Below are 144,179 nucleotides of genomic sequence, written 5' to 3' on the forward strand. Positions count from 1 at the left end.
TACAGATGGCTTTGTTATGAATGAACAGTGCTCTGTTGAGGAAGTCCATGCACCTTCTCCAGCTCCTCACCAGAACATGTAAGGCTGTGGGGGGGTCTGACGGGGGCCAGACTTCAACGTCTGAAATGGAGCAGCGATGGAGGAACAGCTTCTTACATTCTTATCAGCCGTAGCTTCAGAAAGCAAAACAACCTGGATTTCAAACTCTGCTTTAGAGAGAAAAACCTCTGAATAAAGGTGCAGATCCAGTTATAATACAAGGTCTCATCCCACATTATTGCATTGATTATTGTAATTATGCCCTTTTAGGACTTTTTCAAGCTACACTAGATCCAATTATAGGTGTTTTAAATACCTTTGTACTGTACATCATGTGGTGCTGGAGAAAGGAGGTAGTAGATGTGTTTTATTTAGCTTCCTGTTCTTACAGTAAGGCTTTTTATGGGTAAGAGAGTTGGCATTGTTAATATTCTTTCTTTGTTTCACTGATGGCTATATCTGAAGCTACCTTTCTGAGCACCATGCCAAAAATGTACTTATCTGTGTTTCTGCAGCGCAGTGTCCAGTTTTAAAAAAGGATGAGGAATAGGCCCTCCATACTCTTGGCCCATTCTTTTGTGGTAGGATTTATACACTGAACTTTCATGCACCTCATTTGCCACAGAACACATGAAGTTGTTGCATCGTTGAAGTCCAAAGCAGGAGTGAAGTTGACTTCAGTGGGACCAGGATTTCTCCCTGAGTATCTCCTTATGTTGATCAGTACTGCCTAGAGGAGCTCAGTCTTCTGGGCTCCCTATGCAAGGGAGCAGCTTTCCTCGGAGAGTGACTCTAGATTTCTCTCCTTCCTTCTTTTCCTCTTCCACAGCTTTATGATTTGTATTTTTTTTTCTTGTTGTTTGTTTTGGGGTTTTGCTTGCCTAAACTTGAAGACAGACTACACCTAGGCTTTAGTTTGCCTGGCATTCCCCTTTTCTCTGTGCTGAGGGTAAGTGTGATACTGATGTGTGGCTTACTTCCACCACCTTTAACAGATTTAAACAATGTGTGGGCCTTCTTTTGGTTCATTCAAGGGAAATGATCTCAGACTGGGAGAACCTCCACAAAAGCCATTCTTAGATGAAAGTCATGCTGTTTCCAGTTCTTGGAACTGCTTTTCCACTCCAAAGGATTGAACGAGTCATTATTGGAGATGCCAAGTTTTCCTTCTAGGAGGCCTTGTTTCTTCAATATACACGTGGCATGATGAATACTCTGCTGGCATGTATGTGATTACTTCATATGTAGGCATCATCAAGTGCTCTCATGCTTTGCTGAGCCAGAACCAGATGTAGTTTTACAACTGAAGCATCAAGAGTCTTATGCAATGTAGTCTTCCCTCTGGTAGCCTACCAGCAAGCCAGTTCTGGGTGCTTCACGTTACTCTCCCCTGTTCTGATCTGTCACCCCTCCTTCCTAGATCGAGACCCTCTGCCCCTTTTGCCCTGATCCTGCCACTCTGGCAGCTCTGCCAGACTCTCTGTATCAGGCCCGCTGACTGCCCATGCCTGCAACTCCCCAGCTGCTGAGCAGCTGGCTTGGCACACAGGGCTCCCACCACGGCACAGTTTGAGGTATTGATGGTTCCCGCTGGGGTGGAGAGAGAAGAGGAAGAGCAGGCCTGTACTGTTTGGCAGCCTGCTGGGTCAAGCCTGTTGGTTTAAAAAGGAAAAGAAAGGGAAAGAGATTATTATCCCATTTTTTTCCCCACTTCTCCCTCTGTGCTTTCGAACAGTGAAGGTCAAAACTGAACGCTGGTGTTTCCTGTGCATGTTATCAAGCGTCATCAGGGAATAGAACCCCAGGTGAGAGGCTGTGGATGTCGCATGCACCCTGCCAGCTCCACTGCTCAACTCTCAGCGGTGCTGGCCCACTATGGCTAATTTACGTAATTAATTCCCCCAGCCACCAAGGGCTTCAAATTGCATTTGGAAGCATCAGCCTCATGGTTTGCGTTGTTATGAGTGAGTGTCTTCTGGTCTGTGAGTCACTGCTGATGAGTGTTTGGATGTTTGGAGCCTCATTCCTTTGCATGCATGAACATTTTCCAGCAATGTTAATGAGCTTCACAACCAGTCGTTGACTAGAGCATACCCAGAACCAAGCAGTCAAGCAAGTGGGAGCAAAGTAGCACACTGCCATAATCCAAACATCCTGATAGCCACATTCTGACCTGCTGACTGTAGCATTTCTAGAGTAAAATACTTCAAAATTACCTGTACTTTTGCTTTGTCCTGTGCCAAAATATGAGTCAAACCTAGAAAAACAAAGAGCCCTACAAAGTCCAAAACCTGTTTCTGCAATACGTCTAAAAAATACTGACTTGAGTTAGGACTTCCTACATAGCATGAATATAAATTTCAGTAATCAGGAAGGGATATATGATGCTAAAATGTTATAAACCCCCTGAATATGTATTTTTTTTAAAAAAAAATCATCAGAATCGTGATAGATTTTTATGTCTGTGCTCATGCAGACCTACTAGTCTCTACAGTTGCTCTTCTTATAGTAGCAGGCACTGAGATCCTGTATGTAAATCATGTTGCAGACTCATTAGTGTTACTGCTGCTTGGTTGCTAGCTGAGACACCAGTTCTGATTTAGGGTATTTTGACACTTAGCAACAAACTAAGCTTTGTGAGCAGGTGGCTGAGCCAAAATAGTAGCAGAGTTCGCAGTTAGCTGAAATAATAACGTGGAATTGCTGGTCAGAATATGTTTTCTTTCTTGATTTATTAAAACAGCCTAGGAAAAACTCATTTGTGAAGGATCTGCTCCCACGAGACACCTGCTTCAAAACCACTGTGGTACAGGTGTGTTGCTTTTCACACATGGGAACAGTTCCCATGCTTGGATTATTCGCCCAGTAGACCTATTCACCTGTGGTGGTCAAAGCAATCAACAGTGTGTGTGTCTTGTGTATACAGGAGATCTTTAACAGACAATTTCTAGTTTCTCCCAGCAGCTTCTTGCACCTGCAGCTCTAAATCAACCCTCTTTTCCAGATTGACGTTGTTGTGCTCTCTGCCTGAAGAAATGGAAGATGTCTCAGTTGGTCTGTAGGACAGTCTCTCCCAGCTCTGGTGTGACATTTTCTTTCACCCCACTCAGGCTGCACAGAGAGGCTAAGGACATCCACCTTTCTTTTGAGGGTCTCAGTCATACCTTGGACCAAGGACCTCTTCTCACTGGTTTCCAGCCTGGCTGTCAAAGTTGACCATCACCTGCCCAGCTCCCCACACAAAACAACTTTCCAGATAATGGAGACAGCTTGAAGCTGTCACTCTGCTGTGCAGTGCCCACAACCTTTCCCTTTCTGAGAAGGAAGGAGACCGCTGCTTCTGACAGCAGGGCCCTCTCAATGTGTCAGAGAGCCAGATTCAAACAAATGAAAAGCCTGAAAGTCTGAGGAGAGGCCAGCTCTTCGCTTCAGACAACATGTACTCCATTGTATTCTTTGGTTGCTCTTCATTCCTTCACGCTGCATGTTTGTGGTCTCATGCAGGGATACGAAACCCAGGGCTGAAGGTCAGACACAGCCTGAAAATTCATCTCTCGTGGTCTGTGGCCACTCAATTTTTTAAGACATGACCACTGGCTTGCCTGAAGCCCTGTGCTCCTGGGGTGGCTGGCTAGCAGTGGTTGAAAGAGCAGCAGGGGTCTTGGCAAGAAGGCAGGTCCCACCTGGCCTCGAGTATGGAGGATGGTGCTCAGGAGGTTTGAGTATCCACCTGCGCATCACAGCTCTGTGATTTCATTGCAAGGCCGTGAGCAAACCTCTTCCAGAGCTCTTGTGTTCTGCAAAATGGGTCTAGAAATAGAAATTTTTCTCATGCGCGAGACTCACCATCTGTTTGGGAACCTTGCTGGCAGGTTCATCAGCTGAAAGTTAAGTGTTAAAGGCTTTGTATGGGAGGATGAGAAGGTGTATGCGTGAGTGTGTGGGCAGGTTGGGGTGGTGGCCTTGCAAAGACTCATACAGCAATCGTGCCAGCAGCAGAGGGGACGGGGGGGCAGCCTTGGTAGAGATCACTGTGGGTATTTCCAGCGTGCTGAGCTGGACATGAGGCTCCACGCTCAGGCCTGTAGGCAAATGGGTGGCTGTTACTTGGTAGCAGGAATCCTTTTTCTTTGTCACTTCATTGTGGGCACCAAACCTGAACCACTTTAGAGAGAAAAAACTTATTTTCTGAAGGCAGAGGAACATTCTCTGGAAAAACAAGCTTTCTTGCAGCATCTCATTTTGAACTTGCAAAAATCGCTAGTCACTTTTGAAAATCCTGACAGTTTACATTTACAGATCACTATGTATAAAGAACTAAGTTTTATGAACATTTCCAGAAGAAATCAATGAAGATATTGCAGAGAATTATGATCCCAATGAGGAAATAATCTGCAGGAGAAGAGGAATAGTTAATAAGCACGGAGGTTTTCCCAGAAAAATACCATTGCCATTATTAGGAAAGCATGAGGAAAAGCGATATATATAACTCAGGACATGACTGAATTGTCTGGCTTAGGGGAGAAGGTAAAGGAGAATTGTTTTCTAAAAAGTTATTTTTAAGATGCAAGCTGGTCTTTAAAGCACAGGCAAGCATTCTGCATATTGCATTCACTAGCACAGGGAATCCAGCAAATGAGCACCAAACCCAAAGGGCTCCATCCCAGATGATAATTCTTATGCAAGGGGTATTTAAGTGTACCCCTGGGGCTGCATGGAGAAATTGGACAGGGACCTCTGCAACAATTGAACTGCAGAGAAAGAGGAAGAACGATCAGCAAAGCCCGTGGTGTAGACTGGAGTTAACAGAATAAATGTAACCCTGCAGTAAGTGATCAGATCCTTGCATTGCTTCTATGAGCACCTAGCCTGATTATTGCCATGTGTTAAATGAGATTATTTCTTAGCAGTAGCTCTTAAATAGCCCTTTACACATTCATGAAGAGACATAAAAAAAAAGTAAGCTGCTTTCTTACCAACCTGAGACATTCTAAAGGGCCAGGGCTCAACACCTTTGGACATCCAAGTGCTTTGGAGATGCCTGAACATGAGCGCACATGTATGTGTGTGTGTCATGCACGTGTGTGGAGACCTTGAGGGAATTTTGGTAGATGGTGTCCAAACATTTAACCAGAACGACTTGAAAATCTGCCTAAGATAAAATGAATGCAGGTAAACAGTTTTGGCAATGGACAGACGGCAAGTGAGAAGCACTGACCCTTGGGCTTCTGGTGCTCTTGCCCTCACATCTCAGTGTCTGATTTCTGAGTTGTCTGGGAACGCAATAACGTACTCAAGGCTACTGAGTCAAACAGAGCCAGGCTCAGAGCTCAAAGGTACTACAAATCTTCCTGTCAAACCTCCAGGGGACCAGGCTAACATTCAAGCTACAGGATATATAATGTACTTTACCACAAAGTTGATTCATTTTCACGTCAGCAGTCTGTATATGTGTTAATATTTCAAAAATCAGTAGGTCAGTTTAAAGGGAAAACAATTGGTAATGCTTTAAAATCAATATCAGCTGAAGTGACTGACTCAAAGGCAGTAGAAAACCATCAAGGCTGTAGCAATAGAATGAAACATGCTTTTACAGAGGTATAGCTGTGGTTAATTTTGAATGAAAGACAGCAAAGTATCACTGGATGTTCTTCTAGGGTGCCAAAAAAATTGTTCACTGTGTTGCTCTGTATCACTCTGAGCCACTTCGGACCAACCTTCAGTGTAGTGAGACAATTAAGATGACTTACAAATGCATTGAGAGAGGAAATAGGTGAAAAGTGTTTCCAAGGCTGACACAGTAGTAAACGTTTTGGTCTCTGATGAAAAAAGGAAACCTGGCTGGAGTATGGAGGTGTTGTTTCACTGTGCTTGCCGCACAGCAATACCCAATTGATGTACTTCTCAAGAGAAATTTCTGAGTCAAAGATGACACAGTGGTGTCAAGTTCAGTGTTTGCACTAGTATCAAATTAAATTTATCAAAGACTCAGGATACAAGCATCCAACCTGGGCTAATTAAAAGTAGATCTCTCGGTTGCAATCAAATACTACCTCTTAGTCAATAAAGAGCACAAAGCCAAACCAAGACCTGATGTAAGCTAGTCCAACCCTGATAAAACAGCTGCTTTTGGTATTACTTTCACCTGTCTTTACAACACAACAATACATAGTTAATATTGATCCTTTTAAAAGCTGGCACGTTATCAACGGTTTTGTATGCGTTCTGCTAAGACACATCTCTTCCTGAGAGGGGCCATGTGCTTTCGCTGAAGTCGGGGGAGGCAAGCACTTTTTACTCAGTACCTTTAAAAAACAGCCCTGTACCTCTCTGCAAATCAGCTCTCACCAAACACAACCATCTGGGGCATTTGTTGCTGGAGATGTTACGTATAAGATAACTTAAACTCCTCTACCTACTTCTACATTACATACAAGATTTATAATAATCTAGTGTAATAATACCATGTTTCTAAGACTTTTAAAATCCACAGCCCATGTAAGCTTTTGGGGAAAAAAAAAAGAACTTTCTGACCATCAGTTTTTCATTTGAAGCCAAGTAAAAATTAGCCCATGCTTTAAATGTTTATTTATTCTTATTATTTCTCCTCATTTCTTGTTTCCCTGCAAGTGCGAAGTTTTTGTAAAAAAACCCAGCAGTGGTTGTTCTGAGGATCACTTTCTGGAATCTGTGGCTGAGCATTTGCCCTTGGCTCCAGGCAGTATGCAAGCAGTATGACCCCTTCCCAGGTATAAGACAAGACACAAAACCGAGAACTAGCTTTGAATCATAGAAATCATAGAATCATTTAGATTGGAAAAGACCATAAAGATCCTCAAGTCCAACTGTTAACCTAGGGCTGCCAAGTCCATCACTAAACCCTAAGCATCTATGCATTTTTTAAACACCTCCAGGGACTTGCACAAGGATGCCCCAAAATCAGCTTGCAGAGCTAACTCATCCTGAATCATCTTCCAGCTCTGTCTGGTGGGTTTCATTGCCTCCCTCGGCAAATGACTTATCAGCAGAAATGCTTCCCTCTTCCTCTGGCTTCAGCAGTGTGTTCAGTTCTTTCCTGTAGTGCAGAGATACGGTCCCTGCTCAGGTTTCCTGATTTTATTCCTATTACTCCCCTTAATTTTCCTGTTAATTTTTGGAAATCCCCTGTGCTGGTTTTGGCTGGGATAGAGTTAATTTTCTTCATAGTGGCTAGTATGGGGCTATGCTTTGGATTTGTGCTGAAAACAGTGTTGATAATACAGAGATATTTTCATTATTGCTGAGCTTACACAACATCAAGGCCTTTGCTGCCCCTCACCCCACCCCACCAGCGAGCAGGCTGGGGGGCAGGAGGAGTGGGGAGGGGACACAGCTGCGACAGCTGACCCCAGCTGACCAAAGGGGTATTCCAGACCATGTGGCGTCGTGCCCAGCGTATAAAGCTGGAATGAAGGGGACACATTCAGAGTGATGGCATTTGCCCTCCCAAGTACCCATCACACGTGATGGAGCCCAGCTTCCCTGGGGATGGCTGAATTCACCCATGGGCAGTGGTGAATGAGCTCCTTGGTTTGCTTTGCTTGTGTGCACGGCTTTTGCTTTGCCTGTTAAACTGCCTTTATCCCAACCTGTGAGTTTTCTGACTTTTACTCTTGTGATTCTCTCCCCCATCCCACTGGGGTGGGGGGAGGGAGCAAGCAGCTGAGTGGGGTTTAGCTGCTGGCTGGGGTTAAACCATGACATCCTCTAAAGTCAATATATGTGACAACAAGCAAAGTAGCAGCCAGACTTCTGAAGATTTACCAGCTGTTCGTGTTATCATTTATCTCTTCTGGTGTGCACTAGGAAGGCTTGTGCTGCTTCTGGAGCTGACTTCGTTGCCCCCATGTCCTTCACCAAGAGCTTGTTTTGGGGTGGATGGATCTACTGAACCCAGCCAGACATCAGCAATATGCCTCAAAATTGATGAAGCACAAGAAATAAAAAAGAAGAGGAAAACCACAGTTGTCTTTTAATTATTTGGTGTCTACACGTTTCTTGTTTTGTTTTCAAGGGGGATAGAAGGAAACACAAAGTCAAATCTTTCTCTCCTCACCAATCACTTAGTCTTCATGGCCAAGCAAAGGGAAGAGGAATAGATTTCTGACCTCTGCTGCTACAGGCACTTGTCAAACTAATCTCGGTTACTTCCCAGTCACATCAACCTTTAAGTCCAGGCTTCAGCTCCACGATCCCAGGTTTGTGCTGCACCAAAGCCCCCGCTGGTGGGGTCACTGTGGGGCTGAAGGACTGACAGCCACTGGACTGTCACACACGCTCATTGAGACCGTGCAAGTCCAGCAGCCTTGTGGATGGTGACTTTCCCTAGGGAAGCTCACCAGGCCAGGATTTGCCTGAAAGCCTTCATCCTACTGGAAGATAAATATATTGAACCTACCACATATGGTAACATGAATTAATATAATAAATCATGAAAATAAAACATTACAAGAACTGAACAATTAAGTCCTTGTAAAGTTAGTTATTGCAGTGGCTCATCATTTCAGCCACTATTGTCCCACTGAAAACAGCATGGGATACTCCCACGCTCAAGCTGCTAGTACAGACAGCCTCCCCCAAGCACGTGTTGCTGCGGCTGTTTAGGGCTGAAAGCGGGGACCCCACAACCAGTACGATGTCTGCAGATAACCTGCACCTTGACCAGGGATTTTGCCTTCTACCTTTCAGCTTTACTACACCCCCTCCATTTGTTTTTTTTGTAGGCACTGCAATGTCTCTGAAGTTTCTGCCCCAATTTCAAGCAAGGCCAGGGAAGGAGTGAGGGACCCTCAGCAAGGGCAGGGGGAAGGGGTCAAGAAGCACCACAAGCTTGTCCTGCATTTTCTCCCTACCGGCTATTCAAGCCCTTTTCAGAAAACAGAGTCACTTTCTTCACATGTTTTCTGTTTTACACAATGACTGTATTTTCCCAATAAGCCCTGTAATGCAGGGAGCAGCTGAGAGTTACCTGGAAAATCGGGGTGCTCAATTAACAGCCAGTTTTTGAGAGGAGTTAGACTCCCTGCCGCATTTGATGAATTCAGCCTGTGACCCTCATTAACTTCCCCGCAGCAATGAGCACGCTACCACCGCACGCAGGAGCCCTGTGCCTGCAGTCAATCATCCAGAGCTGCAAACACCTCGTCACTCATTCCAGATAGACCCACCAGCTCCCCACCACAGGAGTGGAGTGCCAGTGAGGGCATGCACAGTCTAAGCATTCATAACCTCATCTTGTTCTTCTGCTACTCCCTTCCCTTACCCACATTTTCCCCGACTCCCGCAGGAGATGAGGCTGGAATCCAGCAGACAAGGATTGTACTCACTGCACAGTCCTTCCTGTGGCACTGGCACCCTCCATCCTGGCCAAGGGAGGGATTATTCCTGTAGAAAAAAGTAAGTAATTGGTGTATACAATGGTGATGACTGCCCTGCAAAGGGGCTGACTTAGTGTCAGTCACGCACTCCTGTTTCTGAGCACTTGACTTTGTGACCTGCTAATGTCTTCTACATAGACCCAGCAAAAGTAGGGTAAAGGCAAGTACCTGGGAAGGACAAATTCCCCAGACTGTCTTTACATGCTTGCACCTGCCAGGTCAGAGCTGCCAACCATGCACAAGGCAGACCAAATCAGGGGGAACACAGCTGCTAAAACATTGGAAAGACTGCAGCTTTAGCCTGCAGCTGAATGGGCAGCATGTGGCCCACCAGCATTATTATTTCAGTTCATGGTTCGTTTCTAAGCACCTCTTCTCTAGGGATAAGTTTTATGCAAAAGAGATCTATGGGCTGATCTCTTCATCAAATACCACTTTTTTCAAGGCCTTTCAGTTCTGGCACTAGGCTCACGTGAGGCAACTCTGAGGCAGTGGAGAGGACAGAAGGCTTTTGGGTGATGTGGGAAGAAGGGGGACCACCTAGTACCCAGCCTTCCTCTGGCATTGCAAGGAGATATGTTACCATCCCATCTTGGTCACCACTGCTTTAAGTTGCTCTAAGTTGAGAGAGAACACTTTTCCCAAGGCTTGCAGTCCAGTTTGGAAAAACACTGTTAACTGTGCTTCTGTTGAGTGTTCATAGCATCAGGCCCTTTGGGACAGTAGGAGATACACAGATGTGAGTGACACTGCAGACAGCATTGCCACCAAAGCACATAAGTGCAATGCAACATATTTCCTCCCCACACTCATTTTTTGAGTTTTAGCTCATTCTTTCTTCAAATATCATTAAATGCTGCTTTTCATAATTGCATAATTGTTCAAGATCTGATTAAGCAGCATTTTATCTGACAAATCAACTCACTGAGAAAATTGCAAAGTGACCTCCTGATCGGCAGGTACAAGTTGGGCTCTCATCAGTTTCTTTGACACAATGGCAAAACCAGATCAGAAGCAAAAAGCCCAGAAATAGTATCAGAAGCAGAAATTATACGATCTGTTACAGGAGTTCCCAAACACAGGCCTGCTTCGAATCATGAAAAGTAGCTAAAGAAAAGCTATGTAAAATCATTGTTATCAAGGAAAGGCATTCACGCAGACAAAAGAAGAAAAATAAACCCCACTTTCTTTTCAGTCCAGATGGCCTACTGAGATGTGATGCTGTAGGTACTGCTGTGTGTCCTTCTCATTAACTGCATAGTTCTGCACTTGCTCTAAAAAGCCAGCGTAGCCTTTCTTGGCAGCTCTTGCTTAGAGGCTGGGTAATATCCATTCTGTATTCAATACAGAAGATGTGATAGAACAAATTCACACTCTGCTCTAACACACTAAAATACTCAAGCTATTGGTAATGGTATCTGGCCAAGAGCTTGCAGCTGATCTGCTTGAAAGTGAAACAAGCCCATTCCATGGGTTTTGTTACTCTGCTGTAATGCTGTCACAGATTGACATGGGTTCTGCACAAAGTACAAGAAACCTGAAATAAAATGAAAAAGCATTCACCTTAGTACAATTTGTCCCTATACAAGTTACTTATAGAAAATTGTTCGTAAAAGATTTGCATTTCATTTAGGATGGCCAGAAATTGCATCTTCTGAAATGGGTGAAATAGGATTTCTGCATCTGTCCCAAACATTGCACAGCTGGCATCTTGGATGCCTGATTTGGGACTTTCCAAAGCGTAGCTTGCTTCTGGCTGTGATGAACCTAAGCCCTTCCCAGGAGAGGAAAACATCTCTGTAGAGGAGCCTGGACAGCTCCAATGACTGTAGAGCCATTGAAGCTAATCCCCATACCGATCTCCAGGAATATGAATCCAATAAATTCCTGATATCAGAGCTTTTGTCCTGGCAGCTGCCTAGTATCTCTCCTTAGAGGGGAGCTCCAGCTCTGACCAAGGAGAATGATAGTGCCATGGTGGATAACTTCCTAGGCATTTCCAGAAAACTGGAGGGAAAGGCAGTTTCTCATCATTCCCAGTCCCAACCCATAATATCACCTACATAGTTACATACATCTGCTTATTACAGCATTTTGAGAAAGGATGGCCTGAATGGGGCAGAAAGCAACAGAGATGTCCTTTCTACACAAGAAGGGGTGTGCGTCCCGTCCCTGCTCCAGGAAGAGAGGCATTCAACCACTGTTTGAGCAGTGACATAAATGAAACAAGATCCAATTGGAGACAGAAATTAAAGATATCAGAAAAAAACCCGCATAACCAGTTCGCCTGCTGGCATATCTATGTTGTTCCAGGTACAACCTCTTCTGCCCCTCTCCCCCGTTACTGTCCCCAGTTGCCATATTTGTTCTCTGGCAATCAATGTGTAATACTTAAAAATCACATGCAGAGATTTTCAGCGTTATAGGATGTAACAGCCAAACTGCCTAATACAAGAAACATACATGTCAATACACTAGCCTACAACACAAAGTGCTTCCTTGGGAGTTTAGAAATTGGCTGGTCATGGAGGGACCTGCTTGGGACTCTGGGTTAGCATATGGTGACAGCTGGAAATTGATTACTGACAAAACAGCGGGGAAAAGGATCTCCTCCTCCTCTGAAGCACTGCGGTCATACTATCTCCAAGAGCAGCTGTAACACGCACAATAAGGTAGGGGCACTAGCTCCCTGGATGCCCCCTGCACACACAGCCCACTGTGCTCCAGGGCAAACATGGGACAGGGGCACATAATACCAGGGTGGCCTCAGGACCACTCTGAAGGGGCAAGCTAGGGATGGAGGCAGCTGTGGAAAACATGATGATGGAGAGAGAAGCAGCTGCTATCTTTGTCTGCACGAGTGAGGAGATGAAGTACTGCAAAAATGAATGCAGTTTCTTCACCTGGTCCATAAGCTCTGTGGATTTTCAGAAGCCCAGCTAACAAAAGCCCGAACAAGCTAAAAGCTGTTTCCCAGAAAAAAACCAATGTCTTACAAGATCATCCTGATGTTACACAGCTTCACTAGAGAGACAGCAATAACACATTTAGTATTTATTTTACTTTCTTATTTTCCTGACCCCCCGCAGCCTGAAGTCTGCTTTTTTCCCCATCTTTTTCCACAAAAGGATAGTTTTTCCCATTTGCTTAGCCTCGCACCTTCAGTTGTAACCACAGTTGGATGCAAGTTAATTTGCAGTTTGAAGATGACACTTCCCCAATGCTAAGTGTCTCTGAACACAAAGGCATTTTTTTTCTTGGGCACCAGTAACGCTGATGAGGCCAACAGAGCTTTGGGAATAGGTTTTATTAGTTAAAAGCTCTTCCAGAGCTCGCAGATTGGAGCACAAAGTATTATTTTATAATGCAAAAACTGTGGCTACCTTACTTAACCAATTGAAAGGCAGAAAATAATTCACTCGCATGTTGCAGTGGGGTTTATAATGGCCCTGTGCAAAGCTTATATTAGTACAAGAGAATGTCTTCCTATAAACCAAACTGTTTAGGCAGCAGAGGCTTTGGAACATCATCTTTATAACAGTCCCTAAATTAGCTCAAGTTGTTTGCTTTATAAAGGACAACAAACTTTTAAGCAAACAGCAGGGTAAACTTTTACAGCTGCAAAGGGAATTTGGAGCCAGTGTACGTCCCTAATGATGTACATTGCATTCGGTTAAAAGGAGACAAGTTCCCAAAACATGCATCTTGGTACAATCACAAGCACAGATACAGCCAAATTAGTGTAAAAATAGTTTCAGTGATCAAACTGGATCAGAGTGTGCCACTCTGTAGATGGCACCAGGAATTCCTGCTGGTAAGAAAACAGACTTGTGGCAGACTAGAGATTTTTTTTCCTTAAAGTTGGACTACGAAGACTTCATACCATTACTTCTGAAGGTGCATTTTGACTGTTGCTTACAGTGTACAGTCCATTTGTGCCTCCTACAGGAGTGAGCAGTAGTGATGTGAGTACTTTTGTATCAATATACTTACAGGGGGAAATATCAAATACTTCACTGCTCTCAGATCACATTGCCCAGGCAGACCTTTGCCACACAGCTGTCACAGATGAGAGAGGACTGAAAAGCATGCCAAAAGCTCTCCAAGTGCTCATACCCATTCAGACCAGACAGAGCCAAGTCCAATATGAACCCTCCAAAGTACAGTGTAGCTACTGGGGACTTGATACCAGCCACTTCACTCTGCAAATCTGCTCCTGTTAAACTTATTAATGCAAACACAGCTGAAGAAAACTAAAATTGAGTTACAGCTCACTAGATTTACCCCTAACTCTGTGAGGTTTTGGCTGTTCAGTTGCCTGAAGTTCACAGCAGCATTTCACTATTATTCTGCAGGCTATTTCCAAACAGAGGAATTTTGTAATCAGATAAAACAATCTGAAGGGCACCATGTAACCACAGTGATACTGAGACTTAGTTACTCCGAAGAAGAGCAGAATGCAGGTAATATTTAGAAGCATCTCAGAACCCTATGAATCTACACAGTGATGGAAAAAATCAGCTGGTTTTCAAATGTTAATGCCTTACTCCTTATCAGTAAATTGTAGAAAGATCATCCATGGCCTTTTCAAGGGCAATCACACCAGTGGTCGTATGAGAACAAGGGATGTTGTGAAACAATGCACATAATAGAATAAAGTGTGTTCAGTCTTTACTGTACAGATCTTGTAACCAGGGCAGGCTTTGAATCTGTTTCAGTCACAGTTGAGTCCAAGTTTAACCTAATGAACCTGGATCCCAAAAGACCTGTATTCTCCCTGCACAGGTAGGCCATTCACTCATTAACAGTGTCCTTTGAAAATACACGTGCTTAAAACAGCTGTATTGGCTTTAAATGGTACTTAAAGTGAGAAAACATTGGGAGAAGTTCAGAGGAGAGGAACAAGACCGATCACAGATGTAGAACAGTTTCCATGCACAAAGTGAATAATGGAGGACTCCTAAAGTCTGACAAAGAAGTGATTCGGGGGCAATACAGTAGAGAAGTCTATGAAATTATAGACTGCATGTTGGAGAGGGGAGAAATTTTCCCTGATTTTTCCAGTACCTGAGATACATGGTGTCAAAGGAGGTCAGTAGAAGAATGAGGGTCAAAGTAAATATGGGACATTTCTTCATATCTGTTGGTACCATACCTGGGGAACTCCTTGCCCAAGCATACGGTAGATGCCAAAAGCTAACCAAGCTGCAAAAGCTCACAAAAGAAAAAGCCGCCAAAGCTACCAAACAGAGAGGCTACACTGCATTTGTGCCCAGTAAGGAGGCTCCTGTAGCATAAGCAAAATATCTGTAGCTACAATGCAACTCATTGCTACTGCAGTTTTCACTAGACCAGATGTTTACTACTTTTCATTATCACGGGTGTCATAATGCATTGGAATTGCTCAAATTTGCAGGATAATGCACTCTGCAAATGAAACTTTATTTATGAACACACTAGGAAAGAAAAACACTTCAAACAAGGTCTAAGTCACCTTTGTACAGACTAGTTTAACGTGTGAATTCACTGGTTCATCACTTAATTCATGACGTTTCTAACTCACAAGTTCCCCAATTCGTAACTCAAAACTCACACAGCTATGAGCAAAATATTACCTACTCAACAGTGAGAGTGCTCATTCTTCCTTCTCTGTCACTTTGTGGGTGTCCCCTGTATCACACCTGGAAGCACAAAAGCCTCAGCAGTTTGGCTGCTGTTGGATCAGCTTCAGAAGATTTTTGGGTAAGCTAATGTATTTATAACTTCCAGCTTGGAAGTCTGATCTACACCATTTCCATAAGTTAGTGGATTCTGAAGAAACTGTCATGCAATCACTGTACAAGCATGATAGCTGCAGGAGGCAGCAAGCTGCAGGTGATAACAGCTGCATAGTGACCTCTACCCCTCCTCATCCATCGCATCCTGCCTATGTGTCACTCTGGCTTTGACCTAATGGTGCTGCTCCCAACATTTATCAGGTGCGAGTTGTGTGTTGGTCAAAACCTGAGTAGGAGTTGAGCGAGCATTCGCAAGGGCTTCCTTTTATTCTCAGATCAATACTGTGGATGCCAGATAAACATAACAGCATTTGGGCTGGGCTGCAGGTGACTTAAGGAGAATGGCAAGCCCAGCCCGGACCCCCTCACGGTGCACGCTCAGCCACGCTGTTGGTTTGCAGCTGCTGACTGCCTTGCTGTGCCCAGGCTTCCACCACCCACCCACCTTCTGACTTCCCTTTCCCCATGACCCACCAGCCTTGTGGACAAACTTGCTCCTGAGCCTAGCCATGGCCACAGCGCAGGCTCACTGACCTACCTGCGAGGTGACTCCCTGTGCTGCCAGCCCACCTCCAGTGATGGCCAGAAGGTCTGCCTTCTGCCACCACTGCCAGGCTCTCCTGCAATACCCTACATTTAGGGAACAAAGCCTTGGGGCCTTCCTCTCTTACAGCTTTCTCTTCCCTCCCCCAGGAATCTTCCCTTTGCATCTTTTTGGCCATGTTTTCCCTCTTTAGCATGCAGCCCTTGTTTTCTTTCTTCAGTATTCAACTCAGCCTTTTCAACTTTGCCTTTAAGCACTGAGTAAATCCCTCTCACCTGCATGTCAAAACCCTCTAGCTTCTTTCAGGCACCGTCTTCCATTACAGGTGCTACTCCAATACACATTTCTCTAATGCATGTATCACATCCCTACTCAGCACCAGCTATTGTGCCAGCTCCAATATACAGGTCAATCCCTCTCATTCCATCAACACTCACAGCATAGTTTGACTTTCCTCTTTCATAATGGGGCTATTAATTTTGATTTGAACAAGCTCAGACACTTTCCCACCCCCTCTGACCTGGTTGTCTTCCTCCATTGCACCATCACTCAAGTTTAAAAGCTAGCACGAGCACCAGCAGCCACAACCTCTACCTCCTCCTCCTCCAGGAAAACAAGGACAAACAAGAAAGCAGTATGCTGAGGAAAGGGCAGTATAAGTCCCCAGCAGGAGAAAAGGGTGAACCCACTTGGCAGAGCATTTATTAATTAGTTTCAGTTCAAACCAGTTATCACTGGTAGTACCAATCATTAGAAAAAACAATGCTTACTCACATTCTCTCATTTTGTTCCACAAATAACGTCCTGCCATTGCTGGTGAAAGGTCAGAGCTTGGTGATAAGGTAATAGCACAGGCATCAGGACCTGTCAAGCTTTTCCCATGCTTTCTTTAGCTGTAAGCAATTATCTAATGACCTGATATCTGCTATTGACTTTGCTTTAGCTTTTGTTTTGCTTTATCCAGTTGCATGGTGAAATGTTCGTTGTTACATGTACTTTTTGTAACTGGTACACACCAACAGTAGGTAGTTATTCTGTGTAGAATGAACTATTTATGACCCCAAAATAAAATGCAGCATAAAGGTTCATTAGCATGGGATGATAAGAGGGGCCCTGGCAGTACAGGTGTAGGATGACATTGGCAGCCTCGGGCTACCAATAGCTCACCAGGGGTTCCTCACTGGCCATCAAAGGGTGCAACATCAGCAGGTGGGTAAGACAAATTTTAGATGTAACGAAGGAGAACAAACAACGAGTATCCAGCACATGAAAAATGCATCACATACAGGGAATTTGGATCTACTGTGGAGCTGTGAACCAATGAAGATGAATCAATGAGATGTGAATCAATGAACAAGGTGTGGAGCATATTAGTAAGCGTGTAAGAATGACCTCGCATAAATCATAGGGTGAGAAAGAAGAAATTTTCAATTGTGCTTATCCCAGCAAGGACAAAGAGAAACTCTCTCCACTAATGTCTGACTCTACTTGGTGGAGGACCTGGGACACTGATGACTTGCTGTTACACATGCGCCCACCCCAGACTGAAGACATCAGAGGGGCAGTGTAGTGGCGCATATATAAAATGAGAAAGGGGAGTACACTAGAAAATTTACTTACATCAGTTTTACCTGATATAATTTGGAATATAAGTGCTAGTATCATTGTAATAAAAACACAAGAATATAATTTCATCCTGATTATCTCAGCTAATAATAATTCTTTGATTAGACTACTTTTAACAAGACTAACAATATATTCTTCCTAGGTCTGCCTGTAAGGTGTGTTTTGATCATAACAAGACTTTGGATGTGACAGATTGATGGGAATTGAAGCAACCTGCCCCATAGCTTGGATATACAAGTTGGTAACAAATGAGGTGTGCTTTCAGGAGCACACAGACTTTTGTCTGTACTTGGCTTCTCCGAGCTACTGGAGTGTGGGATCTGTGGAGGCAGGGGTTTGGTTTTGAACTTTTTCCTCCCCAGTCCATCCCTGAGATGTGATGGTTGGCGTGAGGACACAAGTTCACCGCACTCAAAAGAGACCCTCAGCTCTTTTCCAGTTCAAAGATCCTCCAGATCTGGGGTTGCCAATCTGACCTTATTATCAATTAATTATTCTCTATGTGTACCCATAGTGCTATCACTGAAGAAGCACTCACTGCTTCTTCAGTCAGATTTTACCTGTGATTCCTGCAACAGCTCATGCACAGGGTGATGAGTGGCTGAAATCCTAGAGACCACCCTCATTTTGTCCCTAACTTTTTTGTGAGAAACTCTGTATGGAGTGAGCAGGCTGGTGATGCCAAGGGCTGTTGACATCCCTGGCCTCTATTCCCAGTCATCACTTCTCTTTGCTTCAATATATCCCTCTATAAACTATCAATAAAAATACTTACTGTCTCCTGGTGAACATCGTTCAGCTTAACTACTGTTAGTAAAATGGCTTGAAATATTTAGCTGAGAGAAGCACAAATGGGATGTAGGTAAGGTTTAATTAGGAGTATACTGGCCACTTAATGGGCTCTGACATGTTGGAGCAATTTCCAGGGGAATCTGGGGATTCTTTTTGCTGGCACTGTGGCACATATGATCTGGAAATTGTCACCTTATGTAGTCAATTGTTAAAACAGAAGGGAAAACAAAGGCAAATAGTTAAACTGAGCCTACTTGTTTGTTCGTTTTATTTTTTGTTTTGCTCATTTGAATAAAGATAGGGTTTTCTCTTTAGCACCAAAAAAAAAAAAAAAAAAAAGACACCTTTATTAACATGGCTCAGAAGCAAATTTTTAAACTTTTACAATTAAGATGCAGCAAGGGGTGTCTATAGTGCTACTATGTAGAAGAAGTGATTGATCAAAATGCAGAACACAAGACACAAGTGCAATCACACATGCTTTATTTTAAATTCTTATTACAGTGTAGTTATAAAAAAGTCTGCAATGGAAAGAAGGTTTATATGCAAAAGCAAAAAATGGATAATTTTATTAGAAGATGTAGACTCTGGTAGGACTGCTTAATTACTTAACAGAGATTGTCACCTTGCATTTACCACATGCTGTTCAGTCCCTTGTACCCTGGAGGACTTATAGTGGCGACTTTGACATTGCAGAGTTTCTGATGTGGTCACTCAGGCTGTAGGAACTGAGTGTGTGCCCATGCCTGAAGCGAAAGCCCCCAAAAGCCTGGTGTTCTTGGATCCAGGGGTACTCACTGAGCAAATGAGGTGCAATGAATCTTTGCTTAGTTCAACATACTTTAGCAAAAGAGCAGCCTGCATTTCTCCCCTCCCAGGACTTGCTTATTTTTAACAGCTGGTCACAGGTTTTGCAGGAGGCAATGCATGGCAAGGAGAGGAGCAGAAGGCAAGACACGTCCCTTGCTTTCTCACTAATGAGACCACAAAATGACAGGGCCATACAGTACCGTAAAGCCACAGCGTTTAATGAGCATGAGGCTTCTTTTAACTTCTTTGGAAGCTCAGTTGGTTCACCTGTGCTGTTAGTATGGGACATGCTCTTACACACTGCAGCCCGTGGAGAGGAGTTGCTGCAGCTTGTGGAAAAAGATCCAGAGAAGGATTTCAGGGGAGATGAGAGATGAACGCACACCCCTGCCTCTGCTGCTGCCCTAGCACAATGGGGTACATGGCTTATGATGGAGCACTACCCAGCACAGAAGACTAATGGAAACCACAGATTCAGAGCAGCTTCTGGGCCAGAAGGTCCTCAGGGGAGCAGAGATGCCTTGGGAAGCCCCACTGCATCTCACAGAGGAATATGCTGTGAGACAGGCAAGAAGAGACCCAGCTTGTGGAGTTTCTGACTCTCAGGATACATGTTTATTCCTTTTCCAGCTGAACTTCTGTCCTTGCATATTCCTGGGGTTGCTCATGTAACAGGACTTCATTCTGCAGTAGCCGTGATTCCTGGGAACTTTCTGGCATGGTTTAATCCAAACTCACCCGCAGCTCCAGTGCAGGATATTTGCTAGGCTTGGGGGGCTGGCAGGGGAAGACCCTCAGGCTGCCCCCTCCATTCCTCTCTCTTTCACCTCATTTACCAGCTGGCAGAGCCTGGACTGCTCTGGGGCAGCGAACCCCCCCGAGACACACATGTGTGGGGAAGTGGGGCTACAGGGTGGGTTCAGGAGAGAAGAAAAGGCAGAAGAGGATGAAGGGAGAACACACCATACACAAGAGATGTGATCAGGAAATGCAAGCTTGGTGTCATGAACTCTGAGCAGGGGCATGGAAAACTCTGGATTTTCATCAAGCAAAGGAGGACAACATGTCGACAGCATATGGGGTGGGATGAGGGCGTGAAATACAGCAGAGAGTATGTGTGGGTGTCTGTGCATGTGAAAGAGTAGGGGGAAAAGCATAGGGAAGCCACAAGAGGAAACAAGGAGCTGGGAGTATTTTGGAGATAACACATCCTGAGAGACGCTTGCAGCAAAGTAAGCTCTCCATGAACTGGAAAACTGTAACATTATAAGATAAAGCAGTCCCTTTAGCTAGAAATACCTGTTTTTATTGCACCCTGAATGAGCTACCATAGGATGTGTAATTCTATCTAAGAATTTATAACACTGGGTTCTTCTTTTTTTCCTTTTCAGTGAAATATCAGGCCTTAATTAAAACTAAAGTTCAGGCTACTTTGGTGAATGGAGCTTTTCAGATTCCCTTGCAGCATAATGTAAAAGGCCATAAATACAAGTGAACTATAGGAATAATATGGTCTAGAATTGCCTTTAATTGCATGTATCTAATTTTAAATCATTCACTGCCCAGGTGCTTTTTCCAGTCCTACCAATTAGTTTTCTTTATTAAGTAATGTTCAGCACAAGGATGACTAAAATAACAATAAACAGATTTCTACCTCTTCCCCTGTACCCCCCATCAACATGATACTTTGAAATATGACTAAATGAGAGATGAAGGCAGGCACCTTGGTTCACGGCTTCTGAATCTGAACATTCAGCTCACCATACACATGCCTCAAAGCATCACAATTTAGGCTTGCAATCAGCTTTCGTAATCCTGGTTTCTTTGGGATGCATTTTACATCCCAGATCAAGGTAGAGTTCATTGGGATTTTCCTGTAGGGAAAAAGGAAAGTAACAATATTGTGATCAGTCAGCCAGTGCTCTCAAACTGACCCACAACTGGAAAAACTGAGGGCTGGCAGTATAACATGTCTCAAATTTTTTATGTTTCACTCATTCTTATAAGCATCCTATAAATTATTCCCTCCACCTTCTATTCCTCTCAGAACTGACTCTGTCAAAGCCTTTTCTAGCCTTTCCTCCAGGCTAATTTTAAATTTCCAAAATGAATCCATTTTCCTCTGCCTCCTGTCACTTCCTCTCACAATCACTTTCAGAATTATCTTCTTTGCAGCTCACATATTTTTTCTACTTTATAATTAGATTTTTCCTGTTTATTATAGCCTATAGCCCGTTGATGATTCCGTAAATGTTTAAATAAGTCCTTGTTATGAAGTGTCCAGGGCACTGGCATGCAAACCCAACGCAGCGCTGATGAGATGCTGAGTCCCTCCACTAGCTCCTAGCCTGAACCACCCTGCCACAGTTGTAACGTCAGCAGATCTCCTCACTAGCCACTTCAGATGACTTCTTCATGTCCATACAAATAAGTCAAAGTGTTCTTGGGAGTCCTGCTGTTAGCAGTTACTCTTTTGCATTATGTATGATTTGATAACTCATATTATAACACAACTTTATTTTGCGCTGCTCTTGATTTTCAGTTTTTGCTACAATTAAGATGCATGAAGAGCCTCAGGTATTGGGTTTCTGTGCTTCCTTGGTGCTTTCACTATGTTCTGTGTGCAGGTTTTGAAGGATGATATTGAGTGATTGATTACGTTTGGGGGATGTCAGGATACAGTTGCTGCAAAGGAACCAATGAAGAAGGTGGCATAATAGGGAGCTATTTATAAAAATTACTGTTCTTTTCTTCCGCATTAAGTAAGAGGGTTACAAATTTAGCCAGTGTTCTTATCTCATATGGTTATGGGATTCTGCAAACAACTGAATAAAGTGAGAATAAAGTAAGCCTAAACTTTAGCCACTGTTTCAAATTCTCATCAGGTAGAATTTGGCCCTCAGACACCATGTCCTATGCCAGGGTCAGGGCAGAAATCACTGCCCAGGTTTAACACAAGTTGCCACAAAACAAGCAACCTTAACTAGCTCAAAATGAACTAGCCTGGGATCCTCCCACCTGAATATTTGTTTCAGTGCAAGCCTGTCCCTTCTGAAATGAGCGGTATTCTAGCTCTTTAGAGGCTAGCTTAGGTATGGCACTGCATTGCATTTTTCATATACAGTCATAAGTACCCTGGGGCATGTACCCAATTTTAGAAAAGAAAAAGCAGAGGAAGATCATATTTTTGGTGTGAGCATGTGCAGACAGCTTCTGGCAAGTGTTCTCCCTTTTTATCTTTGTTCTTTATGAGAGATATTCTGTTCCCCTCAGCTGGCCTGCTGGCTCCATGAAATGCCCTCTATAATGGCAGCACGATAAAGCAATGACTTCAATTGCTATACAAGGTTAAATACCTTTTTGAATTTAGAGTTTATGGGAATGATCTGCAAGGGATTATCTGTATGGGAAGTGAAGAAGGTATTATACCAGTCTGCTGTGCAGCAAGGTTTGGTCTGCTTTCTTGAACACTCGGGGGCCAGATTCTCTAAGGATGAGGGCTTGAAGGTCTCCAGACCACATCTCCACAGCACCCCAGTGAGAAAGGGTAGTGCTACCACCTCTGATTTACAGTGCTATCATCTCTGCATAAAATAGATGCATATATTTATATATGTGTGTGTATCTGCAGGAAGACAACAGCCGTGCTGGGAAAGCAAATCCACCTTTTCCTGTTTCTTTACTGCCCTACCTCCAAAACGACTTGCTTCTTGAATGCTAATATTAGCTAATATTAGCTGAGCTTTGACATGTAGAAACACCCAAAGTTACTTACCTGCTAGTGTGAATGCATGCTTGGCTAAAATCCTTTTAACACAATCCATCACTGCCTGGTTAATTCTCATTTGTCATGCAAAGACTATTCCCCATGTAGGACTTGATGCTGCCAAAGGCTTTTCCACAAGTCACGTTCCTCATTTGTCTGAGGCTAATAGCTAAACATCACTATGTGTGTCTATCAAGATATATACATATATATATATATTCTTCATGAATGGTCAATACTGAAGCCTCCAAGACACTTCATTCCCAGAATAATGTTGTATCAGCTGGATCACACATACCTGTTTTGTGGAGTCACCCAAGTGATACAGAAAAGCTACCTTAAAAATACAGAGAGGTCAAAAGTCTCATCCCCACAAAGAAGTGCAAAAGCCACATCCCGTATCCGACAGTCCCTGATGGACAGGGAAGTGGTGCAAGGGTGGGGAAAGCCTAGGATAGGTTTAATTCTCTTTGCAAACGGAGTAAAGCCACCCTGATCTGATTTTCCTGAGCGACAATTCAGTGATGAATGGTTCTGTGTAATATGCTGAGCCATCACCACACCAGAGCCATTCATCACTTTGAATGCATGGAGGCAAATGTGATTATTATTTAAATAAACTACAACTGCCCCCTTTCTGTCCTCTGTGTGTATAGCCTGCACCCTTCATTCATCTTAGAGAAGTTAAATCTTAAAACGACTAAGCTGATCCATTTCCATTTTAAATGATGCCAGAGGCGCTACTGAAAAGGGGAAAACACTGTGACTTGAAGGGAAATGATGTCTACTCCATGAGTCATTTCTCTCCCTAACTCCTGTGCCTTTGATGCACCTGACAACTTCTGCATCCTTGAAGGTGAAAGCAGCCCACAGCAGCTTTTAGGATGAGAAGGATGCAGAACAACAGGGGAGGCTGGCACGGCTGGGCAGCAACCAGGGCTATTGCTGCAACTTCTGTAACTGCAGACTGTGCTGAGTCATGTTCAGCAGCATCTGTGACACACCACGTGCACAAAGCAAGCATGGTATGATGCCCTTTCACAGTCATTTTCCTACCTAGCTCCACTCTGGAGACTGGTTTTGATCTTTTTATCCCTGGCCCAGGTGCAATCAGGCTCAGACCTCTCCTACTGGCTGCAGATAATGCTGACAATTTATGCAGCTGCTGAAGCACAGGCAATTTTTCAAACTCCTTTTGCACACACCTGGGGACCGTCAGCTCAGGTAATGATAGATAACACCGCTTTGGCTGCCCAAGACTAAGCAATGGCTGCAAAATTTTCTAAGGATCTCAGTTGTATATCCCAGAACTGGCTAATGCTGAGCTTATAACACTGAACTCAAGTGGAAAGAGGGTTTAGGAAACAACTTGCTTAGCATGTGGGTACCACCGTGTCAGCACGAGGTGCAGCTCTGAGTCTAATGAAGGTGGCTTTCCTTGTCCTCCGGCTTGGGAGCACTCTGTGCCAGGGCAGCCTTGTGCAGTGGTGCTACCGTGGGGCAGCTGTGTGCTCGCACACATGCTGCACCCATCCCAGCGGGCTCTGCTGCATCCAACACACATTTTGTGTATTGGCAGAAGCTTGCAAAGATCATCTGAGGTACCTGAACATCTTGTATAACCACAATTAACATGAGTGGAGAAAAGCTCTTTTTGAAAAATAGCACAGGACTTGATTTGCAGATACTGAGTGGTGACAAACTTTTCACATGTAGGATAAATCTTTCTTTCCGTGATAGCGGCTCATAGGTGCTATTGTCAAGCACTAAAAATAACATAATACAGTGAAAAAGTAAACTCAGGCTGCATTAGCAACTACCCATCACCACTACTCCTTCCTCCAGCACTGGTACTGAACAGATGAAATGCTCTCACAGTCTCTCTGGACAGCCTGACTTCTTCTGAGTACTGAGACCTATAGCTCCCCTGTGTATTGAATTGTAAAGTAAGGAGAGAGTGTCTGAATTGAATTACTCAGTGCAGCATTTAGTTAAGTGTCTTGTGTGAGCTTTCTCCTGTGAGCAAGCGGGGATGAGCTCCCAGCTAGTTGTGCTTTCTTCCCTACCTGAACTCCTTTTTCATCGTTCTCAGTATGCCAGGTCCCTCGAGGCGGAGAGTGACGTTCTCCAGGATTTGTTTCAGAGGATTGGTGAATTCTACAGTCACAGACATTTCTTTACCAGCTACCAGCTCACCTTGGGTCTGCAAGACAAGGACAGGACAGCACTCCACAAGCTGATAATAATAAAAAGCCCCATGGTGAATTCTGTAGGGTTAAATATGCATGACTTGCAAGGAAGGAGAGGAGGGGGAACGGAGCACACAGCAAAACTGCATGAGGCAGATAAAGCCTAGACAGAAGAAAATTGTTGGATGGGCCCGTAGGTACCACTGCAGATTTTTCTGCCCATTGCAATTTTTCCTCAAGCCACACAACAGGTCGAGAGGCAGGCCCTCATTTCCATAGAAAAACTAGACATCTACATGCACAGCCCTGGAGCTGAGTGTCCAGCTGAGGGCCAATCCAGCCGAGGGGGCCTCTCTCCCAGATCCTGCCCCTCTCCCCAGGCTCCTCACCAGCACTGAAGTGCAAGGCATCAACTCAGGACATAAGCTCCAGAGGAGAAGGGCAGGTCTGAATACCCTAAATTAGAAACACTGGGTCATATTGCTTGCACCCCACAAAAGTGCTGTGTCCGTCTTCCCCCTGCCTTGCAACTGCCTCTTGTGCTCTGAAGAGTTTCCAACACTGCACATGTGCTCCACGTAGACTTGAGAGCCAGTTGTCTCTGAAAGTCTTAAGACAGCCAAAACCCAATACATTTTGCACTGGAAAATATTAAACTGTGAGACTAATCAACAGTGATCACATTGACTTCCACATGTATTCCAGTACGCAGCTGAAGGGATCTGCCTGTCCCTTCAGATCAGTGCCAGTAGCAGAGCTGCCTGGAAAACACCTCCACATGGACGTGTTTTTAAAGAAAGACTACATGCATGAGGATTTGGGTTATTTTTTCCCCGCTAGAAACACAGCATTTCTCACAGAATATAAAAGGCTAAGGCAAGAGTTTTTAACTTATGGCTGGCAGATCCCAGCTAGCCTATGAACTACTTTAAAGGGCCTTGAGAAAGGTAACTAAGAAAAACAAGTATGTTGTCAACAAATTTAAAGTATTCTGCAAGCCCTGCTGCAAATTTTTAAGGAGTATGACAGCTGCAAAAAGTTGGAAAGACTCTGGTCTAAGGGATCACTCTGCACCAAATACCAACACACTGCCTGTAATAAAGGATGAGATACTCACAGCTAAGCTCTCAACAGTGTTTGACCACCTGAATTTGCAAAAAGGCACCAGTGGCATTTTCAGAAGTCTTAGCCCAATTAGAGGTCTTATGTCTTCCTTACTTCCATTGCCCATTTAAGATCACGGTTACATGGGAGGATTCAAAATCATCCTGAACTCCCACACATGCCAACTGAGACCATGATAAGAATTTGCTGAGCTTGTTTTTGTAACCTGGTGTCAAGCTAAATTACAATATAGTGTAATTTCCTCAGCTGTTAATTCTGCCGATCCCCTTAGACCAACAGAGAAAGATCAAAGGTGTATCCGAAGACGAGGGGAAATAGTTTTTTTTCATTCTTCTCTCTTACTCTCACATTAAGAACTCATCTGCCAGCCACACTCAGTGAAGAAATGTGGCAAGAAAACTAGGGAGATATGTTTCCTCAGATTTCTTAAAAAAACCATAAAGCAAAGTTTCCTGTATAAATACATAGGTATATACACATGCATGCATACACTTAAAAAAATCCAGCTATTAAAATTTCAGAGTATCTTCACACATCAGAAAGAAGAGACAAACTCAGTTTTAGTAGAAAACATGGTTATTGGACAGCAACCTATCTTATATACTAAACATCCTTTCTTCATAACAGCAGGGAGGATAAACTATTTTGAAGCTGAAATTGGGGATGCTGTACAAGATGTTCTGTTAAGTATTGAATTGAAAGAACTTTCCACTTTAAACATTCGGTTACTGAAGACAGAGATTTGAAGCAGAGTTTATCTGTCTTGCTTACCTCCTCTCTAGAATGCTCAATAAACAAAACCCCTTTAGTTTGAAAATACCAATAATCCGATCAGATCATTGTGACATTTTCGCAGACCATGAAATTGAGTGGATTTTTTTGCAAACTTCACTGTAGTTTTGATCTATGCTTTTTAAAAAGCTTTTTCTGCAGAAGGCTGCAGTTACAACATAAATTATTGTATGGAAACCTGAACACTGGTTCAAATAAATATACAGGAAGAAAAAGTTCTATAGACTTCGATTTCTTTGAAGGTCTTGAATTTTAGGAAGCAGCATTCGTTAGATATAAAGCTTCCTGAACAGTTGTTCTGATGGCTTTTTTTTAGCATTAGGAAAAAAGTAGATCCAAATAACATCGTTCAAGGCAGATGAAGGCTGAGCACTTCTGAAAATGAGGCAATTTATTTGGAAACCCAGTTATCAGTTGAGAACTCTAAATCTCAGCCCTGCCTTTGCCATACAACATAGGGTCCTTTTCCTGTCACAAACATTACACTTCTACATTTTCATAGGTACCATGCCATCACTGTGGTAGAAATTCTTGAACGTTCAAGGAACTCCACTGACCATATATTCACAGAGTGGCAGCAAAGCACTGAAATTCTGAAAGCATTGTCCCAAATCAGTGCTGCCCATTGAGTTTGGAGAAACTTTCCACAACACCTGCAGGAGCTTTCCAAACAAATTTGCCTCAATAGAAGTGCCCTTCGTTCTTCAGCAAGAGGCTTCTGTGCTGTGTTGCTTTAAATATAACGGACTTCTGAAATAGTTGTAGACTTCAGTGACTCGAATGAGTAATCTCTCTTACCCTTTGAGTTTCTCCAGCTTTCTCAGATCATTCCCCCTCCTTCCTCCATTGAAGCCACTTCAGCTCTTTACTACCAGTGATGCTAGCAGCCTCAGACTGCAATGTAGGGATACTCGGTACAATATAGAAGATACCTATACATCCCCATACACTCCAGCCAGCTGCTGCTTTACAAGGCCCGTGGTAGAATGTGCGCACACACATACACCCCTCCATCCCAGAAGCCAACATGACAGCCTTGCACCGAACAGCCCGCGTGCAGCATGGTAGTCATGCCCCTCCATCACAGCCTTGAGCTACCTTGATCCGCAGGGTGGGAATTTCCAGGACTGTCGCCTTCTGCATGGCCAGAATCTTCCCTGTTTCATTGATCCGTGCCGTCACAAAGAAATGAAAGGAGGCTTGGTCCAGCAAGTCACTCAGGTATTCACTCGATTTGATCACAACATCAAAAGCGCTAGCTGAGGGGGAAAACAGGAAAGAAAAAAGAGATCTGAAGCAATCTAATGGCTAAATGCTCCCCCCATCCTGGCCAGTGCCAGTTACACGAGTGTCTTAGTGAAAAGGTGGCCCAAAACCAAAGAATGGCTTTGATTTTTTTGCCCAAACTATCTAAATTTCTTTACCTCACCATTCTCCCTCCTGTCTTGCCCTCTTTCCATTTAGGCTGTGAGCTCCCTAGGGCAAGGGCTGGGTTTGTGCACAGCCTCTCCCAGTGCCCCTCAGCATGAGCCCAGGTCACTGTTGAAGGCTTCTAGGCACTACCACAAAATAAGTGAGAAGCAAGACCGGCAATAAATAGCTACTGGGCATGAAGTTCCCAACCAATTTTGAGTGTCACCTCTATAAACATCTGCTCTTTCACTTTATTCCTGTGCTTTCTCTGCCTCTCTTCCTGGCAGAGGGATGATGTCAGGGATGCCACCAGAGCAGCCACTGTGGGGTGTGAGCCCATGCAGGCTACCTGGGAGATCACCTGCCCTCCATGGCACGTCTGGATATCTGCCTTTGTCCTATGCTGGATATGCCTGCAAATTTTAGCAAGAAGGTCCTTCTGTTGCAAGCGTGCCCTCCGGAGAGCTTTCACGTGCTCCCTGACAATAATTATTGAAAGGAACAAGTCCCCCTAGGCTAGATGGTTGAGATGCAGGGAATCATTAATTTTAACCATATTGAACTGCAATTCCCAGGCTAACAATGGTGTGAGAATGTGATGCAGAGAAGCAGACCTGCTAAGTGACCAGGCAGAATATATAGCCCTGCAGCTCTTACCTCTATAAACATTTATTATAACCCTAGTAAACATATCAAGATCTCCCATCTGTTAACTGTGATTATTACTGTTATCCATTATTTGTACTGTATTTGTGACATAGGCTGTACACACAGAGATAATTGAACTCAATTGGGTAAATGACATTCACCCCTTTTCACTCTTTTGATCCGCTCACATCAAAACCAGCTCCTTGATTTGGTTTCAAAGCTATTCCCTTGGTGACCACCTGACCTGGATTTGCCAGGCCAGCCTTAAATTTACTTGATGTGCTCACCCTCCCTCCCTCTCACTCTGTATTTTTTGTGAAAGAATTTCCCATAATGCCCCAAACTGTAAATTATAAATCAGGCAAGGTATTTCTCATTTGTGTGAAGTAAATAAATAAAATAGTTACAATCCAAGAGAAATGTACTTCACAGTGGAAGGAAAGATAAACTTTTCTGTTTAAATTTAATCACCACAGGAAAAAACCCCAGATTAATAGAATTCTATTTCCTTAGCACTGGCTGTGCTGGTAAGTTGCCAGTACCACTTACTGCACCTGGGAAAGCCAAGGGAGACACGCTGAGCTGCCCTACAGCCTTTCAGAAAAACAGAGAAAACTAAATATAACTGAGTAGATGTGAGAGCACCTTTGAAGGCACTGCAAGGTTTAAGCTATTCAAATCCTCAAAGATGTTTTCAACCCACACAATTCCTTTAATCATTATTCTGAAAATCGTGCATTCACTTCCTGTTGGAAAACTTCGTTTGCTTCATTCTTTCAGTAGCATGGGCTGGAAGAACACCTTTGATACAACTTTCCTGTGTTATAATTTTTTGTTACTTCTATATATAGACACACAGTTCTTGCCATGAATGAAGCCTACAAACTGCTTGAGAGCCTCGGCAGGTAACCTCCCTCACACCCCTGACAGAGTATTCTCACACAGTTGCAAATGATCACATTGCCTCCCTTCACACTGCCCATCTGCTCAGGCACCGTTCCTGATCGCATGCCTGCTCCTTTCCAAGGCAAAGGGGAAAGAATTCATGCTCAAGTTTTATGTATCACCTTGAGAGACGATGGAACCTGTGAGGGGTATTTGCAGGACAAAGTGCTCCACAAGCAGACGACTGTAGCTCAGATATAAGCTAATTTCCACCTTGAAAGGTGGGAATACCTTAAAACATGTCTCCTTGCTCAGAAGCAATGATGGGGACAATCCAAAAAAAATCATATTCTCTTCTCTCAAGTACTTCTCTCTAGTCTGTGTTCACCCACCAACAGTCAATTCAGAGTTTCCAGCATGGTTTCAATAAGCTTTTTACAAACCATTTACTTTAAAAAAAAAAAGAAAAAGATTTTGAGGCTCAGTGATCCTTAAACATCTATTCATTTCATTTCTTGCACAGAGGAGCTAGATGAGCCTCAAAACTGAAGAAGCTGTGTTTTAGGTAATAATACCTTACACAGACCTTTAATGCAAGAGCAGGCATAAGCCCTGGAACCAAGCACAAATCACAGCCAGAAAGCATAGTAGGTATTTGCACATCTTCTACAAGATGACTAAATTTTCCCTGTCAAAGAAGTGGCACAGAATTTAGATTAAGCAATTGGAACAGATTTTTTTTTGCTGTACCTAGCCAAGTCTCTGAAAGTTTTGCAGTATTTCAGGTAAAATATTTAGTAACTGATGCAAGCCACTATAAACCCCCACACTGTGTTTTGGTAGGCTGCGTTAGAACAACCCAATGCCCATTTCCAGACCCCCTGCAAATGAGTCGGGGAGTTAGAAAGAACCAGCAAGCAGCTGTCAGGGCTTTGTTATAAAATGGAGGTAGAATTTCTATTAATCTTCACCAGTAGATCCCTATAAGTGGACTCCTACTTTATGGAGATTAATCAGCTCCAAATAAAATTGTGCAGTTTTAGATGATGCTCAAAGTAAGGATGAAAGCAGAGGATTTTTTTTCATAGCACGGCAGGAACTGTGGTTCTGTGGAGGCTTCTCACCGAGACAAAACCCATCCTCTTTGAGAAAAGAGGGCTCACAGTGTCTCTTGAGCGGAGATGAGTTAGACAAGACTGATGAGAAAGCTCAGAAGACAGCCAGGTTTGCTGTGATCCAGCATCAGACCCAGATCAGGAGGCCCATCCTTTGGCCTCCCAAAATCCTGCCACTCCCACTGCGCCCAGCAGAGATTGTGTTTGCCCAGCAGCAGCATCAAGAAGGCAAAATCGTTGCTCCTGACTCTCTCCATAGGGGAACTTAAGTGGAGGATCCTCTGACAACCTCCATAAGAGCATGTTCTCATGACTTTTGCTGAGCTGGAGACACTGACCCAAGAGCACGGGCCTGTCAGGGGAACAAGTGATTGGCAGTTGCTTGTCGCTGGAGAAGCCAGGGATCTACTGTCAGCCTGTTCCATTGCACTTTGGAGCACAGCAGGTCCTCAGCACTTGCTGACTGTTCTCTGAATGGGGCTGCCAAGGCTGCCAGAAAATTGGTTATGTCCAAAATAAAAAAGGATAATGTCCCTCCCTACTCTGAGCAGTGCAAAACCCTGCCCTCAGCCGCATGAGCTAGGCTGCCAGGAATGGCTTTTCTCGTGACAAGAGGGAGGCAGGATCTCTCCACCGCAGTCCAGAGGGCACTAGGAAAAGCAGAAGCTGCATCTGTAAAGATAATCCACAGCTGGGGCACCTGCCCAGCTGAAAAATACCCCTGCTCTATAGTGGTACATTTTAGTTACACATAAACTTTTTAGATCACTCTAAGTATGAAAACCTGAACCACCCAGCCTTCCAAAGCCAGATGTGCACTTGAACCCACTCAGAGCTTGTTATCTTCTATCAGGTAAGACAAGATATTCACCTTTCTGTCCCCATAAATGACACCCTGGGCAACCAGAACTTTTCCTTCACTTACTGAGATTAACTCACTTACCAGGAGACTAAAGGTATGAAAAATCTTGCACTCCTTTGCTTTCTTTCGTACTAAATAAGAAAAAATTAGTTTCCAGAAATGTAGCTCAGGTAACAGAGCATTATGCAGGGAGCAACTGTCTGAAGAAAACAGTCTCAGCTCTAAATGACGCTGGTAGCAGGGCCAGATTTGGGACTGGAGCCTCCTGATACCCTGGAGCATCCTACACCTAGCTACTAGAATTGCCTTTACCCACGGGCAGAGACATTGGTTACAGTTAATGATACAGAGAAAAAAAGCTAGCCTGTTTCAAAACAACGATGCAAGCCTTACATGAAGAGGGCTCCAGTTTTGCACTGAAGGAGTATTTCTTGAATTCATTTTTTGTGACTCCTGTATAAAACACTATGTTGCCTGAAAGGTAGGTAGTAGCAGTGTACTGGTTGCGACTTTTGTTCCTGAATATTATAGTGACTTTAAAGTCACTGCCAAGGATTGCCTTTTGCACTTGGAATTCCATGTCCACATCCGTTTGTGGCTGATACGTGGTATCTTGGGTAGCTTGCTTTTTAATGCCATACATCACAGCAGTCTCAAGAGCCAGTCTCTCCTCCTCTGAGCCTAGAAATGAATGAAAATCAAATTTAGAAAAGAAACAGGAGTACTGCATTAGCCCACTCACCGATCACAAGGGGGCACCTGCCACAGTTTATGGTAGCTGAAATGAGTGGATGAGGACGGTGAACCTTCCTGTGGTAAAGTTAATATTAGAACTTCACAGCTTCCAAGTAAGCTGGTGTTAAGGGTTCAAGCCATATCAGATAAACTGATGTAGCTTAATTGATATTAATGGAGCCACGCTGATTTACTCTGTACAAACATCTGGCCTGAGTAAGAAATGTCTAAACAGCTGTACAGAGAGCCTTGAGCTGTTTTGAATGCTTCAAGTTACTCCATGACTACCCTTTGTTTTCACTACAGCTTACTCAGTCCAAAGCGTTTCTAAGTAGCAAAGCTTGTGCTCTCATCAAGGCATCTGCAGTGTTGCTGTGATGGAGTTGCAGACAAATGAAGAGTTCCAGAGGGCACCTTGGCATCTTTTCATGACTCCATGTCAGTGCCAGCAGTTTGTAAATTCACCATACAAGATCTGACTGAGGTAAATTTACATCGGTATGGTCCCAGCCCATTTCAGGTTACCTTCTTGGAACTTGTACTCCTCAGTAATCTCCATCATTCCATCACCTCCAACTTCCTTGGTCACAATCAACTGCCCAATATGGGTCGTGTCAATTTTTTCTATCACTTGGATTCCATTTTTCTCCCTTCTTGAGTAAACAATATCACTATTCACCTGTAAAATCAAATGAAAAAGGATCAAGGTACGTGGAAGTAGAGAGGAAAGGAAACCAGCCTGTCTCCCCTCAAAACAAAGACACATTGACACAAAGACCCATTAATTATTCACATTGAAGTCCCATGTTTAAAATTAGTCATGTGCTACAATAATGACTGGATGCATTTTACTATCAGCAGCTCCAGGACAACAGACAGTGTAAACCTAAGTAGGCTACAGAGATACTGTTCAGACTTGGGGAGCACGATTACACATTCCTCGCACCAAAAAGCTTTACATTGTAGAGGGGGGAATGCTTCACAGATAAAATATCTTTATTCTCTCTGTCCTAAGCTATATGCAATTCAATTACAGACTTCCTCTACAGCTGTTGCAATTCTGGGCACAGCAGTTCTGGTGGTGCAAGAGGTTAAAACTCGAGACCAAGCCCTCTCGCTTCTCATGGAGATATTTCTCTCTCAGATCTGCCAATCAAAACACCCATGTGAGCTCTCCTTGACCCACTGCAGCCAAAAGGAACGTGGTGAGCAAAGACTTCTTCAAAATCACTGCACCCATTTTGATGAAATAAGCAAGGGAGCCTTAACATAAGCAGCTGTGCCGGCAAGCCTGAGAAGGACAAAACAGGTAATGAGGGATGAAGATGAGCAGCTAGAGCTAGTGACTCATTTGCCAGCATAGCTGGAATCTGGGAAGGATAAATGACCACAGCCTGAAGTTTCATTGGAGCCACAGTAGCTTTTTCTGCTTATTACATCGGTGAACAGAGATTAGAGAAATCTTTGTCATTCATTAGAGCCATATTACCCCTACTGACCCACATGTCAAAATATAATGATGAGATTTTTCTTTGATGTGGGGTATACATGAAATAACTTCTCAATGCATAAATTGCAGTTGGGCCCTATCTTCTGTCTCACCTATGGTCCAACTGGTATCACTCAATGCACTAAAAATTTTCAGGTATGTACCTCAGCATAGACAAAAGGAGCGTCAAATTGGAAGCAAACGTGACCATGTTTAATGGCTTGAACTGAGGCTGGTCCACACCTGTACATACCTATGGGGAGAAGAGAGATAAAGTGAGAGATTAAATTAACTAAACCCCATGTCACAATCTTACCTTTTCTTGAAGAAAAAGAATTCTTGGGGTTTGGTGAACTCTTTTTAATAGTTGACAGGGACTCCTAACCAAGCAGTGAAAAGCTTGATTTCTGTTACCAGCCCTCTAAACAACAGACTCAAGTCTGAAATAACCTAATGGTTTGGTACCTTAATGGCACCGTAAAGTCCACTGTAAACCTGAAGTGCTTGGAATGTAGTTACATCTGGTTTTGGTTAAAGCAGATAATTTTGAGAGAGCTCAGTTATACCACAGCCTGAGAAAGATCTCACTGCAAATTTGCTAAGAATGTCTTTTAAGAACTGGGAAATTAAGGACTGGGAAGAAATAGCAGTGGCTTTTCACTTTTTGTCTCCTGCCTACAGCCTGCTCAGGAAGTTTAGTAAGACATAAAATAAGACATTTATGCAGACATAAAATGAAAGAAAATTAATTTGATTAGGTTCCTGTACAGGTTCTTTAAAATTTTAGAAGCCATCTTTTGGCAACAAGACCACATCTCTTCTGTACCAAGCAGGGCCCTTCTCAAGCAGTATTTTGTGCATATGCAACATGAGCAGTGTTATAATAAGGACAGATTTATTTTAGAGCTCCAAACAAATCAGAAGGCCCTGAGCACAGGTGAGTGTCGTTGTTGCAAGAAGTTGTCACTGGCCATATGGTGCCACTGGCTCAGCTATCATCGGTTCATGGTTTGCCATGAAGAGCCCAAGCATTGGAAAGAGAGCTAAGGAGGATTTCAAGCAGTATTACCATCACTGGTTTCTTGGGGTGTCCCATCAACAACCTGCCATCCCCCAAAACCAACAGGAAGATCCGGTCTGGTCATCCAAGCTTCATTCCAGCAGTGGTAGTTCCTTAGACAAGAGATGGAGCCAGAATATTAAATTATTGGAAAGAAGCATACAGACCAAAAAACCCCTGTGTATTTACGTCCTGCCATCGCTTCAATAACAACATTTGCCAATCTAGGTGTGAAAAAGTTGGCTTTTTTTTAGAGAACAGATTTTTAAGGTCTAAAAGTTTGGTACCTATCTGTTAAAAGCTGAAGGCCACAATCTCTCATTGTAGTTTCTTGACTGCAAGCTGAAGTAGCTTTTTGATACTTCTAATGGGATCTCAATGCAAATGTCTCAGAAAACTTTGCAGTGCTTGGAGATCGTTGGGGTATATGAAGAGCTACACAAACTGCAGTCCCTTTCCAGCCAGACACCTCCACTTCAGTCTGCCTGCTAAAGTAAGCTTCGAATCTTCTTCAAGCCATTGAAGCATGGTCTGCTTTATAACTCTTAAGACTGAAGCATTGGTACATTTTCTGAAGAGATTTGAGGATCAGCTCCATAATGTACACTGTGTAGCTTTGTTTTTATGACGCAAAATAAACAAGGTTAGCTGGTTTCCATGTTGGTTGAGAAAAAGACCCTGCACAGGCTTTATAAGATTATCCTCATTGTGGCTTCCTCATAGTCTTCCCAGTGTGTCATGCCAGTGAGGGGGGTCAGATCTAGAACATACAGCTTTCCACAAAACTGCTGTGGGCCAGGTCTGCCTTTAGGGCCCAGGACAGTGTGCTCAAAGTGGAATTTCTGAGAACTGTTCATCTAAGCACTCAGGGCTGACACGCCCTCGCTGGCTGGATGATGAGGGGAAAAAAAACCAAACCACTACAACACCATCACTGTATGCCCAGAATATTTCCAAGAGGATCAGAAAAGACAGACAGATCTTGTAACTCCCTGCGATGCTACCAGCACTCAAGGGACAGCACAGGCAAGAAGAAAAGACTGTCTAGGAAGAGGGTCTTGCAGTAAAGCCAGCAAGGTGTTTGCATTTCATTACTGCAAAAAATAAAAGAAGGAAGAAGTATAGAAAAGGGCAATTTTGCTTGCAAATTATATATATCCTACAGCAGATTTGAATAAAAATATATCTGTGTAGCTGCTGATACAGCCCCTAGTACATGGGATGGTATTAGCAGCTGAAATGGGGACTGTTAAACTCTGACTATTCCATGAATAATAGGTGAAAACCAGCCATGGAGCAGAGTCGGAAGGATCTGAGGCTTGTCTAACAAGACATTTCAAAGTGGAAATGAAAGCTTGGATCAGGGTAAAACTTGTCAGTTAGGAGCGTTAATGAAGCAGCACTACAGAAAAAGGAATTATTCAAGGAAAATGACGCACACTCAGAGAATTTTTGATGTTGCTGAGAGTAGTCAATGCTGAATCATGCTCGCAGAGCTTTGCTGAGGGCTACCAGAGAATGAGGACACACTTTGTGGTAGGTGGGTTTTTGAAAACTGTTTTGCCAACATGGGAGAGAGACAATCCCTGCCCTGAAGCCTTCACTGGTTCGCTTCGAATCAAACCCAGATGTGTCATTGGCTTTCAGTTCTGCGAAAGAAGAAGCTGAAGAGCAGGCAGGAGAGAAGGATGATAAAACCAAAGGGGGATAACAGTGTGGAAAATGGCAGCTCTGCTTCAATTCTGTAATTAGATAATGTAGTTTTTAATATATATTTTTCTATATCCAACCTAGGGAACAGGATCTTTCTTATTGGTTTCTATTGGTGTGGTGTTGGCGCAACAGGACGACAATTCCTATAGGTCTGCTGCCATGCAAATAACAAATACAGGTAAGGATAGTGGATGTGGATGGACAGAAAGATATTGCTTGTAAAGCACATGAGCATTAAGGAAAGGAGGGTGAGGGGATCATTTGCCTCACTGAAAAGTAGCAGAAACCTGTCTCTGGGAGAAGTGAGCACAGCTGAGGATCTGGCTCCACAGCCATGATTTGTTAAACTGATTCTGTAGTTCTTATATTCTACAGCAAGCCTGAGACATTAAAGAAAGCAAGAATGGCTACACAGATCAATGTAGTGACCATTAAATATTTACAGAGATAATTACGAATAGACTAAACAAAGCAATGGGGAAATTAATAAAAGATGACCAGGTGGGTTTTATGCCTGGAAGACAATTTAAGAAGGTTACTTCGTATTGCTTATGAGACAGGCACATGCTGGAAACAGCTGCTGCCCTTTCATTAGCTAATAAGCTCAGACATTGGGGTTGAGATTGTTGCTGATAACATTATTAAGAAATTAGGGAAAAGTGAGCTGGACATGAATGGGTGAACAGATACCTCAGAATGGCTTTCTCTACAGGCTTGGACATGGATGAACCCCCATGCGTCTGCGTGACTTCGAGCAAGTTTCTGCTGAGGTACTGACGTCAGTCTGCTTGGACCTCACAGTAGGAGTGAGTCTTGATTCCGGTCCAAGAGAAATATTCTTTAAGTGTCTTTATATCATCATTAAGAAAGACAAGGAGAACAAAGTAAGGGGATGGAGGCAGTACTGATGGGTCCAAATCCGGCCAGCTTTATAAAAATAACTTTTTGCAAAGTCTGTGTAATTTTGTATATGTGTTCTGTTGTTTTTGTTGTTGTTTTCTATCCTGAGGGAGAAGATGATCTTTAATAAAAATAAATAAATGTCAGATAACATTCAGAGGGAGACCCACACTCAGAGATTGATTGGACTAAAAATCCTGGCTCCAAGTATCCCTGAAGTCTGAGAGTATTTAAAACCTGAAGACAGATCAGCTCCAGCAATACAAGGCAATAGAAATGATATATTAATAAAGAAAAAGAGCTTTGCTTCCAGTTTTCAGGAGATTATAAATAAAAGTGAGAAATATATTTTTAAAAATCATTATAAATACCTTGAGCTTGTCCTCTTAAAAAAAAAAGAAAGAAATTAAAAGAGACATTAAAAATAATATCAAGGTTAAGACACAAGCCATTTAAAGTCGGCATGTGGGCTACCATGGAGTGTCACAGAGTAATGAAGAGAAAGGACACAGAGGAGAAATGAAAAGAGGTGCGTAATATATTAAGTCATGCCCAAAGGGTTATGTGCACCATGTACTAGTAAATGCACCAGGAGGATAAAAGATGAACAAGGCAGTTCAAAAAGTAATCAAGCCAAAGAAAAGCAAACGTAGGATGGAAGGTTGAAATGTAGCGTGAAGCTGCATATGCATTTCAGTGGAACAAGGGTGATTTGGGATGAGCTGGCCCAGTCCCAAAAGAATGGAAAAAACCGGGATTGAATTAAGAAGTCTTGGGAAACAGCTGGGAAAAGAAGAGGTAGGGAGTAAAAGAAAATGTCAAAAGTGGATGAGAGGCGTTTCAGGGATCAGGTTAGGAGAAGGGAACAAGAAAAGATGAGACAGTGAAAAGTCTGAAGTGTGGCAATGATCCATTACTGGGAGTATATGGACTGAGCAGTGAGGCACAGTCGCTGGGTCTTGTTTCATATCATTTACAGGCAGAGGAGGTTTCGGAAGAGGGACTGTTCCTTTACAGCTCTGTGGGCCACAGAAGGACCAGCCCCAGGAGGCTTACTGAGGTCCTGCTATCATATCGACCAGATGAAACTTAGCAAACTGGGAACCCCAAGGTTCCTAGCAGGAGGGAACAAGGCAAATAACAGCACCACAGGACTTCAGGAGAGTAGGCTTTGGCCTGTTTAAGGTCCTGCGTGGGTGAATCCCATGGGAGGCAGTTCTGGGTAGAAGATGGGCCCAGGAGAGCTGGTTGTTTTTCAAGGGTTACCTCCTCCAAGGTTAAGAATGATCCATCCCCATGTGCAAGAAATCAACCCCAAGGGGGCACAAGGCCTGCATGGTGTACAAGGTGGTCCCAATTAAAGTCAAACAAGCGCACAAGAGGTTGAAGCAGGGACAGGTGACCAGGAGGAATATAGAGACACTGAGCATGCAGGGACAGGTTTAGAAAAGCCAAAATCCATATCAAACAGAGTATGTCAAGGGGTGTGAAGAGCAGTAGGAAAGGCAAGCACATCAGGATCAAAAGGAAGACTAAGGAAAATGTGGTTCTGCTGCCAAATGGGACTGGGGACCTGATGACAAAGGTCTAAGAGAAGGCCAAAATATTCAATGTCATCTTTGCCTTGTTTTTTACAGTTAAACCTTGCTCTCAGGAATCACAGCCCCTGAGACCAGTGTGGAAGTTTGGAGTAATGAAAATTTACCATCTGTAGATGAGGAATAAATTAGAGAACATTTAAACAAACTGAATACACAGAAATCCAATGGATCTGATGAGACGGACCCAAAAGGGCTGAGAGAGCTGGCCAATGCACTTACGAGTGTAAGACCGCTTGTATCTATGAAAGGTCATGGTGACTGGGGGAGGTTCCTGAGGACTGGAAGAAAGCAAGTATCACTCCTTTCTTCAAGAAAGAGAAGAAGGAATACCCAGGGAACTACAGATTGTTAGCCTCACCTTGATCCCTGGGAAGGTTATAGACCAAATTCTTCTGGAAAACATTTCCAAACCTATTAAGGACAAGGTGATTAGCAGTCAGCATGGATTTACAAGGGGCCAGATGTGCCTGACCAACCTGATAACCTTCTCTGATGAAATGAATGAGTGGACAAGCAGAGAGCAGTGCATGGGGGTCGATTTCTCTTTTGACTTTGGCACCATCTCCCAGAACATCCTCATAGACAAGCCACTGAAGTATAGACTAGATAAGTGGACAGTAAGGGGAAATTGAAAACCAGCTGAACTGCTAGGATCAGAGGATTGTGATCAGTGGTGTGAACTCCAGCTGGAGCCTAATCACTACTTGTGTACCCCAGAGGTTGATACTGGTCCAATACTGCTTAATATCTTCATTAATGACCTGGAGAGATCTACTATACCTTCAGCAAGGTTGTTGATACAGAAAACTGGAAAGAATGGTTGATACACCAGAGGCTGTACATAAGGAGACACTAAGAAAGCTGCGGCTGTTCTGCCTGCAGGTGGGAAGGCTCAATAGGATCTTTTCCATGTGTGTAAATGCCTGGTTAGGGGAGCCAGGGGAAGAAGACAAAGCCAGACTCTTCTCAGTGACCCCCAATGACAGGACAAGAAGCAATGGGCACTAATTAAAACACAGGAAATTCTGTCTGAACGTCAGGAAACACTTCTTTACTGTGAGAATGGTTAAGCACTAGTACAAGTTTCTCAGAGAGGTTGTGGAGGAGTATCCATCCTTGGATATACTCAAAACTTGACTGGACACAGCTCTGAGCTGCTCTAGCTGACCCTGCTTTGATCAGGGGGTTGGATGACTTCCAGGGGTCCCTTTGAGTCCCAACTATTCTGTGATGCTGTGACACAAGCTTCAGATGTAAATGAACCTAATTGTTTTCCTTAGATTCCCTCTCGGTAGCAGGTTATGGAAATCATATAAAAGAGGTTACAGCAACATGTTCCATCATTTTCTCCACCACAGAATGGGTTTATTACAGTTTTAATATAAAGACTTCCAGAGAATGCTATTAATGAGACATACTGATGAGCAGCTATGCTGATGAGTTGAAGATATCATTGACACAAATCAGGTATATTAACACTGAATAGGACAAATATCTCCTGATTATAGGAATATAGAGGTCACATTAACTGCTTCACTCTGAGGAGGAGAGGCTTGAGGCCCAATAACCCACACATAATTTCTACAGAACAGAGCATATAATCAATATATACTACACTTCTCCTGTCAGACAGGTGATAGTAAGAATTCAAGGAGCAAGTCAGAGGACTGTCTTTTCCAAAAGAACATGTAGACTCCATTTCTTGTTCCTAGGGAGTTTTCTCTTTATAAATCTGGCAATAGCATTTCAGTACCTTGTATGATACTTTGGCTTGTTTCTTTTTCAGCTGAACTGAGTTCATTTGGGAAAGTACCTGTTTGCAACAGTGACTGCATGTACAGTGTAAAACCAGCCTAAAAATGCAGGAACTGGGCAGAAGCAGAACAAGAAGGGTGTTTTTCCATAGATATTGAGGTATCCCTTTGAGCCTGGCCCCAGAGTGATGGAAGTGCCCATCCTACCCCTTTCAATTTTTAGAAATGACCTGGCCCTAAGGTGCACAAACCCATTCCAGCTCTCCTCCAGTGTTCTTAAATGTGCACTGTACAGTAATGTTAGTATTGGGATCCCCTAGGTTTTGTCTCTTTAGATGACAAGCACTTCATATTAGACAGTGTACTAACAATCCATTCATTCTGTTTTACATAAGCTAGCAGTGCTCTTTAATGCACAGAGAAATAAATACACCACAGGTATTGCTGTCATGTTTTTTACTACTTACACAGTGCACATATTAAAGGCATTTGCCAGGAGAACTCACCAGACAGAGTCTTTTGTAATTTTGGTATCCAATTTCCCTTCGTCATCCAGAAAGAAATCCAACTGTAAATTGGCATTGTTATCATGGGCAGAAGAATAGTTGGTAATGAGTCTTGCAGGTATCCCCAAGCACCTCAGAACTGTGGCAAAGACAGAAGTGTGATGAGAAGGACAAATACAAAGACTGTACTCATAGATGACAGGATGAGAGGAGAGAAACTATTAATAACTAGAACAATATGGGAAAACTCAAACCAACCCAAATGTTTCCTCCTATCTGTCTTTATAGAGAATATGTTAAATACTTTATTTGGACCCAAAATGATGAGCATTCGAGATATGTAATGGTACAATGGTTATCACCTAAGCAGCTGATTACCAATAGTTTTAGAACAGTCTTGCATAGTGACCACACTGTAGCTAATTTTAAGGCAAATCTGAGTGCAATGGGTCAACTGCGTGACCAAGTGTGGTATAAAGAAAAATGAGTCTGAGCTTGCAAGAAACGCAAAATATATTATGCCTCCTAGTATCAGTAACCCAGGAGAATCATGAGACTGTGCTAAAAAGAAAATTAATAGAAAGTATCTCCTCTTGGTTGATTTGGAGTTGGACATCTGCTGTCAGAAGGTATCTGGCAAACACAAAGAATAAAGCAGAAAATTATTGCTAACAAGGGGGGAAAGCTGCATTATTTGCAAGGGAAATGTCAGAGTTAGAGAGTCTGAACAAAATGCATTACATAATTTCTATTGATTGCTAAGTAATAGTATTTTGGAGTCAATAGTCTCTTCCCATAAAGGATCTTAAAAGGAGGATAAAAAGAAAAGAAGCCTCTACCCCTGAATCTCAGACCATCGCAACGTGGCACTGATGACTCTTCTACCCATTTGACAAGCGGTAAATTTGGGAAATGTGGAAATGCTCTGGCTACATGTGAAGTGCAGTAGTGCATCGTTAGGCTTCTGTGTTTGTGGTGCACTCTGGCTGATAAATAAGCATGGAGCACAACCCCGGGGGGGAGTGGGGCTGCAGGGTGACACATCATCTCCACTTCTCCAGAAGAAATATTTTGTCTCTCAGCCAAAAAAAAGTTCCTGTTTTCCAATTTAGGAGCCAACATGGTTCTGCAGAAAACAGAGGGGTTGGTTTGTTTTTTTTTTGGAAAGGGAAAACATTTTTATCGAAAATCCTATTTAAAAATAGTTCCAATGCTGCAATGTTGAGCAGCCCTTGCTGCTACTGCTGGGTTTTGTATATTCATTAGTGTCACTGCTGTGACTCCCAATAAAGTGTAATGCTGCACATTCATTTCAAGTTCCTGGATGACAAATTACCTGGATGCATCCAATACCATATGTACCTATTGATTAAACTTAATTCAAGTGCCCTCCCAGGTTTCCAGCACATGAGCCATCAGGGCTCATTGAAAATAATTTGCCTGACAATTTCAAGATTAATGATCTTTTTTCAGAATGTTTTAGCATTTTTACAGCTGACTGTCCAGAGTGTACAACATGGTAACCTTGGAAAGCTGGACTGGCCATAAAGATACAACATGACCTGAGAAAGACTCAAAATCAGCTCAAAACAACCCTTTTAGTTGCACGCAGCTGTTCGGACCCTTGCTGTTCTCTCTGTGCAGTGGTCAACAGCTGGATGCATCAGTGGATACCTGTCAGATCAGCCACTGGACAACATTTTCATTTCATAATGTTCAACAAATTTCAGCAATCCTTGCAGCAGTACAAAGTGCCAGGTCTCTGACTTAACTAACTTAGCTTCATGGTGGCCTGTAGACAAACCACTGCGTAGTGGTGATTCAGGGCCAGTGCAGGGGCAAGGTGGGAGAACTGGTGTGTGTGCGTCTTTCTGTGATCTGGAGAAATCGAGATGAGGCAAGAGTCAGAGAAGACAAAGTGGCCTGTGGAAGCCACTACAAGGAATTGCATCCATAGGAAATATTTGCAAGAGCATTTTTGAACCCATTGCATTGCGCAGAAGCTGGGGAGAATCAAGTACAGACCACGTGACCTCAGACAGTGATGGAAGTAGATGTCTCTCAGGTTCTTTGGATGTGTGCGATTGCTCATTATCCCACTGCACCAGGAATAAAATGAACCATTTTATGTGTTGAAGGACAGAGCACCTGCCAGCACCTCCACAAAGCAAAACAGGAACTTCTCCAGATGTATGAAAAAGAAGCAGAGATGCCTGAAACTGCGTCTCCCACCACAGCTGCGAGAAGCCTGTGCAAGCAGAAGGCTAGGTGGTCAGATGCCACCTTTGTTTCTGAGGTCCTTACTGTTTTGAATAGTTTTTGAACTACCTCAGGTGACTAAAATGAGTCATGAAATTCAGTTTTCAAGCTTGGATGAAAATTATGCACAAAATGAAACACACATGTACAGAAGAGGCAAAAATAAAGTGAAAAGACAGAGATGTCCAGGGCTGCCTGGGGGTGAAGAACCAGTCTGTAACTTGTCATTAATTATTCAATTTCCATGTTTGCTGCAGAAGATGGGTGATTCATACCCTTCATTTTTGATAGAAATAAAAGATAAAGAGAAGTATAATGTGATTCCTTGAGACAGCAGCATATGACGGTAACATGTGACAGTACTGAGACGTGACAAACAGGAAAGTTTCATGGAAATCTTTTCTGTAATTTCCTTTTCACATCTTAAATACAAGGGCCAAAGCTTAGCCCTTCAGCTGTGGCTGAGAAGGGCTACTTGATGCAAAGTAGGCTCCAAGCCTGCAGAAATACCCATTGTGTTCCCCATGGTCCTAAGCTGATCTGGTCCCCCCAAGTTTGATACTTAAATGTGTATGTTGTAAGCACTTCTAAGGAAGGTCATCTGGGTTTAAGATAGACGTTACTTTTAATTTCTGTTTGGCTTCTATTGGCCAGTGCCACAAGCATATGAACTGCTTGACTGGCTACACTGGCATTTGACATAAGCATTGCTTCCAATGGCTGGTCCCCATTATCTGTATAATGCACATTTTTTACACTTCTAGCGTCTTTCTTGGCTGCTAATACACTGCTGTGTGTCCCAGTGTATTAGCAGATGATGTTATTAGAAAACACTAGGCAGTAAAGAAGTGGGACCCATCCAACTCTGCTTTCCCTACTGGATTTTAGAACCTGCAACACCACATTTGTGGCAACATTGGAATTCTAGTTTGAGCAAGTGTGTTTAGACCTTATCTTGTAGTGCTAGACAATTTATAAACCAGGCTAGCACTTCCCTCATTGTTCTGGCTCACAGACTCCATAGAAAATGTTAACAGTGCTCAGTAGACAGATACTAGGACAGTACATGTCAATTTTGCTAGGAACAATCCTCAGTAGGTAAGATTTGACCTTTCTGGAGCAGAAATACCATCACATATCCCATGCTGGGTAATACTTTCATGTTGCAGGTCTAGATAACAAGCCCACTGTTCATCTCAGATTTCCTAACAGAAATGTGGACGGTGCCAAAGGACTAATTTTCTCTCCCCCAAAATTACCCTCGTGAGTCATTGAATACATTTTACTGAACCAATAAATAGTTAACAGATTTGTGTGGAAGAGCAGCCAAGGAGAAGCTGAAGGAGATGCCAAAGGTTTATTTAAAGACCACCTATTTCGGCCATGTATTTTTAAGTATCTCTGCTATTTACTCCTGAACACCGTGGAGATAGGAAGTATTTTAGATAGTTTAACCTAAAAGCTCTCTCTGTTATGCAAGAATTGCATAGCCGCGTGAAGCTTTTCTCACTGATACCTACATGTGTTGAAGACACCAGCAAAGACCCAGCACTGGCCGTATCGCACGGGTTGCTTAGAACTGTAATACTCCAAGAGAATGTCCACACTTCCCGTCCAGGCTGAAGGTGGGACACCGTAAGTGTATGTATTGTCCCAGGATCCAGCAATCACACCATTATCATCTCTGGAGTTGATCTAAAGGCAAAAGAAATGAGCATTAGGGATGTCAAAGTCTGAATAATAAAGAGCTCTTTAACCCAGCAGACAAAGATAGGATGGGAGAGACTGAAGGTAGCCAAGTTTAGGCTAGAAGTAAGACAGAAATGTTTAGTTATAAAGGTAGGAGATGAATGGAACAATCTTGCTAAGGGCCATGGATTCTCCATCTGCTTTTTTGAGCATTTTGAATTGAGCAATTTGAACAATTTTGAATGAAGGTCAGATGCTTAAAAATAATGGTGAAATTAAATCACCACACTAAGTATCCGTGTTGCCAGTTTAGTAAGTTTTATTAACATTAAACATGCTTACTACTATGTATTTTTGATAAACATGACCAGTAATACACTGATAAGTGAGCCTCAGAAATATTGAGCTGCATTCTTTCCTAGCATCAACTGTTTTTCAGTCCAGAGATTTTAATAAAATCACTCCAGGTTTACAGCAGATTGAGAGGAGAACCAGTCTACTGTTATTTTTAGAGTATAAACTTTCTTCGGTCCAGCACACACGAAAACAAGAAGGAATTTGCTGTGTAAGTTTTCCCCTGGTAAGATTGTACAAAACAAGAAGTTTTGCTGACTAATGGCTATACTGATAGGCATTAACGAGCAATACATCTCCTAGCTGCAATTTGAACCAAACCAGTTGAGGCTGTGCAAAAAGCTCATTCGCTCTGCACCTTTTAATTATGCTAATGTGGAACAGCTACACACCAGCCAAATAAATCACAATTCTCATTTAAAAGCTTTTGGCTGGATTAACTACTGGTTTATAATTAGAAAATCGACTTCCTGTGAACCCTAGGACTGAATAAAGATAAGTATTCAGAGTCATAACCAAAGGGTTAAGGGGTTGTGCCCATCTCACTGTTGTGGGAAACAAGCCAAGAAAAGAGGCACTTCAAGGACAGGGCAGCGTGTTGATCTTCAGACTCTCCTCTGGCTGTAAAGAGAGGAAGAGGGGGTGACTCTACCTGCTCTGCAACGTCAGGAAGCTTCAGCAGTATCCCAGCACAGGGGCACCTCCTCAAATGAGCTCAGCTCTACCACATTTCAACTTGAGCAAGAACGAGGGTAAGAAACACAGGTGGGACTTAGCACTTCTTGGCCACTTCTTACTGAGGTCCAGATTTCAGACAGCCAAAACTCCCACTCAACTATGGCCCAATTCTGCAGATTAGACATAAGTCCATTGACTCCTGGATTTCCAATGGTGAACTTCCCCTAAAATGACTGAGTGTCTCAAAACCTAAGTGATATCCAAGCCCTCTTTGGGTTCATACACTCTGCTATTCTGCCCTTAGGGCTACCATGGTCCCTGCACCAGGGACCCTTTACATCTGCTAGCCCAGTGATGAGGGGACCACATTAAATTCTTAATTCTGCTGAAGGTCTGAAGCCATGTTTCTAATTTCTGGGGTGAAAGAACTAACCAAAAAGTTAAAAGAGAAAGACAAGCAGGTGTGTTCTCAATACTTCTTGCTGAAGTTGTTCTATTTAACGTGATGCAAGATTCAGATGTGGCACTGAGAGGCCAGAGATTCCATTTCAGTGTCATTTAAGACAAAGAGCTCATTCTCTTACCGCCTGGGCAAATGCTGTAATAAGTGGGTTAAAGGATTATTCATCTCCAGCAGCCATGTTTTGTGGACAGTCTGTTTTAGTAGCTGACTTGGGACACCACCTGATGACACTAGGTCAATAACTAGACTATTATTCTGGGAAGCAGACAGCATCAGTTCGGACCTCTATAAGGCAGAGGAGAGGACTCAGCCTCTGCCTTCCACATCCTGGAAGTCATCCTGGAGTCTTCCATCTTGAGTATTAGGGATGGGGCTGCCTCTGTACCCGCTCCAACATGACTCCTGGTGCCTAGCAGCTGGAAAGAATGGAGATGTGGAAAGTCTTCTCCTTATCCTTTGCTTCTGGTAGTTTTAGGTACTTCCATTGTGGGTGCAGGAAGTTTTGTGGACGCCATGTTTAAGAGGACAGCTGTCACAGTGTTTTCTTCTGGGGCCGAGGTAGCGTATATGAATATTCTCAGTGTGACTAGGCCTTTTGGGCTTAAAAATGGTAACACCTGCCATTGCAGTGTCTTAAGACCACATTCAGGTTAGTCTCTCAGTTCCTCATCCCAAATCCCACCCATCGTGCCACCTTGCCATCCATGACAGAAATAGTTTTCTCAATTATCTCAGCTACCAGAAAGCGAGCGCAGCATTACAGGAAACACCATCATGCCTGCAGTGTGATGTCTCAGAGTGGGTTTCCTACCAGCGAGGTACCAATCTCAGGAAAAGGCAACGAGCCAACATAACAATTTCACTTTTAGTGGAGTGAAATAAAATGCCAGATCCCAGAGGTCAGACTGGACAATTTATCTGGCACCTGCTGGAGCGAGCACATTGGGGCATGATGGCCAATTAAACCAGCCTGGCTTTGATTTATGAGTCGCTTCTGACACACGTTAGGCGTCCATTACATACCACTGCAGAGGCAACACGGCAGATTTTGATAGGGTTTCCACGCCCAGAGAGCTCCAGTTCTGCCTTGTCCATCAGGAACAGGCAAGCATCCAGAACGTTTTCTTCAAACTAGATAAAAGAAAATTAAAAGGGAAACAGAGGGAAAATTCAGTCACTTTTTATTCTGGAAAGCAAAGGTGAAATTATTTTTCATTGCTGTTATAATAGCTGATCAGCTTCAAAATTAGCTGGCTAAGTCAAAGTTCTGTGTTTAAAAATACAAGTTTTCTTCTAGAACAATCTCCCATGTATGGCAAAAAAATGTGAGAGGCTGTGATGGAAAAGAGAGTGTAATTTTCCAATCAATCTTAGTCTGGTTTCCAGAAGGTTGAAATGGCAACACAGCCTTTCTGACAGGACATAAAATTTTAAGTGCTAACAAGTATATAATAGGAAGATATTATAATAATAACTACAAGAAGCTAGTGTGCTTGTGAAGGACTTCATGTCCTTCACAGATTCCAGACCTGTTAATTTCAGGACCTCCCTGACACAGCCGATGCTATGCTGCGAAGTTGAACAATAAGTGGTTTGCCAAAGCTAATTTGAAGATACATTTTAAAATTAATTTTTAAATCTGTTTGAAATTGACAAGCCAAAAGCTGATTATATAGATTAATCCTGGTCTACCAAACTTAGACATCAAAAATACCAAGTGACCTAAAGTAGTCTTCTTCAAAAATAGAGTGAAAATATACAGTTTCTTCGATCCAGCATGAACAAGCACAAGAATGAATTGAGGGCAGAGGTGCCTAAATAGACCAGAAACCATTTGTCACAGAACTTGCCCTGCACTGTATTTCATTTTCCTTAGGAGAAACTGCATAGCAAAGGGAAATACCTCTGTCCCCTGGAAAATGTTAGGAGACAGGGAAATGCACATTAATAAAACAAATATCTTCTAGACAGACAATCCTATATTGACATTCAGGGCTGTGACAGAAACTCCACGGAGCTTGTCCCCTTGCCGTTTTAGGTTTTACATTTCACGCTTGCATCCCTAAAGATGTGATTCACACTAGGAGGATTTTTGCTCTTGTGTTGCTACTAGAGCTGGATTGATTTTGCAACTGTCTCCAGCCTGGCTCAGGGCTCCTTGGCAGAAAAGGGCTGTCTGAGTTTTGCCTCCTGAGGAAAGCAAGCAAGAGCCCAGACCAAGCTGCTGCCTTGGCAGCCCAGGGAGAGGCAGAGGAGAAGGAAGCCTGAGACGAGAGAGCTGAAAAGGAAGCCCCAAAGAGTAAAGACTGATGCTGCAGGGAAAACAGGAGGGATGGGGGTCACATCCCAGGCAGCAGTCAAGCTCTGGCATAAGCCAAGAAAGCAGAGGCACCTCCACATTTCACCATCCTCAGCCACCTCCTGGCCAGGGAAAGTCCTTTGATTTGCCTCTGCCTCAAGCCTGCCTGGCTGTCGTTCAGAGTACCACCGCCATACAGATCCTTTTCAGCAAATGTCCTCCAAGGCAGCACACCCTGCTCATCATCACCCACACTTGCACTGAATTACTTTCTCTGGAGCAGAGGTTCACTAGTGAGTAACAACTCACCGTCTGAGCAAAACTGAATTCATGGTGTTTGGGTAAATAGGGAAAGAGGGATCAGCGTTACCCAGCGACCTACTCCTAATATTGTATCATCCCTGGGAAGCTGAATAACTGCATGGTAGATTCTCCAGTCCACTCCACTGATATGTGATGTAAACAATCTCAGGTGAATGACCATGCTGTGGAGACCCTCCTTCCCAAGAAGAATCCTCACAACAGATAATGTAAACTCTAGGCCCTTGCAGCAATCCTTCCTACTTCAAGTTCACTTTTCTTCTGATCTGGCCCAATGATTTATCACTTTCACCAGGATCAAAATCCGCTTTCTGCACTTCAAGTCATCAGCAGCGCCTAAGACCTGAGCTAGATAAATATGGAGTTTACCCTGCAAATTATATATTTCTCATCTATGGTTTATGAGACACCATCAATCTTGCCAGCATATACAGAAAGAATAAAGAGGAAAGAAATTGCTGTCAGGGTTGTTGCCTTCCACCTTAGTATTTACAAAATTACATGAATGCTTGTGAAATAACTGGATTAACAGGAGAATCAGACAAGCTGTAAAGTCTAGCTGCCTTATGCTGTTGCAGTAGAGTAGGATGCAGAGTAGCCTTAACTCTGAAGACAGTTTTGCCCTTCTTCTCTATCCAGGGATTTAAAAACATTAAATCAAACTAAATTAGTTTCTTGCTCTCACTCTTGGCATGAAAATGTTATCTAGTGGGAACTGGAACAGAAACATAGCATTTGTAAGGCTGAACATCCCTGAAATGTCAGAGGAACCAGAGCAGCATTAGGCAGCCAGGACAGGTGAGTGAACTTGGGCCAGGCGCAGGCACTGACTGCTCAACACAAGCTGAAATGAAAATAAACCATATTCGGGACCAAGGAACTTTGGCGGAGCCACCTGGGAAAGACTGCAGATGGAAAACGAGGCATGAGAAAACACACAGGCAAAGGGGCCCTGTCTGCAAACAGACATGCGTTGTGTTACAGAGCAGTGCGTTCGTCGGGCTGGCCTTCAGCGGGATCCTCCGGCATGCTAACCTGTCTCTAGTAGATGACCTTCCATTTAAATAAAGGTAAGAGGGGCTGTACCACACCTTTTGCACTGGTGGAGCTAGGGCTGTGTTCCTCACAGTCAGCTGCAGGCAGAGGTGGTCTCGTGTTGCCTATGGGCTGATCCGACCAAATGCACATGCCATAAAAATACATGTGCACAGTGGGCTGCAAAGCTAACGCAGCTCATCGTGGGGATATGACACAACTCACGATGGCAACAAGAACTATATACCCACCTGTTTTGTTTTATTTTTCTCAGAAAAAAACATTAAATGATCAATATAGCATCCAGCTCCTGATCTTTTTCAGCTAAAGAATTCCTATGTGCCTAGACTTCTTCCAGAGTCGAATTTCCCCTGAATCCCGTGGGCTTTCCTGAGTGACTAGGTATTTGTGCTTTCTTAGAAGAAAGGAATCACAGTCGTGTTACAAGGAACATCTCCATCCTCATTCACTACAGCCATGTTTCAACTGGTCTTTTGTTTTTTCTTCCTTGGTCCATTTTTCTTGCCTTTCCTCCTCTCATGTTGATGCTGCTCATTAAAGACAGCAGCTGTGACAGTCATCTCCCACTAGTAACCCAGTTTTGAACTGTATGTTCTTTTTTAATTTACAACCTGAGTTAAAGCTTACAGCTGTCGTCCAAAGCAGTTTTTTAGCCTAAGAATATTACCATGCACAAGTCTATCTGTATTTTTGTATATGACTATACACCTTTCACCTCTGTGACTGTATGTAGCCTTAAGCTTTTTACTTGCACAGTTGTACAGGGCTATATAGCATAAATACAAAATGCGTAATTGCATGCCCTATTCATAATATAGGCCTTGCTGCTAGTACTTTTACTCACTCACAGCAATGTTCTTATTCTTCATGTCCAGGATTGCTGAAAATGATGGAGATGCATGTTTTTAATGGTTGGAAATTGTCAGGGTGAGATCAGGAACATCACATACACTACCTCACTGAAACCAGAAGAATATTTCTCTATTGCTCTGCACTTTGAGATGTGTATTACACTCAAATGTTCAATTCCGTTAAAACTCTTTACCTGGGCCCCCTTAGATGTGTTTGCCACACTCAGTTTTCACATGGGGATGTGACAGTGAAAGGTGCACTACAGCCCAGTGTGGAAATCATGCCCTCCATTTTGAGACAACAGAGGAATGCAAGTAGATGGCAAAGGGAACAGCCCTAACCTCCCAGACAGAACTCCCTCCTAGCAAAACCAAATAAATAATGCAGTTTCTCAAGGGAGGCTGGTGTTTGTGTCGGGAAGCTGCCAGATTTGCAGAATATAAGCACCGCAGGCCAAGCCACCATAGGCCATAAATTTAGCATCTTAGGACATAAATCCAGCAGCTGGTTTAAGCAGCACCTTCCACCTCCAGCCACTCGTTCCACTCTCTCCCTCTCCCTTACATCTGTCACGGAGTCAATCCCAGACCTAGGAACAGAGCAAGCCCAAAATATAACCCAAGGGAAAAGAAAAAAACCCAAGGAGATGCTTATTCAGCTGGATCAGCTCTCCAGCCTCGCTGCATGGCTGCGCAAGCACTTGCAGGGGGAAGGAAGGGCCAGGAGGGGGCATTTTTGGTCAACATAAAAGCACACCCAGCTTTGGCCTCAGGATCTGGTTCCACATCTCTTGTCAGAGGCACCATCAGCTTATGGAATTGCCCCCCCCCCACTTATTTAAGGGTTATTTTTATCTCAGTCAGGGTGACAGTCAGACCCCACAAACAACAGCGCTGACACAACCAAAGGAATGGTGCAGAGGCAGGAACTCCCTAAGGCAGTGCTGCCGCAGGAAAAAAAGATGAAATTGTACCCTTAAACAAGGAAACAAGAGAGATGCGAGTTCAAAGAGCTCTCCAGGGCAAGCACACTGGCAATCCATCCAGCTCAAGCTTCGAGATTGTCTTTAGCTGAGGGAAAGAATGCAAAGCAAGAAAGCCCCTTTCTGCAAGGCCGCGCCAGGGACGTGCCACGAAAACTGAACGGATCCATCACTGTAGCACTAAGGAAATACTTCAACATGTTCTTAATTGCGCTGTTGTGAAAACCCAGGAGGTGAGATGTGCAGAGTTCACCATGTCCAATAACTGCCCATTGGAGCCCCTCTGAGTGACAGCTAGGGTTAGTTTTTCTTGTTTTGATTCTGCTCGTTAATGCCTTTTCCCCATTCTCACACAACAACTTAACTCTTCCATCCTGTAGGGATTTTCACACTGGTTAGTGCTTACAAACAGACTGAGGTAAAATAGACAAGCAGTAAGTGTGATGCTATTGAAGGCACACCAGTACCCCACACCAGCCTGGCAGAGGGTGTCACCTCCAGGCTGCAAAAGGCTACTGGAGACTGATGTTGCCAAGTCCAGGCAGCAAAGGGAGAGGTTCCCCCCCTTTGTCACTGTGGTGAGGAAATTTAAAACTCTAGGATGAAATCCCAGTTTGTCATAGGAACCCTGTGACAAGCTGACCCCCAAATTGATCAGAATTATTTCCACCAAGCTGCTAAAACTAAAACTAAAACTAAAAAAAGACAAAAAGCAATACAACCTATTACTGGAAAATGAAAAAGAAAAAAATAATCTCTGTACTCTTTCACTGAATTGGTTTGATCCTGAAACAGCAACAACGTAGCAGCAGAAATACCGCTTACTGTGGAAACCTCAGCTCATGATCGTAACTTTCAACAGGCAACCTCTAAGTATCTGAAATAATGCTCCTAAAACAAGATCCTTAAATATTAGCTATTATAACCATTGCTTTTCTGGATTAGGCATACACCCACTTCATACAATTTTAAAATTAATCCCCTTGTCTTTCTGAAGAAGAGACCAATAATGCACTCCAGAGCCCACAGTCTGGACCACAGTCTGGTGTCAATTGAACTCACTTGCTGTCCCTGCTGGGAGCAGCCAGAGAAGATCTAAATAGCTCACCTGACCATAACTCCAGCTTCTAAATTTTATATCGTTGATGTTTCCATGGAAAATGATACCAACATCATTCAGGACGTATTCTTCCCTTTCCTTCTCGTCATCCAGATACACAGCATCCTCTGCATCAGTTTACAAAAAAATAGATTTGCTTAGTTTTCATATAGGACAGATAAACAAATCTTAGCATATAATACACTTGTCTTTGATGAAAAGTGCCCCTCTCACATCAAGCAAGGAATTACTTGCTTCAACAGACTACAAGAACATGGAAATAGTGACCTCACTTAGGAATATGATACACAACTTAAAAGCATGCAAGACGCAAAAATGCCGACAACTCCTGCCTGTTTTCTCAGGATCTGTAAAGTCTGATTAAAATGTCACATCTTATCAAGAATTTTATGATTACTGTGTACCGCTAATTTAAAAGTTGGAACACCATGATGCAATTCTGCATCTGTACAAACAGATCAAAGAACAATTTCAAACCTATTAATGTTAATGGAAAACAGCTCAAGTCAAGAGATCTAAAGAAAAATCTGTAATGCATTAAAAAAAATGGAATACAGTTTTTACAGTATATTAACAGAAAGGTTTGATTGCTTTTTCTGTACGTAAGTTATTGACTGGAGTATCACTCCCCCATGCAACTTGACTGACCAGCTAATAGGAGGAGAAATTCAAGTGTCCAGGTGAAAACTGGAAGCAACTGGAAGAGAACTTTAACAAAACATATACAAAAGGTATATCCTAGATTGGTCTTATATCAAGAGTCAGGAGCATAAGTGTGGACCCTCTCCCTGCAAACATGATTCACATAGGTAAATAATTATTTTAATTAATATTATAATTAAATATGTATTTAATTAGTATAATAAATATTAACATTCATACATAACTCTGAATGACATGAAACTATTCAGACATTCACAGGTAAGTATGAAGCAGATCGTGATTCTGTGACACTAGAATAGTCGAGGATTTCTTTCCTGTACCAATGCTTGTATTTTGAGACTAAGAGATGCAGGTTAACAATTAACAGTATTGGAATTAATTAATTTGAGGAAATCAGTAATGTGGTACCAGATAGCAAATTAAAGGGAAGTAATAACCTCTGATAGTTTCATATGGGCAAGTACAAAACTACCACTCACTACTGCCATAGTGGATTCTTTAGCATCCCAATACAAATTACTAAAGGATCATTTAACTTTTAAAAGCTTATTGACTACTTGTATTTTGTTGAAATGCAAATCTTATTTGTACTTCCTTGTAAACCTCATCCTCAACGGCTTCTTCATCTGCCCATAAAACTGCAATTTGGCTGAAAACAAGCTAAAATCTGAGCCCTCTGAAAAAAATCAATGGCAAAACTCACACTAGCTTCAGTTAGGAGAAGGATTTTGCCAAACTACATACCTGACCCTTCTGGAAGTTTTTGTTTTCTCTGAAGATGTATTTATGTGTCTATGTCTACACATATAGAAGGGATTATGCATAGATATAATGACCTCCACACTGGTGTGCAAGGAATGATAAGGAAAGATGTAAGAAGCCTTTATCGCATTTAAGGAGATCAGTGCCTGCCATTATACTTTTGACAGGGTTTCTGTACAGGCTCTGCAGGCTACATCTGAACCCGAGCAAACACTGAAGTGGCAGGTTTTGGCAGCTTTTCCCAAAGGTGGGCAGGTCTGAGACCCAGTCTTGCATGTGGCAGGCTGGTGGCATTCCCCCGGCTTCTAAGAGCTGGATCATCAAGAAGTTTTTTTATAGGCTTGTCATTACCCACGACCTGCACCCAGGCACAAAGCAGAAGATCATGGGTTTATTATATTCAGAGGCTACCAGGTGAAAGAGAGCATTAAAACTTGACAGTGAATCAAAAAGCTGCAGTCACTTATGCCAGCAGGGACACTCATACTTACAAAACTCTGTATTACATGACTTTTCTGAGGTCCAACTCCCAGCTCTAAACAAGTTCTGTGTAACATCCCACTAAAAACGTTGAAGATGTTACTGATCATCTAGGCTCCATTAGGCTGGATCTGCCTGGTCTGCTGATTGAACAATCACATGTGTTCTCTCACTGAGCTTTGGATTTTATTAAAGTACATCCATACCAATGGCACGGAGAACGTATTTAAGGAGAACTCACATCTTCTGTACAGTTACACATTCAGTGGAGCGTGTGCTGTTGCCTTCTTTCAGGGATTAAAAATATCCATATTGATCCGGATGGTATCAATTGAGATGCTTATGTTATTTCAAGACTGCATGATCTTTGCTAAATCAGATGAAAATTGATTAACTTCTCTGTCAATTATTTTAAAGTATTTGTGTTTTTTTGATAAAGTGAAAAAGCATTCTGTGTTTCACAGGAAAGCCAGGTGCTTTGATTTTTGACAGCTTTCACTACTCTTGAGACTGTTTAGAAGAAAATACGAAGCATTTGTGGCTACTTTGATGCTAAGCAAGCTCTACATAGTAGAACTCCTAATTATTTTGTGCAAGTGGAGGCTCACATCTGACAAACAGAAGAATTCCATGGAAATGTGCTGGGTTTGTTTGTTCTTTAGCAGTTTACATTTTTCTTTTTACTCACTTCTTTTATCCTGGGAAATTACTAAGACACTAGCAATGCTACAAAGAAGCAAATTAGCCTCTATGTTTCCCTGTTTGAAGATGGATAAGGTGAAAATACACTTCACGTGAAGACTATTGCAGGCGAGAAATCCCACTGAACACAGGCTCCTTGTAAAGAGATGAGGAGCCCAGAGCAGCCCTTGCAATTTGGGAAGGTGTATGAGCATGAGAGGACCCTACCCAGTATGGGGAGACCCCATCCCCAGTGCAGCAACCACCTGGAGCTGGAAACGTTATTTCTTTGTGCTGTGACCACTGAGCACAGCAGCACCAGCAGACAGGTGGAGGCAGCAGGGTTGTCCTGAGCACCCAGCCTCCCTTCAACACGCTCCCGTGGGAATCCAGGAATGCAAGGGTGGGCCTCATTGGAACCACAAAACTCCCAGGGATCTTTCTGGGAAGAGGACAGTGCTGTGGCAAGCACAGAGCAGCTGCAAGAACTGAATACAGTTATCTGTCACAGCACTCTCCAGACTAGCCGGTTGCAACAAGGTCTTTTACCATCTCATACCAACATACTCTTCACACCAGTCCCTCTGCTGCCTTCTCCTTGCCTCCCCTCATCCAAAGCCCACTCTCTCTTTTCTCTCTGCTTCTTTCTCCTCTCTCTTCCTTGGCTGCTCCCTCTTCATTGGCTGCTCAACCACTTAACAGAACCAGCCACAGCTGCACCTTATCTATATCAGCCAACCCCCTGCCCCTGAAGCCGGCCCACAGCTGTATATTATCAGTGTTAATTAACCCAGCTTCATTCCTCTACAATTGTTATCTACAAACTCACTCCATTCAGGACCACGATCAGTATGCTGCCTTGCAGCTGCTACGGTTTGCCTACGTTAATGTAGCAGGAGGATGAAGCTCTGCGTGAATTTTACCCATGTGGAACCTATGACACAAGAGATCAAATTTAAGATTTAGCTATAAATGCAAGAAAATGTTATTGGGCCAAATGTGTATGACTGGTAACACGTGAAAGGAGTCCAAAGTCGATCATGTTACTAATCTTCAAAGTATTAGGGCATTCAAGCAGCAGAAACACGTAACTGACTCAATAAAGTTGCAACATATTTAATTGCTTAAATACAACGCACTTTGCAGGAGGCTTGGGTGAATGAAATGCACACCTCAGCCCACACCATCTGCAACTTACTCAGATACACTACGCATCTCCACCTGTGAGAGAGCCACACAAGTCAATGCAAGGTCACAATGCAAGGTCTTTACCTGATAGGCACTGAATGTTCCCCAGCAGAAAGTTGCTGGGACTCAGCACCTCCTTGAAATGAGCTCACAGTACTGAGATCAAAGGAGCCCTTCTCTGCTTTCATGTAGTCTGATACTGCTAAGAATTAAGCTAAACTCCAAGAAGTTATCCTTAACTACTTGCCATTTGTATCTTCTATTTCAGAACTGAAGAGGGCTCTGCATGCCCAGAAGCACATCTGTTTTTCCCAACTATGTCAGCTGACTGCAGAAAGGATGCTGCCTCTCCTCACAGGCTTTACCTCACTTAGTAGGTAATGCCGATTTCCTGAGTATCTGAAATCTCAACCCACTAGCTTGCTGAATTCCCACATGTTTGGAACTGGTGTATATAATTTTGCAGGATCAGGCCCTGCATCTGCATCTTTAAAGTATTCTTGGTGATCAGCCTTAAATGTAGCTAAGGGGATTAAAACATATAAAAGCATCTGATGACTTTGGAAGCATAATACTCTGTAGTTTGACTGGTAAAGTATTCAAACTTGTTTTGAAACAGCAGAAAAAAACCCACCCTGCATTCCTGGCTGGGAAGATATGTCAAAACTGAACTACAGTGAAAAAAGGAGTAATAAGAAAGGGCACAAATGCCTCTGTCTTAACAAAAAGCTCATACCGACACACTGATGTTTCTCCAAAATGATGAGTTGGAAAGCTGCACTAGACACTGACAGAACCCATACTCTGCTCCCTGCTATAACAATCCCTGTTCATTCCTGGCATCAGCCTTCTCTCTTTTTAATGAGGCTTTTCACTCAGACTTTTCTGCTTAGCTATTAACCCAGCAAACAACTCTAGAAGATTTTCAAACTATTGTTTTTTCTGCACTTTAATTGCCTGAGTTTTTATACCCTTTTGTGATTCCACCGAACAATCTTTTCCAGCCAGGGGATAAAGTGTAGAGAAACAGTCCCTAGTTTTTTTTAACACAAGGAATGGGAGGAAAGGCAGATATAGGACCCAATTAGCCCAAACCACCTAGGAGCAAAAGTGGGGGCAAGAAATGAGAATAAATCCAAATCTAAATGAAACAAGCAGAAAACAAAAACTACAATAGTCAACAAGGGACAGGACCTGAAGTCATTGAGACACACTTGAACACATAAGCTGAAGATGAAAATGTGGTCCTCCGGGGTGACTTCAAGTTGCCTCCCCTTGGCCTGGGGACACACAGCACATCCTTGCTGCCTGGAGACTCTCTTTTGCTTTCCTAAAGCAGAGCTTTTCCATCGGCCTTCCCAATGGTTGATGCTGGAGGACACTGCTCCATGTCTTGCTCCCTGCTTTTAGTCTTGCTGGCTTTTGGCCCCATTCAGCTCAGGTGGGAGGGAGGAAGGGCACAGGGGACCAAAGCACCCCTGTGCCATGAACAGAGGTGGATCAGTCAGCACACAGGGCTGGCAGGGAAGGAGATGTGAAGAAAGGATTGATTTTCCCCTTGCCACCCCCTGACTAGCACCTTGAATCAGCTTGTGTGGTCCCAGTCACACCACACTGGGGTAGCCAAGCCCCCACATCACATTTTCTCTGCATTAGAGATGCATGCAGCCCTAGCTGGTTGCATGCTAGTCATGAGGCAACCTGAGGCAATTTAAGAAGATTTTTCCTTGGGGTTTATCCCTTTCCAAAGAGGTGCAGAGTCACCGTGCTGGCTAACAAACTGGCTGTTATGATACCCAGGACTAAAGCCAAAGGATGCTCTAAACTGAGGTGGAGAATCACACCTCCCTAGCTGGAGCTGTGAGGGGCTCACGATGCCTTCACAAACCTTGAACAGTTTTGTCTGCTTACAGTGGGTCATAACTTTGGCAACAATTCCTCTCTTTCTGTTACACATTCTCCCTCCTCTCCCAGAACAAACTCTTAGTATGCTGCTCTAAGGTACCTGCCTCTACGTTGCTTTCAGAAGTACAGAAGTCACAGTGTCACAGGGCCTTGGGTCCTGCCCTTCCCTCCTGTTCCCACTTAACTAACTCCGCTTCATTCAGCATTAACATATATCTTCCTAAATAATGCATAAGCTAATCATTGCTTATATTGCCTTGGACCAGGGGCAAGTAATGAATTCAGCACAAATCATTGGATGTACTGACAGCAGTGCAGCTGAATAATGGGCTCTATTAATAACGCTAAACTTACTTGTCACTGGGTAGGATGGCCCTTGTTTGGTATGGGATTATTTGATGCAAATACGCTGGTAAAAAAATTGAAAGATAAGGAAGGGTGGCAGGAGAATGTTAAAGTTAGCTGGTGACCTAAATATATAGCAATATGTATGACTTGGAGCCCGACAAGTGTTGGAAGCTGAGACACATTGCTACAGCCTGTCAGAAGGCTGAGCCAAACCTCCCTGGTCCTCCTTGCCCTCTTCTTAAAGCCACACATGGAGTTCATTAGGTAAAATACAATTCTGAAGGTGGAAGGGCTGATTTTACCCAAGATCCAAAGAGATTAAAAAAATAAATTGTTCTTCAACCCACTGGATTATAAAAAAAAGGCTCATTTGCAAAATGTTCTGTTTCTCACAGAGGCGACGGTTGCTGCTAATTAGTCACCAGTAAAGGGGAAGGCATAAGGACAAATGTCATGTAGTGGTGGGAAGGCACCACCAGCGATGGCACAGCAGGTTGAGTCCGTCCAATGTATGCAGGAGCAGCAGCTCCCACTGAATTCCTGCAGGCTTTCAGCTGCAGATATTCCTTCCCAAATGTGGCAATCAGCGATGTAACTCAACAAAGTACGGGACACTGCCACAATTGCCCCAGACCGAGTCCTGGGAAAAAAACGTGCCTGTAGTGGCTTGTCAGTTTAAGGCACACACAGGCAGGCAGGAGGTTCACGCTGATGCCTATTCAAGTCAGAGCAAAACCTTGGAGTATGTTTACTACAAGAAACAGACCCTGAACTGGTAAACACAGGCTTGGCCTCATAAAACTGCAGAGTGCAGCTACAGCACAGGCACAGGTCTGCAGCGTGGAGCTCCGCTCACACAGGGCTATTCCCCAGCCTGAAAGACTCGCCTCTTGGCAGAGTTACTATATAATTTCCAGACCCAAACTGGAGTGTCTCCAGCCTCCTTGGTACCAAGGTCCCCTTCCTGCACCACCCCCTCTCAAAACCTAATGAGCCCAGCAGCAGAAAGTGCAAACCTTTGACTCTGGTAAGTACTTACGCTGGCACCAGGGATTGAACAGGATGTAAGTGTCGGTTTCTGCATTTCTGTGTGTCCGGAGGATGCCAAAGGGAGTCCAGACAGCAACGTACAGGCGAAACTTCCCAACGACGCAGGTGGCAGAGGACATGATGGACAGGCGAATGGAGTTGTTCTCCCTGTAGGTAATCTTGGCTCCCCACTCACCGGGTCTTAGCACATCACCTACTAGTATTGGGATGTAGGTGCCTTTGTTTTGCTGTGGGTAGCGACCTGGAAAGAAAGGTGAATAGGTTCACCTTGTTTTGACAGTTTCTTAATTTTCTGGCAGTCCTCTGTCCCTTTGTCTTGTTTTCAACAGAGGTGGCAAGTTTTAATGGGTGGAAACCAGCGCCCTCCCTCATTGCTTCACACAGTGCCTGGTCACTTGGCAGTATAGCCACATGAATACATGCAACACCTCCCAGCAAGCAGCCTGCACAGACACTTCCACCCATCTCACTCTAGTAAGCTACAATCTTGCTGGCTCAGGCACTGCCAGGAGTGTAGCCCTGCCAGCATGAGCAGGCTTTCTTTGCTCACCGCTGTTTATCCCTGTGCAGCAAGCTGCCCTCCAACTTGCTCCTTGCCTTGGTGTCAGCTACACTGCTGGTAAGTTTAGGTAGGAGCCCCTTCCCCAGTTCAGATGCATCCACCACCCTCGTTGATTGTGTGCAAGTGCCCACTGGGGCATAGGCACTGGCTCTGGGGCTCTTTAGCAGAGCAGAACCTTGTTCTCCTCACTGCACTACTGTGCTGACAAGCAGAGAGCAAGTGCTCTTCCATGCAAGTTGACACAAGTGGAAAAAATACATGTCAGTCCACCAACAGGTACCCAATGCTCAGTTCCTCCCAAGCATCCACTCCTCATGGAAGGAGTGGGAACCAACTCTGGATACTCAAGGTATAGATGAGCACATCTGGGCTGAAACTTTCTCTGCAAGAAACAGGACCTGAAGTGTGACACATCTCCAAAGTACTGCATGTGATAGTCTACCTCATAGTAAGACAAATCCCACCCCAGAGAAGCCTATTTTACGCTGCCAGTTATAAAAAGCATCTAGATGGACAGGCTACATGTAAACATGCACACTGCCAGGATTCAAAGTTGTGTGAGGCTCCACCCTCTGAGCCTGAGGTAGAGCCAAACTATATCTGGAAGCCAACCAGCAGCACAGACAGAAAAGACATTTGTGAGAAGGCTGAGTTCCTTATCTCATTCTCAAATCTATTCTTTGTTTCATATTTTAGGCTGAAAGTCAGACTCTCTCATTCAAAAATAGGGTAATGAAAAGCAACGATGGCAGACAGAGAGACAGACTTCTATATTTTTCATTCCTACTATTTAAGAGCTTCAAAATTAAACTCACAAGGGTGTTGATTTTTCTGCTTGCTTATTTTTGTACAGCTGATGTAGTGATAATCCCAGATCTGAACACTGTTACATTCTGGGAAAGGACAACTCCAGCTTTGCATCTGAAGCTTGCGAGCTGCCGCTCCATCCGTGTTTCTGAGAAATTTGGGGCTACTGTGCTTCATCCAAGAGATTATTCGGTGCACATGAATTTCCATTTTGCAGAAGTTCAATGCACATAAAGAGCTCACTTTGCCCTGTTGGCCAGGGATGCTGTAACCCATGAAACCCATTCAGATCAGCGAGGGATGCGACAGAAGGAAGAGACCTACAGAAGAAAAAAGGAGTAGAATAAGAGAGCAAAATCAATAGAAAACACTCAAAGATAAAGCACTGGACACTTCAAATATAAGTCATCAAAGGAAAGTCAGTCTAGAGAGAAGAGCCTATAGAAGTAACAGAGATAAGAGTCTTGTGCCTGCTAACAAATGGCGATCTGAGAGCTCAACATATTCTTGTTCTTTGTAGTGCAACTGGTTATGACCCAGCTTGCCTCTACAGTTGATATTTTGCTTCTAGTTTTGACATAATTGTTATTTTAAAAAAGCAGTCCACACAAACAAAGCAGCAGAGCCAACCAAGTAATTGAACTGACATCCTTGAAAAGCGTTAACAAGTGCTACTTTTAAAATACCCCCCTCTCCTCCTTCAGAAAGGCGGGAGGGGGGAGAGGTTACTATTTTAATGTGGTTAGGAACCCACTGGGGACAGAAGGAGCTGTACTGTGGTGGGGCTTTGCACCACCGTGTCCGTGTACACCATGTGTACGTGGGGAGTCTGCAGAATCATTTCCCAGTAAATCTGCCTATAGGAACCAGATAGGATCTCAAAGAAGCCATGAGGCCTTTGCAAGAAATCCTTATGGAAACCCTGTCACTAACACTTCATGGCAGGTTTGGCAAAGTACCAAGCCTCTTCTCACTTTTCTGAAACCTCAACATGCAAAACTCTATTCGCCCTTCCAAACAAAGGTCCCTTTTGCATGCAAAGCCACAAGACACCCTCATATACTTGTTGCTTGAAAAGGGAGCACCTGTAGCTGCTGCTGAAGAGTATGCAAGGTCCTTTCAGCCCAGAACCTGTGCACATCCCCCACAGCTGCTCCCACACAGTAAGAGAGAGAGGTCACTGCACTATCTTGCTCACCTGTGAGGAGAAAACGCTCTGGGGTATTGCCTGCATCCCTGCAGGCCAGGCAAGGGAATATCCTAGAAGTCAGGATAACCTGAAGATGTTACAAACAGTAATTTTTACTTCTGATAGATGAGCAGGGTTTGGTGCTCACTAGTGGTTGCATAAAATCCTGAACCTATGAGGAAGCCTGGGAAGATGGGCAGAGCCCTCAAGAGCACAACCAACAATTTCCAATATCTTCTTTGACGAGAGGACAGGTTTCCTAATCCTCTGAAATCAAAACTGAAATGCAAATGGAAGAGCGAGAGAATTGTTCTTTCTGATGGGAATTTGTGGAGCTGAATTGTAATCACACATCCAGACACCTGACAGCATCAGCCACACTAGTCTCATATACACACATCTGTTGTCTCGATACTGGAGTGCTGTAAAGCTGAGTAACTTTGGCATTGCATGCCAAGGTTACTGGCAAAAGAATCCTTACGTAGGTTCAGTACTATGTTTATCAACATCGTGGGGAAGTCCTCTCAGGATGGCTTGGCCATTTGACTTTTATCTACATGTTGAGCACAGGTTTCTGGCTGCAGTTGAAAAGTAGGGCCAACTTTGGCTCGTAGTTGGGATATCTGTAATGTCAGCCCTTTCTCAGAAGGGATAACATGCAGTGGTGATTTCATTCTCTGGGTTAGTCTCTGAGGAAGGAGATTCAATGTTATCCAAAGACTCATTACCAAAAGCCTGCAAACGCCTGGCAGAGCACTCTCTGCAGGGTTTCTGGTGTTAACCGAACCCATGAAGAATCAGGACCAGGAGCCATGTAGACAAGATAAACTCTTTTTATGCTGACAGGAGGGTGCTTCTGCCAGCAGCATCAGCTGGCTCAGGATTTCTCCTGCTCTGGTTTGCTCCAGGAGCTGGCATCCTGAACCATGCTCCACAGCCAGTTCTTTGTGGTTGCCTCACGTGTGCTTGGGGTGTAGGAGGCTCTGGCCTTCACATGAGGACATGTCACAGCCAATTGCTCTCTGAAAGACAAAGTCGCCGTGTGACATCACACTGTTGGGATGTCCCTGTCTGCCCTCTCTAACAGCACATGGAGAGGGGAAAATCCAGCCTAAGAACTCAGGAAGCCTGGAGGCCACTGCACTGTCACCACCAGGCACTGGGTGAGCTTTTTATAGGCTCCTTTTGCAGCTTAGAAGATATCAGTCACTGAACGGGGGCTGCTGAGTGTCCTGCCTCCAAGGCAGGAGAGGTCGGGACACAATTCGCAGTGACCCTATTTCATGGGCCTCCAATGCTTTGCATTTCAATGCTAGGTACTAAGCTATGATACTACCAGAAGACATTATTTTTACAGAAACCTCCCTTGTACAGAAGGTTTAATGGCACAAACGTATCTCTTTTCCCTGCTGCACAGTGCACAGGCTTGCAAACCTTTCATACTTCTTCCTTATCCTTTCGTATCACACCTTGGTTTCTATAGCTATCCAAGTCGGGTTCCTAAAGCTCCTCTTCACTTCAGTTGGGGCTCAGCTCAGCTCAGCACCTCCTGGGGTTTCCAGGCACCTGGGAAAAGAGGAGCCAAATAGCTGCTGTTGCTATCAAAGGAGCTCAGGTCTCCCTCAGTGCTGCATCACAAGGCTTTGAAAGTAAATAAACATGAGTGATGGTCCACATGGCAAAACACACCACAAGTGGATGTGGGTATGTATGGGATGCCCCCCACCACACACTCACACTTTACAGGGGCAAAAAGGAGAGTGCAGTGTTTGTTAAAGCTTGCCAAAGTCTATTTACGCAGCGGCAAAAGAATGAGGCATCTAAACCACAAAACTGTGGCCACACACACATGCATTCAAAGTGAGTTATTTTTAACATATGCTTTACCTCCTTAGCATGTCAGCTCCGGGCTCGTCAGGCACGGAGGCAAGCTGTGTTTAATTCTGGGTAAAACTGCCACACCAGAGAGGGATTTACAGCAACAGAGGGAGAGTGAGAGATGGGTACAGCAAGTTCAGCTGCCAAAACACGAGTGCTCCTCCTCCAGTTACCCAATTCTGCTGCTGTTCCTTACAAGTGACTAACAGGGACCAAGGCTTGCTCAGATGATACTCCTCCTCCTCCTCCTCCCCTGCCCGGTCCCTGAAAGCCCCTATCTCCATCTGATTTAGTTTTTCCCTTGATCCCCACTGGACATACACATTGCTGTATGCGTGCGTGCATTAAACAGCTCCTTAATGCCACTGTCAAGTTAGTGCCCTGCTGTTCGTGCAGCCCACAGGGTGCTCTTGGACCAGCCCTACAGAAGTGAGGAGGTGTTTGACTTTTGGCAGGAAGGAGGGAAAATTTGGTAGCATAGAGATTAGAGATATAGTGAGTTTCAGAGGACATTTCCTCCCTGATGGAAGTAGGATGCCTCAGAAGAGGGAGGTGAGCAAAGCTATTTCTCAATAGTCTTTTGAGGAACCCTCCTTAGAAGATTGTTTTTTAAAGGAGTTGATGAATCTGTCTCCCTTTGGGACATATGTTACACAGAATAAAGTTAAGAATTTTCCTGTTAGGTTCATTTGTTTTACCTAGGCACACCCTTTCGTACAAAGGGTAAAGAATCTATTTCAATGCCAGCCCTAGAAGTATAATGGTTGTGACAAGTTGATAAATATATTTGAGCTGGAAGCCACAAGTAGCAGAAGTAAGCCTTATTGGAGCAAGCAGCCTGGGGATGGGTGTTGGTGTGCTGGGATCATGCCTTATGGATCACTATGAATAACTACAACGAATTTCAGAAAAGGCAAAAGGAAGAAGAAAGAAGAAAGAAGAGAAAGAAGGAGGAGAAGAGGAGAAGGACAGAAAAGAGAGGAAAGGAGGGGAGGGGAGGGGAGGAGAGGAATGGGGAAAAAAAGGTAAAACAAAGAGAAAAGAAAGAGGAGAGATGCTCTAATAAAATCCCAAACTATCAAAACAAGCAAGAAAGGGAAACAATTTTTTGCAAAAAACAGTAGTGTCTTTAAGCTGCTACTGTAATATCACACCTGGGTTCCTCCCACCCTCAAATTCCATTGCCTTCAGAAGTGCTGCATACAAACCTGGAAATGTAGGAAACCCAAATATTTTGAAATAATTTTTGCTTATGGCTCCAGTTAGGAATCCTTAACATCTGACCACTCTGTCCCAGGAGTGAATGTCTCTAGTACTTTAAAAGTTGTAAAACATACACCAGAGTCACGCACCTCAGCTATTAAAACCATTAAAAAATACAGCTAGGTTTTATGTGCCACTTGATGCTGCTGCAGCAGTGCAAAAGGAGAGCATAATAAAGATAAAGATTCCTTTGCATGAAATACAGCATTCACGGAGCACCTCGAGGGACTACCTCCTCTCTGCTCCTCCGGGGCCTGGCTGGGAATTCCAGAGGGGAGGAAAAAATATATCCCAAATGCCTTTGTTCAGAAAGTGAAGAAGTTTGTTGTTTGCTAAGAGCTGGCAAACAGGTCTCTTCTCTGTCCAGAGTTATTCCCTAGGAAATGTGTTCTAGTGGTAATAAGTTATTCTTTCTCTCTCAAAATGGGACTCCATATTTAGACCATCAGGTGTTTCTGTGTTCAGTTTTTGGAGTTCTTTGTTAAACAGGGATATAGTGATTTAATAATCTCTCAGCATTGGTCACGTACCAACACCAACAGAGTTTGCCCCCAGCACCACAGTTAGCTGTTCTTGTATAACGCCAAGAAGGCTCCTAAAAAAATCAAGATCCAGCTTTTTCCAATCAGGAACTTTATCCCAGTAGCAGAATTCAGCTTGACATCCCACCCAAGGTGCAGAGGGACACCTCATGTCCCAGCCATTCCACCAGCTACCACCTGCCCTGCCCCAGAGCTACTGAGGACAACGGGTGACAGCAGGGGTAAAAATACTTCCCAGAGTTCCTTGTCTGACAAAAGAACAAAACCTCAACCCTCCTGGAATAACCCATGTCCCAACACTGCTGTGAAATTAGAGAAAGGCTGTGGACACTGTGGGACGGTGTGAAGAGCTCCGTTGATTCTGGTGTGGGTGTCCTGAATCGGACCCCTGGTTATTTAGTTGTACTCAGATGCCCTTCTGACTAGAAGTGGGAATGTGTTGTCACCTTAATAAGCCATATAGGTTCAGCTCTAACACCTTTAGGTTCTTAGCTGCTTTCATGTGTTTATAACTGTTCCTCTGGAGTAGGCCTGGGGAAGACTATGGAAAAAGGATCAGTAAGTCTCTGCTCTCATCTCAGCCCAGAAGCCAATTATTTGTAGAAGCCTGAGGAGCACCCACAGGTAGGTGCGTGGGTGTCCATGCAGGCACACGTGTGGAGAGGTGGTACTTTCTTCTACTACCGGTAGACTGGGATTTATGATCGTTCCAGAAGTATGCCAATGAATAAAATGTTCGTAATAATATTTAGGGCTAGACCAATATATATGGATTTATGAAGCCATTTAAGGAAAACACAAATAGACAACAATTTATGAGGATGTGGGGAAATATATCATTAGAGTAAGGATGCACCATGTAAACTCATCAACCACTCCAGGATTTACAGCCCTGTACAGGAAACTACTACTAAAAGCAAGATTGAAGGCCATATAAGCCCATCTAATCACACATCTGCTTTTCAGAGGAATCACTGCCAGTGCAGCAGTGACTGTGGAAACTTTGCAGCACTCACGCCAAGTGGGCTGCCCCGGGTGCAGGAGCCACACTCAGGCAGGCTGAGCCCCACGCTGTGGAAAGCCAAGAGCAGCACAAAGTATTCCCATCACCATGAAGGTGGGAGTCAGAAGAGATCAAGATGGGTGAAGGTGTCATTGGCTCTGCTGAGGTCCCTGGGGCTCCAAGCACACTGAAATTGTTCCCACTGTGGGGAACTGGATGTAAACACAGCATCTACACTTCTCCTGAGGCTCTTTCATCTCAACCCCAGACCAATAAAATGAGTATTTCCCAAGGGGTGATGCTCACCCTTCTTCTCATTAAAGCCAGGAAGTGGGCTGTGAGGAAATATTTGGTGATGGAGCAGCTCCCAAACCACAGGTACTGAGGTAGGGCTGCAGTCCAGCACAAGACCTGGAATAACATCCCATTACTCTTTATAAGTGGATATTTTTCCATGTGGATTTTTTGGCACATTCATTGTTTTCCATACTTTGGCAGACAAGTATGGTCCTAATTTAATGAAGCATTATGTGCAAAACTGAATTATAATCATTCACATGTTAGCACTTCAGCCAATTTCACCGATAATGACTCTACAGAAAACAGTCTGTTAAAGCATAACTGACTTCAGTCTTAAGGAACCATCGTAGAAGAATATCAGTGACAGTGACTTTTGAGAGACTGGAGTGAATTATTTATGTATTTACACATACACACACACATATATATTTTTACACAATTTAGTCCAATTCTAGACTCTGTATGGTCTTTAAATGGACCGTGGATTAAAAAAAAATGTTACTGAAGATTGTTCTGTGAGTGTTTCAGACTTAGTTTCACATGACACAAGAAGCATTTGTCCCAGGTACCCTTGATGCATTATCAATTAGAAGGATTAAGCAGTCTCTACTTGCTTTACTTGCTTCATTAATCATCTTTTTAATGATGCAAAGAGGCAAAAATAGGAACAAAAAAAAGAAGTAAAACTAAATTTTAGGGAATAAAGGAAATATAATAGTTCTGCACACACACAGGATCAAGTCATTACCATTGTCACATTTTTCAGGAGCAAAATTAGTCTTTAATGGATAAAAATTCTGTGATGGATTAACACCAATGCTGGGAAATTTCCAGTGCTGGGAACTAATAATTTCTGAATAGCTTTATATGGTGCTGTTGTATAAACAGCCCTCATTGTAGGCACAGCCCTACACAAAGAGACGTTGAGTTTTCCCAGCTCCAGCTGAATTCCCTGGGAGCCAAGGCCAGCCATCCCTACCAAAAATGTTTTTTGTACCTAATGAGAATATCACCTTGAAATGGCCAAAAGATTCTACAGCTCTGGACAACCTAGTCCACATTGTTTGGAGTCACCTTCCCACCTTGGAGATACTCAAAACCTGTCTGTAGGGCAAGGCCCTGAGCAGCTGGAGCTGCTTTGAGCACGGGCTTGGACATGAGACCTCCAGAGGTCCCTCCAGCCTCGGTCATTCTACAGTTCTGCTGCACCGTTTGAAATCTGCTGCTCGGCACACGGAAGGCTCCTTGGAAATGTCATTTAACAACCACCTGCCTATATTTCTGTGCACCCATCAGTTTCATCTCTCAAAATCAGCACTTTCCTAGGAGGTACACCCTTTGTTTCAGTGTGAAAAGCTTCTCCGAGCTCAGGCTGCCTCTGCTGCAAGGCTGATGCCTGAGCCAGTCCCTAGATGGTACCCAAGGGTACGGATTCGCCTCCCCTGCCTCTGGCCATCTGAAAGCCAGAGCCTGGCCTATGGGGGAAAGTCAACCGAGGAAAAAGAAAAATCCAGAAGGGAATTCAACCCATTTTAAGACAGCAGGGCTAAACTGCCACCTGGAGGTGCCTGCCTCCCTCTTCGGCTCACGCTGCCCACCTAGGCAGCCACTTTTGGGCTGGGCTCTCGTTTTAGGGCATCTGGCATGAGGAGAGGGGAACACCCGCTCTTCAGGCAGATGAACAGAAAAAACTTGGGTGAAAATGACCACGTCTCCCCGTGACAAAAGGTTTGAGAGCACAGCAGTGAAACCTGGAGCGCTCAGTGCTCTTTCCCAAGTACAAGAAATCTTTCTTTTCTTCTGGACATTAAACATTGGACTTGCCACTAAAAGCAGAAGTACCAAGGGTCAAGCAGATTATCTCTGAATAATTTTCTTCTCCTTTGTGGACTGTTTTTGTTTTGCTTTCTGTTGCTAGCCTCTGAGAGCAAACCTTCTGTGTTTTCACCACATGGACTTGATCTTAAAGGTCTTTTCCAACCTAAATGATTCTACAATTCTATGTGCATAAAGAGAAACATCTGTGGAGCACTGAGTATTAACCAGGTCCCAACAGAGGAGCCTGAACATCTCTTCTCCCAGTTGAATCTCTGAGAGCTAAATTCCTTTGTAGCAAGAGGGCAGTGGTGCTCACAGAAGCAGACGCTTAAAAAACAGGGGAGGACAATAGCGTTGTATATACCCTGCACATGCAGCCCTTTCCTTCAGCTGACTGCCAGCCACCACACATGGGACAGCAGCACTCCCATTCCCATTTCACAGAAAGGACAGTAACAGTGAAAAATGAGGAGGGAAAGTCAACCACAGACTCATGGCTGACTCCAAAGTAATCACTCAGAACTAAGTTTGTTCCAAGTCTGCCCTGGCTTGAGCTGCATTTAACCCCACTCCTGCCACAGCTGAGGATGAGGGGATTTTTATCCACACTTAGAGATGCAAGGTACAAACCATGGACGGATGTGTTTGGAAACAGCAACAGGAAAATAAGTGAGTATGTTCTCTTAAGTGGACTGTGCAATGTCAAAAGAAGTGTTAAATTTCTTCTTCTGATACAAAATATCTGATTAAAACAAATGCAAACTGTACGCAATGCAATAAAAAACAAATGTTCCATTTTCCACTTCTTCTTGATACAGCTGTTTGTTTTAAACATATAAAGATTAAGGGAACAGTCGTGAATTTAATTAAATCCCAAAAGAACTAATGATATTTATGCATATTAAATTTTTAAAGGCACTTGTGGCTGCTCAGCCAATCATTCACTGGACTGTCATAACATGCCTTCCAACCCTAATTTAAATTAGAAAGAAGAGACCCATGAAAAAAAATGTGTAGAGAGTAACCTTTTCACTGCACATGTTTAAGAGATAAATGCCCATCTAGCTTTAAAAGGCAACAAATCTAATAAATGGCCACATCATCATAATTCAATGGTGGGGAAAAAAAATCAATGTTACAAATTTTGGAACTGCATCTCTCAGGAAAGCAAATTAAAGCATCAATTCAAACCTACTTTAAAGAGTTTATAAGGAGAACATTGATGTCTTAACACAGAAACTCCCAGATCACTCTGGACGAGGCTGGGTCTTTCCCAGAGCTGTGATGTAGGGAGCAGTGTTCAGTGGGGCCATCTTTGGAGCACAGCAGGGAGTCCCATTCTGTCACTTGCTTTTCCCCTTCTCTAGCAAGGTCATGCCCTTCTTTAGCCCTGTACCTTCAATAAGCCAACAAGTACATTAAGACCTGTGTTTCTGAAGAAGGTCTCTTAGCAAGAAGAAAAATGCTTTCTTGCTCCTTTTGCAGTAAATCAAGAAAGCCTCTGATGTGGCCCTGAATAAGTCTCTGGTCTAAAGCTACAACTTCTGCTCCTTCTCCCTGGTTACCAAGCTGACTGTAAATGCAGCTGCAAAGTTGCAAGGCCTCCTTCCACACTGTGAAATTTCCCCCCCTTGCATACTCAACGTTTTGTTATCCCACTTAATACACAGACATCTCTCCCACCTCAAACAACATATTTCTCCTCCCTGCATCTCCTAAACACTAATAAAAGATGTTTCCGATTCCACCTACCTTTCAGCATTGCTATGCAGCATTAACCAGAGATAACTTTGAAAGCTCAATAAAGCACAACTCCTCCTAAACAGAAAACCCTAGATACTGCTCCTTGTCTCACAAGCAATTCTGCTGACTTTCTTGGGTAGGGATTCAGACCCTGTTTAGAAAAGCCCTTCCTTGCCTATGGTTAAGCCTGGTTTTATGGCTTATCAATCGTAACAGGAAAAGACCCAGCTATTAAATACTGCTGTGTTCCTGTTTATGAGAGGCTCTCCAGCCTTACTTTGCTGATGCGACACAGCCTTTGCCAGGCACTTACCTATCAAATACTCCAGCCAGAATTGGTCCGTCTCTGGGTTGTAGGGTCGGTTGAAGTCAATCTGGATTTGGAAAGGCTGTCCCCGGCGCACTATCAGCTTGGGGCTGTAGTACCTGTCGGTGTGGTGCTGCTGCTTGTTGATCTCATGGGGGTCCTTGAACATATGAATGTCCACAACACGCAAGTAATCTGCAGAGACATGTAAATGAACAGAGAGCGGAGTCAGTATGATGGGGTGCCAGTATTGATATCAACATCATTAGAGGCCCTGTCCTCCCCCTCCCTGGCATTGCCTTATTGAGGAGCACTGTGTAATGGAGCGTGCTGGATCTGTTTGGGGCTTACATCCTCCTGGCTCACCAGGGACTTACGGACTGACAATTCTCTGTCCACCTGCCATTTTCACAGAGGCTGCAAGCCTTCCAGTGAACAGCAAAAGCAATTGCAGAAAGAGCAGGTTGCTATGGGTGGAAAGCTGAACGTCCCTAAGGAGAGCTGGGCTCCATCTTCCCTTTGGCATCAGCTTTCTGCAAGTCTGGGCCTTGCTGTCACAAGTTTACCAGTGCAATCAGTGGGCCTTTGACAGCTGTGGCTTCATGTCTCCCTCCATTTATAAAATGAAAATTCATGGGGTTTTTGCGATGCTTAGATACATTAATGTTTGCAAGGCACTACTACTATTGAATGCTGAAGAGCCTGAGAAGCAGTTAATGATCTTGCATTCAGCTGAGAGCTTGAATTGTCTGTATTAAATAAGGTTTTGGTGTACTGTATGTGTCTAGACTCAGCTTCTCAGTACACCTCCACTGCTATTACTGTCTTCTTAAGAAAACTAAATATAACATTACAGTATATAATTACAGCATAGATAGGCAAACAGCAGTAGGTATCTGTAACACGCACAGGCAAAGATTTGCTCCCTTCGAACCAGGCCTGTCTGAAGGGTTATAGCCTACCACTGCTAGAAGTTAGCATGCGCGGCTAATGACCAGTGTGGTGTGGCAGTGGGGTAGCCAAAGGCACCTGCAGTCACCACGAGCTGTGCGACTATACCGTAGTGGGAATCTTCACATTCGAAGTCTTCTCACACAATGAACAACCACATGAAAATGAACTGGACATCATTCTTCCACTTACATGCTTGGGCAGACAATCACAAAACCTCTGCCAGGAGGATCATTACTGCTCACCACCAGGAGGGAGACAGAAGAGTAAAGCTTGACTCAGCTTGTCTTTCCAGGTGCTGACAGAAATTAGCTGATTTCTGCATTTTATACTGGTGATGACAGAGCCAAACTCATACCTGGCAAATAGAGGTGCACATTTAAGCAGCTGGTGGAGCTGTGTGTACCTGTGATGGTAGCTAATTTGGCCTGCTATTGCATAGGCTGTGAGCAGGAATGATGTGCTCAGCCAATGCGTCGGATGTCCAAGTCACTGAATGTGGCCCACTTCACAGAAGCTCAGACAACAGCTTTGCACACTGGTTTTCCTTGAAGGTGGGGAGAAACTGCGTGGCAGCCAGCTCTGGACAAGCAGCAGCACAGCTCCCTCTCTGTGTAACCTCCAGGTGTGTGCATTAGCCCTGTCCTTCCGCAGGGATGTGTTCAAGACAAGCAGAGCCCTGCAAGCAGCAACTCCCCTGGACACCAGCATGGTCCTTCTCTTGCCCCAGCCAAGCCACCCAGCCCGGGCTGTGGGTGGCAGCTAACTGGAGAGGGGGGAAATAAGGGCAGCAAGAGCAGGTCCCACTGGTGCATTGTCCCAGTCGCTGCCTAGCCTTGCCCTTCAGGAAACAGAAGGAAAGGAAGCTACCCGAGGACACAGCAAGGTAAGGATCCTTTCATGGAAAAGCCGTGGACAACTGAACCCAAAACCATGTGCCTCCTGCTAACGCTAATCTGCGGAAAGGCTGGAATACCCTGTTCAGTACTGAGTCAGGCTGAACGTCCCATGGCAATGCTGTTGTTGTTATTCTTTGCTCAATTCACCAGGCTTCTGGAGTAACTTCTGTAGATCTCCACTGGTTTGACCGCTGGCTGAAGTTACAGAGGTGGTTTTTGCATGAAACATTAAATGTGTTTTGCTCAGAAATTGCTCTCGTTGCCCCTCTGTGAAGTGGGGCATGTCTTTGCCTCCCTCACTGCAAAAGTTACCGATGCTCACTCACAATAATGCTGACAAAGTTCACAACTAAATTACATGAGGCAGGAATTTCCCGGAGAGGGGTAAAGTGAGGGCAGGGGAGAGTCTCTGCCATTCTCTCTCCTAACCCCTCCCAGGCTGAAAGCACTGCATGTAAAAGGTGCATATCTTGGGGCTCTGTGAGGGGGGAAGCTATCAGTAAGTTTGGCTCAGGTTCTTCCTTCCAAGGAGGCATAACAATGGAGCTGAGGGTTTGTTGTGTTTTCATCTCTTGTTCTGAAATAAAAGGCAATGGTGACCTTGCCCTTCTGTCACGCTAGCACCTTCAAGGAACTTCAGAGCTAAGCTACCCTGGGCCATCAGTTCAGCGTTTGCTTCATTTTTTCTTAGGACTTTACTTCCATCAAAATGCAGCTTTTCCACATCTGTAGAAAACACATTTCACTTTCAGTCTCAGTGTTAAAATGTATGTGGAGCTTGCCAAATGAAAATAACTTGTGACCTAGCCTGCGTTAATTACAGTAATGGTAATTACAGAGGACAAAACATGAGCAAGGTAATGGGATGTGCAAACACCATCACCTGGGTGCCATCAAAAGGAAGGCTCCGGGCAATGCACATGTCACTGCTTTATCTGTTTGTGAGGGACAGGTGGCCATTGAGGCCTCCTTTGAAGTCAGGTCCATTTGATGGTTTGCCACTAGTCTGGTTTGCCATTTAGTGCAAGCAGGTTTGCTGCAGGAGAGGCAGCAGTCTGATGCTTTCTGAAAGCTTTTGCAATGTTAAGCTTGCATGGAAATAAATGAGCACAAGCTTGAGCTGTTTTTTGAATAACAAGAACAACCTTCAAACATCAGGTTTTCTTCGAGGACCAGAGAGAAAGGGCTCCGGATTACAAACCAAACAGCGTGAGGTGCCCATCACTCTGCTACCATGGGAAGCACGATTCCTTGGCGAGTGGCTGAACTTTGCAAAGGAGAGCGCGTGGGGAGCTTGCAGACCGTGGGGCCGCAGGGCTGTGTCCTCCCACCGAGCGGCTGTAAGCGCCAGGCCCACTCATAACACATTGCGGTGAGATGAGCTGGCTGGGAAGAGCCAGGGGGAGGACACGGCACAGGCGTGTTCACGGAGACACAGACTTCTTGCTGAAGAAGCACCCGGGGGCTGTGCATCCTCCTCACTGAGCATCTCCTCCCTCAAGCAAGCCGGGCTGCAGCAGCAGGCAGCCCACTGGCCGGGCAGGGGAGGCAGCTGTCCCTGGCACAGCCTCTGCTGCTCCCTCCGGCTCTGATTCAGCCCAGTAGAAGTGGGTGTCAGCAAAGAGCTAGTCAAGCACAGGGCTTTACCTCATCCTGGAGTAGTAGCTAAAATAGGTCAAGTGAATCACACCCTAAAAATGCCTTTTTCTCTCGGTTGGCTGTCAAGGGAAACGAGGGTGACTGGCTTAGCTGCAGACACCTACACTGCACAGATCAAGGGCAGGATTCAATGAGATTTAGATATCTAAACGATGTGAGCCTGGTATGTAACCTTTTATTATGGCCGGTTGGTGGCTGGTTGCTGCAGCCAGTGGAGCTGAGAGAAGGGCACAGATCACCCTGGAAGTGACACCCACTGCCTCTCTGGACAGCCTGTGCCCTCCCCTCCCCTCCCTGGATGGCTCCGTGTTGAAGTGATCGGACATAGGTGAAGACACTGATGTTTAGATGTTTGTAGCAGGTGTCCAAGCCTACCCCAAAGGCTAGAAAGCACCTCAGGTGTAGCAGCAGGGATAAAAGCATTTGCAAGCTTTTTTTCAGTGTGTTATGGCAGCGAAGCGTGGGAACCACCACAACAAATTTGGACAACTCAGGTGTGCAGGAGAAGGGGAGGGATGTGGCACAAGCAGTTCTCGGCAAGGGTGTGCTCGCGGCGCTAGAGCCCTGTCGTACTCTGCTGCTCCTGCTCTGCCTGCAGACGCTGACTTTATCCCCCAAGCACAACACTGCGGGTGCTCTGGGCAGGCTCAGCTCCTGAATGTAAGTCCCAGCCTGAGCTCCATTGGTCTATAAAACTTTAACGTGGTCCTGACAGGTGACTTAAGCATCCTACCCCAAAGCAGTGTGTCCAGGGACCACACTTAGAGCAGCTGGTATCACAGGCATAGATCACAGCTGCTGTGCACTGAAACAGGAACGCTGCTGCAGTCCCTTCCCTCAGCTCACCCCTTGCATGTTGTTGCTACAAGCATTGCAGAGACAAACTGCACAGCAGAGCTGATCCAGCTGTACAAAGAGTTTTGCTGTCATGCACAAATCTATTTTTCAGCCATAGCAGTCCCATAGCCAGGTTTTTTCTATGGCCACACGAACTCTTCCTTTAGACAAGGGCTGTTTTTCTCACCAGCAGCATCACCTTGAAGCTTACATTGGGTTCCTGCCTCACCTCACTTGTTCTGATGTTCCTGATTTTCCATTGCATTTCTGAAAAGCAATGGAAAATCCACCCACCAGCACCGTACTTCATTCAGAGCCTGATGTGAAGCACATCAAAAAGCAACAGGCATCTTTCTGCTGGTACTGGTGGGCTTTAGCTACAGGCTGCATTCCTTCTAAGGTATCCCACACTTACACATCTCCAGCTTCTGTGAGCACATGGGGTTTCAAATGCTATCTAGTCAGGACCTGTACTGCATTACATTTGACAATTTAAACACACGTACTTGCCCCAGAGCTACAGGGTTGTTTGAAAAGGTTCAAGCAAAGTTTCTACAGTCTCAACATGCCAGTTAGTTTGCTCAGGCATTTTTTAAAATAAATTATTTTTAAAGAAATGTGTGTGAATTAAAATGGGGGAGGGGAGGAGAGGTGTGTGTGTGTGGTTAAGACACATGATTAACATTACAGAAATAATGCTTTGCAATAAAAATTTGGACTTGTCGCTTAAAATCTCTTAGCCTGTTTCCCAATGTGTAAAATGCAGTAATTAATGCTTTTCCACATTTATTAAGCTCTCTTTCAACCCTGGATGAAAAGTCCCATCTGAGCATTAAGTACTATGACATCTGGCTACCTTGAGTAGCTGTGTTCAACAAGTTCTGCTGTTCATTTCGAACAGGCCAAAAAATTAATGTCATTTAGTTGGTGACTCATTCAGGAGCCAATCCTGATTTCTTTTTAACCAGATCTTACCTATTTTTTATTAGGTTCACTCTGAAGAGTTGGCGCTGAGAATGTGGTTTGATTTGCCCATCCCCTACCCTGATATTGTTTTGTCTCCCCAGCCAAACAATTGAAACACTTTTCAGGAGAATAATTAAAAATACGGGAATTCCTTTTAGCTTCACATTCATTTTTATGAGTAAGCCAAACTTCTAGCAAAAGTTTTCTTGGCCAGACAGAATTTTGCAGTAGTTTTACAGTCAGTTTAAGGCTGTACAGACCAGAAGGGACATTAACTGGGAAGGGTCCTCCCGCCCTCTTTATCCCAGTGCTGCCACAGCCATGCCTGAAGCCAGCAGGTCCTAAAGTGACTCCATAATTGTGGTCAAACTGGGAAAACCCATTCTTGCCTTTTTTTAACCACTCCCACAGTTCAAGCTGCAAACTGGTCACTCAACTTCTCCACTCCTCATTTTCCTTACCCATAACCTGCGGTAACATTTGCATGCACACAGGTGGTTTTTGCAAGTTTTATCATAAACAGCAGTAAAAGCTATCTGAGATCAAAATATGTAAGGAAAAAAAGTGGTCTGGTTTGAATTCATAGACCTGGGCAGAGGTGAGTAAGAATAAGATGTTAAAATACACTCATGGTTTAATGGTACACTGTACCTCTTGGATTAAATCCTCTAGGTATCAATCCAAAAGCCTCCATCTCGGGGACCTCATTTTCTTCATCATTAGAGTTGTTTGATGGGAGGGCTCTCCTTCCATTCAGAGGAGGTTTCTTCTCGTTGGTGCTCATTGTTTCAGACTTCTTGTATCAAGAATGTTGTAATACCATAAAAGAAAGAAAAAGTGTGAGGAAAAAGCAGACATGAACCAACATGGCACATGTAAGACGGAAGAAACCAAAAACAGTGTGGGGGTGCCAGTGAGCTACACATTTTTAGACTCACATAAATAAAAACTGAGAGGCAGAAAACATCAGTCTAATGATGGAGTACAGCTCTCTAAGGATTGGAAGGCATTTTGTGTTTGTCAAAACACATGAATAAGAGAAGAAGGGGGGCGGGAGAAGGAGAGGAAAGCCTAGCACAGAAGTATTAGGAGAAGCAAGGCGTTAAAAACATCAGGGAGTTTCAGGTAAAAGCACTGGAAAATCATTTACTCTCCCACCCTCCAAAACAGCACTACTGAATCCAAAATAGCAAATTATATTTCCAGAAAGTGCATCACATGCTACCTCCCCTAATAAAAATGACATTCTAAGTTATACTGCAATCACCCCAAATAGTACAGCCTGCAACAGTCTGTGGATGATTACTGGAAAACTGTCTTTTTGTCCTTATGCACACAAACACCCAATATCTAAAGAGCTAACTCCTGCACCCAGAGAATCCACTTTTGAGAGAAAAAGAGTAATAAGGGAGGGGGGCGGGGGGGAAGAAAAGAAAAAGAGGAAAGAGAAGAAAAAAGAAAAGAAAAGAAAAGAATAGAAAAGAAAAGAAGAAAAAAGAAAAGAAAAGAAAAGAAAAAGAAAAGAAAAAAGAGAAAAGAAAAGAAAAGAAAAGAAAAGAAAAGAAAAGAAAAGAAAAGAAAAGAAAAGAAAAGAAAAGAAAAGAAAAGAAAAGAAAAGAAAAGAAAAGAAAAAAAGAAAAGAAAAAAACACTTATTCACTTATTTCTCTCCCACTAAAAACCATAAGGGAAATCTCAGATGTAGGCTGATCAGAGACTTCTCTTGGAGCTAGTCAAAACTGCTTTCACATCTGTTTCACTGTAAGCATGTAGGAATGAAAAAGCCATACCATCCTTCTAAGAAAATATTCATGGCTGAGAACACAACTTCATCCCCAAGCTCTTGAAAACAGCAATTCAAAATGCAGCAAATACTTAATAGTAATAAGCTCTTAAAGGAAGAAATTTAGTTAGCAAGGGTACCTTTTTTCAGATAGTCTTTTTTTAATTTATTTTCCTTCTCCCTTGCAGAATTTCTGAAGTGCAATAGAAGCCTGGAAAAAGTTGGGGGCTTTTAAGCAACCTCTGTATATCCTCCTCCCTCCTGTCGCAATAGGACAGTGCTGAAAGGGTTGCCAAGCCCTCCCCACACCACCTCCGAGGATCTGCCACCACTGTTGGCATGTCTTTGCTTACTCCCTCCCTCTCCCTGCGTGTCTTACCCCAACCCTGCTCACCAGCAGCATTTCAGGGTGTCTGGGCTAAGGAAACAGCTTGGGCACCCAAGTTTCAGTTCTTAGTGAGACGGAGTAGAACTGCTCATGGCACAAAGGCGTATGAAGTGGGACTCTGGATGAGATTTTCTGAGGGACACAGCCCAGAAGTCATGTTCTCCATGTTGCCTGTCTTTAATGGTATTTCTACCTCAGAGTGCTTGCGATGCAGCTTCAGGTGCTAGTTTTCTGAGGCACACACAGTGACGCTTCTCCTGCCTGGTGCCTCACAGCAGTCCTGTCAGGGGACTGTGGGGCACATGGAGAGCTCATCGGTGGCAAAGTGAAGATGACCTTTTTCTTGAGACCCTGTGCAGTCGGGAGAGTGAAGGTATTTTGCACCAAACAGTCATGTTTGGAGCAAATGACCTTCAGCTCTTTCCCATGATAAAATGTGCATCACATAACAACCAGGGTCTGGGGCAGTAGTTGGTGGAAGCATTTTAGCTCCATGTCAACTTTGTTCAGTTCCATCAAGCTCTACAATAACTGGGGACTGTGTGATACCTCCTCTGTCAGACACAGCTGACAAATGGAGTTACACAGAGAAAAAGCAGTGTACAGGGAAGAATTCAGGCCCACCATCCTGCCAGGCACTGCTGTTTGGCAGCAGAGGGACAAGTCATTTATTAAGAACATGCATGGGCAATGGAGAGCCCCTCTTACACACGTGGGACCCACCGTGAGCATTTACTTGCCTCAGTTGCAGGGTAGATGAAGAAACAAGGAGACAGTGAAGAGGACTCCACTCTCTTTCAGCCAGCTATATCTTCCAGGCCCGTAGCATCATTGAAGCCTCAAACCTCTGCTGACTTAACACCACTGAAATCAAGCCAGGAGGCAGAAAAGGAATCAGGTCACGTTCCTGTAATGGGAAGCAGCAAGTAAACCATCTGGAAGACAGGACCCCCATCCTAGCTCCCTGGTGATTTCCCAGCCACAGCGAGGTATCTCCACATCAGCCAGGACACCTGCACAGCGTGGGGCAGAGATGCTAGCTGGGGGCCTGGGAGCAGCATGGCTGTACCAGCACGGCACTGTAGCTGGGCTAATGAACCTGCTAGGGCTGACTGCCAAGGCACAGCACCAGGCTGCAGCGGTTTAGGAGGCAGCCTCACTATCCACACACATTGCACCACGTTGTCTCATAGCCAAAGGGCTCGAGCTCTCTCCCACCTCCCCCCGTAGGTTGTTAGGCATGTGGCATGGGAAGCCACCTAGCCGAGGGATTCCCCTTCCCCTGCCCTGCTCCTCCAGGAGCACAAGCACCCTGCGGGGACAGATCTGCTCCCATCACTAGCATCCTGAGCTGTGACTTCCATTGACTCACTTTTACACAGATGGGCCCTGCGGTAACCATCTGGAGGGCAAGCAGCACCCCTGGCACCCAAGAACACAACGAGCTTTCTGAGGGAGGAGGCTGGTTGCTGATTTCCTGTTGTTGGGGTTTTTTTCCCCCCCATTCCACCCTGATTTCTACATGGCGTAGTGTGCTTTGTGCCTCTCACTCCACTTCCAGCCAGCACTTCAAATCCCAAAAATGCAGCTGCTGCGACGACGTTACAAAAACTGATATAAATATTGCCTCGGTTCCATGCCTGCTGGAGGCCTGCAACACAAATAAGAAACGCCGTCTCCCGAGGAAGTCATGTGCTTCCCCAAGTGGCTGCGGTGCTGTCAGAGCCGGGAGGAAAACTTTCCGTCAGAGCATGGAAGGGAGCAAGCGGATGCAGCCGAACAGATCCCACTGCAGCCATTGAGCTTAAACAGCCAGCAGTTGCAGATGTCTCCCCGTGCCCGCGTACATCTCTCCGGGGCTTTTTGCAGAAGCCGACGATCACATGGAAAGCAGGGAGGCCAAAATTTTTGGCGGTAGCGGCAGGAATGGGGCTTTGCATCCAGGGAGAGTAATGTTCCGCAGGCTGTAATTTATTTATTTTGTGGGGAGTGATGTAAATTCATGCTTATGACAGCTCCAGATGGCAGGTATTTTCTCATTATCTTGACTTCTTAGCATTTGCTCTCCCTTGCCTATTAGACTGCACTGGCCTTAATTTAACTTCCATGGTTTCAAACTACAGACGTCAAGGCTGATGCAGGAGGGGGCACGGAGAACACGAAGTCCTGGTTTTCCTGTAGGGCGTTATATTTAATGAATGATGCACTGGGATGACCGGTGAAAGAGCATTCTTCCTGAAGCTGCTTCTGCACTGCACCCTGTGGGGAACCACCAGCCCGTGCCCATTTCTCAGAGGCAGCCTTCAAGATGCTCGTGGCCTTTGTCAGAGACCTTTGCAGTCACGGGCACCCTTCCCACTGCATCGGACTTTGGATGACGGACAGCCCTGCCTCCTGATCCCCACAGAAACGCTCTTCAATGGCTGCAAAGCTTGCACCATAAAGGGTTATCTGAAACACGGTTTCCTTGCATTGCCAGAGACAATGTCTCTGTTCCAAGTCCTCCTATGCCAGACAAGAGTTTGTGGGGAAAAAAATATCCTGCAAGACACAAGAGTCAGTAAAGCTTTACAGCCAGAGGAAAGGGCATGCCAAGATCTGTCACAAGCAAACTGATCAACCAGGTGCTCACATAAACGGGTTGCTGTGCTGTGTGCCAGCAGCTAGATGGGAGGGATGTTTTGCCTACCACTACTGTAGTTACACCAAGCACTCAGCAGCAGCAGCCGAGCATTGTAAAGCTCTGCAACAGGGTGACTTCTTTTCTTCCTTTTTTAAAATATTACCCTCATGCCATTTGCAGGCTAGATGGGTGTTCAGATGCACTGGGACATTATACTACTGCATGTACATAAGTGTACCTGCAAGGACTCATCCTCACTCCCCATAAACCAGACTCTTTCAACCCTGATCTTCCACATATAATAATACTACAACATTACCTCTCTCTTGCCTTCTTAGAGCTTCACTCGGGAACTTGAACCCTTTCTTAGATGATCAGGTCTGTCTTCTTCCTTTCTCTGCATCAGTACTTGTCTCCCAGATGTTCATGTTCCTCTTCCTACAGTGCCCTGCCTCACCAAGGCTCCAGGCAGAGTAGAGCAGATTCTAGCAGAATAAAAAGTGTTATTTTTAAACAAAAGTAAATTTCAGAAATGTTCATTTGGTAGTTTAGTTTGCGTATTTTGCTTTAGTTTTTTTTTAAAACCGGATCCAGTTAATGTATTTGTCTGTGCGTAACAGCTCTAGCTACCATACACAGAGGAATATATTTTGAGTTAATGCTGAAAATTCAGAAGGCCCAACTCTGAAACATGGCATGCGTACATGTCTGTATGTGTGAAAGAGGGGCAGAGGCAGAGAGAGATAAAATGGCAGCTCTTCAGATGGTGGAACATTTGGAGAAGGGGATATAGGCCAGTTTTCAAAATATATAATATATTGTTGCAAATGTTTCTGTTGCAAAAAGAAAAAAACCCATATATATATATATATATATATATATATATATATTCATACACACATTCTGCTAGGAAAATGTGGCTTAGGAAATTTAACTCTTCTCTGGAAAATTGTTGTTGCAAACGGCAAGTCTAAATTCAAATTCCAGATCTGTATAAGCACCTACATCTGAGCTGGCCATCTCATCTTAGGCTCCCTTTATCCTCCGCACAGATCTAGTCTAGGCAGTGATTCATCTCCTCCTACAGCAGACATGTAAATAGGTCAGATGAATCATGGCCTAAAAGTGCCTGTTCCCTGTGTTGACTGCAAAGGGAGCTTGGGGTGATGGGTCCTACCATATGTGTCTACACTGCCGATGTCTACAGTAAGGCGAGATGAATCTAGCCTAGGCACAGAAAAAGAAAAGGATTTTATTTTGGTTTTGAGGCCTGGCTTTCAAGTGCTAAATTATCCTTTACTTTTATGGAACACACTGCTGCAAATCATTATCAGTGATACACAGCATACAGTTCAATACACTTTTTTTCTCTTAGAATATGTGGCTGCCACTGCCAATTATGTAATAAGTCTCAGATTACAGTACATACAAGCTCATGAGTTCAGGCTTGGGAAAACACATGCATCTTTTTGTACTCATCTGTGAAGGCGTTTTGCTTCCTCAGACAGAAATATAACTGTACATGTAGTAAGTGCAGCAAAACAAGAAAATCATCATATTGTCTGTTATAAACATACAATCCAGGTCCTCAATCCTACTCTTACCAATATCTGAATCCAAAACATTCAGTTGGTTGGGTACTAAGGGGTGCCCTAGTTTCTTACAGAAAGAGTAAGAGAGAAGCCAAGCCAGGGCAAAGGGGTCTTTCATAAGAGACAATATTCACAGGCTCCAGCCAAGTCTACTGGTCTATGTTTTGCTGGAGCTGAGGCCTTAAAGGATGAAAGAACACCTCTCAAAAATGCTATTCGGCAACTTCTGTGCTGTGGCCAGCTGACCGACACAAAGGCTGTGGACCTTAGGTTTTAGTTTCAACCCCAAAAGAAAAGGACAGGACATCAAAGCAAAGCCATAACTACACAGAGGCTTAAGCAGGAAAAAACATTTTATATAAAACATTTATCTGAATAAATTTCACCACGTGCCATATGTTTAGGCCAAAGAAAGAAACTTTTCTAAAGCAACCACTTTGGTACCACTTTATCTTCTTAACACCAGATACCCAAAGAGAAGCTCTTGGCCGAGGGATCAGCCCTACTTGGGCCATCAGGCAATGAGGCTGAGAAGAGGAACTGTAACTTGAAAAGCAGGGGAAACATGATTTGTATGATCCCCTTTCAGAGACTATTGACAGATACCTGCTCCCTTTTGAACAGCCTTTGTATCTAGCAACAAGAAAAGCAAATAAGATATTCAGTCTGGTAAGACTTCGTCTATTATTCTTGCTATATACTCACAGAACTGCTTGAATTTTTCCCAATGCATCAGTCTCCTTATAGTGAATGCCGATTCCACCACACTGAAACATTTTCAAGAACATGACAATTGATTATAGCAAAACAGTCAGTAAGAAGTTACCAAAACATGCTTGGCTTTGATTCAGTCATTTCAACTTTTAAGGTTGCAGCCAGGCTGCAGTCTCTAGGTACTGGGATGTCTATAGCAGGACAGGTTTGGAGAGCTCAGGGAAGGGAACAAGATCAGCCTGAGTTTGAGCAGCTGCCGCTCAGCCCTGCACCCAGACTGGCTGCTGAAGAGCTGCAGCCCTCAACTCCAGAGGCAATTCCTTGTCACGTACAGCATCAGATGCAAAGGACGGTCATCCACTTCTGCTGTGCTCAAACTACCATGGCTTCTGGACAGCACGGAGTCATCCTGGAGACATCCAGGCCAGAATGGCTAAGCCAAGGAAGACCCAATCCACCTCCAAGCACAAGCACAGGGTCTGTTCCCTGTGTCCCTGAAGCGTTAGTGTCAAAGACCTGGTACAAGACACTTGAGCTGTCCCTACACAAAGCCATTTGGGATGAGCAGGGTTTAGTGCATCCAGCTCTACATCACACACAGATGAATATCCTTGTTTTAGTGCTAAGCTGGACAACAGTGTTCACACGGAGCATTGCACCTCAGCCAAGAAGCTAGATCAGACCAGGGCTCTTCCTGCATCCAGGGGGTGGTAATACACAGCCCAGGCAATCCCAGCATGCTTAGTTGACAGTTGGTTCTAATTAATTTAGTAACATATGTGGACATGCAATGTTTCAATCTTAATGTCACTAAGCGTTTCAATATTACTGACACACAGTGTTTCAAGTACGCTCAATTACGAGATTTCTGGAACTAAAGATTTCCTAAATTTCATTTCAGTGTAAAACTTCCTGTTCCAGTTAAGAACAAAAATACATTTTAAAATGCCCAAATGTCTTGTAGAACAGCTTTTCCTCTTAATACAAACACAGATGTAGTGTGTAGGCCCATACACAACAAAACACTTAAGCACGTCTTAACTTCAGTCATGTAAGTAATTCCATCTTTAGGCATATGCCTAAATCCTGTAATGGGCTCAGCTCAACCAAATCAAGGCTGTACAATATCTGTTTGTACAGAAATACTGAAGCTGCCTGTTGATGTTGCATTTCTGCAACACGATGTTGCAGTTTAACAAGTCTCTAGTGCAACTGCTTCTTGACTCGTTTCAAAGGTGGTTGCCAAAGCAGGCTGTTGATCCATCTTTCTGTCCCAAGATTGACCTTATCTTTGTGCAAATGAGCTGAGTAATTGCTTATTTAAGGAAGTGTGCAACATTTTGAGAAGTAGGTTCAAATGTGGATTGTAAAACTTCACAACTGGTTGGGTTGTTGATGGTGGATATTCTGGAGGGAGAAAGGAAATTGAAAGGATGAATCATTATCCAGATGAAGTTCAAAAGCAATTTAAAAGTCATTTCATAATCACAGATGTGTGCCAAATATACCCATCCAGCACAAGCTGCAGGCTTTACTTTTTGTGAAGTCTGCAAGTTCTTTCCTTTGCTATTCCCACTATACCCTTTTGCAGCATGGTTCAAAAAGGGAGAACGTAAGAAGAAATTAATGCTTTCTAAATGCTCCGTATACCTGTCTTTTTCTATAATACTGCACTGCATCCACAAAACTGTCAATGTGCACAGCGGAATACAAATACTTTTCCCTTTGTACTCATAGGGAGCCCATGGCTGGAGTAAAGATAAGTCAGATCAGCTGAGAGATGCTGCATCAGGAGGGCAACTCCAGCACGCACCCACAGCAAGGTCCCTGGCTGCTCAGCTAATGTCAAACCCCCACATTACGAAGGATAGGCATGCACAGTATTTCTCTCATGTCCAGAAGCTGTGTAAATCCTGTCAAAGCTGTACAAAGTCCAAGGTAATAACTGCAGTCAACAGGTGCCCTCTCCATTTGAGTCTTATCCATCCTCTCCTGCAATTCCACTTCTGGTTGTGTGCCTCTAACAGACCAACCACTACAAAGTTTTAGGCTTGAACCTGCAAAAAGGCATGCCAGGACAAAGCTCTGCAGGCAGGTGTCTTCTTGACTCCTTGATCTCTCTCTGGCCCATCTCTCTCTCAGCTATAATCGCCACAAACTTTTGCAGCTATCAGAGGAATGGTATGATTTTTCACTCTTTTGCTTTCGAGCTATTTTCTTCAACAGCCTTACACCACTTTTGATTTCCTTTCAAAGCATCAATGGTTGGTTGCTGGGGGCGCATTTACTATTTCACTAACAGATTGGAAACTCATCCAGAAAACAGCAGTGCAAGCAAAATGGGAATTGATCTATCTTTTATATTAAAGGATCATTTTCTCAGAAAGGCCCTCAGAATTCTTAATCTTCAGACTTGTAAAAAATTATAGTTTGTTCAACTCATACAGAAAGATGGGGCTTACTGGCTGTGACTCAGATGTTTCCACCCAAGTGCCCTTGCTTACCTGGGATTCCTCCTGAAAGTTTGTAGTCCCTGTAACTTGGATAATTCTTTGGAGATATGCATGAAAATGGGGTACAAGCAGCATGTTAGAAAACAATAAGAAAAGTTATGGTAACGTTAGGTTGAAGAAGTGGCCAATGTATTTTCAAGAAAGAGCATAAACATGCTTCAAAGGCATCCACTGTACTACACAGACGGAAATGTCATTCAAAGTCCTGTCCCTTACAATGGTCCATGTCACCATCTTGCAGTCTGGTTTCCCACCTCTTGCTTGCAAGTCAGCTAATCAATGAACAGAAAAAATATCACAGCACCATGAAGAGTAGTTAAGGCTAATGAGAAGCAAGTAAGCTGAATAAATGGCTTTTGAGCAACCAATAAGCTGAGTTTGTTTGCATTATACCAAAATAAACTTTAATCAAGAATATACGCGTTCATAAAAGGCAAAGGTGATTTGTGGACCACTGAAAGAAAAAGTTGGGGCAAGAAGGCAAATTGCAATGACCTACTTGTTCAACTTTTCCCATAGGTAGGGCCACTGTCTGACTAATACTGCCATTCCATACCTGCTGACTGTTGGTGCTCAAATGTTGGATCTATAGGTCTCTGACACTACTGTTGCCAACATTTGCTATTGCATTCAACGGTAAATATAACTTTTGCGTCTGTTACTTGAAATACCAGTAGTACCTTTTTAAGAAACGTGGCTCAAAAGTAAAAAGATGATTTGTGGGCATTAAACCCGGCAAATCCTTGGAATGTCTTGGGAGGCCGTTGTTGCAGGTCATCTAATGAATACCACCTTGAGGTTGTGTTTATTCTCACAAAAACCACAGCCTTTCATGAAGGAAACTGAAACACACATGCAGAGCTTCAGGGATAGCGCAAATTATGATTTAAACTCACTGTAGCCATCTTTTAGAATGAACTCCCATCAGAACTCTTCATCTTCTTCACAGCTCTGAAGGCTGAAAACGTTACACCTTTTCAAGACTTTAACCATGCCAAAAAAAGAAGTGCTATCTCACTGTAATAATGTTGTCTTAATTATGTACAATACTTAGCACTAGTTTTACACCAGATGAGTCATAGTAGAAGCTTGTACTTTGCTGTTTGACTAAATCCCACAGCACTTAGAAGTCCCTGCAGCGAATGCTTGCCAGCTTGTGCTCAACTCTTCTCCCAGACCATGTCTGCTGCATCCTTCGGGGAAGGCTGGTTTGAAGGGTGCTGCAACAGGATGAGCAAACACTGTGGTTGGCAGTAGGGGCTTGAAGTCAGTAAGAACATGCCAAAGAAATGTCTCAAGAACTGCTCAGGTGTTTGTGCTTCTCCAGTCATGTCCATTTTAATTAACTGGGATGCTAGAAATAAATGATAGAGCTGGGTTTCATTCCTTTCTTTTTAAAGGCACCTTATCTTCTGAGCAGAAAGGTGGTCATTTTTTGTCATCTTGCATTCTTTGTTGTAACAATTAAGACAATGCCAAAGAAGCAACTGAAACACTTGTAGTCATTTATGGACTCCCTGTTTATTTGCCTTACACCATCTAATCTTTTACTAATAAACAAAATCCTACAGAAGCAAATAGCTACAATTTTATGGAGAATTTTTACTACTGTGCTCTCCAATGAGATAGCATACTCCACTGGGCACCTCTTCCTTTGTGCAGATTTCTTCTCACTCCTATGTTTCGGAGCTTGTTGAGTTCAGTGAAATCCCTGGTAAGCACTGGACCTTCCTCCAGATCCCTCCATGTGCTCCTCTCTTGGAGAAAACTGGCCATTCTCAAATCAGTTGCCACCTTGACAATTCAGCTCTCTTATCTGAAACATGTGAATAATACCGCTTTCAAGCTTTCATAAATGGTGTTGGAAAACACTGTCAGAAAGATCTTTTCGAAGGTATTTATGAAGTTCAAGAGCAGATGGACTTGCAGCAGAGTATACTGCATTTTTCATTCACAGTCAGCAGGAGAGGTAGGCTCCAGCCTCAGGTTCTTCTTCTTATGTCTGGAAGACCACATAGGAAATTTAAAGCTGGACACGGTGAAAAATTGTTCCTATCTTCCTCCCCTTCTCTGCCCAACAGATACGGAGAGTGCCTAAGTTCCTGGCTATCACAGGTCACTGGGAGGCAGTGCTGAAGACTCCATGTGAATGACAAATATTCTGTTCATGAAACAACCCCGTAATGAATGTCTTGCTATGGCACCTTTCAAGAGACTCTTGATTAATTGAAAGAAGTAAAATACTTCAGGTTGAAATAACAGCTGGTTATGATGCTTACCAGTATCAGCTGGTAGTGGAGAGACATACACTTCATCAGGAAGCTTTCACTCCTACATGTTATTTAAATAGAAGCTGGTTTTTGCAAACTTAGTACCTATAAACTGAAGTTTATTACATTTGGCTAGTAGGGTCTTTCTAGTTAACAGTGTTTTTCAAGGTGCAATACCTGTCTCAGCAAAAGCTTTACCCAGAAGAAACCACGAGGAGTGTGGTGCACAGGGGTGCATCCGAGTGAAAGGACAAACAAATCATTCTTCTCACGAAATCATTTCATTTCCATTTTAGCCAGGAATGCACTAAATAATGCATCAGTCCTCAGCTGCTCAAAAGGTCACCTTTTGGTCTACAAGCAGCTGCAGCAGCTGTGTTCCCCGGAGACCCCGCTGCGAGCACAGAACAAAGCACAAGAGCTGACAACAAGCTCAGGGGATGCAGGTATGGGACAAGCTTCTGGAGGCCTCCCAGCAGCTCCAGTTGGGAACCACTGCCAAATATCCTTTCTCTCGTTTTTTACTTCAACCCCAAATAACCTCCTTTCCCCTCCCCTCCCTAAGTAAATTAGTCATACGTAAAATACGAGAAAATAAACAGCCAACTCAGATTTTGACAGCAAGCAGGGACAAGTATCCATGGAGATCAGGGACCTCCTATTCATCATTGATTTCCCATCACATTTGACAGGAAGGTACAACAAAGAGAATAAAATAGCCCCCCAGGAAGGCACGCTGTGAGGCCGAGTTCAGCTTAGAGGCTTCTGAGTGTCTTATTCCCAAACTGTAACGCAAGCAAGCTGATTCTGCAACAAAAGTGTGCAGAAGAAGCATCTGACCCACAGCTGGTCTAGATACATCCCCGATACTTGGGACTTTCATCCAATAGATCTGAATGAAGGAAATTGGTGGCTTCTTAGACATTATCTCATTATCAGGAGCCCAGGTACAAGTTTTGCAGCTAGAAATCTGTTCAGCTTTCTAGACCAGGTTCTGGTTATAATATACGGAGTTTAGTTTGTGGGGAGTGAGTTTGAAGGACAAGGAAAATCAGCATGGATTATCATCTAGTTCAGAATCTGTCCTCCTAACAGGTAGGTTGGGGCAGTACAGAGGAGATATCCTGACCAGACCTGGCTTTGATGGGATGGTGGATGAAGCAATGTGTTGTTCTTGTAGGATTTCCTCAGTGATGTTTTCAACTGACCTAATCCTGTTCCATTTCCTGAACATCTACATCAAAATTGCCAACGACCAGAGTAGCTTTTGTTTCAAATTAAATCAAACAAGCAAGGAGAGACATAACAACTGCACAAGAGAAAAACAAGCATGTAACTCACTCTAAGGGCCATCTTGCATTGATGCATAGCAATCCCTCCTAGACTACAGCCTGGGGAACACTTTATTTTTAAAGGTCCAGCACACAATAACAGAATCATAGTAGACATTCATCTAACCATACACACCACTCATATCTTTCCTTACCCAGAAAAACAAACGAACCTTAAAAAGAGATAGGAAAAAAGCCTTAATGCACAAGCACTATATTAAATATAATGCAAAAAAAAAATCTAGCATATATGTATGCCTTAGCCCATCCAGATGTGCTTTTATCTTGTCTACTCACTCACACATCAAGATTGCAGTAGACCTCCATGGAACTCCCCTGAGCTCTGGGTTTCCTGTCCCTGTTCCTGCTTGATGTAGGATTCATTAACTCCAGCTGCCACTGTTAGCTTTTCCCCACTGCAATTGTTCAGTGCAACTACCAGCCAGCACAAAAGCCTGCCCAAAAGCACATGCCATGTGGCAAAGCTCTGTAGTTTAGCAGGCTGCCAGCCTTGGAGCCACAGTGGGCATAGCAAGGTGGCAAATATCAAAGGACAGAAGAGAAAGCAAAGGGTGGATGGGCCCATAGGGTTGTTATGAATTGGCAGGCAAAATTTTAAGTCTACCCTTTAAAAAATGAAAAGCAGAATACCATTTTTGCCATAAACTGCTCTTTACAACAAGCTGGAGGTAATGGCAATGAAAGCCGGAGAGGCTCTGCAGCTGTGATCAAACTGAAACCTCCTGCTTGCTCATGTACCCCTCTGCCACTGGCACCTGAGGGCTCTGAACAGCATGTACTGCAAGTCAGGAGAAAGCTCCAAACGCTTCTGACAGCAGCCACCTTAACCATTCTCCAGCCATGTTACCATCAGGTGTGGGTGATTACTGGGATGCAGTCTGCATCACCAATACAGTGCATGCTGGACCCACCACTCCGCAGATACTCCAGATAGGGCCAGGATACCACTGGCATTACTTAGCTCATCTAGCCGAGTCCAAGTCTACACTGGCTTACATAAAAGAACAGAAAGAAAAGCAAGTCTGTTATCAGTAGGATTAAACTTGTTTAGCAGGAGCACGCACCTCCTTTGCAAAACATCTGTGAGCCTGGAAAGTATAAAGATGCAGACTGATCACACACCATTTATTTAAAATGCATAATCCCAGAAAAACTGAGGGATGTTTCTAGCTAGAAATCCAAGCCAGAAAATGATGGCAGCCTGCTGGCCAGCCAACAATCCAGGGTTTAGTACTGGACCAACAAAACGCTAAACAAGCACTCTTCCTAATGGCAAGAGAAGCAGGAATGGGAACACATTGCCTTTGCACTCCAAGCTTAACCTTGTCTTCCTGTGCTCGAAAGCCACGTGGTTTTGGGCATCCCTAACAATATTCTGGACTCTTTGATGCATCCTGAATTTGTCAAATATCTTGAAAACATCACCACTGTTCTAAGACATGTTCTTTCTTTGGGCTGCCTCTAGAAGCCAGCCTCCCTTCACTGACCATACGGGCAGCCTGGTAAGAGATTTCCAGTGCAGCCTCCTGCACAAGGTGCTTAAAGTTAAGCAGTAACAATATTGCCCCTGGCCCCAACCCTTCCACCCCTGTTCTTCCCTCCCTGGTTAACAAGACGATTTTCTTTGGCAAAGCAAACCACACAGCACACGTAAAAACAACTGCCAGGCTGGAGTAATAGCGTGTCCGTGCTCCCAAATGGGGGTGAGAAAACTAGCCACTTTACAGCATCACACTGAAGCAAGACCCTGAGAGCACCCATATCCTCCATCCCACCTCCAGGCCACCACAGGCAGGAGAGCCCAGCCCAGCAGCTGGACCAGACTCCCCCAGCACTGCAGCGAGCACCATACCATGCATGGTACCTGCTGACCAATTAAAGTACAACTATGGTAATTTTTTTTCTCTTGAGCATATTTTCAGAGCTGTCCCCTTTGACATACGTATTTAACAGGCTGCAATCCGGTTAACACATGTGCGCACACACACTGATTGCATACAGCTTTCCTTACAGTTCTGATAATGCGGATAATTTATTCAGGTTGGCAAAGTTTGGGTATTTTTCCATTTCTCTTGCAGAAGGGGAGCAATGTGATTGTTGCTGTGGTGATTCTTCCCTTAATATTTTTTGCCATGATCTGGCTTAAAGTCATGACTGGCTCTGGAAAGTGTCATTTTCTTAAGGTGCTATATTAAAACATTGCTGAATAGCCTTTTAATTTTTTGCACTGAACGTTATATATATCTATTCCTTGAAATTCACGTTTACAAATGAAAACATGTGGATACTTCTTTATCATAAACAGGGCGGGTTTTGGCCTTTATTTTGCAATCCCTGCTCTTCTCCATCCCCTTGGGATAAATCTGCACTGTTCGAACCTCTGCTCACCTGGGTTACGTTTCCAGGAGGATACATACTTCCTCAGAAACATCAATACTGACATTAAGAGTAGTTGCATGTGTAATCCCCCAGACATGGGGTTTAAAAGAAGCTACCTCCTTCCCTGTTAGCGAAGTTAATGACTGCTCTGCAGAAGGGGACCAAGGCAATTTCATTTTTCCCCTTCATTCATGAGGTTGCAGAGCCAGCGTTCCTTTCTCTGCTGAGAGGACAGCAAATGTCAGCTCCCTACCTTCATTTATGCCTTGATCAATGGAGCTGCTGGCAGAGAAAAAGTGTTGTGCACAGTAAGAAAAGAAGTACAAACCTCCTACTGATGGAAACGGCTGATGGCAAGTTATTCCCATTTCTAGTTTGGGCTGCATACATTATCTTTGCATGGCTCTACCAAAGTAAAGGTGCTAGCACCAGCCCCCCAGACCTATAGCTCTGCCGTTGCATCCTGCACTTGTCCCCTTCACTCTGAATAGCAAAGCTGAGTGTCCTGGGAATGGCTGTGTTTTTAAAGTTGCAAAACTACTTTCGTTAGGCTGCTTTCCCATAACCTGCTTCAGGTTGAGTTCTCCCATGGGATTAATCACAGAAAAGCATACCATGCAGTATAGGTGGAAATAAACTCAATTGGGCCAATGGAAGGCTGTCCTTTCATTTCGTCGTGATTTTCTGAAAATTGTTGTTCAAGATGAAATTTTGTTTGTCTAGTTTAAAGTCTAGGATTAATCATTCGGGAAAGTTGACGATTCTGTTTCTCCATTTTGTATCTCCTATGGGTGCTTTCCAGCATTTTAAACAATTTCCAGATTATTGTTCTTTGAGGTGGGAACAAACAAGGGGTTTGTTTATTTTCCATTCAGGCAAATCAAAGATGACATTCCAAAAGGTTTTATAATTTCCATCATTGCAACCAAATGTGTTTGGTGTATCCGAATAAACCAGATTCAGATAGTTCTTGAGATGCACTAACTTTTATTTTACAATGGGATTGCAAGTATAGGTGATATGAAACCATATATTTTCTTCATTTAAATAAGAAAATCTCCTAGAATCATAAGCAGAGAAACTGCTTAACAAATGTGTATGTATTTATTTACACACAGACGCATTTACTATGAATTGCGTTACCCATGATGACACAATACCACAGCCTGAATGTGCCTATGTCTTTTGTTTCTCATTGCTTCTCTAGAAATATCAAGATCTTTAGGATTTCATCTGCAGGTTCTCAGTAAGCACTAGAAACTCATTTTCTTCTAAAAAAGCAATCAACCCTCCATGGTCTTGCCACGCCCTGGATAGATGCTGGTAGGTTCAGCAGCCTGTTGATGCAGCAAACTGCATCAGAGGTACCAAAACTCCAACCCGTGCTGCACTGGTGGAATTAGAGCATGGCTTCCTACCATCCTTCCAATCCTTTCCCAGTGTCAACAGCCTGGTGAGGGAACTTGGACCTTGCCTTCCCACTGATCCCTAGAGGTAATGCATCGGACACGAACGACACAAGCATGTGGATAAACTGCACCCTAGGATGACATTTTGGGGACTACCTGGATCCTGCGCAGTGGCTGAACAGGGTCTCTGTGTTTGTGCTCACCCACACGATGCCAGCAGGCCCCCCACCGCTGCAGCCAGCACGTCACTGTGTCACGCCAGTTCCCTCCCCAGACCATGCAGGGCACAATCCAGCTCGTGACCCTAACCATGCACTGGTGTAGGGAGGGCAGGATGTGACAGCTAGTTTGCTTTCACCTTGGCCCTTTCCATGCCCTGTCCCACACTGAGATGCCACCACTACCAGAGTAATCTGCAGGCATGCATTTATGTGTATCATATACGTGTGTATTCTTGCCCACATGATGCCTTAGAAATGACAGGATTCTGCAAAGAAAGGAAGAGAAAGCCCTGGGAGCTGGGAAAAAGCATGCAGGGTCAGCTGAACCTCTTTTCTGGGTCATTTTAAAAGAGTCAGATTTCACCCCACAGACCCACTGTACTTTAAACACAGTTCAGTTTGTAAGAAAGACAAAACCAAAGCAAAGCAGACTCTGCTGGATGGAGCCCAGCCTGCCTAGAGCTGCTTTGACACCTCTCATTAGCTATAAATGCTAGGTCTCTCTTCCTGTGCTCAGCCAAAAGTGCTGGATTTTGGCTCACTTCCCCTCAGCGTGCACCAAGCCTGACCTTACTGCAGCTTCATGGAACCGGACTGAACCTTCAAAGTCTTGCTCTGCTGCACTTGGTTCCATTTCCATGCAAACTCTCTGCATTAAAGGCAACCTTCCAACACATACTCCAAGCAATTAGAAGATTTCCTACCTGCTGTAAGGCAGCCTTATTGCGAGTGTATATCATAACATAGCTTTTTATGTGTTCTTCCACACCCGAATTGCTGCTTTTGTTGCAGGGGGCTGAGCTACAGCCCCTGTGGGAGCTATGAACGGTGCATTTGCAAGCAGAATGTAGGTTTCTGTGCTATTTCTGAAGCTCTGCAATTCACTTCCTGCCTCGCATGTGGACTGGGGTTTTGCTTAGATGCAAAGCTCAGATTGAGCTGTCAGTCACAATATACTTCTCTTTTTTCCCATTTTAGAAAACGGATTTATATCTGTAAAGGATGCACTCAGCTCAAAACCCTGTAGCCTTAACTACATTGGCTCGGGAGCAAAATATCAGAGAGATGAAGGTATGTGACAGAATTAAGCCCGTGCTGTAAAGCAAGCCTAAGTTATGTCCAAATCCCAGCCTTGCTGAAGTACAAACAGTGGTCTCCATTGGCTGGACTGGACTTGGAATCAAATCCCCACAGAGCTTGGTAAGAAGTTGTGCGGGTAGAAACAAGCTGAAATTTTTAACAGTGTATTTCCCAGCAACTTCAGTGATTCCTGCTGACAGTTTAGTTTTAAGGACCAAATTCTCAGACAGTAACTCATGACCCAATTCTGAAGTCAAGACTACAGTTCACAGATAATTTTCCCCCTACATCCCTCAGCAATTCTGGAGATAAAGGATGCTAAAAAGAAGGCCATAGTAAGCACAAAAGAGACAAAAATACCCACTTGGTGAGATGTTTAAACCAGAGAAACTCAAGTTAGTAATAAATACAGATTTTCAGCAGCAGTTTTTGCAAACCCATAGAGGGGAGCTTAGTGGCTCCTGAGGCAAGGCAGCTAAGAAGTTGGAGAGTCTTCACTAGTTTCTGCCTTACCACACACCACCTGCTCACCTCCACCCCATGTGAAATGAAGGCAGAAGGTAACTCACAGTTAAAACCAGGCTGAATGCCTTCAGTTCTGACTGCGTTCCTCCCTCCTTCCCCACTACCAAAAGGTATTATGATGTTTACATATCTTTAGTCAAATTAGTATCATAACAGACAAGAGAGCAAGCTCAGTTTTGAAAAGGGGGTGGGGTGGGGGAAGCAGCAAGACCAGGATATTTACTGTCTCACCTTTCTCCAGAGCTGAATTTTGAATTACCTTTGTGGCTTGGCTAATTAGCCTACACACTGATATTTTTAAATTATGAATAATTTTTTCCAGTTCCTTAGAACACAGGCTTAATTCTAGTAATCACAGCGGCTCATTGCTATAGCTTGTTAATGCTTATTTAATCTTTAAGGCCCCAACTTCAAGCCTCCATCTCCGGATACCTTTAAGGAGGAGTAAGACACACATCTGTCAGGGATGATGTTGATATAATTCCAGTTGCCTTCAGAAGGAAAGACAGTGTAATGATCTCTCAGTGTCCTCTTCAGGGCTAATTTTCCATGACAGAGTTCAATCATAACACATCCTAATTGCACTATTTCAAAAGAAAGTTACCCCACCCCGCTTCTTTTTGGTTTGTGTTTTAATAAATCCTTTCTCTGCAGTGTAGTTTGGCCATAACAAAGGCAGGAAGCTTACCTTTGGGAAAAAAACTTTCAGGTGACAGATAGGGAACCATCAGCTCTGTCTTCCTATTGTACCACCTGTTGTACAGGACACAAAACTGGGATATTTGATACGGGGAGGACTAAAACTGAGTCCATCACCAGGGTTTCACAGCTGCAGGCTCTGGGTCTCTCCATCAGCAGACTGCTTGGCAGGACAGGTTTGATCTGGGCTGGATCTGGGCAGAAGACTGCATTTCTATCAAGTTAGTTGTAGTACCTGACATACAGGTAATACCTGCTCTGGCACAAAATGTGTCATTGCCATTTCCAGCCTTAGGCAATCTTTGGACATTTGAACCATACCTGGACACACGTGAATGACACCTATGGCACCAGTGCTCTGCACCGCGTGGCCACTGTGTCCATAAAACACTCCTGTGAACCTTTCTGTTGGCTTGGCTTTGCTGTCAGAGTCTGGTCTAAGAAGAAATGAGTGCTTTGGCCCCCTGACATTTTTGACAGACTTTTTGGGACAGGTCCTATAGCAATTATGAAGCAGTTCACAACCCACATGTGCATATTTTTAAAGTATAAAATGTTCCAGAAATTCCTGGTGTATTTTCCACAACTTCTACCTTCTGTGCTGCTTTCCTTCTTTTTCTCTTATTTCCATTCTCTCACCACTTCAGCAAAGATCAAAAGTCATTATATTGTTCTGTTTGATGGATCAAATCCCTGTAGACTAATCTCTGCAATGACATACAGATCTGCAGACATATTTTTCTGTTACAAAACTTACAAAACATTCAAATATTGTTCTGTATATTATAATAGTTTTTCCATTTTTTATTGCCTCCAGAATGAAGTTTTACATTTTTCATTTGAAAACAAAGATTTATTTTATGCCTGAGATGTAAATTAGCAGTGGGCAAAGCAATTCCAAAAAGAGAAAAGGAGAAGGGCTGAACGTTTCACCTCCCATCAGAAAATAATGCACCCAAAGTGACCTACAGAGGATGCACGTCCTGAGCTGAGATCCCCCACACCTTCCCACCACTCAGTCCTTGGTGCAGACCCAAACCTACCCACCCACGTAACACTCCAGTTCAAGTGCTCTGGCCCTGGAGAGACTTTGGAGACCAGCATAGAAGCTTTAAACCTCCCATCATTAAACTGATCCTTCCCCTTTGCTTCATTGCCAAAAACATCTGACAGGACTCCAGTGGCACTCTTCTACAGATGCTGTTTCCTGAGCAGGAATGTGCAATGTGGCAAGCCACAGTAGCAGGCAACTGAAGCCCTTTAAACACCTGTGTTTGTCCTCAGAAAGGAGTATGGGGATGAGGGGGCAAGGAGAGACGATGATGTTTGGCAATGAGAGGACTTCCAAGAGTTTTGACAAACACACAGTGGTTTGTAGTCTGCTGGCCAGCACTAGGAGAAAAGGGCAGTAGACTAAGGAAGGAGCTCCCCCGGCCATGGAGGAGAAAAAGCACTGGGTTATCAAACACACGTGGATGTCAGGGAACCATCTGGACCTCTTTCTGCAGTTTGCAGCTTATGTCCAAGTATTTAGTGGAATGCTGCTCCCCATGGGTGCAAATGTTTGCTCATCCTCACAGGGAAAACAGTAACATACGATTAGAAGTATGTTTTGTAATAGTGTATTGTTTACAAACACACTGGCTGGGAAAGCATGAAAGTTGGTTCTGGTTTTAGGTGATTTTGGTTTGTATTTTAGCTCTTTAAAATTAACCATAGTAAACCTGACTGCATCTGAAAGCCAGATATAACAAATTCAAAACCTTAATGTCTGTCTCTAAAAGAAAAGTAATCCTCTGATTTCAGTTCTTTCCTGTAAAATCCTCTAACTGCAATTACCTCTGACTCCTTCAATAAAAAGAAGGGTCTGATCCCCCACCACTGCCTGTATGCAGTCCAAGGGACAGTACTGAAGACTATGGCATTTCTCCAAATGTGTATGACCGGCAACAATCTGGTGGGCTGACTTCAGGGAGAGTTTTCCTAGTGGTACATCTATGCTGTAACCTGCCAGGGCAACAGCAAATCTCCCTACACCCTTTTGGTACAGCACACCCATTACACAGCCCCAGACGGACAGTGATAGTACTGTGTTAAAACTACGTATTCCAGAAAAGGCATCAGAGATAGGAAAGGGGTAGTGGCGAATAACAATTTCCATCATCTTATCCTCTGGCAGAAGCACTGAGCTTTCCTTACCCAAGGAGGGGACCCTCAACCAACACGTTGCTGCCCTCCCAGAAAGGTGTCCTCTGGAGCAGAGCATGGCACGACCTAGCCCATGTCCAACTCTCCTGCCACCCTCTGCCAGCAAAGTGCTGTAAATGGTAAGGTCTTTTTGTGCTTTGCACCCAGTCTCCCCTGCAAAGGCTCCAAGCTGTTTATAAGCATAATTTCATCAGGTGTTTGTCCATTTAGGCTAGGAAAACACGGCATAGTCCCTCAAGGAGTTCAGTTTGGATCTGATGACATATATCAATCATACTGCACTAGTACATAGTCCTCATAGTCTTTCATAAGACCCTTGGCATTGCCAGAACATTGCCTGGTTTACACTAAACCAACATCTCTTCACTCCTTTCTCAGGTACCACATCATTCTTCTATTTTAAAATACCCTGTGAATTGTCTGGATAGGGTTTTCATGCAAGCATATGCTCTTATCTATTGGCTTTGTTCCAGCCTTAGGTGTTAGGTTTTTCTTAGCCTAGCATTGGTCGTGCTACAGAAAGACCTTGCGTATCCCACCCTAAAGGCTGCAGTATTTCAATGTTGTTTGAAGTCATTCTATCTGTAATGCCATTCATCCAGGAATCTGATTAAGGGTACCAGCATATATATATAATTTTTCAAACTGTGTACCAGTTAGGAAAAACCAAACTGGTACATGGGAAGTGGTGGTGTTGGGAATTGGATTTGTAATGTCTAGAGAACCAACAAGTGGACTGGTAATGTGAGGTACCTACAGATTCAGATGCTAACTTCTCATGAGATGGCGTACTTTCACTGAATGCTGGAAATCGAACCTGCTTATAGAAGAGCTCCTAGTTTTATTGTAGCCTGACCAAACAGAAACTTTTCCCAAACAAGGGGTTACTAGATTTGTCAAAGATGTAAAGGAAACCTGCATTATCCTAGAAGCTGCAATGGATAATCCAACGGTGAGTTCCAGCCTAACACCTAGTGAAGAATCTGGCCTATGCTATAAAGACAAGAGTAGTCTGGTCAGACTATGGATGCTATGCTATGGGCCCACAGCAGGCACTGCCATTTAACAGCGCAATCCTGGGAACCGCAAAGTCACACTCTCTGCCTTGGGATGTCTGTGTAGGTTGGCTCTTGATTCCCTCTAAGCATTAAAAAAAAAAAAAAAAAGAGGATCTCAATTACAACCCTCTACTATGAAAAAACCCCAAATTTAATCAAATACATTTGCAGTAAGATGCAGTAAGACTTGTTTCGATCAGGAACAGACTACAGTATGGTTTGGCTGCAAATAAAACCTAACTGCTTTTAACAGCATCCTGCAAAGCTGCTAAGGACCTGTACACAGACAGCAGGATCAATAGAAGCTAAACTTGCATTTCATAGCTGGAATCAGAGCCACTTCATACTGACAAAATAATAAAACAGCAAAAGAACAATGAGACACTCTGGCACATATGTACATTTTCTAAAACCACACATAATGAAGGCTTTAGCAATGCAGAACTCAGCCTCCCAGCTCAAAGTTTTATTGGCCATTATTTTGCTGGATTTGGAGTAACGGCTCTGAACGCAGTAAAAGACATTCATTTTTCACAATGTTTTCCCACATAACTGACAAATTTATTATTGTTATAAAAAAAGGACACAATTTTGAAACCCTCAGAGTGCCTGACTTGTAATGGTGCCAAATATGTTTCTCTTTTCATTAACATTCAGGGATTACTATGCCCAAACCACCCTCCTCTACTTTTTCCACTTACGTAGATGCAGCTGATGTTGGATCACTAGCCACCTCTGTTCTGGTCCAAGGTAATAGCTTAGGACCAGAGTAATCAGATATACTGAGAGGCTGTTTCTAAATTAGAATGGAAACTACTAGGCGTCCCCAACATAGCCTCCCAGTAGCCAATTTCAATATGATGTGAACTCTCTGAAAACCTTGTGGCTATCCCACCTCCCTGGTTGAGAGTTACAGACACTTCTTCAATTTGTACAATGGTTGCAAAAGTATATATGTTCAGAAATAGAAAAAATTATCAAGAAATTCACAAGTGTTACCTGGATCTCTGGAATGCATGTATTCTTCAACATGCTTTGCACATCTTCCATCTCCACAGAAAGAAAGTGAATGAAATGGCACCAGGTGGTAACTTTCTGAAGAGGTCACAGGCAAAAAAAAATGGACAGAAATTAACAGGGCATTAAGGTATTTGGCTAGTCAAATTTTGCTTCTCGCAGGGAGAAGTACTGTCCTCTTTCCATATTGCAACCCTTATGAAGACAGCAGGAACCTGAAGTCAGAGACCCCCTGCTTTCTCCTGGGCTACTCAGCTCTTTGGACTTCAGCCCAATGACCCAGATCTCAACATCACATCATTCTGAAAATGTCTTTGGTATCTTGTCTTTCCCTTTCATGAGGTCACTTTGAGGTGACATAAATGACAAGACACAAATATGGTTCCCCTCAGCTGGACATGCTTAAACTTCCCTACTGGAAGAAGACTTCTTCAGGAAGGTTGGACCCTTTTCTTTCCCTGACTTCACTGGATACTTCCTCCCTCTGCCATCTCTCATCCTGTCCACCCACCTGCTCAGCACAAACCTGTCTCCTCTGTCCACAACTGCCTCTTCTCTCAGAGATCCATCCTGGAGTTCACCACAGCCAGTGACACCAGGGAATGAGATGTGGTAGCCATTCCTATCATCCTCTGCTAGCCCCTTGAGTAACTCTTGCACCAGTTGTACCCGTCCTCTGGGGCAGCCAGGTTTCAGCAGGCAATGGTATCACAGCAAGTGCCATTCATCCAGTCACACCGCACATCACATTTCACCTTACAGAGCCTGTGGTAAGGATTTGTCATCTTCATTTCCACTTAGCTTCTCATCCACCTTAATGGTAGCCCTTGCTCTTTGTTTTCTTTCTTTGTCATACTCAGACCTAGACCCTGTGAAGCAGGCTTAGATACTTCTCTCACCACAGCCAGCTAGGAATTTGATATAGCCTAAATCAAATCAGCTGTCTGTGCTTTCTCTGCAGTAAATGGAGAGAGACAGCTCCAGAGGGCTGTTCATCCTACTGTATTCAGGCACGCTGGGGAGGGGGGAAATGTATCACCTTACAGAGACTGGGAGATCAGGCAGCAAGCTCTAAGATGAGAAGCTGAACATTCAGATGGCTACAGTTCATCAGTGCTACGCTCAGAGCACAAATAATAAAGATGTGAAAGACAGATGCTAACTGACGGATTGAGAGCTTCACTCCTTTGGAAGCCCAGATGTCCTCTCCTCTCCATTATCACTTTCAAGCTGAGTGATGGGGATGGTGACTTCTGGTGCCACCAGGAGGCTGTGAAAACCAGAAGGGCATATTTGGCACTGGTCTGCAGGGCTGACATCAGCTTTGTCCAACACCATGCTCAGTGGTAGGTTATCATTGGGGTCAACAGCCACAAATGTTTCTTTCAAACTTCTTTTCAGACTCTGCATCAAGGTTAAGCCTCGTTCTCCAGGATCCACATCAGCCTCCATTTAAGGCAAGGAAAACAAAGGAAATGGTTCCTTTGAAACTACTAACGATTGAAGCCTTTTAATTCTTTTCCTGTTTGCCATTAATTTCTGCCCCCGTGAGTCTCAGAGCTTGCTGCTTTATCTTTCTAAGCCTTAGAAGCCTTGTTTTCCTCAAGGACACCTTGGATCTATGAACATGTATTTCTTTGTTCACCATGCCCTTCCAATTTTTTTTCAGAATCAGGAAGTCATTACAGCACCAGTTGATTCTCTCTCCTTGCCAAGTCAACCTTGAGTTTGTGAAGTGTTTTCTGCATGCAGGGAATCCTTTCTTGATAATTTTCCAAGTAATACAGAAAGAAATCTCATATTCTTACAGAAACACAACATTAATAAAAAGAGATAAATCTAGATTGATCTCTAGTTTCCCCACCCCAATCTTGAAAACAACGAAAAAAATGTCTTCATTCAGTGAAAAGATTGTCTCCTTTGTAAAGCAACACATGCACCTTTTCTCAAGCCTGTTTCTCCTTAATAGTTTCATACATACTTTCCTCCTCACCTCAATTCTTCTCTCTGCTCATTATCATTAGAAGTCCTATTCTTACCAGACATGTAAATGGGAATCTTGAAGACTTTACTGATGCCCACAGCTATAGTCTCATTTTTCCTGTATGTCCTTCCTTCTGAGTCCAACCTAAGGAATACACAGACAAGTCAGAGGCTGCATATCTTTATTGACAGCGATTCATACTTATAAACGCAAAAGAATTCAATCTCTTCTCCTGATTTCACAAGTCGATCTAAATGGATGTTCCTTCAGTCTAGGATATATCCTGATAACAGACTTAAAATTTATTTCAGGTCTCTTAATTCGCCTTGACAATTTGTACAGCTTTTCAGGTAGGCATTGTCCAAAATAGAGTTCAAAACATTTCTCCCCAGTTGTTGTGACAAACCCCAAACAAATCAATAAATGCCTAGTCCGCTCAGCAAACACGGAAAAGAGCCTGTATGGCAGACCACCAAAATATGTTATCACACTATCCATACTGGCAGGGGAAAAATAAGTACTGAAGTAAAGAACTAGTGCTAGGCTGAGTTGCTATACCTCATTGTTAGTAAAATCATGCTGCCACTCATAAAGTGGACGAAAGAAAGGCCACCCTCAGCTCCTTACTGGTGTGCTGTGGAAGGCAACAGTAAAGCAAAGGGAAGAGCCTGGGCACATGCATGAGAGCGATGGGATCCCACCAGACTAGACCTAGAAGGGTGAGGTGTTTCCTGCTGGGGGCTGCGTGTGATCCCATCAGCTTGTCAACACAACACAGGTTCTCATGTGGATGAAGCCACAGACATTCTTGGGGTTTTTTTGAGCTACTCCTCAGAGTGCTGAGGAGAGCAAGGCACAATATGAGCAGCAGCTTACATCTGAAACCTGTCTTGGTCTTCCTGCTACACCGAGGTGCAGCAAGGCAGTGCAACCTGTGTGAAAGATCTTCATTTGACAAAACCAGCGGAAGAAGATAAAAATCAGGAAGAGAAGCAGAGTCCTTTGGCTCTCCTTCCAGTTTAGTCCATTTCAGAAGCACAGGCAGAAGCCCAGCCTGAGGTTTAGCTAGGAAGGTCACAGGCAAATATTTGCCCATTTGTGGCATCTGTTTGCACGCAGGTCATCCTCTGAAAACGACAAAACTGTTCTTCATGATGAAAAAAGCACAAAAACTCTCAGGAATCTGAGAGCTGCTGAGAGCTTTCAAATCCCTTCAGCCACACTGCCTGGAGTTGCAGCAAGCATCGGTCCTCAGGGTTTTTTCACAGTGGGATTTTCTTCAGTGGTACCTTCCCACCAAAGGGTAACTCACTGTGTCTCCTGTTCTCGTAGCACAATGTAGAGGGCCAGGCGGCTGTCATCACATCAGGCCAGTAGTGGTCCTCAAGACCAAGAATCTCAGGAAAAACATTACAGATGATCAGTTTATGGTAGCTGATCCTGTTTCTCAGCAGGAGTACAACCCATGAGAAAGGGCACCCCAAACAATTGGCAGCAAAGCTTTTAAGCTACACCCCAACTTATATGCACATTCCAGATATGTAACTGGAAGAACTAAGCTAAGCGAGTTTAAGCGAGTTTTTTAGAGCATCACTTCTGTTCTACTGGGATGATTTCTCTGACTTGCTGCTTGTACCAACTCTACAGATCTTAGCAGCAGCAAGAGGGAGATAATCAGAGAAAGATCACCAAAACCGAGCTAAAACAGGTCTTAATTTCAGAATCTGCTAGTGAGAAACAAAAGTTATACAGCATGTTGTAATGCTGGTAATCACTGCTTTTCAGCAGTATTACACTTCCATTTCTAGATCTTGCTCTGGATATTCAGGGATTCTTGAAAGAACTAGCAGGTTTCAGACTGAGTAGCAATTAGGTATTTAACGGTGAAGGATAAATGTACATAATTACACAGCTCTGCATTTTAGTATATCAGTATTATTAACACCTATAGAATACAAACATTTCTATGTCACCATGTAGGATGACTCATTTAGTCTGGAATTCAAATGCATTCAACTCCAGGGCAAAACAACACTGCTGTTTGACTACGTGTAATCGCAGGTCAAGAAGCAAAGAAGAATATCACATTCAATTAATACTTCTTACAGCCTTAAAGCTGCAGAGTAGAATTCAGTCACTTAGCTGGAGGGAGCACTATTACTCTTATGAAAAAAAGATGGGAAATTTCCTCATTACAAATATAGCAATTAAAAGATGAATTTTCCATCGTTCAATAAATTCCAAGATACCAACAACTAGATTTGATTCAAGAAAAAAAACCCCAACCAACAAACAACAAACCTTTTAAAACAGCTTTTCAAAGTCAAATCTTCCGAATATTTCATGAAACAGAATTCTCTATAAATATTTCATTTGAATGCTTTTTATAATGCCCAAAATGACTGTTCGGATAAAATCATTATATTTTTGACTTTTGCATAAATGAATGGAATATATACGTCTGAAATGAAAATGTCAATGAAGCCAATACATGTTTCTGTGAAACATTTCAATTTGCCACCTAAACACTACAACAGAAAGTTTTCCACCAGGTAGGTGTACAAGCAGCATCAGGAAAAGGGATTTTCTGTAACACAATTTGGACCATTATTTAATGGAAAAAAGTATTATGAACTTAGAAATATCAGTCAGACACACTTCACCAAAAGGCAGTGAAAACTAGGTCACATGTTTGTGCCCTTCAAAAATTCCTTCCTTGTGTCTCCTCCTGAGTATTCTTTGAGGTGAAGAGCAGGCGTAGGAAGGTTACAGCTTTCCCAACAAGCTGGGCTTAAGCCTGAATCCACATGATTTATGAGAGCCAAGACTCACAGGCCAAAAAAAGGTTGCCTGGCAAATAAGGGCTGGACACCTCATCTTTCCCTCTCCTAGAGCTCTCATTCCAAGTCACAACATCAATATTAAGTCAAAAGTTGAGAAAGACAAAATCAGATCAGTTTCAAAGACTTGTGGACACAAAGGTTGTGGAGGAAATTGCCAACCCTGGAAAAGAAGCAGCCTATATGAAATTAAATTTAAAAAGGTGACCACAATCTATTGATCTGATCTGCCAGGATAAAACACTAACCATAAGACCCTGCCCTCACATCAGCCACAACCATTATACTGATAAAAAACCCAGGAAGATAGTAAAGTAATCTCACAAAAGGAGAAAGAAAATAACCTAGGGAGATTTAGAACAGCATTTGCCCCAAACATGTTTTCTTAAAATATTTTGCCACAGACAGAAGGACTTCACCTAATAGAGCTTTTCTTCCTTTTCTTGGGCAAATATTTGTAAATCAGACAGGAAAATGGCCAGTAACAGTCTGTTGCAGATTTGATGGAATCTTTTAGTTGTATACTATATGACCCTTGCTACCATGTGAAGGTGATGTCCATCAGGGTAGCTGGGATCACAACACAATAAATCATAGAGATTTTTAATAAATTAATCTCTCCTGGGGCTTCCCCTGTCCTCTGCCTAGTCATCCATCTTTCTGCAATTTATGGGATAACACAACCCAATTCTACATGTAACGCCAAACAGCAGCAGTGTATAAATCAACCTGGTAAAGCTTCTCTCCTTCTTGTTCTAAATGAGCTGCCCAACCTACAGCCCAAGAATGGGGACTTTTTCATTGTTTCCTCTTCTCCCATCTTACCAACATGGAAATAAGAGCTCTGTGACAAAGGATATGGGGAATTTTCAGTTTTGCCAGGGAACAGAAAGGACTTAGTTGAAGCCCTGAAAAGTCCTGAGGCACCCATTTACTGTCATGAGGTTATTTAACTTTTTCTGGGATTTTATGGTCATTTTTTAACTTTAAAAATTATAACTTCTAACTAAAGCGTTTGTCTTTATGAACAGATAAAACCAGTCCCAATATATTTTCCAAATTTATCTCAAATAGTTCTTGATTACTTCTAATGAGGTAGGTTCTAGGAAAATCCACACAGTTTATAAGGCATACAACTGGCAAAGCCACAGCCCAAATAATACGTATAATCCTACACCAACCACAGCACTGTGCAGTCCCAGAGTGACCGAGTGTGTTTGCATGTACCTACACCCACAGGACAGAAGTACTGCCGTATCAATACTCTTTCCACACGGACCACATTCAAATGCGTGGCTGATGGCTAACACGCAGGGGCCATGTCCTGGTTTCTCTTTCAGAGCCCTCCTGAGAAATGCCCATGTGATGGTGCTCAGGGTGCCTCACGAGCTCAGGGCACCTTGAGCAGAGCACCCAGTGAGAGCTGGACACCTTTTTACTCTGACAGATGCCACCTATTCTACAAGTACTTGTCGTACACATGAACAAAAATAAAGCTGTTGAGTTCCCTAACGGAAGCCACCAAGGAAAAAATATAGAGGACTCAAGAGCTGTGAGGTCATGGAGAGACACCCTTCAGCAGCTTCTCACACAGGCAGTCCTTCCATAGGGCTGCAATGCCCAGAAGAGATCTACAAATACAGCACCCAAAAAGAGGGTGGAAATGTTGCCCAGTGCAGGGCATCCAGCGAGACACAAGGTCAGGAACATCGGCAGCAGTGCAGTGATGAAGGGTATTGAATAGAGAAGTTTCAGCTTAATACTCGGCCTATGAGGGAATTCCGGGAAGGATGGCAGAGTTTAAACAGCAAACATGCAAAAAAAAAAAAAGCTCAGTTTGGGGAAGCCAATGATGGCACAGGAATGGGACAAATGAGAGATGCAGTTTTCTATAGCTCTTAAAGCAGATCAGGCCTTTCAGCTTATATGTTTTTCTGAGGCCTCACACAATTTCTCAAAGACATTTCTGTGGCAGTTTTTTCCCAAATGAAAGCTGAGTGAGAATTTGGCCTAACCGAATCTGCAATTAAAAAAGCCATGAAACCACAACAGGAGAAACTGCTTTTGGAAGGATTGACAAGCAGCTTCGATACTGTTGCCAAGGTAAGAAAGATCATTCAAATATACTTGATGAAAATTAAATATAATTCCAGCTGTTGCCATTTCAGTGTGATGTAATCCAGTACTCCCAGAAAAGTCCACATGAATTCAATCCAGATGTGATTAACATGCCCCAAGGGTTGGACTTGGGACAAATCTGTCTCATAGGCAACACACCTTCTCAAGCTATCTCCATACTATAAATATAACTTGCTTTATATTTAAAAGTAATTTAATAAAATAAATATGAATCTGCCTCTAACTTTCAAACTAGAAGTCAACTATTTCTCAGACAGAGCTTGTTCTGGAGTGCCAAGGAAAACCTTGTGATAAAAGGAAACTTTCTTTAGTGCCAAATTATTTAGGAGTTCTCTCTACCTTCTCCCTGGGACCTTTGAGACATGATGACAACCTCAGCATGCCAGGGGCGGGCAAAGCTCCGCTTCAGACCTCACACTTTTTGTCTGGAAGGAGTTGAGTCATTTTGTTCAGAGCAAGTGCTTGTTTCACCAATGCAGGCCTGGTAGCAATAGTATTGAAAGAGCAACTTCATTTAGATTGCCAGTTATTAAGGGATTAATTTTGGCCCCTGAACTACATGACTGCTTCTAGAGAAAAATTTTGGCTGGTGCTGGCTCTTACTGTCATGAAGAAATCTGTGACTACTCGATCACACAAAGTGCTGGGTGTCATCAGATACAATGGAAGGACTCGGGGAGCAGGCTGTTTCTAAGATCAGGCTCTCTGTAGTTGTGCACATCTCCCTGGGTTATGCTCAAATTAAATTTTCTAGGTGGAACTTCCATTAGAATCCTGCTTTCTGCTTGTTTCTACTGCAAGGCTTATTGCTCAAGGGATCAACATATCCAGTCAGGAGACCTACTCCTAACCTGGTTAGCTGCAGCAGTAGCCATTATGAATCAGCTGAAATTTTCAGTGGAAATTTCTATCACGTTTCTAAAATAGGTGGAAAAAGCTACAGGCGTGTGTTTACAGTGTTCACATTTGCATTCAAGTGATTCAGTTTCCACCATCGTGAATTTTCTGCTTACATCTTCAGATCTGGAATGGAGTTCACACAGGTCACCTATGCTGAAGCCAGGTAGCCAGCCTGCCAGAACCAGAAATGAGAACAGGCTTCAACGACGATGACACAACACAACTGAATCTTGACCTCAGGGCAACAAATTTTTCTGGTACAGCTAGAGATTTGTGAAATGAGCAATTGCACAAGAGTTCTCAGAAGTCAAAGGAGGTTAAAGGAAAACCAGTGGTATCTTCCAGAAATACATCAACCCTGTACCCTTGCTGGGATGCCAAACAAGAACTTTGACATCAGCTAATATCCGCTTGTGCAGCTGGACTCAGACTTCTGAATTTCTTCATCACCCATTGAGGGCTTTGCCTTTAGGATTTGGGGGAATGAGATTGTGGGTAGGTGTGAGTGTGTGTGTGTGATGAATGCAAGGAAAAGACAGAGGGGATCATTTCCAAGAAGTGAAAGATGTACCTTTTTTTTTTTTTTAACTAATATAATATTTAATTTTCTAATAGTTACAGTGCTTTCTGCTTGTTTTTCTCATATTAGTGGAGTACTGAAGCATCACCACTTTGGCACTGAAAATCTCTTCAGAATGAAGTGGTGATGGTGAACGTGTTGCCCATGATTTCAGTTTGCCCCTCTGAACACTTGTTATTCCAAGCTCCATTATCCATTTGGCTTTGAGTATTTCCACTTTCTGCATCCCCTCCTAACGCAATTTTGTAAGTGTCTGCAAAATAAACATCCCCAGATGTGTCTGAGACATGTCAAGAAAGCTCATGTAGGTTTGCTCAGGTTTAGGTGTGTCTACTTGTTGACTGAGAACAGTAACAAAATCAGAGCTCACCTTCAAGTCACCAAGCAGCTCAGACTCATGATTTTATCAGGTCTCTGTCATGACACTCCGTCACTGACAGAATGAAGAGCCCAACTCCACGCAGCTGCTGCTTGTACAGAAGGTGTTTCATACCTTCGAACAGTTTAGTCTCCCTCTCCATACTTTTCCTCTCCCTCCCCAAAGACTCCTGTGAGCTCTACAAGCTGCTACATGAGTATTTCTCTCACCAGTTCCAATGTTTCCCTGGGGTAGTTTCCCGAGTCCTACATCAGTGAGGTCTAGCAGGCCCTAACAGCTGCCGTTCAAGCAAGGATGCGTTTGAAGACTGTATCCCTTCAATTACACCATTTCAGAGCAAGCAGAGACAGCATCACTTCATAGATCCCCCACATGCAACGTGATAGATGAACTGACCTGAGCGAGTCTTTCTCTTGGCTTCCAGTCAAACTCTGGCTTTGCTTATTTCAACGATCGTTTGAGCTGCAGCTACCTCAAAGGACATCGTGCTGGCAGCAAAGTCCTCTCCAGTTTACACCTGAATCCTGGTTCTCCATTTCCCATCACTAAGGAAGGCCTTTGAATCACTCTGTCTCCTCTGGAGAGTTGCAGGCATGCCTGTGATTTTCCAGCTGCAGGATGTTCTGAACAGAGAAATTTCAAGAGACACACAGAAATAAGAAAGTGCTGATTTGCAGGTACTCTGCAGCAGGAAAAGTGGGAGCATTTCTTCAACTGAAATGTCTCTCTCTTCAGGATGAACAGGTCATTTTAAATACCACATTATGAGCCCGTGTGTATGACACAAATTCCTTCCTGATCACCAGGGCTGTGGCTACCTGCTCACCGCTCTGCTACAAGCCACAGATGTTTCCCAGAAGTCGTTATTCTGTGGAAGACCCTTTTCCCACCCTGATGCCTGTGAGATCAAGCCCCAAACCAGGCTGTTCCTATAGACCCTCATCCTGAAAAAAGTGCACTGGGGAAGTGGGTATACAGTTTTGATTTTAAAGAGCCTTGTTTAGGACATTCCATTACCATACACCTAATGTTATCAATATCTTGCTATAATTTCAAAGTAAATGCATACAGAATGAATAAAACCACTGTAAACAATCAGATGTCTGGCACCATCATATCTAAATAGTTTCTTGAAATTACTTGAAAACCAAGCAATTTTTGTTTTTCCATGAGATACACAATATTTGGCTTTTCTTCTGAAGTTCAAACAAATGTATTAGAAATAATGGAATTTGCAGTGAAGTTGATATTCCAGTTCCTAAGAAACCTAGGTTTTAAGTTTTGGATCTCTGTTTTGCTTTGTTTTCTGGTAAGATCAGGTACTATTTAGATAAGGTACAGGTACTATTTAGATAAGGTACTGGATAATAAATAATTTTTGCCAAAATAAATAGTTAATATAACAGTAGTTGAGCAATTAATGACTGTGAGGCCTTTGAAGGTAACTGAACTTTATAGATTAATCTCTAAGCAAAGTAACAGTAAAAACCCAAGGAGAACATAAACCCATTTTTATCCCTTCAACTGTTCAACTTCCCAGAAATATTGCAAAATTAGTACTATCCAGTTCTTTAGAATTAGTAAAACCAGACTTTTGCAAAAATCTCTAGACTATAAAAATATTTCCTTTCATGTTCTCTTGGGCAGAACTTATATTAATGAAGTGAAATACCAGTTCCTGTTTTAATAGAGATCCTTTCAAATAGGCATTGTTTCTTCAAACTGGAAAAAAAAGGTTCCGGCTTATTTTTCCAATTTTCATTTTCATATCTCTGTACAAGAATGTATGTATAAAGACGAGTGAGCAAGAAAAAAAAAAGGGGAAAATGGGGCTTAAAATAGTTTTTCAACTACAAAATGAATTCTTCTGAGAGAAGGGTAACTTTTTGTGGAGTCTCAATACAAATACCTGAAGATATAGAAAGGAAATTTGTTTTTACGTAACTTCTTTTTATATATATATCTAAAAAAAAGCTATAGTCCAACATGTTGCACAGAAGAACATGAAATGTTTTCATTTCACCCTGTTAAATGCTTTTTCGCATTCTTTGTAAGATTCCCTACGTAGGCCATCACTGGAAATGGCTCCTTAAACGTAAGGTGGGCTATGTGAAATAAAAGTTCTGCCCTGTAAGAGGAAGAATATTAAAGCCTATGGCACACACACTGCTCAGCTCCAACTGCCACAAACAGAGAGGTAAGAGGGTTCTAACGTGGGGCACGCTAGAGCTGGGAGTATGGATTGGCGTGAAGGAAAGCGGTGGCATACGATAGTAAGAAGGGCGTTTTCGGAAAATGCTTGGAATCTGCCAAAAATGAGAATGTAAGTTAAGGAAACAGTCACAAAGAAAGCTAGCTGGTCAGAAGCCAGGTAGCACCCAGCGTGAGGAGGGATGTGAGAAGGTGCGGAGACTTTGCCTACACTAGCACCAGCAGTACCCAGTCCCACGTGTGCCTTGGCTAAGCTCAACCTTTAAACAAAGGTTGCATCTGCTCTTGGAAGCACGGTGGCTTCTGACAGAAGACCAAAGCACCTTTTGAATCGTGTGGTGTAAGGTGCGGGGAGCCTGTTGTGGCTGCAGCAGTGGCTGGCTTTGCACAACCGCCGCTCAAAGCAGGCACGAGAAGGGCGCAGAGGCACCTTTGCCCTGGAGAGGCATAACAGCACCGGTATTTACTGAGGCAGTAATGGGGTGCTGCCCAAGAGACTTGACAAATGGTTAAAAATTATTATTTCAGACACAGGTGTTTCCACAGAATTCCTGAAAACTTAAGCCACCATATTTCACTACATGCTTATTTTCTTCCAACCTTTAGAGCCAAACAACTTTTCTGCCTGAGATTTTATAAAAATTACTACAGATCAGAAGATGTGGTAAAGGTCATGGGGTTTTGTGGTGGGTTTTTTTTTTCTTTCAGCAAACCTTCACTGTCATTTTTCTACAGCTGTGGAACACTGTAATATTAAGCAATGCAGTCTTGCATATCATGATGGTTGCATTTTTTTACCTAGTCTTTGAAGCCTGTTATTTTCTTCACTAAAAGGCCAAGAGATGCAATTTCTTTAAAGACAACTGTTTCCATTACTACAATCTAATTTGGTCAGCCAGAGACCTAGCCCTACAAGGCTGCCCTTAACAAGCACCATTTGTATGAATAATTTGGAGGCTCATACTAAGAGATCATAATAGTATATTTACCCAGTGACTATTGCTCTAATGTGTATTTACAAGAGCCATGAGAAAGAGAACTCCAATTTGAGCTGTTACATAAACCTGTTTTCCTCACGTGGACGTCCAAGTGGCATTGTGATTACAGCCAGCACTGTTCAAAAGAGATGTTTGAAGCAGCACTTCAGTGGTCAGCGCTGGGACTTTAGGCTATTATGTTGTTGCCAGGCTAAGAACTGACCTAGCATTGCTTTATAACCTAGCTACAACTTTCTGGAAAACCAAGAAATGCTCTTGATTATACTTCATACAAGAAAAGGAAATTGAACGGGATATGCTTGGACATTGCAGATACATTTATTGCTGTTTATCAATTTTATGTTTCTAAATTTGTCTCCCCAGAGAGAATTTCTCTGCTTTAAAACTGCTCCTCTCAAAATGATTTATAACCTTCATCTTCAATGATGGCAAGATCTTTAAAAGATCTGAGACTTGAATTAGAAACCAGCCATCATTGAATCATGGCTATTCCATGGGGAATATTGCGTGATACTGTTTGAAGCATACACTTGGACCTTCCATGATTTGCATTACCTAGATATATGCTGGATGGTGGAAGAGTTTGAGAAAGACAGTAATTGTTATTTTTCTTCAGAAATGAGTAAATGCTGGGATTGCAAAGGTCTGCTTCAGAATAAGTACAGGGCATTTGACTCCAACTTAGTCTAAAAGCACTGTGATCCATCCTCACATCTCTCATCCCCTGGAACTATACCTTGCAATCCAGTTACAGCCAGGACTCTTTACACAAGCTGTTCATATCAGAGATTACCAAAAAGTTCTCCAGAACAAGCTCTGTCATTAGACTATACCAAATTGGTCATAAAAAAATTGGTCAGAGAAAAATGCCAGTTCTGACAAAATCATCATCAACATTTCTCACATGAGATTTCTTGACTTCTAGAGCAGAATTCTTTGTTGATTTTCAGAGAATTCATCCAAGACGCAAGAGGACAGGAACTTTACCATGGGTCTTCCTCATGACTAGTCTAACAAGCCATTCTTCATCTGAAGAAGAGGATAAAGGGATGCTGGTTTCTCCTTTGTGACCATAAAAAGCAATAACATATTTAAATATTCACCAGTGCAAGTACAGATGTGACTCAAAGACTGCCAATACAATGAATTTCTGGTGAAAGCTTAAAGCAAAGACCGTGGAATACCTAGCACAGGCCTCAGATTTCAAGAAAGTTTGAGACTGAGGAAATTCACATGACTGATTCCTAGTAATTACACACTTGAGAATGAGACCTAGGTTCATGAGTGGTGTGACCTAAAGTAGGTCTGAATACAAAAGAAGGAGATCCTGATATACTGGAAAGGCAGAAATCCCTTTCCATGACCTTTGTCATTTAGGGTTCACTTTAGCAGGTTCTTCTTAAGTCTTTAAGTCATTGGCCGAACTTCATTCTTACTTGTGGAGTAAGAAGGACCACAGAAGACAAACTGATGTGGTTAGAATCTAGTGAACCCTGGGTATAACGTAAAACCCCCTAATTAGTCACCTTTTTCCATTCTGCTTATTCCCTCTTCTGTAACTTTCTTCTCCATTGTTTACTTGCTTTAAAGACCTGATGTGTTCTCAAAGTTCTCTAGCAGCTACCTTTTACTTTTCTTACTTCTGTAACGTATTTACCTTCGCCAATATTGCCAAAACAGACACCACCAGAGAGATGGCACTATGGAGCAGTGAGCCATGAAACTAAGTCAAAAGAGCAGGTGCTAGAGATCATCCTCCTCCAGCAAAGAGGATTAGCAAGAAATTCCCCCAAATAAAGGCTTTTCCTGGTCCTCCATCTACTTTTTGAAGGGATTATCAATGAATTATTATATAATTCAGCCCTGAAGGTATTGACTCCACTAACTAGGAATCATCACATTATTACCGTGCTAATTGTGTCTTCCATTATGACAGCTATAAAATAATTTTATATAGCCTCCACTGTATTTCAGCATTATGCCATTTTTGGTAAGCCGGCTGGATAACCAAAACGGGAATTTGAACAGCACTTGAGACTTACCGTAACAGAGATAATTAGAAGACAGTATATGTTTCATAAAGGAAAATTTCTCTCTTCGCACATCTAGCATATCACCATACACTTCAACAAAGGCTACACATAAAGACCCAAACCTCACGTTTAGAAAGACAGGCAGTATGTCCTTTTTTACAATCCACCCTTTTTCTCACAGAAATAGCACAAAGTGCTTCCGAGACACTGCAATAGCCTCACTGCTGAAAAGCCCAGCACAGCAGATTAAAAGGAAAGCGATGCGGAGACAGCAATGTCTTGTACCACCCAGGGAGATCCTGGGTACACATCAAATGAGCCCAGCCTTCAGTGCTCGGGGGTGCTGAGATTTTAAAGAGGTTTCCAGTCAAGGAGAAAGAGGAGTGTCCATTTTAAGCAAAGTGCCACATTCCACATGTGTCAGGTGAGGTAAATTCCCAGATTTCAAGGAGCCGGCTGCCCCAGAAGCAGTTAAGGTATTTCAAGAGACAAAATCCTTTCTCCACGCTGCATTTAAACCACAATTAGCTGAGAGACTGACCTCTGTTCTCACAGTCCTTGCTACCGGCAGCACAGCAGAGAGCATACAAGGTAATGCAGGAAACCAGCCTTGTCACAGCATAGCTGGAACAGGAGTGCTGGAAGTCATTTATTTCAAAGAATCACAGAACACCAGGTTGGAAGGGACCTCAAGGATCATCTGGTCCAACCTTTCCTGGAAAAAGCTCAGTCTAGACAAGATGGCCCAGCACCCTGTCCAGCCAAATCTTAAAAGTACCCCATGTTGTGGAATCCACCTCTTCCCTGGGGACACTGTTCCAGGGGTTGATTGTTCTCATTGTGAAAAATTTTCCACTCCAGTTGGAATCTCCCCAGGAGTTACTTGTACTCATTACCACTCACTTTTCCTTATGAGTCCTTCTAGAAAGGGAGTCTCCATCCTCTTTGCAGCCACCCTTTGGAATACTGGAACACGGTGATAAGGTCTCCCCCAAGCTGCCTTTTGTCAAGGCTGAACAAACCCGGCTCTCTCAGCCCTTCCCCACATGGCTTCCTGCTCCTCTGACCATCTCTGTGACCCTTCTCTGGACCCTCTCCAGCCTGTCCACATCTTTTTTGCACAGCAGGGACCAACACTGAACACAGCATTCCAGGTGTGGCCTGGCAAGCACTGAGCAGAGTGGGATAATGGCTTTTTATCTCTGCTGGCGATGCCCTTGATGATGCAGCCCAGCATCCTGCTGGCTTTCCTTGCCGTGGCAGCACGCTGTTCACTCGCATCGAGCTTGTGTCCACCAGGACCCCCCAGTCCCCTTCCACAGAGCTGCTCCCAGGCCTCAGTCACTTATTAGCCACAGGTCTAAACCCTGGCTCTCTGAGAAGATTGACTTTTTGGCATACAGTCAGAGCCGTGCCCAGGCTCCGGCTCAACTTCTTCCCTGGCCTCCCATAGTGCCCCCGCAACCACCTGCTGTGCAGAACTCGGCCACAGCTCCTCTGCACGCATAAATGCATGCACAGGTGAGAAGTAAGGTGTACGTGAATATCATCAGACCTGGCTTGCTGCCCTGTGGCAACGTGATGCTCTGCCAGCTGAGACACCAGACTGCAGCAAGGCTGGGAAAAATCACCCTGCGTGCATCCTCCCTGACCACAGGGAAACCCAGCCCTGCTGGCAAGACAAATGACAAAGCACAGGTCTCGGGCTCCTCATTCCTACACATGGAGCTGGGATGGCTTTGCAGCATTATGTCCAGTAAATAAAAATAGGAACACTACTGATCTCAGATCTAAGAGCCATGAGGATGCTTGATAGAAATATTTTTTCCCTTGTCTCAGGAGTGTGTAAAAGATAAGAAGGGTAAGTGCCTCCAGACCCCCACTGACATATAAGTAGGGATGTAACAAGTGTATCCATCTATCAAAACTACCAACTTTTTCTTTACAAAACCAAACCAAATACCTTCTGAAGGCAAAATAAAGCCTACCTAATTCAGTAAGACTATCTAAAGGAGACTGACGTTTCAGGGTGGCACAGAGCCACCTTGAGTGACTTCAAAATAAAGCTGCTGACCTAAGGTGGCAGAGACTCTGGCTCTTTCCCTCTGAGTACACATATGATCTTCTAAACAATATTTTCTGGTTCTCACTCATGATTAATGCACCTGACGCAAAATATCACTGAGAAAATATTTGTGGCCAAAACTATCTGTCACCTGAACATCCCACTTGAGAGACATCACAGGTCAGTTCAAAGTCAGATGTGTTACAGCAATCTTTCTTTAAACTCATTGTATCACACAGACTCTGATTATCCATCAGCAATTCTGTTATCTGTGCAAGCACACACACAACTTCTGCGTTCCTCCTCACCTCAAAGTCAAAGGCTTCAGGAAGAAGCTGATTTCTTGTCAGAAAGATGTGGTTTCTCACAGGCGATGTTCAGGTGGGAACCAAACAGTAAGAATGCTGAGCAACTTCATTGTCCTAGACCTCCTCCCTGTCCCCACGGGGATGACATGCATGCTGCTGGGGTCTTAGAAATACAGAAGTAACAGTGGGGAAGGTCCCACCCCCTACAGCAGCTCCTCAAGAAAATATGGATACTCCATCAATTCCCCCATTTCTCTGAGGACCTTTCCCCCAGCCCAGCACTCTGGTGCCTCTATTTCCATGTGCATTGAGGTCCCTCCCCGCTCACCTCAGAGGTAAGTGCTGTGCCAGCAAAAGGCTGGGCACTGTTTTCTGGAACCACACGCCGAGCATAGAGCAGCACCGGAGAACATCGCCTCCTCCACCCGCTGCTCCAGCCCATGTCCGTTGTGACCAGGTGACTGACATCAGGCAACACTACTGTGTCGCAGCTTTTGCACAATATGCAGAAAAACTGCCCATAGAGGAAACCCCTGCATTTAAAGCACATGAAAAAAATCGTAATTTTACCAATCAATAACGATACACTAAAATCCTCTGAACTGAGGTGCCTTGATGAACAGTAAATGGTTTTATTTCGACAGCTGTAAAAAAGAAAAGCTATCAAAAACCTTAGTCTACGTAGTTGTTAAAGGATGTAAAATATGGCAAAAAATAAATTAAAATCAACAATTTAAGATTACATTTGTTGCCTTGCATCTTCATTTAATGCTTATTTGGGAACTTCCAAAAGTTTAGACAGTAATATGAATTTAAGCACCACAATGACTTAGCTCCAGCTGAATATATTCTTATTACGCAAATGTGTCTTAATTTGTCCTGATTAAGTAACAGCCATTGCTATTAACCCCCGTTAGGTGAAAACTCCTAAAAGGGTCCGCAGTAAAACAGATGTCCCATCTGAACATGCCATTCTCCCCTTAGATTGAACCTAGACTGTTCAGGCAGGGTCCTTCCTTAATGTCCACACAGTGTTTAATCTAATACTGTGATCATTTAGAAAAAAATCCCATACTGCCAACTATAACATCTCACACCCAAAACCAGGCAAAAGAAACACCTCAAAACCTTTGACATTGCTGTGAGTAAAGACAATAGAGTAGATCTTTTCAAGGCTGAGGAGGAGTTAATCCTCATAGTTAATTATAATAATTAACTATAATATAATAATTAACTCATAGGAGTTGATCTTGTTAAAAGCAGTAGGTGCAGCCCTAGGAGGACTTTGAAAATTTCAGCCCAGACCTTACGCCTCATTGCTCTCACACGGGATAAGCCACAGAGCACGAGGGACACAGCTTCCCTGCGTGGGCAGGCACCTGTGCCAGCCCTCCGTCTAGGAGGAGGTGTGCTACAGCTCCCACAACACTGCTATGTGACACGATATTATTCAAAATGCAAGTTAAATACGGGTAATACACTATGGGATGAACGTCCTGTGTTAAACTACCAGAAGAAGGAAACACCTTCTGCTGTTCTTCCCCAGGACCATGGAATTTACAGTCACTGCTGTGAGTCCTCTGTGAGAATATTAATGTCTCCATTTCTCAGCCAGAAATATTAGAATCATTATTACCATCTGTAATGCTAGAGTACAGGCTGAAAAGAAAGGGGGCTCTCTGCAAGGACATTATTTTTTGGCTAGAAACTGAACATAATCCACTTTTTCTTATACTTTTTCTAAAATATGCTTCTACACCACATTCAACACCTCAGTCAAACACGTTATCACATCTCTTCATTAAAAACACATGATCGCCCTTACCTGTATTTGAAAGTGAACAGAGCTGATCTAAAATAAAGTATTTTGTACATTTTTTTAAATAAATATATTTGTATTTTAAAAATCTGAATTTCAAAGTGTACAGATTTTTACTGGAAAGTAAAGTTTTGTTTGAAAAATGAAGATAGTTATCCAGAATCTGCTTTTCTAGCACAACCCTAAAGTAGGAACAGAAACAGGTGCTTGGGTAAAGCATAGCTGAGCATGAGTTGAGTCCTAGTACTATGGGTTTTTACTTCTCGTAAGGTTAACACTTCCAGATTCTCATTTGCTTGGGGGAACCTTGCGTAACTTCATCAGCTAATAAAAGGGGGGGTTGTGTTTCTGTTCAGACATTTCTCTCAGTAAGCAGAATATTACCTGCACAATTCAGACCATCTTTGCATGTTTAGCTAGTGTGATAATGGCAACAAATTTGCGAGCATTATTGCCGATAACATTCTGTGCTTCTGCAGTGCCACTGGCCTGAAAGGCAACAGCAAGTAGATGTGCCTTCTGTGTGCCACGCAGCAACTCCAAGCAGCTGATTAACTTGGCCACAAACCCTTGCTGAGTGAAGGAGGAAATTCTTTCTTTGGCATTTTAATTTCAGCCATGACCACATGGTCATAAAACCAGAGAGCTAATCAGCCAAGTACAGCAGCAGACCTCCATTCTGAAGAAACTTTGCTGTCTTGGTAACTTAGCTACCAACTATACCATCAGAATTTGACTATCCCAACTCTTTCATAAAGAAAGGTGTGTTAACGAGGTCTTTGTATTTAATTATGGATGCTGATATGCCCACGTAATAAGCTGGGAACCCAGTATGAAAAGGGAATTTTTAATGTGGTCCAAAACAAAAAAAATTCCCAGAAATAAATGCAGCAGGTAGGAACTAAAACAAGTCAAGGCTCATGAAAATTTTCAACTAATATTTCTGAAACGTACAAACCAACCAAACTAACTTGAGGTGTGGGGACCAGCATACAGCTGTTTCACGTTAGTGTGTTAATTATTGTATTCTATTAGCAATGGGCCAAACTGAGCCAAAACCTGCTGGTGTCCCACATGACAAGATACTAACAAGGAATCAGAGAATGCTAACCACAAACTAATCAAACACCAAACAGGTGTTTCTAGGAAAAGCTAGGAGCAGCACACTTGGAGAATGGCTTGAGCAAAGCAATAACCTGAGGAGTTCTGAGGAAGAAACTGGTGGAAATAGACAGCTGAGTAAAGTTCAGTAAAGAGCCGAGTGTGTGCATGACCAAACCCAGTTTGCATAGTGTGATTCAACATGTCTTATGCACACTGTAGTAGTCAATACACTCTTGCATGAAGATACTGGAATTTTCCAGAATTGCAAGAAGCCACAGTTAACTACAAAAGACATATGTTCTGGACATCTAAAATCTTTACTGGAAGAATGGACCACTTTGAGTAGCTGACAGTAGCTTTGCAAGAGGGACCCAAGCCGTGACGTTAACTGGGAAATGGAGAAGAGCACATGTACACAGACTGTTGCAGACTCAAAATTTCACTGCTCATGCTCCACATTGGCTGGACTTTGGGCAGTGGGGAAGTTACACAGCTCCCAGAGTGTGAACAGAGAGGGTGAGGCTGTCAGCCTTAATTTATGTAGGTGTGCCCTCAGACACTCTGCTTCATTCAACATTTTATTCTCTGAATGCAAAAAATTACGCATTAGAGAAACAGCAAATGCTGTGGTTATCTGTCCTTTAACTAAACGTATGTTCAGAAATCATTCAGCACTCTGAGATACTTGGCTCCTGATTCTTATGTATGTCAAAACCCATTGTAGTGTTCTTGCAAGGGCAAAGGGCCTTATCTGTTGATCATGACTCATCAAGTGCATAAAAGAGTCTATGTACAAACAAGAACGGAGTCTACAGCTCTTTAAGTCTTAAAGACTGGTTCCTGGGCAGTAATGAATTACTATTTTTTACTGTAGCAGCTGTAATACAAGAAAATAAATTTGTAATAGGTCATAGTGGCTGCTCATGGCCATGTACTCAGAAGCTTGGGCAGAGTGTAAAGCTTCCCCAGGCAGAAGTGTATGCATACACACAACACATTGTATGTATTGTGAGTCTGACACTTGGAGGATGCACAGAGATGTACCCAGGCAGAAATGCGAGCAACAGCACTGGTGCTGTGCAACAGGTCTGCACATCCACAGGGGCACGAACTGAGCTGCGATGTGGCCCACAGTCTCGTTGGAACTATTATAGCTGGTTTTGCTGCTGCAATTTCTTTCACTCCAACCAGGCTACAGAACCACTTGGAATCCTTGAAGAAGTCCAAAGTTCTCACATTCTGGGCAGGAAAAAAGACACAACCAAAGAACCTGAGTGTAGGGTTACATTAGCCAAGCAGTACATCCAAGCATTAGTCTAAAAAGATCACAGCCCTGGCTGAAGGTGGGGTGAGGGGTTTATATTTTTTTCTCTCCAAACTAAATGACAGAGTAGAAATTGCCAGTGACCTGCAGAAAGCCCGTCCACTTCAATGGTTAAATCAAGATGCCCAGCACTTGTAGCAGCTGAGCGCAGCAGCAGCACATACTGAGCAAGGAATGAGAAAGTGTTAGAGATTTTTTAACTCAGCAGTATTTGCTGTTTTGAGGAGTCCTTTGTTGTTCCCATATGGCATAAGGTACTGATCATCAAATATGTTTAAAAGGACTAAAATTCAGAAGAGCTCTACAACTAAGGTTTATCACCCTTAACGTTCCTCTTCAAAGCATCCCTGCAGTACAGAAGGTCATTTTGTAAACACAGAATTTTTGTGTGACATGCATTTCCCCCTTCATTTTTATGTCAGCTTTGCTGCATTTTACATGGCTACAATTTTAGGTTAACCCCTGGCATGGCCTACAAAATCCAACCTAGAAATATATACTTTTTTATATTCAGAAGTATTCTTGCCCTCTTTAGAGACCATTCTGATAGCAGAAGAGAATTCCTAATTCAATATCTAACAATTCAACTTATTTATGTACAGAAGAGCAAGAATGGGCCCAGTCAGTCAGTCAAGTAGAGCAGAGGACTAAAGAAACATATCTGGAATAAATGCTTCAGAAAAAAGCCACCTCCCCTGGAAATCACATTAACTGGAACAGCCAAAGGGATATTTTGCCTAAGCCTCAGGCTGTGGAATTTCATTTATTTTTTACTCATCACTTTCATCACTTGTTTTCAAGGTTATGTGTTTGAAGTCAGTTACCTAAATCCACATTTGGGCTCACAAATAACTGAAATGAATGACAGAAGCACTTAAACCCACCATATTTTCAGAAGAGCCCATAGGGTTAGATACAAGAAAAGTTGTAACAATAGCCTCAGCTAAAATATTTAAAAGTGAATTGGGGTACTTAATGACCATCTTAATTTTCTGTAAGTAGGGAGCTCTTCCTTAAGTAAAGCAAGCTCTTCTGAGAGCATAAGTTGAGCAACTGATATCACAGATGGTTTTTAACATGTTGGTCCATAGCCTGAAAAATGCAGCTTATATTTTTAAAACACGGACGTATCTAATGAACTCGTTTAAATATTAGGCAGCACAGCAAACATGAGGTAGAAATCACAGAAGAGAACGTGGTAGGATACAGACATAGAAGCCCACGATGAGAATGTACTACGAGCCAATTCATACGTTTTAGGCCAAAATTTACTATTGCCTAAAACCAGAGTTTTCATTTAACCCGTTATAGAGATCCACAAAGCTACAAACTTCACTGTTGGATCTAAACTGGCGAGCAGGGCTGAACTTCCACCAAATTCAGGGGGTGGCAGAATTCAGTTTTCAGCCCAGGTCTCTCGTGAACAGATACATGTACAGTAAATGTATATGCACTGTTACATATTCACTTTTCATAAATTTAGCTGTACTTTAAAGTAGGAGAATGATTTCAAAATGCATTAAGCTTGACAGCTGGAAAAAATTAATAATGAGGTTGATTTAACATTTCAGAATACAGAAAGAGTTTTACTTCACCTTTAGAGAGATATCAAACTTCTGCCATGGGAGACCAAGACCACCATTGCCAAGAAATGGAAAAGCTGGTAGACAAAAGCAGGGTGTTTTTGAAATATTGCTAGATTATTAAAATGTTAACTATAGCTGACCCACAGGCAAGGCTCAAACCTAGAAATACAAGCTGTGTTGCAAGAATGACGTATTTTGTTTTAAACAGGGCTCAGTGTTACCTCTCTCTGTGGGCTGGTAAGTTAGCTGCACCGCTCCAGCATGAAGCTGCTTTTGACAAAAAAAATAGAGCTCCTACAAAACTAAGGTTTTTGTCTTCTTGTCGCTTGTGAAATCAGAAGCTTGCTCTCCCACCCACTGTGATCTATGCCAGCCACATCACTCCTCATGCTTCCAGGGAGTTTTGCCCTTAAGGTCAGAGTAGTTTGTCACTACTGTGGGGCAATGCAGCCAGGTTTTGCTGCAGCACAGCTAAGGAACATCTCCAGAACACAGAAATGTGCTGTGGCAGCATATCAGAAAGAAATTACTTATTCCCTGGGGCAAGTACCAAAAGGTCTTAATCTCAGGAGATAGGTCTACCAGGACTAAACACTGGCAAGCAGGTTACTGCTTTGTTCCCCTGCACAGAAGAGGACGTGTTTAGTAGATTTGTCCCATCCCTCATGTGCTTGTCACAGTGTCACAAAGGCTGAGAACAAGCTAGTACCCTTCAAATCTTCTGATGTTCAGACTGGAGATAAAAGAGTCAGCACTATGGTAAGCCAAATTCAGATAGACTGACAGAGCCTGAAAATGCATGCATACAGCCTTTTACCCTGAGGTGCACTCATTTCCAAAGCAAAATTTTCAATCCCACAGACACCAAACACAAAACATGCTTTGAAAAAATTCTAAATAGCAACATGACATCACTGCAGCTATTCCTGGGCTGTGAGATGTGAAAAAAAAGAAGAGTCAGAAATATCCCTATCAAATCTATTCATTAAAACACCCTTTTCTTACCTTAACACGCTGTCCTGCTTGGGCTTAGCAAAGCCAGTGAGGCTGGCAGGATTAGGACACTCGCTTGGAACATAACTATCCTGTTTGAGCAAACACCACGCGGCGCTCATTCCCTTGACTTCAAACCCGGTTTCTTGGCATGTGTCTTAGGTACACGTCTTCACATTTGTGTAGAACTGGAGTAAACACATTGAAATCCAGTCATCCCATTTTCAAACCTCTAACCCATACACAACTCCCAAGAGACAGGCTTTATGTCATGCCTGTGGCCTGCCAATTTCATACGTTACCACACCTGCACGTACCCCTCATGCTCTGAAGCCATCAACTCACGTAAAAGGAGGTGAGCTGCTCTTCAACTCAGTAACTGGCTGTTCACCTTCAGACTGTTCCAGTGCCAAAAGAAATCATGGGCATATGCTAAAGGTATCCCCCTTGACTCCCCAGCAGGGTATCCAAAACAGCACAACTGACCACGTCCGTTAATGTGCTTTGAGGATGTTTCATCAGACTAGGGCAGGTGGCATGGCCAGTTACTGCAGCTCCTTGGGGACAGCAGCTTGCCACTGTGTGAACACTCAGTTCTCTACAGTCACGTCATCACACCCTAAGAGTGCCAGAAGGAGCAGTGCTGCCTGCTGCCAACAGCCAAAGCCCAAGGAGACTTTGCTTATGTTCCCACAGGTGGTGGCTCTGGGTGTGATTTGGGGGAGAGGAATGCAGGGATGGAATCGGTATTCCCTAAGCTACTGATCCACCCCTCACTGCCAGTGTGGACGGGGTCTGAACAAGCGAGGAAGCCACCTGAGCACTAGGCCAGCTGGAACGTTAGCTCTTACCTGTTTATGACCAGTAAGGCAGACATTTTCCCTAGAAACCACCTTCTGCTGGTGGGCAGACACCTTACTGTAGCCATCTGCAGGAGCTGATTTAAAACAGTACATGCATCCCTTCCCATGTCACTATGATTTCAGATCCCAGAGTTTGCTATTTAACAGGTCTTCATGACACAACCTCTCTACATGTCTGTAACACGTACACTGCTTCCACATTTCTGTTTTCTTTCAGTTGCCATCAAACAGCCCTTTCTCCACACCTCCAAAAAATAAAAATAACAAAGCCAACCCCGCTTATTTTAAATGGCAACTTCATGCAAGGTTTCAACCCAAGGTTATTTTTTCCTACCAGTTGTTTCTTTGAGAACAGATGGCATTTGCAATGGTTCAGGATACATCCTATTTTTAAGTGTCATATGTTTTTACTCTTCTGCAGTGGACTTAGCAATCAGAGGAAAATGCCATGAGAGCTGGGCTTTTCACATGATGCACAAACCACACTGCCTCATGCCATTGGGGAAATTAACTCCCATTGCAAGTGCCCAGCAGCCAGGGTCACTGCGTCCACCCTTCTGATGCAATGTTTCCTGCCAGCACTTGATAAGGAACAACCTGCATCCGGCAGTGCTGACTCAGCACAGCATTTAAACATTGACACCACAAAACTGGCAGTGAGAAAGTTCAAATTAAAGTTACATACCAGGACATGATCTCTGCTATGTGCTGTTGCAGGGAACAGTCTCACCTTCCACCACAAAATTCAGTACCATGAGAACATCCCATATGTTGCTTGATTTTCTTCTTGGTGTTTTCTCTCATACATATCGTATTTTGACAAGGTAGCAGCTCCCCAGAACAGGAGAAGCAATGGAAAATGGAGTCAGGAACTGACATGCTATTTAGGTTTGTTGTTTCTCATACTGCAAATTCATAGGATAAAGTCAGCCTTACTTTGCAAGTCACTGCAAGCTCAGTCTGCCTCTATTTTGATCCATCTGCAGAGGAACCCGCTCTTACAATGGAAAGCGAGCTAGCAAGACCCGAGCTTGAACTATTAAACCCTGCCAGAGAGATCAGGCCATGTTTTGGACCATGCTAACATGGCTAAACGGCTGCTGGGTCAAAGCTGGCTTCTATCCCATAAAGCAGAGTTCATACAGATCTGCAAAAGCCCACATGGGTGTAGCTGGAGTTAGTATTTGGAAGCAGTCATCCGAACAGGGGAAAAGCTGCTGTTGTGAATGCTTAAAAAAGGGAAGACCCTGCCAAAGGCCTCTGGGTTGCTTCTTCCATCTGTGTGAGGAGTACCTCCACTTTGGTTCATGCTCCTGATTAATTTCCATGTAGTTTCTCCGCCAGGCTGAGATCTGAAGCAGGAACAGCTCCAAGGCAGCCTTCCCTTAAGGCAGCTCTGGCCGAGTCCCTCACTGCCACCCGCTCGGGGCTCAGCAAGCCCCGCAAGGAACCGCGTTGCAACGGCTTCTGGCCGCGGCTTGAGGAACCGACATGCAGTTGCGTTGGGATGGACCCCCTCAAAAAGCCTTTGAAATTCAGGAGAAAGGAAAGTAAAGTCAGCCTGAGATCAGACTCAATGTTCTAATCCAAGCAGGAGGAAAACAAGGAAGGGGAACTTTTCACACGTGTGCTTTCCACCAAGTCATCATCTGGGGGAAGTCTGTTGCTTTTTTCCACTAGCTCCAGCAATCAAGGTATTTGGGGCACTGAAGAGCAGGGTTCTCCTTTCTAATGAACCAGTAGCAGGATTTGATCTTCTTAAGAGAATTTCCCACCTGCTAGATTATTTGGGGGTTCTGGCTTTTTAATCTCTCCTGGTTCCTCCTCTCCCAACACACTTAAACCGGGTGTCTCTGTTCCTCACTAAGAGCCCTGGCTGGTACTATACCAAGTTACTCTCACTCCCTTTGGCCCCGTGATTATGTACTGTTTGCCAAAACCCCAAACTGATCTTCAGCTCTGTTTTCATCCTGTCTCACAGCACAATGTGAGATTTTTAGATGCCTACAACATTTGGAAAAACAGAATGGAAACATTTCTGAGAAATTTACTGTGCTTACTTCTTGTGTAGTTTCTTTAAACTGACACTTCTTATAACAGACAAGTCTCAGAAGGAAATGAAATAAGGCGTATTCCTAGAAAACCGAAGCTGCTCCACCATAAATATCATAGGCAAAAATAATAAAACCTCTTGGGTACCCTTCCAAACAACTTACACAGTCCATTCCCTTAATGCCAAAGTTTAATGTTTCTGCCATTAGGCTGAGTCCCCAGGGTATGTCACAGTAAGCTTGAGTGAGCACACAGGAGAATTGCTAGTAGGATAAATGGCCTTCTGGTCTCAACATACGCTTATTTTCTTGCTATTTTTCTACAGTATTTAAAACAGCCGGTCTTGCCAGATGCTGATCCCCATACTAGTGCTGGTTTTGTAGCACATTGCTTTAAAGTTGTGAGGCTACTTGTCAAGGAAAGTAATTCAAGTTCAGGAATAAAGCTAGTCTTAAGAAATCACATAAGTGCAAAGAGCAAAAAAATGAACCAAAGACCCACTGTCAGGCAGCCACAGCAGAGGCTAATTCCCTCCCTTTCAGAAAGACTGGGCTCATAGTCCATATCCTTCAGTTCAAAGAAATAAAGCGTTGCAAATTCTAGCCCCAAGAGTCAGCAGATCCCTGTGCAAACCCTAATTCTTTCCCACAGATTGTATACTCCAAGATCCAATGTTTAGTTTTATAGTATGTTTTTGAGAGTTTCCAGCTTCCTTCAGTGTATAGGACGAATTCTGCTTTGGACACAAAGGAAGCATATTAAAGAGGACTCTGGTCTGATAGGACTCATGGAAGCTGGGAGGTGTGGTGCTTCCCTTTAATGATAAACCTGGAGATAAGGTGGCTTTACAAATGAAAGGTATCAAGGACTGCCTTTCAGTAAACCAACAGAGGAGCTGGAGGCTTCATAGCATAGAGCAAGAGACCCTCTTCTTGTCCTAAATCCCTTCTCACAATGTCATCAGGACAGTGTGGCAGAGGAGGAAGGGAAAACCACCTATGTGCCAAGTCCTGTGGATGGGAACCTCTGGGGCTGTGAAAGGATAAAAGGAGTCCACAGGGGAGATATGGAAATGTTTTAGGTTTTGCAGAGAAGCTTCTCCTGTTCAGACCCAGAGGTCCTCACTCAAACTGAGCAGTGGAGAGAGGGTCTGACAGGAAAAAGTGACCACATGGTCAGCACTGGAGAGAAGGGCACAGACAAATCACCTGACTCGGGGACGAGCTGTGATTCCAACAGCAGTTTTGACACAGAGATTGAGCTGTCTCCCAGATTGCCTTGAAAGGGTGGGTTTGTTGTACTGGCAGTTCTGTGCCACCTTGGGAGAGAAGATTTTCATCATTCCCTGGGCACAGCTTTCCTATACCACAGAGTTCCCCAGGACCTTTCCTAAGCCAGCATCCTAAATGTACATGTTTAATTTTCCAGGTGTCCATCCTGGGACGTTTGGTACATGATTAACATGTAAGAGTTTCCACCTCCCAATGAAGGTCACTGGGAACTGTGCTTTAAAGGCAAATACAAGAAGAGAACAAAATGCTGAGTACCCCAATCCCCCATATTCCAGGTACAGAATCCAAAATGAGTGGGCACATCAGGCAGTAATGGCTTCAACATCTGCATCTCAGAGGTTCACATATAAGATGAAGCTAATAACACCTCACCAGAGTGCTAGCTGCAGGCAGAAATCCACCTGTGTTCACAAACAGCTTAGAAACCATAACCTCAGCATTCACAGTCCGTGAAAGTCTGTGTTCAGTGCAGGTTCAGAGGATGGATATGAGGTAATGTAAAAGAGAATAAAATGAAATGAAAAAGCACTACCCATCTTGACTGAGGTGAGAAGTCCGAAGTGAGAAAATACAGTGTGACAGCCTACTTGAAGGCCATCTTAATGCACACACAGAGCAGAGGAAAAGGATGGGGGGGACAAATCAAGGGTTTGGACAGCTGAATTTAAATCAAGAATATCTAAAAATTTAGCTTTTGGTGCACAGACATACAAACACACACATACCTGTGTCAAAAACTGATCTGGACAACTCCTACTGCCACCAGATAAAAATATTTATTTCTGTGCTACCAAAGTTGCAGCCCAAGCTACTCTGACCTTAGCTTCTCTCTCCCATAACTCATACATGGCATACTTAAATGGCCCTAGGCAGTGAATTAAAAATACTGTTTTATTTACAGTTCTGTAGCAAATGATTTGCTATAGATATATGTCAACCTTTTCATTAAATATTCATCATTCAGTGATTTGCTCCTGCTGCCATAAAGCAATGCAGTGGCAGTACCAGTGCTTAGATAACAGTGACAACGACCTTAGAATTACTGAGAGTACCCTTCTCTGCAATAAGGCAATAAATTGCAATTTATTTGTCAGGAATAGATATTTTGAAAATCACTTGCTTTTCGTTTTAAGCAGCACTTTGACCTAAAGCTCACGGTCAGGTACTGAAGCCTCTTTGATGCTACAGTCATTTAGTTCATTCCTAGGATCAGTCCAGCTTCAATCTGCAGCACTCTGTCTATGTCCATCAGAGGTGTACAGACTTTTTCAGAGGAGGCATCCCCTTTCTTGAGGGGCCACCTTGAGCCAGATACTCCCGACCATAAAACAGTTGCACATTTAAAGTACAAACTCACCTTGCATACCATAATCCCAAATTTTGAAGAGATCAAATGTGCTCTTTTTAATGTAAAAAAAAAAAAAAAAAAGAAAAGGTACATAGCTAAAAGTGTACGCTGCCTCACTTACTACTGAAGTACCAGTACATACATACATGTTTCATACAGCCTCAATGGAAGATACTGCTTTTGTGCTGGACTTGAAGCTAAATATGTAGCTGAAGAGCCTGGAAATATTTCTGCTAATTTTTACTTCATCTACAGAGATATTTTTTCCAAAGCTTCTCCTTTCTTTCCTCTGGGGTTTGTTCAGTCATACACAAAAGTAGGAAGGTGAAGTTCATGGACCAAAACTGAACAAGGCCTTACTTCAGCTGCTTAAATACAAGCGACTTGAAGCAGTTACCTCTGAACTCTCACCACAATCAACAATAGAGCTCTGGTGACCTGGATTTTTCTTGTCGTATCTGAAGTGCCACACGATGGTTATTACACCAAAGACAGTCAGGGAGTAGTTTACGCTAATGTTTCCCTTAGCAGTTGGGATGCGTTCAGCAGCCACAGCACAGCTGACTGAGGGTCAACCACAATAAACTGGTAATTTGCAACTGTACAGAAATAGCTCTAAACACGGATGCGTAAGTTGGTTAAAGACAACACTGTCTTTAATGCTGTCATTTACAGCAGCAAAAGAGAAACTTTCACCTTTCACCGCTACTATAAGAAATTCACTTATAACCCTGTATTTGCCAGTCTCTGGTACTCTGCCAACACTTTCTAACCCATGAAACCACTATGGAAGTGTCACGTGACTGTTGTGACGTTAATCAGTGGAATCTGGGTTAAAAATGTTCTACATATTCCTCCACACAAATACTTCTATAATTACAGGAAAAAAAGGGAGGAAGTGCTTAGAAAGATGCAAACCTGAGCAAGCCTTGCCTGGGATGTTTTTTCCAAATCAGTCACACTGCCCTGCGCTGCTGCTTTCAGCAGTAATGACATCCCTCCTACAGCCAACTGCAAAATGATTTCTGGTTTTTAAACTCTCAAAGAAATACTTTCCATTCTGTTTCTGAAACCAATCAATACTGCAGTATCCACAACTGTTTCTAATACAACTGCCCAAAGAGTATGTGTAGGCACTGGGCGAGGATTACAAGAAAATTACACCTTTCCAGCTGGAACATGCATTTTCTGCCCAGTTCTGTTTAGCTCTCTGCTTCAGCCTCTGAGTGCACTGCTGGGACTGTACTTCTGTTTCGCTAAAAAACCTTACTAAAGGGAAAAGTCATGAAATGAGATGGTGAAAGTTGGATGAATCCTTTCGAAAGCCACTCTGAACTGATTCTTGTGCCACGCAGAGGGTTCTGTCGCCAGAAAGCACGAAGGGATCTCCCTGACTCTAGTTTGCTGTGCAGTCCCAACTTTGCAGAAGATCATGGAGGACACAACTGTTTTGCAAAGGGGAGTCAAATAACTTCGTTAATTATAAAGATTTATCTGTTTGGACAGAGAGGGTCAAAGCAATAAGGAGCCTGTCAGCCACAAGCAACATTGACTGAGAACGTCAGGCTCATGTCTTTGGGGACCTGAAGTTTTAATAATGTTTCCTTCACATAATGTAAGTTCTATTTACTGTAATAAAATTTACTTTACTTTTACACTGAAATTAACTATAAAAGGTTCCGACAACACCCATACTTCCACGTGCTGGAAAATATAACCACCCTGCATGCACTGCAGATCTGTCAGAGCTCCAGACTGCATCACCATATCCCATCCATGGGGACACCAGCCACTCATACAAAATCCAGCTCAGATTGAGGAAGATGAGAAGGGTTATGGCCTCCAGCTGGGCAGCACCACAGGCAGGTTGCAGGAACACAGCAGAGAATTTACCCATGCTCACACGGGCTATAAATCTTGTGGGATTTGAACAAGCCACAATGGCTGGTAAGGACTATGCCCATGTTCACCAGGAAAAAGCATCCCCTTAAATCATGACCCCATGCATCTCATCTCGGGCAGCTCTTGCTGTCAGAAGGTAAATCGCCAGGCAGAAGCAATGACCACTGAAAGCAGCAGCAGTGACGGCCGAAAGCAGCTGGCCTCAGCCTCACACACCTTGATCCCAACCCTGGCAGCTGCAGCGAACCTGATTTCCCCAGGTGCTGGCGGAGGCAGAGAAAGCAATGAAGACATGACCATTTTGCTGCGCCCTTGGCAGGATGCTGCTGCCCAAGGCAACAGCCTACATCACCTATGCTCCCAGCTGGCCCTGCTTTGCAGTCAGTTCTCTGCTAGATCTTCAAATGACTCTATTAGCACCTCAAAGTCAGTCCTTTGGGCCCCTCCTAAGGTTCGGAGAGATTTTAACAGTTGCCTTGACTCATGAATCTGCAGACTAATTGCAAGAACCATCCAGGAACATTAAAGCCCACACATAATTGTGACAACTTTGATATTATTGCTCAGAACAGTGCCCACTTGAGTCATGCTTTAATTCAGTCATTAGTATTTTCATGGAAAAAGGCGTATTTCCCCCAACTCCATTTCACAGAGTGGGAAGCACACAGGAAGGATTTATCCCACATAAAAATAAATTGTTATTTGCATGTCAGAAAATGGCTGTGGAAAACAGAAAAACATCAATTATTCAGAGCAGCAAATAAAAAAAAAGGGAAGTTTTCCAAATTTTAAAAAGAAATAGGTTATCTGCAAGCAATAGCTCCGTTTTGCTCCCCCCCCCCCCCCCCCCCGAAGCAATTGCTATATCCTCCTCTGTATGGAGTATAGGTATCAAGTCTGACACACTGGTTTGATTACTGTGAAAATGAGCTAAACAATGAGCTTTTACAGCCAAAGAGCCTTGAATTCGAACAGATGCCAATTCAACCTGTAAAGAACTATTCCATTGTGCCTTTGAAAACTTGCCCAAAAAATTTACAAAAAGAGAGAAAAGTCTTTCACGTGGCTTTGATGGGTTTTGGTGTTTTTTTTCAAGAGAAGAGAGCTTTTCCCTTCTAATCAGTGACCTGAAGATGTCAGCTCAGCTATTGTACATTATTATGCCATTAGCACATGAGTTCAGGGCAATTATCTTGGTGAATGTGACTAAATACAATTTAAGACACCACAGTGAGGAAGAAGCCCATAAATCTCACCTTTAAATTATTTACATCACTGTTGCAGCCAGACGTGCCTGTTGAGCCAGGATGGGATTGCTGCCATGCTGCCTACGCGCTCACATTGTGAACACGGGTCAGTGTCTCAGCCTGTCTGTCTTCTCCACCACTCCTTCCCATACAAGCTAGGACAAATAGCTCATCCTGCACTGCAGACGCCCACTGATGTGCCAGGGCAGTTATTCCCCCTCCTGCCCTGAACAGTGTCCAGCCTTAACTTGGCCACCACTGGAAGGAGCAACAGTCTCCCTACTCCCAAGACAGAATGAGCTCACTGTGGATTTAGCTCATTTTTTCTTATTCTGGCAGGTTTTAACAAGGCTGGGAAAAGTAGTGAGCACAGATAATGAAAGCGGTGTTTTCTGTGGAGAGTTAGTTCAGTATTAAGTTTGATGGAGGGATAAAATAGCAGCCTGTGGATGGTGGGGCTTTCTGCTTCATCATCTATTTTTCTTAAGGTGGCAAACAGCTAGCAAAGTGCTCATTAATGGATAGTGACAAGTAGTTTCCTGTGTTCTTAAAACAAACCATCAATTACCGGGAGTGTTTTCAGTTCTAGAGGCTAAAAAACATTCAATACCATTCAGCTGGTTGAATGTTTTTTGGGTGATGAGAAAACCAAGAAGTGAAAAAATTATTTAAAAAAAAGATATCAGCTATTGTTCTTTCTCCAGACCAGTGTGCTTCAAAATACCCTTCAGCTGAGGCTTAGATATTCAGGGTTCCTGCAAAACAAATGGCTCTTTGAAGAGATACATAGCACGATCGTCTTTGTTCACCAGGTCAGTAAAGGCTGAGGTCCCGTAAAGCAAAGCATACAGTGGCAAGAAGGCCAAGCTGTAGCTTTGATGGATAGAGCCAAAAAGGTTAATTCTCATCATGTTTCCTTTCCATTTTAACCCTTATGCACAGAAAGGTCAAGAAAGAGGAGACTTCAAACTGGTTACGAAGAAGTCACTTATGAAAGGCAGGAACTTCTCCCACCACGAGAGTGGCAGAGAACACCCCATCCTCCTAAAGCAGTCCATTTTTCCTTCACTTGAAACGATCCTAGTGAGAAAAGAGAAACTGTTGGCAAATGTTACAAGACTGGTTCCTCACTGTAATAAGCAGAAAAGGAAACCAGCCACACCACTGGAAACATGTGCAAGAACAGCAACCTAAAGCTGTATCACAAAACAGAGCATTGGACATTATGGGGCTCTTCATAGCATCTAAAGCAAACCAAGAAATCTTCATAGATGTCCTTTCAGGAATTTTACAGGGTCTCAGGAAAAACACAGTTATTGTATTTAAAACGGTGATGGAAATGTGCTTCTGAGCTGTGGGCAGTGTGTGGTGTACACCTACACCTTTTACACAACAGACATGAGGTTTGGAAAACATGGCTCTAAAAAGCACAAGTTCATACCTAAGCAAGCTCTGGTACTACAAGCTCCAGAGAGCATTTCCATTGCAAGAACTAGTTCTGATTTCCCTTTCATAAACAGCTTGCAGCACATTATAGAGCTTGTCTGAGAGGCATCAGCCAGTGTCGTCCGGTTAGATACAAATTTTGACAGCACGACTGGTTTTGTGCATCTCTCCTGTAGCCCAGTATTAGAGCTGCCCATCAGCCATGACCCAGAGCTCTAGAGCTCAGTATGGCACTCAGACTTTTTTCAAAGTTTCATGGAGTTTGGATCCAGAGGTCCAGTTTAGGACCAGCTTCTAGTCACTGATCCCCTCCTCCCCGAAAAGAGCATACACACCACCTTTACAATGGGCAAGCAGCACAGCTGACCTAAACTAATATGAAGAGGGTTCAACAAAAAAATCTGCAAGCAAGAAAGCTTTTCCTAAACAAGCGGAATGCAGCTATCTTCTTTTTAAAAATGCTATATCCACCTCCAGCAGGACAACAGCTGCCAGCCCCTCACACCCACCCAGGGTGCTCAGGGCCAGAAGTCCTGCCCATACCTCAGCCCAGTGCCACACAACTGACTTTCGCGCCAGCGGACCCAGCCACGGCTGCTGCTGCGAGTTGCGTATGAGGCAGCTCATAGTTCGTGAAAGCTTTCTTTGCTCCCATAAAGCTACAGCAGGTGCTGTTTTTTCCTTTGCATATGTATATTTGTTGAACTTACAGAAAATGTAGAAACTTATGAAATACAGCAAAAGGTGGCTTTCTGCAAGCGGAAAGCTCTCTGCAGAAACCTGACATCTCATGATGACAGAGGTGCTTGTTTGCTCGCACTGTTGTGTTCCCAGTGCATGCTTAAATGACACGCACACACGCACACCCACCCCCATCCCAGCTGTGTGCTCATGCCGTGATGGATAAGTAAGGCCTGTCAAGCCATTTTGGATTCAGACCATCCTCATTCACCCCAGCGGATACTGTGCCAGTTAGATAGACCAGTGGTTTCCCAGGAGCTGCGTGGGTTATCTTGCTATAGTATAACCACAGTGCCAACCACAAAGAAAATATTTCCGCCCATGTAAATATTTAATAGAAGCATTATCTTCATGGAGAAAAAAAGAATAGCAAGGACTCCTTTGAGACTATCCTGAAGCACGCTAACTACAACAGTACCAAGATCGCCTATACCTGCTATCTCTCAGGGCAAAGACTTAGCGATGTGAATTTTATAACCTTTTTCAGGGTGAGTTTACTGGAGTCAGGAAAGAGATATAAGGACTCCTATTAAGCATGACCTATCCACATCTTGGGTCAGATCCCAGGAAAAAAAAAAACCTGCACTCCCTTTTCAGCCATAAATTATGTGCTTAATTATCCAAATGTCAAACTGTGCTTGCAAATAACTAGGAAGGTCAGATCAGAGTGAGTTAGACCTTTAAAAAGCCAGTTGCAGGAGCCAGTCCTTTCCACAGCAGACATGTAAGTACATTACAGTTAGAACTCACTGTCATATTTTGCAAGTTGCTTCTACAAAGGCCACGAACAAAAAGCGAACTCTTCTTCCCACTTGGAGCAGTTAAGGAGCCTCTGATACCAGGGTCTGTGCTATGCACTTGCAGGAAGACAGGATTTCAATTCCAGGACTTCCCGATATGAATGGAGCAGGAGGTAACCAACCTGTCTCATTATGGAGAATTGTTCAGACTCCTCATGACCAGCTACCATTTACACACAGGACAATCTCAAGCCGGAATAAACCCAACAGAGTGTGGAACAGAGGATGGATTAAAGTCCAGGGTGTTTTCTTTGAACTATTAGTCACAGTAGGAAATTACTAAATCAATATTGGATTGCAGACAGTTTCAGGCGGGGAAAATGGGACAAATTATCATGGATAAGCAGAGACACACTGAATGAAATTTGTAATGGGTGTACGAAGTACTAGAGTGCAAGGGAGATGCACCCTGAATTTGGTTCTCTGGTTTTTCATACTATGTGGCTACAAACAGGGTGGGTCCAGCTCCTCAGACTCAGAAGAACTGTATTGACTTCAGTGTGCTTTGGATGGAGCCCAAGGTGTTTATAAAAGACATTAACCAACAACAGGCAAACACACGTTTCCTGACTTCCTCTCCTATTGGCATGATAGGCCTGGAAACAACTTGGAGTGAAACCAGTGGCCAGATGCACTGCCTTTGGCAGCAGGCAGCCAGCCTCTGTCACCACCCTGGTGTAAGCCTCTGGAATTGGGACTGCTCCCACCCTGCCAGCCAGCGCGGCCAAACCAAGGAGGAACTGGGCGGCCACTGGGGCAGAGATCAGATGCACTGTACGGCAGGACTGTCAAAAAGCCACAGATCTTCCACACACAGGTTTCACATTCGTTTTGCCAGATATGCCAGACCTAAGCTAACACCATGAAGCCCATCATGTAGTAACAGGAAGGCTACAACATGAAGCTTCCCAGCCCTGATACCACCAGAAGATACCAGCTTCCTTGCCTGCATAAAATCAAGCCAACTAGTCTTGCAGGAGTTTCACATCTCAAGAAAACATAAGCGCCTCTGCCCGATGCTGTTCTTACTCTCTTTTGTCCTCACAGGGAGGTAGTGCTGCTGGTTCTTCCATCAGCACAAGTTTCTTCTGTTCTTTCCCGGAGTATGTCACTGTGTGATGTTCTCCACGTCTCTAACAGTCCACTAATTTTCGGTATTACTCTCTTACACTCTCCAGGCTGTTCCTTGCTCCCACTGAACTCAAAGACCACCCTTTCTGACAGCAAGGGTAGCAGCTGGCCCCAGCCCCTCGGCATGCCCAAAGAAGTAACTGTTGAGCTCTGCATGCCAGAGGTGTACAGACCATCTGCAGAACAGAATTGGTTTGTCACCTTGAACGGGAACTGTGTCCAGGCCATCTCTCTTCCAGCACCAGCTCTCCTCCCCTCCGACTCAGAAAGAGCAAATTAGGTTTCAGTGAACCCAAACCAAACATCCCGTTTCCCAGGTGCTTTAAGGAGCCGTATGATTGACTGAAGGGATTTCATCAAGACTGGAAGAATAACACCCCTTCACCGAGGAAAAGGCACTTCTACCATTTCATATATAAATAGTTGCTGCCTCTGCTTCCACCAAACTTTGGAGCTCATTACAGCTTTAATGCTAACCCACAAGAAAAGCCCAGAACACAGAAACATGGCATGGAGACACTGCAGCTTTAATCCTTCACAGGATCAGCTTGTTTAAATTTGGTAAGATAGAAGGGAAAATAAAGAATACACATGAAAAGACACCTGGTCACATTTCCTCAGCAGTTCCATGAGTATTTTCCTGTACTTTTTTCTTCCCTTTCTTTTTGAAAGATTTCTAAGGATCTCAAGTGTGTCAAAGTGTCCTTTACTCCCTCACGCACAAAAGGAGCTACAGAACATGTCACAGAAGTTACATCTTCAAAGAGCCGGACACAAAAAACATTCTGCTATGACATTAAACATAAATTACGCAGCACAAACCCCGAGCTTTCCCCTAGAGCTGGCACCTTTCTTTTCTTGTCTCCAAACATGCAACCAACACTTGGATGTGTTTTGTGCACCCCTATCATCCATTCTCCAGGAAAACAAACAAACAAACAAACAAAACATTAAGTGGGGGGAGAAAGCATTCATTTGAAAAATAAGAGAGAGAAGGAACCTGGTGAGAAATGCTAGCGTCAGATATAGGAAAATGAGAAGCCAAAAGGGAAGTATTGTGCAAAGCGCTCTGAGTGTCCAGGAACAGTGAAGGAAAGTTGTGCAAGACCAAAAAGCAGGAAGAAACACGTAGTCTCTATGGGTGCATGTGCTGGGAGAGGAAACAGATGATCACAAAAGACACCCGCAAACTTTTGTCAAGAAAAGAGAGACCTGAACTTCTTAATTGTAAATTTTTTGGGGGGTAACTTCATTTCCCCTCCTCACCATGAGTTTCTGGATCAATCATTCCAAAACCACAGACCTGCGTGCTTACGCCCCGCTTCTGTGTATGCAACCTTCTTCATAGATGCTGGACATACAACATTCTCTAATGACAGGCAGAGGATGCAGATGTTCACTGCCTGTAAACCATTGTTTTTCCAGTTGAACTGAACATAGGGGCTCACCTTGGAAAATTTAAGATAGGCGCTTCCATTCCACCCCTCCAAGAAAAAAATGGACATAGTGAAGTCGTTCTTTAGGGCAGAGTGTAACAGTGAGGAAAAAAATAGCTGGATTTATCACTTCCTTCTTCACTTTTTAATTAAGGAAAAAATGGAGGAAAGATGCTACAAGAAAAATCAATTTGCTGCTCTTGATTTGGCTTTTTGTTTAGCAATAATCTGACTCCTAAGACCAAATTATCTCTGGGGAAATAATTTCACTTACTTCAAGACAATTTCTCCAATAGATAAGTTGCTTATCTTTCTTTCTCGGATCTGTGTACTCCCCCCTTTTGTTCTCTGAACCTGAAAATACTTTTAATTTCAGGGCATTTCTGCATCGGCCCTTCAAACAAGATCTTCAAAGTAAGGAGTATATTCTCTACATGACTATGTTTCTCTCCATACCTATAACAAGTTTTAAAGCAAATGAGAAATTACTTTAGCTGCAAAACACAAGGGAAAAGAGACTTTTGAATATGCAACATTCTAATTAGAAGAAAGAGCAAGTGAGACACACTGACTGATTTGAAGTCTATGTGATAGGACAAAAAATGACCTTTTATCAGACCCATAATTCATTAATACAGTTCCCTACCTCCCATCTGGAAGCCAGTCATATCACTGGATATATCGTACATCATCACAACTATTTAAGTACTCCTAACCCAAATCATGATAGTAAAATTGTAATTTATCCCTGCTATTTTTTTTTTTTTTTACTTTTCCCAAGCTTTAACTTTATTTGGAACTTAGGTCAAAATAAATTTTGAGGATCCTGACTATGGGTTTAGTTGAATCTAAGCTGTTTAGAATTTATGTTGTACTTCCCATTTTCAGCTCTGGTATTTCTTTGTAAGATATCCCACTGGGAAGTAACCAGAAAAACATTTCTTTTCCTTTTTTTTTTTTTTTTTTGAGGATCTTAAAAGTCACATAAGAAAGATGAAATGACCATCAATAGTTCCCAAGGGGAAGACTGGAAATAGAGGAGATTCATGAGCAGTTCTTAATGCATCAGCTTCCCCCACAGATTCAAAACCCACATGAAAATCAGAACCCATACAGCAAAAACCTCTATAAGCTTGTGCACCACTTAAAAATGCAAATGGTCTTCTAATGGAAAAAGATAACCTATTAAAGGCAACAGCACCCATCTACCAAGGTAATGCTCACGCTGCTCAGCCTGCTGGGGCTATTGTGCCATTAAAGCCCTTCCGGCTTTTTCCTTTTGTGTAGCACCAACTGAGATGGAAGCCTAAGAAAGGTGTTGTTTCCCAAGAGGGATCTCTGCTTCTTCACTTGCCTGTACCAAAGGAACTGGGAGGCACCCAAATGTAACCACTAGGCAATGGGGATGAAATTGCTGACAGCACAGCAAGATTAATGGGAGCTGATCCACTGGCATTGTCTTTCATATCTCTGCAGTCCTTTGCAATTTGCATTTGCTAATACAATTTTCTGCTTCCAGCGTGAGCAGCTCTCTTCTTCATTTTTTTCCTCTGACTAGCATCACCTCAAGGCTAACCGTGGATAGACCAATCACTATCAAAACCTCTGGGAGGGCAAAATTCACATCTCTCTCAGCCCTGGGAAATCCTCTGAAGGAATGTTGCCACCCACACCAAGGGGATACACTGCTACTAGAGAGCAGTTGCTGTAGAAGCAGCCCTCATCCTGGTGAAAGGTGGCTTGAGAGACAGCAGGAACACTTGTCTCGCCTGAACGTTCAGGACAGTATTTCTATGTGAACACATCCACCTTTCATTCCTGAGGCAGGCTGAAAGTTCACGTATGGTGAGTTACTACGGCTCAAGCGATGAGTGGCTACATCTCAGTGGAGAAGCAGCCCAGGACACCTGAGCCCATTTAACATTTTGCTGCCACTGTCGAAAGGGGGAAGTCCTACACCCTCTACATCACTCTCAGACATGCTCTCCTGCTTACCTTCCACCAGCTCTTGTGCTTGCTGGGAGCCTCAGGGATTGAAGCAACCCAGTAATCCAGCAACAAATTATCTCAGAAAAAGCAATTGAGTTTTCTGCCAGGATAGGGGTGAAATTGCTTCAGTAAAAAGTTTTACAAGCTGCAGAGTCAGCACGAGACTGCACAGCTGAGAGTAAGAGCAGCAGTAAGGAGGACAAGGAGGAAGAGGATCTCTCCCTCCCAGCAGATGTGAGTTATTTGTAAGACTCAGCCATAACATGCAACTTCACCTTTGGGATCACACGGATGTTGTCTCCCATCACGATGAAGGCATTCAAGCAGCGTAGTGAGGAAGGAAGTGTACTTCATTGGAGTACACTCTGACAGCATGTAGAAAAGAAAAATGTGTGTGAATAGAGTTGTCCAAACATACATTTTTGTGGAAGAAAACTGCAGGATGAGTATTTTAGTAGAGAGGGTATTTTAATCCTTTTTTTTTTTTTTTTAAAGTGTGCTTAGCATTAATCACAAACAAACATTTGGCACAAAGAATAGCCTTGTTAATGATTCAGTGCCTTGGTTCTTCCAGTGAGAGGAAGCACTGAAATCCAGCATTTGCAGGCTGGATAACAAGCTGTTAAACAGTAACTGGGAAAACTCCTAACCTTTCTAGGGAGGAATAGAAAAGGGAAAGGTAAGGGGAGAGAGAAAGGGAAGAAGAAAGAGTAGATCATTATAAACCAGAAAAATACACTATCACAAATTCAACTTTCTTTTCCAATTCTTTGCACATTCCTTTTCAAGTAAAAGACGTGACTTTAAAAGCCTGTAACTGCACTGCTTTGCACTTTCAATAAAGATTTCTTAAAGACGTTAACTTCCATATGGCCCACAGCCTTTTCCTATGGGGGAGACATGAAATGGCTGTTCTGGTGGTGACTGCGCTTTCACAGCCAAACATCTCCCCCTGTAACCAGGCATAGCCGGGTGCTTACCCAGGGGCAGTGCCCGCGGGGCTCCTTGTGTCTGTGTGACTGGTGAGGACCAACAGCTGCTATCACCACACCAATGAAGTCCTCAAAAGTCATGCCAAACCTGGGAAGCAGGCCTGCGAGGGTAGAAATTGCATCGTCCAACAGTATACACCTATCCACACTTGAGAGAACAAGCAGCCCAGTGACATCTCAGAAATAGAGCCGGGCAGCTAAAAGTTTCTCTCTGCATACCTGCTTCGTGGGTTTATATCATTATGTGATCTCCTCCTCTCACGGATCAAAGATGAGCTCTGCAACACTGCACAGAGTGCCCATGGTGGCCTGCAGGTATTTATTATTTACTGCGATCTCAGGAGGTCCACGCTAAAAGCAGCCGGGGAAAGCAGGCTGTGTTTTATCCACTGCATGACCCAGTTTCCAGCAGCTCTGTCAAGCGCTTCTGTCACCAGCGACAGGGCTGAATAATGTTCAGTGAAGTAGGTGATGAGTTACGTGAAACTAGCTTCCAGAGGAAATTAATTTCCACAGAAAGGCTCTGGCTACTTGAACTTTGTTTTAAAAAGCTATGTTTTATTGCAGTCTAAGTTAATGAAGAAAGGTAGCTGACAGGCTGCTGCACTGTCTGCGTTCTCTCTCAGCCACCTTGCAGCAGTGGAATAGAAACATCCCCTGCAATAAGCTTCCATTTGCACGCATTTTACTGTTCCTCTTCCTACTGCCACAGTCTACTGTTCTGCTATTGCCGTGATAAATAATCAAACCTACTTTTAATACGATGCCGTGCATATGGCATCTCTGCCAAGACCATTCTCCAACAGAAGAACAGATTGCAAAAAGTACTGCATGCTCAGCCTTCTGCCTGGGAACCTAGGTAGGAGATAACATCTATATAACCCCTACCACTCCTCACGAGCACACCATCTCCAAAAACCTTATTTTTCTGCCAGACTTACCATAGTGGATCTCCCTCCAGGGTTTCCATCTCTCTGCTTTGTGCTTGACCTAGCCTTTGCATGCTGGAAGCTTTTGGAGGCTCTCAGCTGAGACCTTGGTTCAGATAGTTGGATAAAGGTAGTATTAAATCCATCGGTCTGAAGAATGTATTCTACATATTACATCCATACTACAAAATTCACCCTACAGTTTAGGACAAACTCCTCTGTGGAACCTGTGTACGGTAAGTACTGCATTCACACCCAGGTAGGTTACTGCTTCTGATAGCACCTCAAACATCTCAGTTACATTATCTGTTGGGTCTCAACATATTCAAAAGCGTGACTCTACATTTCAAATACATGTGGGAAAACGTGGGAAAAATGCAAAAGAATCTTTTACTGTGGAGTGGCTGCTATTCCACACTGTTAATCTTAGCACAGAACATCAGGCATGATTATCTCTGCTCAGGATCTTTTGCATGAATATTGCTGGAAAACACACTTTGATGTGATCAGATGCAGTAGTTTCTCACCAAACGTATCAGGATACAGCAAATGGGTTGAAGCAAAGACTTCACAAGATGGGATTTTCTTGTGGTATTTTCTAATATTATTATTTTGTAGAAAAATGATGAAAAACATGAAAAACTTGAAGATGCTTTCTTCAGTTTACATGTCTTCGAGGCCTCACCTGCTTGCAAAGAATCAGGTAAAAGCCTGTGCAAACTGTAAAACGAATTTTAAAAAGCAGTGCTCAAAAATACCAGAAACTGAGAGCTGTTTAGGCACATGCCTTAGTCTAGACACTATCACAGGCAAGAACAAAAGGCAGCTCTCACCTACTTTTTAGCTGCCTCAGAAAATGTAGGTTTAGAAGGCTAACACCTTCTCGGTCTACCTACCTTTACCTTACTCTTTCATATAGTATTTTACACATTTCGCTAGATGCTATGAAAACGTCCCACGTGCTTTGTTAGCTGAAAAGCTTCTCCATAGCATGATGGTGGGGATTCCTACAATAAAACCCAAATGTGCAGCTGCTTTCCTTAATGTTTCTGGATCTTCTGATCAGCGTTAAACTGAGCCATGTCTGATTCACTGGAGTGCATACCCAGCCTTCTCTCCAGCCATTAGCATTCAAAATTAATGACTCAGTTCCTCATCAGACTGCTTTAGAAATAGAACAGTTTTTTCAACAATTACGAATTCTGAGGAGATTTATTTGTCTACATATTTTTTTATGTCAATGAGTTTTGATTCTCAAACTCTTCGTTGTAGCCACCAACATCAGAATCTTACTTTTTAAAAATAGACACATGAAAGTCATATGAAATAACATGGCTCCAGGAGTCCGTGTTATATAGTCAAAATAAATGCTTCAAGCTTGACAGATTTGTTTGTTAACTTCACAAACTTTGTAGACAATCTAGAGCAAAGTATCAGGACCAGACATAGGCAGTCCTTGGTTTTTGGAGGGATGAGAGTCTGCGGTG

At 43.4% G+C, this 144,179-nt stretch overlaps 1 protein-coding gene and 1 long non-coding RNA gene across 4 annotated transcripts; both read right to left on the reverse strand.

The window, feature by feature from the left end:
* Window positions 1-18,660: 18,660 nt before the first annotated feature.
* On the reverse strand, window positions 18,661-82,111 carry F13A1 (coagulation factor XIII A chain). Of its 3 annotated transcripts, XM_056332349.1 has the most exons (16): window positions 80,974-82,111; window positions 80,342-80,508; window positions 78,083-78,227; window positions 72,126-72,314; window positions 60,697-60,948; window positions 53,619-53,737; window positions 48,024-48,131; window positions 45,337-45,511; window positions 41,558-41,696; window positions 35,093-35,196; window positions 34,188-34,276; window positions 33,060-33,213; window positions 32,193-32,480; window positions 27,975-28,135; window positions 24,837-24,973; window positions 18,661-20,878 (listed from the first exon to the last, which is right to left on the reverse strand). In XM_056332349.1, the coding sequence occupies exons 3-16, from the start codon at window positions 78,213-78,215 to the stop codon at window positions 20,734-20,736; spliced, it is 2,193 nt and encodes a 730-aa protein (XP_056188324.1). In that variant the 5' UTR covers window positions 78,216-78,227; window positions 80,342-80,508; window positions 80,974-82,111; the 3' UTR covers window positions 18,661-20,733. The 3 variants fall into 3 exon arrangements, with proteins under 3 accessions (XP_056188324.1, XP_056188325.1, XP_056188323.1); XM_056332350.1 differs by lacking the exons at window positions 80,342-80,508; window positions 80,974-82,111 and adding an exon at window positions 79,354-79,525 and having other exon boundaries at window positions 78,083-78,224; XM_056332348.1 differs by lacking the exons at window positions 80,342-80,508; window positions 80,974-82,111 and adding an exon at window positions 79,354-79,525.
* A 408-nt stretch (window positions 82,112-82,519) lies between these two features.
* LOC130146316 (uncharacterized) lies at window positions 82,520-101,310 on the reverse strand. The gene is made up of 4 exons (XR_008820856.1): window positions 101,244-101,310; window positions 87,035-89,045; window positions 84,522-85,937; window positions 82,520-82,709 (listed from the first exon to the last, which is right to left on the reverse strand). It is a non-coding gene; the product is annotated as an uncharacterized LOC130146316 (long non-coding RNA).
* Between the last annotated feature and the right edge of the window lie 42,869 nt (window positions 101,311-144,179).

The sequence above is a fragment of the Falco biarmicus genome, chromosome 3, assembly GCF_023638135.1.
Source record: "Falco biarmicus isolate bFalBia1 chromosome 3, bFalBia1.pri, whole genome shotgun sequence".
NCBI classification, from domain to species: Eukaryota; Metazoa; Chordata; class Aves; order Falconiformes; family Falconidae; genus Falco; species Falco biarmicus.

Bases quoted from the DNA above. Each gene is read 5' to 3' on its own strand.
- F13A1 (XM_056332349.1), bottom strand. From the start codon at position 78,215: ATGAGCACCAACGAGAAGAAACCTCCTCTGAATGGAAGGAGAGCCCTC. The intron at 34,277-35,092 runs GTAATACTGCTT...TTCTCCCCATAG, and splicing joins ACCCCAAGAAACCAGTGATG to GTATGTACAGGTGTGGACCA. The intron at 33,214-34,187 runs GTACATACCTGA...TTGATTTTACAG, and splicing joins CTCCTTTTGTCTATGCTGAG to GTGAATAGTGATATTGTTTA.